The sequence below is a fragment of the Stomoxys calcitrans genome, chromosome 4, assembly GCF_963082655.1.
Source record: "Stomoxys calcitrans chromosome 4, idStoCalc2.1, whole genome shotgun sequence".
Classification (NCBI taxonomy): domain Eukaryota; kingdom Metazoa; phylum Arthropoda; class Insecta; order Diptera; family Muscidae; genus Stomoxys; species Stomoxys calcitrans.
In genome coordinates, this window is record NC_081555.1 from 37,785,518 (window position 1) to 37,902,424 (window position 116,907).

The 116,907-nt window shown below is 39.9% G+C and overlaps 3 protein-coding genes across 5 annotated transcripts in view; 2 read left to right on the forward strand and 1 right to left on the reverse strand.

The window, feature by feature from the left end:
• Positions 1–8,358: 8,358 nt before the first annotated feature.
• LOC106083571 (uncharacterized) lies at positions 8,359–65,441 on the reverse strand. Of its 3 annotated transcripts, none has more exons than XM_059366989.1 (8): positions 61,850–63,023; positions 19,275–20,188; positions 19,117–19,215; positions 18,938–19,042; positions 13,533–14,549; positions 13,412–13,471; positions 12,311–13,340; positions 8,359–8,877 (listed from the first exon to the last, which is right to left on the reverse strand). In XM_059366989.1, exons 1-7 carry the CDS (start codon positions 62,072–62,074, stop codon positions 12,350–12,352), a joined length of 3,411 nt encoding a protein of 1,136 aa, XP_059222972.1. In that variant the 5' UTR covers positions 62,075–63,023; the 3' UTR covers positions 8,359–8,877; positions 12,311–12,349. The 3 variants fall into 3 exon arrangements, with proteins under 3 accessions (XP_059222972.1, XP_059222971.1, XP_013102140.2); XM_059366988.1 differs by lacking the exon at positions 8,359–8,877 and adding an exon at positions 65,376–65,441 and having other exon boundaries at positions 9,841–13,340; positions 61,850–62,979; XM_013246686.2 differs by lacking the exon at positions 8,359–8,877 and adding an exon at positions 63,828–63,977 and having other exon boundaries at positions 9,841–13,340; positions 61,850–62,278.
• A 46,547-nt stretch (positions 65,442–111,988) lies between these two features.
• Positions 111,989–116,907, forward strand: part of LOC106083558 (diphthine methyltransferase) — a 41,067-nt gene continuing 36,148 nt past the window's right edge. Inside the window, exon 1 of the mRNA XM_013246651.2 lies at positions 111,989–112,105. The gene's annotated coding sequence lies outside the window, so the exon portion shown is untranslated. The remainder of the gene's footprint in view (positions 112,106–116,907) is intronic.
• On the forward strand, positions 112,161–115,134 carry LOC106083559 (probable basic-leucine zipper transcription factor R). The gene has a single exon (XM_013246653.2). It carries the CDS (start codon positions 112,819–112,821, stop codon positions 113,707–113,709), a length of 891 nt encoding a protein of 296 aa, XP_013102107.1. The 5' UTR covers positions 112,161–112,818; the 3' UTR covers positions 113,710–115,134.

The following is a 116,907-nucleotide window of genomic DNA, read 5'->3' on the forward strand; positions in this document are numbered from 1 at the left end:
TCAAAATTTCATTTCTATAGGAAATTTTGTCAAAATTTCATTTCTATAGGAAATTTTGTCAAAATTTCATTTCTATAGGAAATTTTGTCAAAATTTCATTTCTATAGGAAATTTTGTCAAAATTTCATTTCTATAAGAAATTTTGTCAAAATTTCATTTCTATAGGAAATTTTGTCAAAATTTAATTTCTATAGGAAATTTTGTCAAAATTTCATTTCTATAGGAAATTTTGTCAAAATTTCATTTCTATAGGAAATTTTGTCAAAATTTCATTTCTATAGGAAATTTTGTCAAAATTTCATTTCTTAGGAAATTTTGTCAAAATTTCATTTCTATAGGAAATTTTGTCAAAATTTCATTTCTATAGGAAATTTTGTCAAGATTTCATTTCTATAGGAAATTTTGTCAAAATTTAATTTCTATAGGAAATTTTGTCAAAATTTCATTTCTATAGGAAATTTTGTCAAAATTTCATTTCTATAGGAAATTTTGTCAAAATTTCATTTCTATAGGAAATTTTGTCAAAATTTCATTTCTATAGGAAATTTTGTCAAAATTTCATTTGTATAGGAAATTTTGTCAAAATTTCATTTCTATAGGAAATTTTGTCAAAATTTCATTTCTATAGGAAATTTTGTCAAAATTTAATTTCTATAGGAAATTTTTGTCAAAATTTCATTTCAATAGAAAATTTTGTCAAAATTTCATTTGTATAGGAAATTTTGTCAAAATTTCATTTGTATAGGAAATTTTGTCAAAATTTAATTTCTATAGGAAATTTTGTCAAAATTTCATTTCTATAGGAAATTTTGTCAAAATTTCATTTCTATAGGAAATTTTGTCAAAATTTCATTTCTATAGGAAATTTTGTCAAAATTTCATTTCTATAGGAAATTTTGTCAAAATTTCATTTCTATAGGAAATTTTGTCAAAATTTCATTTCTATAGGAAATTTTGTCAAAATTTCATTTCTATAGGAAATTTTGTCAAAATTTCATTTCTATAGGAAATTTTGTCAAAATTTCATTTCTATAGGAAATTTTGTCAAAATTTCATTTCTATAGGAAATTTTGTCAAAATTTCATTTCTATAGGAAATTTTGTCAAAATTTCATTTCTATAGGAAATTTTGTCAAAATTTCATTTCTATAGGAAATTTTGTCAAAATTTCATTTCTATAGGAAACTTTGTCAAATTTTCATTTTTAAAGAAAATTTTGTCAAAATTTCATTTCTATAGGAAATTTTGTCAAAATTTCATTTCTATAGGAAATTTTGTCAAAATTTCATTTCTATAGGAAATTTTGTCAAAATTTCATTTCTATAGGAAATTTTGTCAAAATTTCATTTCTATAGGAAATTTTCTCAAAATTTCATTTCTATAGGAAATTTTCTCAAAATTTCATTTCTATAGGAAATTTTGTCAAAATTTCATTTCTATAGGAAATTTTCTCAAAATTTCATTTCTATAGGAAATTTTCTCAAAATTTCATTTCTATAGGAAATTTTGTCAAAATTTCATTTCTATAGGAAATTTTGTCAAAATTTCATTTCTATAGAAAATTTTGTCAAAATTTCATTTCTATAGGAAATTTTGTCAAAATTTCATTTCTATAGGAAATTTTGTCAAAATTTCATTTCTATAGGAAATTTTGTCAAAATTTCATTTCTATAGGAAATTTTGTCAAAATTTCATTTCTATAGGAAATTTTGTCAAAATTTCATTTCTATAGGAAATTTTGTCAAAATTTCATTTCTATAGGAAATTTTGTCAAAATTTCATTTCTATAGGAAATTTTGTCAAAATTTAATTTCTATAGGAAATTTTTGTCAAAATTTCATTTCAATAGAAAATTTTGTCAAAATTTCATTTGTATAGGAAATTTTGTCAAAATTTCATTTCTATAGGAAATTTTGTCAAAATTTAATTTCTATAGGAAATTTTGTCAAAATTTCATTTCTATAGGAAATTTTGTCAAAATTTCATTTCTATAGGAAATTTTGTCAAAATTTCATTTCTATAGGAAATTTTGTCAAAATTTCATTTCTATAGGAAATTTTGTCAAAATTTCATTTCTATAGGAAATTTTGTCAAAATTTCATTTCTATAGGAAATTTTGTCAAAATTTCATTTCTATAGGAAATTTTGTCAAAATTTCATTTCTATAGGAAATTTTGTCAAAATTTCATTTCTATAGGAAATTTTGTCAAAATTTCATTTCTATAGGAAACTTTGTCAAATTTTCATTTTTAAAGAAAATTTTGTCAAAATTTCATTTCTATAGGAAATTTTGTCAAAATTTCATTTCTATAGGAAATTTTGTCAAAATTTCATTTCTATAGGAAATTTTGTCAAAATTTCATTTCTATAGGAAATTTTGTCAAAATTTCATTTCTATAGGAAATTTTGTCAAAATTTCATTTCTATAGGAAATTTTGTCAAAATTTCATTTCTATAGGAAATTTTGTCAAAATTTCATTTCTATAGGAAACTTTGTCAAATTTTCATTTTTAAAGAAAATTTTGTCAAAATTTCATTTCTATATGAAATTTTGTCAAAATTTCATTTCTATAGGAAATTTTGTCAAAATTTCATTTCTATAGGAAATTTTGTCAAAATTTCATTTCTATAGGAAATTTTGTCAAAATTTCATTTCTATAGGAAATTTTGTCAAAATTTCATTTCTATAGGAAATTTTGTCAAAATTTCATTTCTATAGGAAATTTTGTCAAAATTTCATTTCTATAGGAAATTTTGTCAAAATTTCATTTCTATAGGAAATTTTGTCAAAATTTCATTCTATAGGAAATTTTGTCAAAATTTCATTTCTATAGGAAATTTTGTCAAAATTTCATTTCTATAGGAAATTTTGTCAAAATTTCATTTCAATAGAAAATTTTGTCAAAATTTCATTTGTATAGGAAATTTTGTCAAAATTTCATTTCTATAGGAAATTTTGTCAAAATTTAATTTCTATAGGAAATTTTGTCAAAATTTCATTTCTATAGGAAATTTTGTAATAACGCATTTGTAAATCTTATCATATTTGTATAATACTTTGTTAAAAAGTAAATTTAAATTATTGTATAACAGTCAGGATTCACTGAATTCATTCATTCATTTACATTTACATTCATTCTTTGTTTACGTTTTCTCCTATATGATGACATTTTCAATCGTCAGATTTGACATCCTTAATGATGTTTATGGGGCCTATCCACTTTATGTTTTTACATGTGACCTAACCTTCTATTAGTGAATCCTGTATAACAGTATGACTACTTTTCAATGTCATACTTTTCGGACTCTCTGGTTGGTACATTTTATATATATATTATATATATATATTTTTTATATATATACAAATATATTATTGTATAACAGTTATCGGATAATTGATGTAACTGTTATAAAAATACTGTAAGAACTTTTAAAACTGCCATATATGTATATTTATGTTTTTATAATAATTTTGTGCAGCCTGTATTACATTATAACAGTTATCGGATGATAATCTGAACTGTAATAAAATAATTGTAAATTTTTTCTGCTCGTTTTTCTGCGTATTGAAACTAAACAGACTTTTCACGTTGTGGGGCATATTTGTATAACACTTTGTTAAAAAGTAAATTTAAATTATTGTATAACTGTATGACTACTCTCAATGTCATACTTTTCGTACTCCCTGGTACATTTTATAACACTTGTGTACCACATAACCGTTCAATATTTATAAAGGGTGATTTTTTTGAGGTTAGGATTTTCATGCATTAGTATTTGACAGATCACGTGGGATTTCAGACATGGTATCAAAGAGAAAGATGCTCAGTATGCTTTGACATTTCATCATGAATAGACTTACTAACGAGCAACGCTTGCAAATCATTGAATTTTATTACCAAAATCAGTGTTCGGTTCGAAATGTGTTCAAATTTTGACAAATTTTGTTCAGCGATGAGGCTCATTTCTGGTTGAATGGCTACGTAAATAAGCAAAATTGCCACATTTGGAGTGAAGAGCAACCAGAAGCCGTTCAAGAACTGCCCATGCATCCCGAAAAATGCACTGTTTGGTGTGGTTTGTACGCTGGTGGAATCATTGGACCGTATTTTTTCAAAGATGCTGTTGGACGCAACGTTACGGTGAATGAACACATTTCGAACCGAACACTGATTTTGGTAATAAAATTCAATGATTTGCAAGCGTTGCTCGTTAGTAAGTCTATTTATGATGAAATGTCAAAGCATACTGAGCATCTTTCTCTTTGACACCATGTCTGAAATCCCACGTGATCTGTCAAATACTAATGCATGAAAATCCTAACCTCAAAAAAATCACCCTTTATTTATCAAAGGCATACTCATATTAAACACATTTAAAAAATATGTTATTGTATAACAGTTATCGGATAATTGATTAACTGCAATAAAAATACTGTATGAACTTTTCAAACTGCCCCTATATATGTATATGTATGCTTTTACAACAATTTTTTGTATGCTGTATAACATTACAAACTTTCACGCTGTCTGGCATATTATTAAACTCACATTTTTATAACACTTTTTTAAAAAATAAATTAAAATTATTGTATAACAGTATGACTACTTTTCAATGTCATATTTTTCGGACTCCTTGGTACATTTTATAACACTTCTATGTATCGCATAACAATTCAATATTTATATTTACTATTTATCAAAGGCATACTTATGTTAAACAAATATTGAAAATATATTATTGTATAACAGTTATCGTATAATTGATTTAACTGTTATAAAAATACTGTAGAAACTTTTCAAACCGCCCGTATATGTATATTTATGTTTTTATAATACTTTTCTGTTTGCTGTAGAACATTATAACAGTTATCGGATAATTAACTAAACTGTTATAAAATAGTTGTAACTTCTGCCAGCACGTTTTTCGGTTAATGGAAACTATACAAAACTTTCACCTTGTCTTTGTTAAAGAGGAAAATTGAATCATTGTATTACAGTATGACTACTTTTCAGTTTGTCAGTTTATATAACACTTTCCTTTGTACTTAACCTTGCATTGCGGGAGCTTTAAACTTTTCATTTTTCATTAAAAAAACATTTGAAGAAGTTTTTTTTTAAGATTAGTATTCAGTTTTTATTTCGATAAATATATGAAATATATTGTATGAACATTAAATTATGGAATATTTTATTTCATTTCAAAACCAGATATGTAACTAAAATTACAAAAAAAAAAATATATGCTTGTGGTGTTTGGTAGAAAATAATAAAAATTTACAAATGCAATGAGTGGACGTTGGGCGCATTAAAAAATAAAGTGTAGTCGGTATGTATGTACATATTGATGGATGTTCTTGAAACCAAAAAAAATGAAGCCTAAGTTAAACATGGAATGGAAATTTTCTATGTATTTTTTTAATTTGGAAAGTTTTTAACGGAATTTGAATTTTTTATCAATATATGTATACATACATCAAACTTTATGGACCAATGCGGTGTTTGTCTTTTTTTGATTATACTAAAACAAAAATTATATATAATTCTCTAAACACATATTTTTTTTTATATATAAAAATGTGGACTGTATGTGGACAGTATGTGGATGTATTGATTTTTCCTTTCTTTTTCTACAACGGCACACTTAAATTAACTTAAAGTTTTTAATATGTATGTTATAGATGTTTGTTTATCAGAGTCTGTATATGTATATTTATTTAAATAATAATATGCATTTTATTTATTTATTAGAAAACTAATCATGTCTTTTCAAAAGAAACCGTTTTGCAAAAGGAAACAAAAACAATTTGACGAAAAAAAAGAGAAATTCTAGGAAATTCTATGAAATACTAGGAAATACTTTGCTGAAAAATGGACTAAAATGTATTACAATTAATACTTATAACTAGTATTTGAATAGACTCTTCATCCCAAAAGGACTGCAGCAGGATTTTTTTTAAATATAGTGGTGTATAGAGTTATATATATGTGTATATATATATAAGCTGTCATAAGAAGTTGTTGTTGTTTTTTTTAATCTATAAAAGGAATGTTGATTTGATCTTTTTTTTTAGCTATAATCCATGTTTTTGGGTTTTCTTAAAAAATAAAATTCCTTGTGTGTTGGACAATTAGGAAACTTTTTGTTTTTTTTTTCTCTTTTAAAATATAAATTAACTAAAAAAATAGTTTGTTTTAATTCAAAATAATTAAAAATAATAAAAATAAAATATTTCGATAATAAAATTCTATATATACGAATAGACTATATGTGATTGGTATGAGAAAACAAAAAAAAAAACAGTCGTTATATTTCATTCACCTCAAATACACATGAAATTATGAAAAAAAAACTTTATGTAGACTTAAAACGGGTTTATTTGACAGTTCCATAAAGGAAATCTGTCAAATAAACCTATTTCAAAGCTACTTTAAACCCCGTTTACACTGCTCATTAAATCCGGTTTAAAGGCTCTCGTCAGCTGATTTTATAAAGGGAAAACAGATGACCGAGCCCTTAAATCTGGATTTAGGGCTCTCCTCAGCTGTTTTTAATAAAGGAAAACAGATGATCGAGACATTAAATCTGGGTTAAAAGCTCTCGTCAGCTGATTTTATGAAGTGAAAATAGATGATCGAGCCATTAAATCCGGATTTAAGGCTCTCGTCAGCTGATTTTATAAGAGAAAAACAGATGATCGAGCCATTAAATCCGGATTTAAGGTCCTTGTCAGCTGATTATATAAAGTGAAAACAGATGATCGAGCCATTAAATCCGTATTTATAAAGGGAAAACAGATGATCGAGCCATTAAATCTGATTTTATAAAGGGAAAACAAATGATCGAGTCATTGAATCCGGATTTAAGGCTCTCGCCAGTTGATTTTATAAAAGGAAATCAGATGATCGAACCATTAAATCTGGATTTAAGGCTCTCGTCAGCTGATTTTATAAAACAGATGATCGAGGGAAAACAGATAATCGAGCCATTAAATCTGGATTTAAAGCTGACGTGAGCTGATTTTATAAAGTGAAAACAGATGATTGAGCCGTTAAATCTGGATTTAAGGCTCTCCTCAGCTGATTTCATAAGGGAAAACATATGATCGAGTCATTAAATCCGGAATTAAGGCTCTCCGCAGCTGATTTTTATAAAGGGAAAACAGATGATCGAGCCACTAAATCTGGATTTAAGGCTCTTCTCAGCTGATTATAAAGGAAAAAAGGGGAAACAGATGATCGAGCCATTAAATCTGGATTTAAGCGTCTTCTCAGCTGATTTTATAAAGGAAAAAAGGGGAAACAGATGATCGAGCCGTTAAATCTGGATTTGAGGCTCTCCATCAGCTGATTTTATAAAGGGAAAAGGGAAAAACAGATGATCGAGCCATTAAATCTGGATTTAAGGCTCTCCTCAGCTGATTTCATAAAGGGAAATCCGGATTAAAGCTCTCATCAGCTGATTTTATAAAGGGAAAACAGATGATCGAGCCATTAAATCTGGGTTAAAAGCCCCCGTCAGCTGATTTTATAAAGTGAAAACAGATATTCAAGCCATTGAATCCGGATTTAAGGCTCCCGTCAGCTGATTTTATAAAGGGTAAACAGATGATCGAGCCATTAAATCTGGATTTAAGGCTTTCCTCAGTTGATTTTATAAAGGGAAAACAGATTATCGAGCCCTTAAATCCGGATTTAAGGCTCTCGTGAGCTCATTTTATGAAGGGAAAAAGGAAAAACAAATGATCGAGCCATTAAATCTGGATTTAAGTCTCTGGTCAGCTGATTTTATAAAAGGAAAACAGATGATCGAGCCATTAAATCTGGATTTAAGGCTCTCTTCAGCTGATTTTATAAAGGAAGGGAAAAGGGAAAACAGATGATCGAGCCATTAAATCTGATTTTATAAAGGGAAAACAAATGATCGAGCTATTAAATCCGGATATAAGGCTCTCGTCAGCTGATTTTATAAAGCGAAAACATATGATCAAGCCATTTTATCCGGATTTAAGGCTCTCGTCAGCTGATTTTATAAAAGGAAAACAGATGATCTAACCATTTGAAACGGATTTAAGGCTCTCGTCAGCTGATTTTATAAAGTGAAAACAGATGATCGAGCCAATAATCCGGATTTAAGGCTCTCGTCAGCTGATTTTATGAAGGGAAAACATATGATTGAGCCCTTAAATCTGGATTTAGGGCTCTCCTCAGCTGTTTTTATAAAAGGAAAACAGATGATCAAGACATTAAATCTGGATTTAAGGCTCTCGTCAGCTGATTTTATAAAGGGAAAACAGATGATCAAGCCATCGTCAGCTGATTTTATAAAGGGAAAACAGATGATCGAGCCATTAAATCCGGATTTAAGGCTCTCGTCAGCTGATTTTACAAAAGGGAAACAAATGATCGAGCCATTAAATCTGGATTTAAAGAGCAGTTTAAACGGGGTTTAAAGTTTTGTGAATAAGACCGTTATTTTTTTATATAAAAATCATGTGTATCGAGGTGCCCTTGTTAATATGTGTAGGTGTGTATTTAGTTTTCATTTTGAACTAGTTGTAGTAATGTGAGGGAGGATTGTTCAGTTCTTAGATGAGCTTACATACATATAAGCTGTTTTTTCTCTTTGTTTTTTTTATTATAAACTCCTCCCATTGGTTCAGTTCAATACTAATTATTTATATTGTATATATATATAAATATATGGTTAATGATATTTTTATGGGTATTGTTCTTTTTTCTCTCAACATGTTTAAACTAAAAATTTTGTTTAACTTTAAATACTTTTTGATCATGACACAATTTAATGAAAAAACACGAAATAAAACATTTTTTGCATATTCAATGGAGGTTTTTCGTTTCTTTGATTTTTGCAGAATCTAAAAAAATTAAAAAAAAAATTATTTAAGTTCTTTTCAATAAGAGCTTTGAAGGGCTTTTAAAATCTGCTTTCTTTATGTACAAGTAAAATGTATGGGTTTGAAAATAAAATGTTTAAAGTGATGCTATAACCAGTAAGGAACGGCTAAAATCGGGCGGAAACGACTATATATTACCCCACGCCTAACCTATAACTTTTAATACAGGCGATAGATATAAATGGGAGCTATATTTGATGAACATTTACAAACGTGTTTAGATGGGTAACAGAACAATGTTGTTGTAGCAGTGTATTGTACGCTGAGGCGGCATCACTTGCCGATGAAGGACTCCATCGGGTCAACCCAGTACGTACAACCGGCTACCATGGGATTGGCTAACAGAACAATACCAGAGAACTGCATAAGACCTAATATATGGCACTCAATACCCACTTTGGCCAAAGCAATTGTCTGTATCGCATGCCACATAAAAACAAAGTAAGCTAGAAACACGCGCACAAATACAATGGAGTTAGAAATGCGCGTACGTTTTAGTAATCGTTCAGGGGATGTGATTTTCAATTTGGGCGGCGAAGAACATCGTGTGTTGTTTGCAAATTAATACCATTCAGATGCCATATGAAGCCAAAGCAAGCAGAGGAATGAGACACCAGGTTTTGTTAAGTGGCATAGATATACTCCGTTGTTGGTGGGCCAATATCGTGTGGAGTTTGTAAATGAATACTACTCTGATGAGTGCCATATGAAGCCAAAGCAAGCAGAGGAATGAGACACCAGGTTTTGTTAAGCGGCATAGATATACTCCGTTGTTTTTTTGCACTTGCCATTTATACCCTCCACCATAGGATGGGTGTTTATAACTGTTTATAACTCCTCGAAAAACGGCAGAACCGATTTTCTCCAAATGTTCGCTTATTGTGTAGGCTGGTCTAGAAGGAAACATAGGCTATATAATTTTTTGGTATCGGAAGGATGACGGACCCTCCCCCTTATGCCAAAAACACAACCCGAAATCAAAAGTGGACCGACCGATCGGGACAATATAGGTATCAAATGAAAGGTATTGGAGAGTAGAATACGAATAAGGTATTAAAATTTGAGTCTAAGTACCCATCGAGCCGCCCCAACCCCAGACATATTAGACGTTCATTTCAATATGGGGCTCAAATGAAAGGTATTAGGGAGTAGATTTTGAATCTGGCATACAAAATCAAATCGAAGTATAGGGGGGTCACTCCAATCCTCAAAAACGCCATTAGACCCATTGTGACTATATGATACTTGGCTAAATCGATTTTCTTAAAATTTTTATATATTGTGTGTGTTTGTCTGGAAGGAAGGAGGCCACCGTAGCGCAGAGCTTAGAATGTCTGCCTATGACGCTGAACGCCTGGGTTCGAATCCTGGCGAGACCATTAGAAAATATTTTCAGCGGTGGTTTTCCCCTCCTAATGCTGGCAACATTTGTGAGGTACTATGCCATGTAAAACTTCTCTACAAAGAGGTGTCGCACTGCGGCACGCCGTTCGGACTCAGCTTTAAAAAGGAGGCCCCTTACATTGAGCTTAAACTTGAATCGGACTGCACTCATTGATATGTGAGAAGTTTGCCCCTGTTCCTTAGTGGAATGTTCATGGGCAAAATTTGCAAATTTTTGTCTGGAAGGAAACATATTTGGGGGAGGCGGACCCTCCCCCTAACCCCAAAACCGCCACTCATATCCGAAAGTGGTCCGATGGGCACAATAAGGGTAGATATTGAAGACCAGAAAACGAATATGGTATTAAAATTTGGGTCCAAGTACCCACGGTAACCCCCCTCCACAACCCCAAAACTCCTCTAAACAGATTTGATCAAGGTTCATGTCAATATGAAAAGTATTAGGCAGTAGGATTACAAATATGGCATAAAACATTAGGTCCAAGTAATGGGAGGTCGCCCACCCCCAAATGGCCATATCAGCCGATTGGGAGGGAGAGATTAAGAATATAACATTAAATTTGCGTTCAATTCAATGTGGCGCTTTTCCTCCTAAATATATGTCAAATGGGTTATTTGACCCATTATGACTCAAATAAAAGGTATTTGAGAGTAGAAAACGAATTTAATATCCAATTTTGGAGCCAAGTGTTTTGGGGTACGCCCTAAAGCACCCCCTATACTGACCTTTATTTCCGTAGGGAATAAAGAACGAATTTGATATCTATTTTCAGGTGGCAGCCCCTGCGCCAAAACACCCTCCAAACGGTTCATAATTACCGGCCATGGCAATATGGGGCTCAAATTAAAGCGATTTGGAAGTGCAGCACGAATTTGATATCCATATTTGAGTCGAAATGTTTGAGGTGCCATCCCTCCCCTAAAAAGCACTTCTCCTTACACTAATTTTTAAAAACACCAGGAACCGAGCAGGTGCAATCTTCTCACACATCAATGAGTGCTTTCCGATTCAGGTTTAAACTCAATGATAAGGGACCTTTTTTTATAGCGGAGTTCGGACGGCGTCCTGCAGTGCGACACCTCTTTGGGGGAAAATTTCTAAATGACCAGACATGGAATTGCACCTCGCACCCGGCTATGAAAAGGAGGCCCCTTACTATTAAGCTTAAACTTGAATCGGACAGCATTCATTGCTATGTGAGAAGTTTGCCCCTGTTCCTTAATGGAATGTTCATGGGCAAATTTGCATTTGCATCAGTATGGCTCCAAAGAAAACCAAAAACATTCCAATGATAGACATTTTCAAGTAAACTTTTTTATAGCTTTCATATATGCTCTTGTAGCTTTTTTACCATGGGAAGACATGGTACAAAGAACTTGATGAACCCGAGCAGGTTAGGTAAGAGTGACAGTCCTTTGACAGACTCACTTAGATAATTTTAAGTCCAATACCATAGTAGCGACAGACCAAGGCCTCTGGCGGGAATCGAACCAAAGACTCCTCTCTGGCAATCCGAGCACGCTACCAGCTCGGCTGCCGGGGCGAACCGAGTAAAGTTCCCAAAGCATTGATTCTAATGTGTGGTGATGCCTACGCAGATTTCGATTTCTTATATTTAAGCAATAACTTTTGGAACAGATTTTTGTATTTAAACTAAAAGCTGGCAGATTTCAAAAGCAATAACAAACAGCTGCTATGGAAAACTATGGAATATGCAATAAATGTGTGTGTGTGTGTGTGTGTAAGTTTTTTGTTTGCATGCTTGCTATAACTAATTAGTCATCTGTTTTTGTAGGCTATTGTGGCTGTGTGTGTGTGTGTGTGTGTGAGAGTTTTTTGTTTGTATGCTTGCTAGAACTAAATAGTCATTTGTTTTTGTAGGCTATTGTGGCTATTTCTAAAAGTTCCCTACAAGTGTTGCATTATTTTTGTTCATCTAATCAATACCATGCTAATAATAATTTTCTGATTTGTTTTTTTTTTGTTCACCTTTTGTGTAGTTTTCCCTCAACTTTATATGCATATCTCTTAACGTGTAAAGGCACTAAGAAAATGAGCTCCCCCCATATCGAATTGTGGTTCATAGCTCTCATCGGCCGATGAGGAGGCATTTTGTGCATTTGCAGCAGCTGCTGCCAATGTGGCCACCGCTATGCTGTTATTGACTGCCGCATTAGAGCTGGCAGTGGCCGCCTTAAGGTGCTCCATGTCAATCAGTGGGGGCTTATCACCCGGCTTCCAGCGCCTGTGTATGCCCATGGATTTTAGTTTTTGACACACCGATGATGGCGAAATGGCATAGCCCTTTTCTGCAAGGCGTGCCGATACCTTCCAGTACTGTATGTTACTGTCCTCCTTGATGAGTTCTAGGATTTCTCGCGTTATTTCTTTGTCGCGTACCTCGCGTTCAGCGGCCTTGAGACGGCGCCGAGGATTTGAGGGTTTTTGTTCATGTGGCTGCTTTTGTCTATGATGTTGCTGTTGTTGCTGCAGCAACAATTGCTGTTGCCTCTTTTGTTCTTCTTCCAGTTGTTGCTGTTGTAGTCTTTGTTGCTTTTGTTGTTCCAATTGCTGCTGCTGTTGCTGCAGCTGTTGTTGCCTTTGCAATAGTTGTTGTATTTGCTGTTGCTGTTGCAAATGCTGTTGTTGCAGTTTCTGTTGATGTTCCAATTGTTGTTTAACTAGAAGCGCTTGTTGCTGTCTCTCGTGATCGGTCTCACGGCGACTGCCACTCTCGCTGCCCTCGCTCATAACAGCGGTGGCCTCATCCTCCTGTTGCTTGGTCATGGTCATACGCATATCGCGTCGATTGCGATAGGACAAAGGCACCCCCTTGATAATGGCATCCCTTAGTTTCCAGGCAGTCATTTGTGAGACATTTAAGGCTTTTGCTATTTCCATGGTTGAGGCATTTTGCGCCACCAACATTTTGGCCATGGCATATTTCTCATCATCGATGAAGACATTCGGTTTGCGAGGTTTCTTTTTTGTGCTAGCACTGGGTGCTTCATTAGAGGTGCTGCAAGAGAGGAGTGAGAGTTACATCGGATAGTTCGAAGAGGCTAAAATTCTGTATATGGTGGTACTTACGAATCATTATTTTGCAATGAGGCTATTGGCCGAATGGAAAGATTCACCGGTAGTTGATGGCTGTAAATAGAAAAATCATGCTGCTCTAAATTGAACTCGAAAACTCAGGTACTCAACTTACATGGCTGCAGCCACTGCTGGCGATAGCTGGGATATCAAGGATATTTTGCTATTCGATCCAACACTACCCAGTGAGTCTGAGTTGTTGAGGGTATTCAAATTCTTTTTTAGATATTTTTGTTCTTGCTGCTGCTGCTGTTGTTCTTGACTATTAACACCACATTCAGTCTCTTGTTGCTGGCGAAGATAGTGGGGCTCCTCATGATGCAGTTCACTATCTTCTTTACTCTCCGTTCCATCTTCGTCGTCGTCGGCATCTGCATCGTTGAGCAGTGCAGCGATTTGGTGACGGGCCCGTTGAGTATATTCTTTGTTAGGATTTAATTCCATAAGTCTTTGTTGTTGTACTACAGATATTGTATTGTGAAACTTTTGTTCTATGGCCTGTTGTTGCTGCAGATGCAACTGTTGCTGTTGCTTGTGTTGCGTCACATTTTGTTCGTTTGCTGTTTTAGCTGTAGCTCTCTGAATCACCGATGTGGCAACTGCTACTTTGTTGCCACTGCCATTGGGCTCCCTCAGCGCCTGCATAGCCTGCTGTTGTTCCTGCAGCACTTGCAGATGTTGTTGTTCTTGTTGCAAAAGTTGCTGCTGTTGCCGCACCAATTCCATATCATGATCATCAAAGTCCCCCTGATTGGTTTCACCCTCATCCTCGCTATCGGCATTTTCACTTTTAATATGTTCGGTGAACGGGTGATGATTCAAGAGATTTTCAGGTTGATGCAAGCCTTCGCTGGCTTCGCCTGCATTTTCCTCGACTGCTACCACGGGGCCGTTATCATAACCATTGTTGTCCTCCTCTTCTTCGGGTGGATCGATGACACGCTCATGTAAACTAACACCGTTGACCAGACTTTTGCGCAGACGCCAAGCAAATGTGCGTGAAATATTCAACTCGTTGGCTATGACCGTGGTGGTGGCCTCACGCAATATCAATTGCTTGGCCAAGGCTATCTTGCGGGCATCTAATTTAATGCGGGTTCGTCCTTTGCGTTTGTTATTGGCCATCATGAGTCTGAAAAGGAGGAGGAGAAAAAAAGTTTAAACTTAAACATGTACAACTTTTTTTTTGGAACAAATGAAGGGGAACCTGAGAAAGAATCCAGGTTTCTTGAGATGACAAGCTAATAAACACCAAATATGCTCCATACAAGGCCCATCTGGAGGCCAAGCAACAAGCAAACTGGAGAAGGAATGTCGGGGAAAGGTTCAGAAGGCGAAGGAATGCGCTCTACTGCTATCGCAACTCCAAGGGAAAGTGTTGAGGCTCAGGCCGAAGACGGACGGACACTGGTCCGATGGAGTCCGATTCATCGGCAAGGGCTGCCGCCTCAGTGTATAACACACTGCTACAACAACAACATCCATACACTGGCCCGACACGGGATAGTTGTGAACACCACACAGGCTGGAACATTCAGGTCCTATCTGTGTGGTGCTCATAGCTGTTACGGGAAGCTTAGCTGGGACCTACCGAGCGCGTCCACAAGTTGCGGATAGAGGAATGCTCCATATGGAGTAGCTGCAATGGCAGTCGCGGACAATCAGTGGTATCGAGCGGAGACTCTCAGTGAGAGGCCGGGAGGCTTTGGCAAATTTACCAATTTTGCCCATTAACATTCCACTAAGGAACAGCGGCAAACTTCTCACATATCAAAGAGTGCGGTCCGATTTAAGTTTAAGTTCAATGAAAAGGGGCCCCCTCCGCAGTGCAACACCTCCTGGGGAAAGAAATTTAAATGGCATAGTACCTCACAAATGTGGCCAGCATTAGAAGGGGCAAACCACAGATACAATTTTTTCTGATGGTCTCATCAGGATTCGAACCCAGGCGTTCAGCGTCATAGGCAGACATTCTAAGCTCTGCGCTACGGTTGACTTCGGCATCGGCTCTTGCGCAAATACAGAGTGCCTATGATCCCTGATATGAGAAGGCGAATTATTGGCGACTTTAAATAACCAATGGCCAACATGTATCCGCGGCGATCTGCCCCTTGGACCGGAACGAGCATGCTCACCTACAGGAGCTTGATGAGGATCGCCAACTCCCATGCAAATGTGGCTTCGACAACAACAACTACCCTACACTGGATGTTTAAGACGGTGGTTTGACCGATTCTCGCCTATGGAAGACTGGTATGGCAGCAGACACTAGGCAGCCATGCCCTCCACAGAATGATGGAAGAAGTATAGGGTACCACGGTAGTGCTGATCTATAAAGTAAGGAGGAGCGCCACAAGGGAGACGTTGAATGTCCTGCTCGATTTTATGCCTTTGCACCTTAATGTTCGATGATGATATGTGGCAAAGAAGATCTCCCTTACAGCAAGAGAACCTGACTTTCTTCAAATATTGGGAATTCTTTTTTTCTGCTGGGGGATGGCGATGCGGCATGTTATATGTGACGCGAAGGAATGGTAAGATTGCGCGTCCGCATGGAGGTATTTTTCCCCCTCTTTTGAGGCTTAAGGTTATCAATGGGTTTCTCAGGTCCTATTGAGAAGGACCTTTCTTTACCACCATTACGGACTTCATTCAGGGGTCGTTTAAGAAGATGTCTGGAGGGTCAAGGGCTTGAGCTGGTTATTTTCATCAGTAAACAAAGCTGGATGTTTTCAGGGGACCTCTCCTCAATGAGGTAGAGTTGCCGTTCTCTACGGCTAACCAAACCTCGGAATGATTTTTAACCAGAAACTGAACTGTAAAAGGAACATCGATGAGAGGGTCAAGGCGATTAAATGCGATCTATTCCTATAGCAACTCGATAGGATGGAGTTGGAGCCATAGGTTTGAGGAGGTACACTGGATGTTGAAAGAGATCCTTCGACAGAATCGCAGTATGGATGACTGTCATGAAGCTCTGGGCATCTGTGTCCTTGCAAAATGATTGAAAAGGTACAGAACACTGGAGCAAGGAGGAGTGCTGCGGGAGAGACGCTCATTGCCATGCTCAAACTATGCCTTTGCACTTTTATGTTGGATGTGCTGCAACGAAAATTGTCTTTAGAATGGGGAAGTCGGGAACCTGGAATTCCTCAAACTTCAGGCATTCTTCTGATTTTTTGAAGGCTGGCATGGCGGCAGCCTAAATGCGCTGTGAGAGAGCCTCCTTGTTGACGGGTCTTTTCTGAAAAGCCATCTCTGGAGATCTTAGACGAATATTTCGAGTAGTTTCAAACGAAATGACTAGATTAGTAAACCCCCATCCTATGGTGGTGGGTATAAATACAGACATGGAAATTTGCCCGTTGACAATGCAACCGAGGTTGGGTTGCAATCCATAATCTACTCATTATTGATTTAAAAACCGACATCCACGTGAGGGGATAGTAGGCTCCTCAGCATATGCCATACAACCTGGATCTCACGGCAACGGTTCACCTGTAAACAGTGATATTAGGTTCTATGTTTATTCAGTATTAAGGGGTATTTACACTTTGAAATTTGTGAAATGAACTTTTGCATAAAAGAGAGTTTGGCAATTTTTGTCACGTACCCCCATAGGAGGTCGCTCCACCTTTTCTCTGGAGCGGCAATAGATGCTGGCGGTTGAGCTCCGGCTGTGGCTCAGTGGATGGGGCGCGGTTCTTTGCCAACACCTATTGCCAAAAAGGAGGGACAAAAAAAAACTAAAATCAACCAGCTTGTGGATGGAGAAATACAGCGGGTACGTAAACACTTGGAAATTAAACACACAGGACAATGTCTGAATCGGTTCGCAGGCATGCCGGTCTTCCATGACATGCCTCGGCCTAACCCTCCCCAAACCGTCATGTCCACCGAGGAACCATCATGACCAACCATCATAGCAAAAACAAATAACATATGATTCTCTGTCGTTGTAGTAGTCACATTTGTATGAGGAGGTAACATATGATGGTGGTAACACAGGGTTGTATTCTCTAGTTGCCATAAAAAACGCGACTGTTCAAAACCAGATGTCGCTCTACTCCAATCAGACATAGGGTGACACGCTACATTTTTGGTTTATGGTTAAGCAATAAAAAGGAATTACTTTCCGGATTTAAAAAATTGCCAATATTTTTTTATCATTATACCCTCCACCATAGGATGGGGGCATATTCATTTCGTCATTCCGTTTGTAATATCTCGAAATATGCGTCTAAGGCCCCATAAAGTATATATAGTCGTGATCGTCATGACATTTAAAGTCGATCCAGCCATGTCCGTCTGTCCGTCCGTCCGTCTATCCAAGCACGCGTACTTTCGAAGGAGTAAAGCTAGACGCTTGAAATTTTGCATAAATATATCCTATTAGTGTAGGTCGGTTGGGATGGTTAATGGGCCAAATGGTTCCATGTTTTGATATAGCTGCCATATAAATCGATCTTGGGTCTTGACTTCTTGAGCATCTAGAGGGCGCAATTCTTATCCGATTTGGCTGAAAATTTTCATCAAGTGTTTTGGCATCATTTTCAACAACTGTATTAAGTATCGCTCGAATCGGTTCATATACTGATATAGCTGCCATATGAACCGATCATGGGTCTTGACTTCTTGAGCCAATAGATGGCGCAATTTTCATCTGATTTGGCTGAAATTTTGCATGAGGTGTTTTGTTATGACTTCCAGCAACTGTGCAAATTATGGCTCAAATCGGTTCATAACCTGATATAGCTGCCATATAAACCGATTTTGGGTCTTGACTTCTTGAGCTAATAGAGGGCGCAATTTTCATCCGATTTGGCTGAAATTTTGCATGAGGTGTTTTGTTATGACTTCCAGCAACTGTGCAAATTATGGCTCAAATCGGTTCATAACCTGATATAGCTGTCATATAAACCGATCTTGGGTCTTGACTTCTTGAGCATCCAGAGGGCGCAATTCTTATCCGATTTGGCTGAAATTTTGCATGAGGTGTTTTGTTATGACTTTCAATAACTGTGCAAATTATGGCTCACATCGGTTCATAACCTGATATAGCTGTCATATAAACCGATCTTGGGTCTTGACTTTTTTAGCTACTAGAGGGCGCAATTTATATCCGATTTGGTTGAAATTTTGCAGGAGGTGTTTTGTTATGACTTCCAACAACTGTGCAAAGTATGGATCAAATCGGTTCATAACCTGATATAGCTGCCATATAAACCGATCTTGGGTCTTGACTTCTTGAGCCAATAGAGGGCGCAATTCTTATCCAATTTGGCATGAAGATGTTTGTTATGACTTCCAACAACTGTGCTGAGTATGGATCAAATCGGGGAATAACCTGATACAGCTCCCATATAAACCGATCAGCTGATTATGTTACTTGTGCCCCTACAAGTCCCAATTCTTATGCGAATGGACTGACATTTTACTATGGTCTTCAAAATTCAATTCACTTATGGTCCGAATCGGACTATAACTTGTTTTCCCTTTTTTTAATAAAAAAATACTTACTTGCGGTTATGTAGATATAAGGCATTTTCCGGTTTTCGCATTCCAACACGCCTGGGGAAGTTATTGTATTGCACTATATTCTGTTTGAAGAGTTGTTGCAAAGGCCTACAAATAATACCAAAGCCCCCAAAAATTAATACCAAAACCTCCGAGAGAATAAAATTAGAAAAATTTCTTACATTTTAGCTGTTTTCGAAGGGCAGCCGGTGCGTTTGTGCCAACCCAAATGATGGCCCGTGGGAAATAAGACATTACAATCGGAACATTGCATGGGGCGTCTAAAAGTACAGTAAACATGATTCATATAAAGATTTTCCACTTTTCGGCAGCTACTTACGTTTGATTGCGTCTCTTCTTAACGCAACGACCCCGCCGAATATGTTTTTCCAGAAAACGTTTGTAAAAATAGGTTTTCTTGCAATTCGTGCACTCGTACACAGGTCCCGCTGTGCCATGCACGCTTTGCATGTGCGCCTTGAGCACTTGTCTCATTTCGAATATCTGGAAACAATGGGGACACTGATATCCACGCATTTGAGTCATGCCAGCTGCGCCAGCTAAGCTGGCCTCACCAGAACCATCGGCAGCCATTGCTCCATTTGATGCCACTCCACCTTCATCGCTGGGGGTTATGAGTTCAATTTCAGGTATCAATGGCAAATGTTCCTCATCATCTTGATCCGAATCTGTGCCACTGCCAGCAACATCCCCCGCTCCCTCATCATCACTGCCCGCTGCAGCAGAATGATGATTTTGCAAGCCATTGAATTTGCTCAATTGTTGCTGCATGTATTCATGCATCAGTCGAATCGAGTTAAAATCAAAGGCCGGTTGTTTCTGACCATTACTGGCCACTTTGAAGCCATTGCTGTCCAGGTGCGACATATCTTCTTCAGCCTGATCATCTTCAAGCATATGACCATCTTGTGGATAATCTTCAGCTTCGGCAGCATCATTGCCACCATTTATGTGTCTTTGATATCGTTTATAACTTTGCTCGCTGGGCTCATCATCATCACCATCATCGTCCTCATCCGTTCTGTGATTTTGGCCATTGGGTAAAATCTCCTCGTGATCTGATTCGCGATTATCCTGAGCATTGTTCCTTCTGCTTTCAATTTTATTCAGAAACAACTGTTGTCGGAAAAAATTGTCCGCATCTTCACATTTCTTTTTGAATAGACAAGCGGATATGGTATTTTTGGCACACGTAACACAGACTTGTTGGGGCAGGGTATCGCCGGGTTCAATCTGAAATTGCAAAAAAAGCAGATTAAATATAATTTTGAAGTTTAATTAAAAAAATTTATATTTTAAAGGTTAGTATTTTATTAAGCGACAATACAGGCCAAGATTTTGTATCCATGCAAGAAGAATTTCCTTCATCTCTTTATGTCCACCACCATAGGATGGGGCCCTGAAATTTTGCATGTAAACTGGAGGATAGCACCTCAGCTATAAGCATGTATTTTATGAAGATAGCCCCATCCGTTCCGAAATGGCAGATTTATTTTCACTTATTTTTTTCGCCATCCCACTGTGCGATAGGGCCATATTGCAAGCCATGACGCCAGCCCTCCATCCCACTGTGCGATAGGGCCATATTGCAAGCCATGACGCCAGCCCACGCATTATTCGCGCGGTTGTTGAGTTATGGGTAGCGACCATTTGCAAACTCCTCTACCCCTTAGGTTAGGTTAAAGGTCATGGGCAAAATTTCACTCTGAGAGGTCTGAGGTCTGCCCTAGAAGACACTGAGGTCTGTCCTAGAAGACAGGAGAAGAAAATGAAGAGGACTAGGAACACACATAGGAATCCAGCATAGCACGATGCAAGGCAGAAGAACGAAAGAATAGGGGAAGGGAAAATCAAGGCACAATACAAAAACGAAGACTTTTCTCCAGCGACCCGGTCTGTGCCCCGAAACGAGTTTGCTTTCCAAAAAAGCATGCCAGGGATGACTACCCCATATGCAAGCATGTAGCTACAAAACTCAAAACGAAAGGTACCAGGCTCTCACCAGCATACAATTCGTTTAATCAGACTATTCTGGCTTGTGTCTGAAGGAATCCAGATACAAAAACAGGTGTTCACCCATAACCCTGAGTCTTCTAACCGCAATTTCGGGGCAGTTACACAAAACATGCACGGCCGTCTGCAATTTGTCGACAACACAGAAGTCCGTCTCCCCCTTGTGTCCAGCCTGACGCTAAAGACCAAACATTACAATGACCGGTCTGGGTTCCCATGAGCAGTCCGTCTCAATGCTTTCTCTACCACAGGATAAGGGATGTCCTGTTCCATGAAATACTCAACGAAAGGGCCTGGGCCCGCGAAAATCAGTTAAAAATTTTTAAATCGGTTCAGAAATGATTTCACAAGCAACAAAATAAAAGACCAGCCTCTGCGAAAATTTCAAAAAAAAAATTGTTAGTCAAATTTCTTGGACACTATAAAAGGAATCCCGAACATTTAGTCTTGTTTTTGTAGGGCTTTTTAGGCACTTTCCAGCAAAAAAAAAATTGAAAATCGAACCATTAGCGTGCTTTTGACAGCCCGAACAAAATTTTGTAGGACCGAGGTGAGCAAATTTGAAGGCCCACCTAAGGGTCCCAGGGACCTCTTGGGCCCTGCATATAAACTGGATAACACCTCAGCTATAACCATGTAAAATTTCATGAAGATATCTCTATCCGTTCCAAAATGGCAGACTTATTTACACTTATTTTTTTCCCATCCCACTGTGCGACAGGGCCTTGGCCACACTGAAAGGCCCGACTTCAGCCCACGCCATAGTGAGATAGTGATCTTTGGCAAACTCCTTTTCTGAAGAAAGGTCATTCCGGAGCATAGACCCGATAATCGTAGAAAAGGTCGTCTCTGCCATAAAAGCTCGCACAGGAGATGTTTCCGTGAGTCATTAGCAAAATTTGGGCACATCAGCCATCTATTTCCAATTAGCTCGTTGGCCGCCTCGTTCCTCACCAACTTTTGATGGGCAGGAACTAGAGCCTGTTCTACGGTTCAGAGAAGCTCTTCGACAGCCCGATCTGGAAGTCACTTTGGCATCGATACCATCTACAGTGTCTTCAGGAACGCGAAAATATCCGCCTGAAAGGCGCGACACTCGTCCAGAGGCCTATATGACTCCCTAATTCTAAAAAACACAATGAATACTCCTACCGCTTGAACGCCACGCCTATACAGAAGCCTGAATTTAGACTCTTGACCTAGGGGCCAAGGGCCTTCAGAACTGTGAAGATATCAGCCTAAAAGCCGTCTAGCATCCGTCTTAACTTAATGAAGACTCTTGTCCCACTGTCTTCCTAACTTTATCGCACGAACAGCGTCTTCGTGCCAAAGTTCTTGCTTCTCCAAGGGGAAGTAAAAGCTTTTGGTCGTTTGTGAAAAGAGTGAAGAGCAACTCATCGGCTGCTCCCGACTCTCATTAAAGGCGACCAGATATTCACTGACCCGTTTGATAAGGTTAACCTGCTGGCTGACATGTTTGCGGGAAATTCTTCCTCGCCGGAAAGCGATCAACCACTCCTTCTTATTGAAGACATATCTAGTTCCATGCCTCAGATATATTTTCGAAAACGTGGAGTCAAAGGGGATCTTGCAGATGTCGTCGTATATAAATCCCCGCGCCCGGATTGCATATTGTCAATTGTTTTATGCAATTGTTCTTCGACGCTCGCTCGCCCTTTATGCAATTTTTTCAACCTTGCTTATCGTGCGGGTGTTTACCCGGCTCGTTGGATGATATCCCCAAGAAGGGTGAGGCAAGCGCCCCTGCAAATTACCGAACAATAAAGGTATGCTCCGCGATTTTCAAGGTTATGGAGAGCATGGTCAACAACCATCTTGTGAGATACTTAGAGTCCAATGGTCTTCTTAGCGACCGATAATATGGATTCCGCAGAAATCGCTCCATCGCTCCTGTCTGACCGTTGAAGTCACTCTTTTCACCAGTTCGGTGAGAATAAGGTCGTGGCTCTGGATATCTCCAAGGCATTTGATAGGGTCTGGCACGGTGCACTCCTTTCAAAGCTTGTCGCTTTTGGTGTCGGTAATAACCTCTCGCGATTCATATCGAGTTTTCTCAGAGATTGCACTATAAGAGTTGTTGTAGATGGGTTCTCATCTGACGAATATAGATTGACCGCAGGAACAGGAGGCCACCGTAGCGCAGAGGTACGCGCCTAAGACGCTAAACGCCTGGGTTCGAATTCTGGCGAGACCATCAGAAAAAATTTTCAGCGGTAGTTTTCCCATCCTAATGCTGGCAACATTTGTGACTATGCCATGTAAAACTTCTCTCCAAAAAGGTGTCGCACTGCGGTACGCCGTTCGGACTCGGCTGTAAAAGCTTAAATTGGACTGCACTCATTGATATGTGAGAAGTTTGCCCCTGTTCCTTAGTGGAATGTTCATGGGCAAAATTTGCATTTGCAAGAGTACCACTAGGCTCTGTCCTTTCTCCCTTTCTTTTTATACCCTCCACCATAGGATGGGGGGTATACTAATTTCGTCATTCTGTTTGTAACTACTCGAAATATTCGTCTGAGACCCCATAAAGTATATATATTCTTGATCGTCGTGACATTTTATGTCGATCTAGCCATGTCTGTCCGTCCGTCCGTCTGTCTGTCGAAAGCACGCTAACTTCCGAATGAGTAAAGCTAGCCGCTTGAAATTTTGCACAAATATTTCTTATTAGTGTAGGTAGGTTGGTATTGTGAATGGGCCATATCGGTTCATGTTTTGATATAGCTGCCATATAAACCGATCTTGGGTCTTGACTTCTTGAGCCTCTACAGTGAGCAATTCTTATCCGATTGGAATGAAATTTTGCACGACGTGTTTCGTTATGATATCCAACAACTGTGCCATGTATGGTTCAAATCGGTCCATAACCTGATATAGCTGCCATATGAACCGATCTTGGGTCTTGACTTCTTGAGCCTCTAGAATGCGCTATTCTTATCCGATTGGAATGAAATTTTGCACGACGTGTTTCCCTATGATATCCAACAACTGTGCCAAGTATGGTTCAAATCGGTTCATAACCTGATATAGCTGTCATATAAACCGATCCGGGATCTTGACTTCTTGAGCCTGTAGAGGTCGCAATTATTATCCGATTTGAATGAATTTTGGCACGACGTGTTTTGTTTTGATATCCAATAACTGTGCCAAGTAAGGTTCAAATCGGTTCATAACCTGATATAGCTGCCATATAAACCGATCTGTGATCTTGACTTCTTGAGCCTCTAGAGTGTGCAATTCTCATCCGATTTGAATGAATTTTGGCACGACGTGTTTTGTTATGATATCCAACAACTGTGTCAAGTATGGTTCAAATCGGTTCATAACCTGATATAGCTGTCATATAAACCGATCTTGGGTCTTTACTTCTTGAGCCTGTAGAAGTCTTAATTATTATCCGATTTGCCTGAAATTTTGTACGACGGATTCTCTCATGACCATCAACATACGTGTTTATTATGGTCCGATACATCTCCCATATAAAACGATCTCTCTATTTTACTTCTTGAGCCCCCAAAGGGCGCAATTCTTATTCGAATTGGCTGACATTTAACACAGGTCTCCAACATATAATTTAATTGTGGTTCAAACCGGACCATATCTTGATATCGCTCTAATAGCAGAGCAAATCTTTTCTTATATCCTTTTTTGCCTAAGAAGAGATGCCGGGAAAAGAACTCGACAAATGCGATCCATGGTGGAGGGTATATAAGATTCGGCCCGGCCGAACTTGGCACGCTTTTACTTGTTCTTATTTTCATTGACGATCTACTGGGTTTGACTTCGAATCCGATTTACTCGTTCGCGAATGACAGCAACCTCTGTCATTCAATTTCCATTCGACCATAGGCCAAATCGTCGAGAGATTGAAGACAGAAGGCGGATTATGGGTCGAATGAACAGAATAGAGTTTAATGCACACAAGACACAGTGCGGTTTGTTGTCCCACAAACGTTTCACTGACACTTTACAATTGTCAATATCTATCGATGGTGTAGGCAACAAGCCGTCAGAGGCTTTTGATGTTCTGGACATGAAGATTCAATGTTGAAAGAAGCATTCAAGTGCTTGGGCTTTCTTAAGAGGTGTAAAAAATATTTCACTCCCTCTGATCTTCTTAATATCTACACTACGTACATCAGGACAAAGATGGAATATAAATCGCATATATGGCCGGAGCTCCACAATCTTCCTTGGAGCTGCTTGACCAGAGGCGGGTGTTGGTGCTGATTGGGGATGATAGGGAATCCAAATGTATTGATTCCCTTAAACAACGTCGAAATGTGGTTTATGTGGCGCTGTTCTATCGATTCTTCCACGGTGTGTGTTCTTTGGAAATCAGTCTTCTGAATCCTGACTTGAGGTTGTTTGTCAGAAATGCAAGATTTTCTTGAACCGCGCACCGGTTTGTAATCGATTGGTCAGCTGATCGGACCTTGCACTACCGAGAGAATCCTTTTTTTTTGCAAGGACGGTTCGTATGTGGAATCGACTTCGGGCAGATGTCTTTCCCGCTACTTACGACATCCAGAAGTTCAAGGCCAATGTCAATAAACACTACTCCCTCTTCTCCCCCCCCCTATCCTTAACTGTCCTCTCCAACGCAATGCACTGCATATATAGGGGACATCCCCTGCATTTTGATTGATTGGGGAAAAAAATTGCACCCATATCCACTTGATTTAAATTTGTGGTCTCAGGGTCGATACTGATGCTCTCGTCCAAATTTAAACCACACGGTTTAATGGAACTCTTATGCTACAGCCCACACCAATACCAATGCAAAAAACTATAAATGTTCTATCATAAGCAGTAGAAATGTATTGGGTTGCCCAAAAAGTAATTGCGGATTTTTTAAAAGAAAGTAAATGCATTTTTAATAAAACTTAGAATGAACTTTAATCAAATATACTTTTTTTACACTTTTTTTCTAAAGTAAGCTAAAAGTAACAGCTGATAACTGACAGAAGAAAGAATGCAATTACAGAGTCACAAGCTGTGAAAAAATTTGTCAACGCCGACTATATGAAAAATCCGCAATTACTTTTTGGGCAACCCAATAATATATTCCAAATTATTTATATTTTTAGTTATGACTCTCTTGAATTATAAAGATGTGTAGTAACCACATACTATCTTTTATGGCATGTCTGCGTTTAAATTATATCACGTACTTAATGCCCAAAAAATCGAAACTTTTTTTTTAATAAAAATATTAAACTAGTGTCACGTACTTTATATCATAGCAATCGGATAATTTACAGCCAAGTTCTATTTTGTAGAAGACTGTAAGCAGTTTTTTAATGAATTCTGTTATCAGCTAATAGAAATTGTAAATTTATAATGTAGCTGGAATGGTTTTTCGAAATTGGGACATAGTATTACAGACAGCGTTTCTTCCAAATATCTTGATACAAAACGATAAAGGCTTAAGAGTCGAAGGGCCAAAGACATTTGTCCATTAAAATGAGTGAGCTGATTTACGAATTGTTGGTTCAATTATAAAATAAAAACAAGTTATAGTTCGATTCGAACCATAAATGAATGCTGAACATTGTAGAAGTCATTGTGTAATATTTCAGTTCATTCGGATATGAATTGCGTCTTGTAGGGGTTCAAGAAGCAAAATCGGAAGATAGGTTTATAAGGGAGCTGTATCAAGCTATAGATCGATTTAGACCATATTGGACATGTGTGTTGAAGGTCATGAGAGAAGCCGTTGTATGAAATTTCAGCCAAATCGGATGAGAATTGCGCCCTCTAGAGGTTCAAGAAGTCAAGATCCCAGATCGGTTTATATGGCATCTATGTCGGGTTCTTTACCGATTTACGTCATACTTAGCACAGTTATTGGAAGTCATAACAAAACACGCCATGCAAAATTTCAGCCAAATCGGATGAGAATTGCGCCCCCTAGAGGCTCAAGAAGTCAAGACCCAAGATCGGTTTATATGACAGCTATACCAGATTATGAACCGATTTGAATCATACATAGCACAGTTGTTGATAGTGATACCAAAACACTACGTGCAAAATTTCAGTTAAATCGGACGAGAATTGAGCCCTCTGGAGGCTCAAAAAGTCAAGACCCAAGATCGGTTTATATGGCAGCTATATCAAAACATGGACCGATTTGAATCATACATATCACAGTTGTTGAAAGGGATACCAAAACACTACGTGCAAAATTTCAGTTAAATCGGACGAGAATTGAGCCCTCTGGAGGGTCAAGAAGTCAAGACCCAAGATCGGTTTATATGGCAGCTATATCAAAACATGGATCGATTTAAACCATACTTAGCGTAGTCGATGGAAGTGATACCAAAACACTACGCGCAAAATTTCAATAAAATCAGATGAGAATTTCAATAAAATCATATAAGAATTGCGCCCTCTAGAGGCTAAAGAAGTCAAGACCCAAGATCGGTTTATATGGCAGCTATATCGAAATATGGACCGATTTAAACCACACTTAGCGTAGTCGATGGAAGTGATACCAAAACACTACACGCAAAATTTCAATAAAATCAAATAAGAATTGCGCCCTCTAGAGGCTCAAGAAGTCAAGACCCAAGATCGGTTTATATGGCAGCTATATCAAAACATGGACCGATTTGGCCCATTTACAATACCAACCGATCTACACTAATAAAAGGTATTTGTGCAAAATTTCAAGCGGCTGGCTTTACTCCTACGAAAGTTAGGGTGCTTTCGACAGACAGACGGACGGACGGACATGGCTAGATCGACTTAAAATGACATGAGGATCAAGAATATATATACTTTATGGGGTCTTAGACGCATATTTCGAGGTGTTACAAACAGAATGACGAAATTAGTATACCCCCATCCTATGGTAGAGGGTATAATAACATGTAAGAACGTGGTAAGTTCGGCCGGGTTGAATCTTGTATACCCTCCACCATGGATCGCATTTGTCAAGTCCTTTGCTCGCTATCTCTTTATAGGCAAACATAGGATAATGGATAAGAATTGCCATGTTATTGGAGCTATATCATGTTATTGACCGATTTGGACCATACTTGGTTTGGATGTTGGAGACCATAGAAGAAGTCATTGTGCCATATCGGATAAGAATTGTGGCCTCTAGAGGCTCAAGAAGTATAATCAGGATTGGATATCAGGTTATGGACCGATTTATATCATATTTGGCACATATTTCCGACAAATCGAATAAGAATTGCGCCCAATAGAGGCTCATAGAAGTCGTTGTACAAAATTTTCGACAAATCGGATAAGAATTGCGCCCAATAGAGGCTCAAAAAGTAACATCGGGAGATCATTTTATATGGGAGCTATATCAGGTTACGAACCTATTTGGATTATACTTGGCATAGCTGTTGGAATAAAAAAAACCGAATACTTCATGCTAAATTTCAGCCAAATGAGGATGAGAATTGCGCCCTCTAGCGGCTCAAGAACCATATAAACCGATCTGGGGATTCAGGGACTTAAGCCCATAAAAGTGGCATTTATCACTCGATTTCTCTGAAATTTGGAACAGTGAGTTGGACAAGGCCACTCGATATCCGAACCAAGTGTGGTCCACACTGGACCATGTTTGGATATAGCTGTCATATAAACCGATCTGGGAATCATTTATAAGGGCATTTGTACCTATTTTCTCTCGTTTAGAGAGCTCATACATTATTTAAGAAAAAATGGAAGAATGACATTATCATCTATCCATGCCAAGGAAAACAAAAATACTAGTAAAGTACACACACATACATTTACAAAATAAATAATTCCAAAATAAATAGCCGCAAATAGATACACAATAATAAAATATTTATACAATAAATAAACAAGGCAATATTGTATTGTACCTACTGAGTATCTAGGTACGACGACGAACGAAGACGTTTCAATGGTTGGACAGACGTATGTATGGGTAAATGTGTGGCTTCATATGTAGTATGGAGGTTCATACTCTTATATCAGTACAATTTCAAATATAATAAAAAAGTGTAAAATTTCAAACTAAAAATGTAAATTTTTTTGTCTTCAAAATAAGAAATAGGGAGTGGCCCGCTACAAATAAAACAAAACAGCAACAACTACAAAGGGGGGAAAAAAAGAAACAAAATAATAACCAACCATAAAAATCGAACCATCGAGCCCAATAAACAGCCAAGCCAAGCCAACCCAAGCAAATGAACGACGGACCAACCAACCAACCAGCCAGCCAAACAAACAAAATATGAAACTATTCAATTCAAATTCTACATAAACAATGTAGCAGCAACAATAACAATAACAACATCAGCAACAACAGCAACAACACCATCACCAACTATAGCACTGACAAAAACAAACATCGTATAGGAGGACAATAACATGCACATATAAAGAACAAATATTGGAGAGTGGAAAAAATTATTAATTTAAAAAATAAATAACACAAAATTGAAGAAGAAACGAAAACGAAAGAAAACAAATAAAAGCACAGAAATTTTACTCTGAACAACTTTGAAATGGGTATATGTGCGGTGCGGTACGCTACAAAGAGGGTGGCGGGGGGATGATGAATTCACAACCAAACACATTAAACTTTCCACTAAATAAAATACCCTACGACCAAAGTAACGTCAAATTTAAGTCATGGTGTGTGAGCGAACATTCATGCCTTGTCTAAGAGAGTGTCGAATGTGGAGAAAGGGAGCGAGCGTATGAGAGAGGAGTGTGCAGTGTATTTCTCATGTGTGACTTTTTTCATGTAATTGTTATGTAAGTGTGCAAGATAAAGATTAAGAAAAGTTCATTCGCTATTTTATTACATCTTCCTCTATTTTAAGCGGCTGGGGGAGGGGAAGGAAAATTTAATTAAAAGATTCAATTTTATCATTGAATGCAATAAAACAGCCTGTTCACTTGCTTTATGGTTGGGCCTCCACTTTCACATGTTTGTGGATTTTGTAAAGATATAAAAATTCTTAATTGACAAAAAAGAAATCACAGAGGATGTATGGGATGAGGGCATTTGGGGATAAACTATAGCGGAACAGCTGCGCTTTTTACTTTATTTAAATTGAAGAAAAAACAATCTGGGACCGAACTTTCCTTGAAAATTAACAATCTTATATAACCTTTAACATGAATCGAATTTGTTAAGTTCTTTGCACGGTTTCTCTCTAAGAAACTAAACAGGTAAAAACGTACTATGTTCAGCCGGTCCGAATCTTGAGAACCCACCTCCATGAATTCTGCTAAAAATGTACACTAATGAACTTAGTTGTACTTTATGTATCAAATTTCTGCCATGTCAGAAAAAATGTAAGCTTCTATGAGCCGTAGAAGGCTAATCGGGCGATCGGTTTTATGGGAGCTATAACAGGTTATGAACCGAATTGGACAATATATACCAAGGATGTTGGAAGTCACAAAAAAACTCAAATCGGACATAGGTTTACATGACACCTATATCTAATTGAATTCTGATTTGGACAGTACTCATTGGCGTAGCCAAAAAATTTTTCCTGGGGGTGCTACAGCCCAACAAAAAAATAACAACAAGTAAAAGCGTGTTAAGTTCAGCCGGGCCGAATGCTGGGAACCCACCTCCATGGATTCTGCTAAAAATGTAAAAGTTGTAGGGCATAATTTTATTCTACATACCAAACTTCTGTCAAACCAGCAAGCTTCTAGAAACCGTACAAGGATGATCGAGAGACCGGTTTACATGGGAGCTAAATCAGGTTATGTACTGATTTTAGACGTACTTGGCACAGTTGTTGGAAATCATAACAAAACACTACATGCAAAAGTTCAGCCAAATCGGACAAAGATTGCGGCTTGTAAGGGCTCAAGAAGTCAAATCGGTTTATATGGGGGCTACATCAGGTTATAGACCGATTTGGACGGTAATTGTAACAGTTGTTGAAAGTCATAATAGAACACCACGTGGAAAATTTCAGCCAAATCGGACAAAAATTTCAGCTTCCAGGGGTTCAAGACGTCAGGGGTTCCACCGGCAGTTCTGACATTAGAAAATATTTTCTCAATACTACTACTTATTTTTTCTAGTTTTAACAGCCTTTTCCCAACACACTAACGGAGGCGCCTGTATCAGCAGTTCTTTCATATGCAGGCCTTCTACCTCAACGTCAGCAAGGAGGGGTCGGACGAGGAGGAGTCGGACGAGGAGGAGTCGGACGAGGAGGGGTTCTGAGGAGGACGTGTGTCCCCCGCATTGTCGACGCTTTTGTTCAGGTTTCCCTGTAAACAAGACTGACATTTAGGTGACGTTGTGCCCGTCTTTTCGCATTTATTCTTGTTGTTGTTGTTGTAGGAGAATAGAGTTCTGGTTGTAGAATCACATTTCCTGAAAACATGTCCTAATTCTTGGTAGTTCCAGCACTTCAGAGGTTGTTTGGGCTGGCGATTATAATGGATTGCTGATACGTCTTCATAGTCCGTGACTTCGTATTCGCTATCAGACGGACATTCAACGCTTGCTGCTCTCTTTGACCTAGATGGTGGTGCTATATTTCACGCCTGGGTGGTGGTAGATTTCACGTCTGGGAAAGTTTTTTCTGCCTCATTGCATTCTAATCTTAACTGCTCCACTGAGGAGACCTGGATCAGGTAAACAATTCTACCAATGCTATCATTAACGTTCTTTTTCATGATTTTTATCATGTCATACTCTGATATTGGCTGTACCAGTTTGGCTCTGATATGGCCCATATTCTGAAAGGACATGTCTATCGTCGGGTTTATATGGGGACTACATCAGGTTATAACCGATTTGGACCGTACTTGGCACAGTTGTTGAAAGTCAAAACAGAACACTGCAAGCACAATTTCAGCCAAATCGGACAAAAATTGCGGCTTCCAGGGGTTCAAGAAGTCGAATCGGGAGATCGGTTTATATAAAAGCTATATCAGATTATAGACCTATTTGTACCGTACTTGACACAGTTGTTGATAGTAATAAAAGAACACCACATTCAAAATCTCAGCCTAATCGGAATAAAAGTGCAAAATTTCAAGCGGCTAGCTTTACGTGTTTGATTCCTACCGTAATTTCGACAGACGGATGGACGGACGGACGGACATGGCTAGATTGATTCAGAACGACGAGACGATCAAGAATATATATACTTTAGATTAGTAAGTAAGAATATATATACTTTAGATTAGTATACCTCCATCCTATAGTGGTGGGTATAAAAAATTAAAACAAGTAAAAAATCAGTTATCAATTAAATCCTTTAATTTCTGGTGATATTCATTCTCATGGTCATTACCTTGACTCACTCCCCATTGGGAGAAATAACGTAAAACAAGTAAAAGCGTGCTAAGTTCGACCGGACCGAATCTTATATATCCTCCACCATGGATCGCATTTGTCGAGTTCTTTTCGCGGTATCTCTTTTTAGGCAAAAAAAGGATAAATGAAAAAATAGCCATGCTATTACAAAATTTCAGCCAAATCGGATGAGAATTGCGCCCAACCGACCTACGCCAATAAGAAATTTTGCAAAAATTTTGTAACGTAAGGATAATGCAACAAGTTCGGAGGACATGTTTTCTTGGCACAGGCGGAGCGATGAAGTCCACGACCACTAGGGAACTGGAGACTATTCTAGATATCCGACCCATGGACATACGGATTAAGTGTGAGGCAGCCACTGCGGCGATGGGAGAATGCATAGAGGATAGAAGCAGGTCGAAACCATCGCAGTATAATCGAGGCGACGATAGAAAACCTGGAAGGAAGGGAAGAGGTTTCCAATTGGATACCTGAGATGAACCTTGAGGTCGAGTGCGAGGCACTGCAGCGGCACAGTCTTGGATTGACGAAACTCTAGTATTGCTATCTGGAAGATTTTGTTACACGGATGGATTAAAGCTAGAGAACAAAGTGGGTCTGGGGGTCTACATTGAGAACCCAGGGACTGAGATCTGTTTTAAACTAGCTGACAATAAAACGGTCCTGCAGGCGGTAATCTGGGCGATCACGGAATGCGTGAGGTGCTGCGGGGTTAACGCGAGGACGTCGAGTGTGAAAATCTTTAGGGACAGTAAACTGTGCATCAGGCTAAAACACAACCAGGGCGGTAAGGTCACACACAGTCGTGGAGATTAATTTAGAAGGAGATTAACGCCTTCTCTGAGGATGGCACGATCCTCATTTTTTGGGTCTCAAGCCATAGAGAAGTAAGACGGAATGAAAACGCAGACGAATTGGCAATGAAGGGGACAGGACTTCCGTCAATAAACTTGGTTAACTCGAAGCCTTTATTCCTTTAAGGGTGTGGGCTACGAACGCGCATATAACGCAGTGGAACAGCGAAACGGTCGGTAGGACGACAAAAATCCTTTGGGGAAATCCAGGTTGTGGGTATCATAACAGGAGACGTGGGACTACTCAGTTAGCGTGCTTAAAGCCGAGCCGAGATTGTCAATGCGATGAAGATTGTGAGTGCGAGAAAACTGTTTACATACAAGTCAATACAAATAAGCTTTTGCATAACAAATTGAACGACGAGCAGAGCAGAGAGCAAAGCCTATTGGGTGCGAGAAAACAGTTCCAAAGCGTTTTTCGCGCTTGTTTGCATTGCTGTTTAAAAATAAAAAAAAAACAAATGCATGTCGATCCGGCCTTATATAAATAATGAAATTCACACCTTTTTAGTGGAATTATATGTTTTCCCAATTGCTTTGCTGTTAGCAATTGCATTAATCGGGCTAAAAGAAGCAGAATCCTCTTCATCAGATGAAACCATTGCCGTGTGCAGCAATTTTATAAACACAAATGAACCACAGAACTACATGACATAAAAGCAAAACACATGGAACAAAAAATATTTCTCGCATTCACTGTGTTGTAGACAAATTTTCATCTCGCATGAAAATAAGCGTCAATAAGCTGAGTTTGGCATGAAAATAAGCGGCTGAGTTTGGCATTAGCGTTCACTCTGTTCGCAACCGAATGCTGACGATATTTGTGAGGTACTATGCCATGTAAAAACTTCTCCCCAAAGAGGTGTCGCACTGCGGCACACCGTTCGAACTCGGCTATTAAAAGGAGACCCCTTATCATTGAGCTTAAACTTGAACAAGATAGCACTCATTGATATGTGAGATGTTTGCCCTTGTTCCTTAATGGAATGTTCATGAACAAATTTGCATTTACTATAACAGTGGTATTCAAGCTCTGGATCTTTCAAGCATTACAAGCTTGATCGATTAGATGAGGTCACAATTTTAACAGGCCAGATGGAGTTTTCTACCATGGATTTCATAAGATTAAGGGTAATGATGTGGCGCCTGTTGGCACAATTTTGATCCATCTATCTCCATATTGCAAATATTCTACAAATTGCACAAGAGAAAAATCGCTTTATTGAGAAAACTCCCATTCGGTTTCAAACACACTTTTCTGCTCGCATTAACCACTGTGCAGTTGAAGATGTAATAAATGAATAATTGATCTGATTCACATTTCGTGAGATATTCGGTCTTCTTTTTTCACACAGACAAGGCGAAATGGATGGAAATGAGATAAAAACCTAGAAAAATACTGCAGCAGCAGCGGCAGTGGCAGCGACAGCAAGCAAGAATTATCCATTACCACACACAATAGAGAGACTTCCATAAGAAAACTATTTGTGTGTTTGTGCAATTCGTTCACACAATTCTCATACTCAAACAATTAAACACATAGCAACAACACACAGGTTGTTGTTTTTTGGGATAAATATGTGAACAAACCGAACGATATACATACATACTTGGCATTGGTTAAAAAAGTATGAAACAAACAGCCAAAAGTAGTTAAGAATTTCCTTCTTAATTCACACACACACACACATTTTCATAAATAGCACATATATTGGCGGGCAAGCGTCAGCACCATTTATTTTGTATGAGTGTATGAGAGTTTTTCCCATCTCCCAACCAGCAACACCACCACCTTGCAACCAGTTTTTTCCAAAGAGGGTGAGATAATACAAGAGAGGGTTTCTGCTTTGTCTTCCCCGTACCGTAAAATAACATGCGTTAAAGACACAACATTTTCCATGTATTCCAATTGGAATCACATTGAGGGTTGCAACATTTTCGGGTTATTCTGTTTTGATTCGGGCATTCGTTCGAACATTTTTCGTATTTTGCTTTGTTTCTTTGCAACCGAAAGTTGGAATAAAAGGAAAAACGAATTATCGTAAGCAACTCAATCATGTTGTGTCTTTAACTTTTGTCACTGGCCATGCTGTATTTCGCTCTAATGCCAACTCTTTTCTTTTCTCACCCTCTTTGGTTTTTTCTTCTTTTGTCTATGCACAACCGAGCCCATGCTTTCAAACAAAACAAAACAAAGTCACAACAGCAGCCAAGCAGGCAGCGAGCGCGTCTAGGCGATCCAACCTTCTAACCAAACAAACAAACCATCCATCCATACATGCCAACAACAAAAAACAAATTGCAAGTCATACTCCACCATACCCTACCATCAACCAGCAATGTAGTCAGTCAAAGCATTAACGCAGGGAAGCAAAGAATTACAACAAAAACAAAAAACCGGGAACAACCAAACAGCACACAAATCTAAAATATACACGCACACACACACACACAAACGTAGTCACACTCCAAGAAAACCAATCTAAAAGTTGGCAAAATGATTGGAAGCAAGAATTAACAACAAGAAGAATGACGACGGCAGCGACGCGTCCGTTGTACAAATGAAATTACAACAACGCACATGACCGAGGGTACAACGAACGTTGTTGTACATTAAATAAACTATGAATGTTTGTTGTGCGCACTTGGTTGTTGTCGTTGTTATTGTTGTTCTTGCAGTGTTGTATGTGCGAGCTAAAGAATTTTATGAAACCATCATAAAATATGAAGAAAAAGTCAAAACTTAACAAAAAGTTCACAAAACAGAAAATTATACAGATTTGGACAGTAGTGTGCAAAAGTGCAGTGGCAAGTAATTACTATTTAGCATATACACACATATGTACATAACTGATGAATTGTTACAAAAGCTCGTTCTCGTTATAGGCTATATAGACTAACAACTCAATTATCATAATTGAGTGTTATCACTTACAGACGCGAAGACGGGACTGGTAGCTTCACACCCATATAAAGAAAGAAGGGCTTGTTAAACATGATCTCCAATCTAGACCTTCTGATAAACATAAAAAGAACCGAATGGTTCGGGCAGGAGACGAAATCCGATCCTTCCTGCAGAAACACGAGGACCTCTGACACACTCATATAAAGAAGGGCTCCTTAAAGATGATCTCCAATCTGGACCTCCTGGACCGAATAGTTCGGGCAGGAGACGAAATCTGATCCTTACTGCAGAAACACGAAGACCTCTGATTGGCACGCGCTGAGTATATACTTAGGTGGGCTTGGACCAGTGCTCTTCCGTGAAATCCACATATGTACATGTGGGCGTATCGGCTAGGTGTGAGCTCGTTACCCTTTTCTTTTATTTCTGTCACGTCCCTGGGTCTAACCTAGGAACTCACAGCTTCTTACCTTCTCATCTACACTTATTCCCCCGTCTCACTATGTGGCAAACTAATGACATGGTAAGGTCATTCTAATCCAATAGGGTTCAACTGGCGTCTACCTAATCCCAATGAACACTAAAGAATAAGAAGTGCCAAAAGCGTAAATGCCTATAATGCTTAGTTCTTTTGGCGGAGCGATGAAGGCCACGCCCACTAGGGCCCTGGAGACTATTCTAGATTTCCGACCGAAGGGAGAAGGTTTTCGATCGGATACCTGAGATGAACCTTAAAGTCGAGTGCAAGGCACTGCTGCCATCGGCACAGTCTTAGATTGATGGAACCCTAGTATTGCCATTTGGAAGATCATGTTATACGGATGGATCAAAGCTAGAGGACGAAGTGGGCCTGGGGATTTACATTGAGAACCCAGGTACTGAGCTCTGTTTTAGACTCGGACTACGAGCTTATGTAAAATCGGTGTGGCAAGTGATAGCATGTGTAGGGCATGCGGGGAAGATGATGAGACGTTGGAACATTTCCTTTGTCATTGCCCGGCTTATGCGTCCAGCAGATACCGGCACTTAGGTGGAGATAGAATATCAGACATGAACCAACATAGGGGAGTGGTATTGAAAACAATTAAGGATTTTGTAAGGAGCACGGAATTCCTAACAAAATTTTCTTTTTCGAGGTTACTTTTTAGTTTTCAGTGCGCACAACAAGCCGATTACTGGCTTAGATGTACATATGTATATAGTGGCATGGGGCAGATTAATATCTGCACCCTCTTTCCAACCTAACCTAACTTAAATGTAGGAGAAGGGCATAATTTTATTCTACATACTACACTTCTGTTAAACCAGCAAAAATTAAATCTTCTAGGAACCGAGCAAGGATAATTGAGAAACCGGTTTATATGGGAGCTATGTGAGGTTATAAACTGATTTGGAACGTACTTAGCGTTTCTGTTGATATGTAAGTGCTCAAGAAGTCAAATTGCGAGATCGATTTATACGAGAGCTATATCAGGTTCTTGACTTATTTGGACCATATTCGGCACAGTTGTTGGAAGTCAAAACGGAACACTACATGCAAACAGACAGCCAAATCGGACAAAAATTGCGGCTTGTAAGGGCCCAAGAAGTCAAATCGGGAGATCGGTTTTTATGGCAGCTATATCAGGTTATAGACCGTTTTGGACCGTACATGGAACAATTGTTGGAAGTCGTAACGGAACACCTCGTGCAAAATGTCAGCCAAATTGGACAAAAATTACGGCTTGTAAGGGCTCCAGAAGTCAATTCGGGAGATTGGTTTATAAGGGAGCTTTATCAGGTTATAAACCCATTTGGACCGTACTCGACACAGTTGTTGAAAGTCATAACAGAACGCTATGTGCAAAATTTTAGCCAAATCGGAAAAAAATTGCGGCTTCCAGGGGCTCAAGAAGTGAAATCGGGAGATCGGTTTATATGGGAGCTATATCCAAATCTGAACCGATATGGCCCATTTGCAATCCCCAACGAACTACATCAATAGTAAGTGTATGTGAATATTTTCAAGCGCTAGCTTAACGCGTTCGACCTCGACCTCGATAGACCGACTCAGAATGTCTAGAAAATCAAGAATATATATTAGGCCGGGTCGATTTTTTTTTGAAAAAATCGTATAGGAAAACTTAAACTGCATATAATTCAAGAAGTTCTTCAAAAAAAAAAAACAAGTATTAAAAATCAGTCCTAATCTGCGCCTCTCGATATCAAAATGAATTTCCTATTTTTTGATATTCTTGTGATCAAGGTACAGGTCGCATTTCTATTCATGTCTATTTCAAAACTGAGTTAGGTTAGGTTAAAGTGGTAGTGTGAAATCAGACTCAAAGAATATCGTCCTTTGTGATACCACAGTAGGGACTGACAAAAGCCTCTGATAGGAATCGAACCCAAGACCCCATCACTTGTAATCCGAGATCGCTACCAACTCAGCTAATGAGGACGGGCCTCAGCTATTGAGTTAATTTCAAGAGGTACCCAAGTCTCAACCCTGCCCAGTTGCCACATTTTTAATTGATCTCAAATCAAATAGTTACCTACTTGTCTATTTAAACTAAATTTTACTCTCTACTGCTCCAACGTTATTGCCGACTTATAACTAATGTACACACGTAAACTAAACAATTACAAGAACCCAAAAAGTATGAAGAAATACAAAAAAACAATCAACGACCATCATGTATACGAAGTATGTGCCTAAGTACGTATAAATGTGTTAAACAAAAAAACCTCCACCTCGAAAATCCACACATACATACCGACACACACACACACACTGATAGAAAATAATAAAAAGTTTAAAGAAATATAAATGATATAAAAAGAAAATAATAAATTCAAATGGAAAAAATTCCGAAAACAGTCAGGCAATTCGAACGGTAAATTTTTTGCTTTTGTTATGTAGCCAAACCAACTATTTTGTGTGCGCTGAACATTCTGCTGTTGCTGCTGCTGTTGGCCGCAGTTTAACGGCGCACAGTGGGCCAAATGGCAAAAAAATTGGAAATAAGTCTACAACTTTTTATCTGTTGATTTTAGCCATACAAAATGTTCTAGACATTTGTAGAGGAGGACATAGGCTTTCAGAAAAGTGCTGTTGTTGGTCCATATCTTTAATACAGGGTGAGCTACAGGGTGTCAAAGTTGACCACTTTTGACTTCTCCAAGCTTCTGGGGGCCATAACTTTTGATCTACTCAACCGATTTACATGATTTAGGACTCTAGAGAAAGAGCTTGACAAGATCTAAAAAACTTATGCATAAAGTACCATGCCATCGTGTACTGTTAAGGAGTTATGAATTGTTTAATTTTAAAATATGAAAATTTGGCCTTGGTTTTTTTCAGTGTTTTTTAAATAACTCCGTCAATTTTAAAGCTATAAACTTCATACTTCACACAAATTATGCCAGCATATGTGTGCATAAAATACAAAAGGAATCACGTGAATATCTTTGGCGGTTTAAAAATGGCATCGTTTTCAATATGAAAAATATTTTTTTTGTCAAAAAATTGCAAAATTTTTCAAAAAAGATACTCCCATTTCCTTTAAGTTTTCGCAAACTTTGGCCATCAAAGCATTATCATTTCTTTCCATTTTCACAAAGTCGAGGTATTAAGAAAAGTTTTAAGTGCTAATTTGGCTAATTTCGATATCAAACAACACCGTTATCTTAAGACCAAAATGGCCAATTTTTTTACTAAACTTCAAAAGTTTCTCACTGGAAAAAAAGTTCCACGGGGATTTTTTCGCTTTTTTTGAACTTAAATGAAAGCTTAAAATGTTCCCAACATTTTAAGGTATGTCTCGCCATATCCTAGCCATAAATGAGATCGTAGCGATCAAAATACTGAAAAAAGTCAATTTTCAAGTAGTGCTATATTCATTGCTAAAAAACAAGTATTACGTCACATTTTATTGCAAAGATGTTAAATAAACTTTTATTTGGTAACACTTCTTCTACAAAACACAAAAAGAATCATGGAAATATCTCTATTCTATTCCATTTTATGGAACCGGCAATAAAAAAGTCAATTTTTCAAAAAAGTCGAATTTCCCAAATTTTGTTTTTGTTGTCCTAATTGCACATGACACACTATAGCCATATTTACGCAACATACCTTATCGTAAAGGAAATTTTCATACCTTTCCAACGATGTATAAAACATTTCTCAACTCGGATTCTATCTACTCTAAAATTCATTTACACTTCATTAAACTCTATATAAAAATGTCTATTTGTGAAATGGAACCTTATATGGGGCCTACACTAAAACATTGATAGATTTGCCCAGGGTTTACAATACAAATGTGTTAGAATAAAAAAAGGTCTCCTGCCAAAGTTTAAAAAAATTGGAATAAAAATATGTGTTTTAGAGCGAAAACACTTCGCATCGGCGTGCGTTTGTATAGTACCTACATCTATTTTTAATGTAAGCTGATGATTTTTGAATAAAAAGTAACCTAGAAATATACCTGCATATATATATATATTTGTGTTAAGATTTGATGCAGACAAATGTTACCTGTTTCGCTATGTCGAATTCCCAGGAAATCCACCGTATCAATGAATGTGAAAAAACCTACCCATAAAAAATTCATTGTCATTTTTTTTAACCAAATTCGAGTCCAGGTAAATAATTATAGAAGAGTAAGTAAAAAGAGGCACTTTGGACCCCTTTTTACGATTGCGTCTGATACCTGAAATGGGTCATTAATTGTGAATATATTGCATAAATATTTGAACAAAATCCAAATTTTCTTCATTATATTTTGTAGAGGCGTAAAGGACATTTATAAGTTATGGAAGTCATACTGAAGTATTCCACTCTTTCGAAAATTGTATGGGACATCAAAAATGATTCCAAATCATACACGGAGTCATTTAAGGAACTTGTTTACACTTTGGACCACATATATGGAATAAGGCTAAATAAAGACGCTTTAGACAAACTTGAAAAATTCTACAAATCATTTGAGAGAAGGTTGCCAGAATGTTCATTCGCAAAAATCAAGTTTTTCAAAATGTATGAGAAGTGGCTGAAATCGGATCTACTTATTGAAATTAAACCGCTGATTCCCGGCCGGCCTAGCAAAGCATACGACGAAGTTACGGAGAAAACCAAAAAGAAAAAACAAGAGGAACTATTGGCGGCACATCCGCCAAATTTAATAAAAGATACGTTCAAAACAGCATTGTTAAAAACACAACCAAAAAATGTTGGACGAATTGTCGATGTTTTACCATTAGCATCTCCGAAAAGGGTAAAGAGAATGGTAGAAAGTATTCCAACTCCAAAATCGACTACAGAATTCACGGAGGAAGATGCACTGGCCCTGATTTTGAACCTAGGCCTCTCAAGAAACAAATACTCAACAATGAGGAAGGCTCTTCGTGAAAAAGGATGGGGTTGTTTACCCTCAAAACATAAATTGTACAACACCAGGACGAAAATGGTGCCATCAAATATATACGTGGACGAATTAAAAGCAAGAGTGAAACTTGCTGATCTTGTTGAAAATACAGCTGTTAGAATTATTTCTAATTTTACTGAAGAACAGTTGAACACATGTAATAATTCCGAAGTGGTTTTGATCAGCAAATGGGGTTGTGATGGATCATCTGGATTTTCCGAATATAAGCAACAAACAGAAATAGATACCAACTTCGCATCAATTTTCATGGCATCATTAGTACCATTGAGAATGAGATTGTACAAGGACCAATCTTCATCATCGAAAGAAAATGCATTTCAAGATATATGGATAAATAGAACACCTGGGTCAAAATATTTATGTCGCCCAATTCGGTTTGAGTATACAAAGGAAGACCGGAACACAACACGATCTTTGGTGAACGAAATAAAGGAAGAAATTGCTGCATTACCCATGATTGTTATAAACCAATTGGGAAGAAATATAAAAGTTTCGTTTCAACTACAACTCACTATGATCGATGGAAAGGTGGCAAACGCATTAACTGGCGTTATGTCCAATTGGAGATGCAATATTTGTGGCAAGAAGAATGGGCAATTCGAGGACAAGTCTGATGAAAATTTAGTAAACGAAAATGCGCTCAATTTCGGTATTTCGCCCCTGCACTGTAGAATTCGATTCATGGAGTATTGTTTGCATTTATCGTATGACCTTAAATATCGGACTAGCCCTGGAAACCGCGATGTCTCTGCTAGAAACAACCAAGATCTTCACAAAATGAGGCAGGAAGAGAAGAATCGAATCCAGTTGGAGTTTAAACAAAAGGGACTTATAATAGATAAACCTCTTTACGGATACGGAAGCACAAATGATGGCAACTCGGCAAGGCGGTTTTTTGAGGACCCCGTATCGACATCTAAAATAACCGGTCTTGATGAACACTTGCTAAGACGATTCAAAGTGATTTTGGCTGTAATCAATAGCAAAAAGATGATAAATTCAACCAAATTTGAAGCTTATAGTAATGACACAAAAAACATTTTATCTGATTTATATTCGTGGAAAGCTTTAACACCGACAGTACATAAAGTCTTACATCATGGCAAGGAAATTGTGGAATACAACATACTTCCGTTAGGAGAACTTACAGAAGAAGCTCAGGAATCCCGTAATAGAGATGTTAAACAGTTCCGGCTTTTCAATACCCGAAAGAGCACCAAATTTTACCAAAATTATGATTTACTTCAATATTTATTGTTATCGTCTGATCCGGTACTATACAGCATCAGAACTAAATGGCTACCAAAAATATGTGACGATATAGATAAGGACGATCCCGATGCCATTCAAATTAAAGAGCTTTTAAATTTTGATACCTTAGATTATTTGGTAGAGAATAAAATCAAATAATACAAAACTAAAATGCTTTTTTATTTTGGGAGTAGCTAATATACATATAAACGCACGCCGATGCGAAGTGTTTTCGCTCTAAAACACATATTTTTATTCCAATTTTTTTAAACTTTGGCAGGAGACCTTTTTTTATTCTAACACATTTGTATTGTAAACCCTGGGCAAATCTATCAATGTTTTAGTGTAGGCCCCATATAAGGTTCCATTTCACAAATAGACATTTTTATATAGAGTTTAATGAAGTGTAAATGAATTTTAGAGTAGATAGAATCCGAGTTGAGAAATGTTTTATACATTGTTGGAAAGGTATGAAAATTTCCTTTACGATAAGGTATGTTGCGTAAATATGGCTATAGTGTGTCATGTGCAATTAGGACAACAAAAACAAAATTTGGGAAATTCGACTTTTTTGAAAAATTGACTTTTTTATTGCCGGTTCCATAAAATGGAATAGAATAGAGATATTTCCATGATTCTTTTTGTGTTTTGTAGAAGAAGTGTTACCAAATAAAAGTTTATTTAACATCTTTGCAATAAAATGTGACGTAATACTTGTTTTTTAGCAATGAATATAGCACTACTTGAAAATTGACTTTTTTCAGTATTTTGATCGCTACGATCTCATTTATGGCTAGGATATGGCGAGACATACCTTAAAATGTTGGGAACATTTTAAGCTTTCATTTAAGTTCAAAAAAAGCGAAAAAATCCCCGTGGAACTTTTTTTCCAGTGAGAAACTTTTGAAGTTTAGTAAAAAAATTGGCCATTTTGGTCTTAAGATAACGGTGTTGTTTGATATCGAAATTAGCCAAATTAGCACTTAAAACTTTTCTTAATACCTCGACTTTGTGAAAATGGAAAGAAATGATAATGCTTTGATGGCCAAAGTTTGCGAAAACTTAAAGGAAATGGGAGTATCTTTTTTGAAAAATTTTGCAATTTTTTGACAAAAAAAATATTTTTCATATTGAAAACGATGCCATTTTTAAACCGCCAAAGATATTCACGTGATTCCTTTTGTATTTTATGCACACATATGCTGGCATAATTTGTGTGAAGTATGAAGTTTATAGCTTTAAAATTGACGGAGTTATTTAAAAAACACTGAAAAAAACCAAGGCCAAATTTTCATATTTTAAAATTAAACAATTCATAACTCCTTAACAGTACACGATGGCATGGTACTTTATGCATAAGTTTTTTAGATCTTGTCAAGCTCTTTCTCTAGAGTCCTAAATCATGTAAATCGGTTGAGTAGATCAAAAGTTATGGCCCCCAGAAGCTTGGAGAAGTCAAAAGTGGTCAACTTTGACACCCTGTAGCTCACCCTGTATTAAAGATATGGACCAACAACAGCACTTTTCTGAAAGCCTATGTCCTCCTCTACAAATGTCTAGAACATTTTGTATGGCTAAAATCAACAGATAAAAAGTTGTAGACTTATTTCCAATTTTTTTGCCATTTGGCCCACTGTGCGGCGTCAAAGCTGGCGACAATGGCAGCGACAACAGCAACGGAAGGCTACAACTACGTTAATGCCGACTGCGCACTTTGTTTGCCTGCCACAAACAACAACAAAAAAAAAATCATTTCATAAATGAATGAAAATTAAAAAATTATACACAAGATACGAAATAAAGATTCGTTATTACTTTACTGAAATAAAAGCAAATAACGGTTGCGCATACATTAAGACCCTATTTGTATAGACACACACATGCATACAAACATACGACCTATATGAACACGAATAAATATTTGTTTTTGTTTGCTTTTTAGGTTATTTTCGAGAATATGCTTAAATGGGTAGTTGTAAATTTTTCTAGGAAATTTTTGAACAATTGAAAAATCGTTATGGGAAGTTTTATGTGGTTAATGTGGTTTAATGTCAAATAGGAAGATTGTTTTCTACGGGAGATACATAGATCATGTGATGAACCGACTTAAATCATGATAAGGTTAGGCTATATTAGCAGTCTGAAATCATACTTCAGTGTTATACCACAGGAACAGAAGAGGAAAATGGCCTCTAGTTCCTAACATTGCACTCTATGTAATGAAAAGTAACTTCGAAAATCTATTTCAGGACCTTTCTGCTACTCACATAATCCCTTACCGTTACACATTCTATGCCCTTAAATAAGTTTAAGTCTGGTATTGTATGAGCACCTAAATGTGGGCATCTCTTAGCCGAGAAAGCTGGTCAGCGGCTTAGAACATGCTCATACGCCTCATCTTTTTCCCAACATGTCCTACACCCGCTCTTACAGTCCACACCTATGCTGCTTACATACGCCTCTCCTTTTCTCACTGCCTCTCAGTATTAGCTTGATTCTGTCACGATCCGGACTCCCCCTTAGGATTTTCACTGCGTTTCTCCTTACTCCCCTATGACCCGGCGATCAGATGATGTAGAGGGTGTCATACTCAGAGAATGCATTGCAAATGCAAATTTTGCCCATGAACACTCCACTAAGAACAGGGGCAAACTTCTCACATATCAATGAGTGCAGTCCGACTCAAAGCCCCTTTTTATAGCCCAGTCCGAACGGTGTGCCGCTGTGGGACACCCCTTTAGAGAGAAGTTTTACATGACATAGTACCTCACAAATGTTGCCAGCATTAGGAAAAGAAAACCACCGCTGAAAATTTTTTTCTGAGGGTCTCGCCCTCATTAGAAATATGCATGAAATCTTCATTTGAATCGATAGTACTGTCCATATAATTTAATGTTTGAAGATTATTTCATGCAAATGTTGACAGTGACTGAGCCTCAAATGGTCCATCCTATTAGTCCAACTTTGGCATACTCTTTCCAGCAATTCGGCCGGTATCTCACGAATATATGCTTCAATGTTGTCTTCCAATGCATCAATTGAAGCGGGCTTATCTGTATAGACATGAGCTTTAACATAGCCCCAAAAAAATTAGTCTAAAGGCGTTAAATCGCACGATCTAGGCTGCCAATGGAGCGGTCCCTAACGTGAAATAAAATGTTCACCGAACTCGCCTCTCAATAAGTCCATTGTTACGCGTGCTGTATGGCATGTGGCAACGTCTTGTTGAAACCTTATGTCTTGCAAGTCAAGCTCTTGCATTTTGGGCAAAAAAAAGTTGGATATTATCTCACGATAGCGCTCACCATTCACAGTTACGTTACGATTTGCATCATCTTTGAAGAAGTACGGTCCAATTATGCCACCAGCCTATAAACCGCACCAAACTGTGACTTTTTATACCCACCATCATAGGAGGGGGGTATACAAATTAAGTCATTTCGTTTGTAACACCTCGAAATATTAATTTAAGACCCTATAATGTATAAATATTCTTGATCGTCCCGAGATTCTGAGTCGAACTAGCCATGTCCGTCCGTCTGTCAAAATCGCGATAGCGATCAAACGCGTAAAGCTAGACGCTTGAAATTTTGAACAGATACTTCTTATTGATGTCGGTCGTTGGGGAAAGCAAATAGACCATATTCAGATTTGGATATATCTCCCATATAAACCGATCCCAGGATTTTACTTTTTAAGCCATTAGAAGCCCCAATTTTCATCCGATGTGGCTGACATTTGTAACAAAGACTTGTGTTATGACTTTCAACATCTATGCCAAGAATGATCCGAATGGGTTTATAAACAGATATAGCCCCCATATAAAACGATCCCCCGATTTGACTTCTTGAGCCTCTAGAAGCCTCAATTTTCATCCGATGTGGCTGAAATTTGGAACAAACGCTTGAGTTATTTCCAACATGCATGGCAAGTATGATCTGAATTGGTCTATAAACAGATATAGCCCCCTATATACACCGATCCCCCGATTAAACTTCTTGAGCCTCTAGAAGCCTCAATTTTCAATTTTCATCCGATTTGGCTGAAATTTGGAAAAAACGTTTGAGTTATGATTTCCAACATCCATGACAAGTATGATCCGAATCGGTCTATAAACAGATCTAGCGCCCATATAAACCGATACCCCGATTTGACTTCTTGAGCCTCTATAAGCCTCAATTTTCATCCGATGTGGCTGAAATTTGTAAGAAAGACTTGTGTTATGTCTTTCAACATCCTTGCCAAGAATGATCCGAATCGATCTATAAACAGATATAGCCCCCACATAAACCGATCCCCGGATTTTAATTCTTGAGTCCCCGGAAGCTGCAATTTTTATCCAATGTGGCTGAAACTTTGCCAAAATCCAAATCGGGATATGACCTGATATAGCTGCCATATAAACCGATCACCCTATTTGACTTCTTGAGACCCTGGAATCCATAATTATTGTCCAATGTGGCTACAATTTTGCAGATAAACGGGTCTCTCGATTATCTTTGTTCGGTTCCTAGAAGCTTTCGTTGATATTCGAACTTCTTCATATCTGGTGATGTTAATTACCATCACTTCCTACAAAGAGGCTCTTTTTCGCGACAGAAGCGGCTTTAGCTAAAAACTTATGGCTTGAAATTGCTGCCATATATAGGGAAGCCAGCCAATAATGAGACTTATAAGTTTCAAGGCTGCTTACTACTGAATCTTCAGTGCTTAGCAATGGAAGAAGAAAAACCTTTAGACTACTCTTTGGAAGAATAAAGGCTCTGTGTCTTCCATTCCCCGTATTCTTGAGTAGTTCAAATCCAGGAATTAGTAGCCCGCGAACCATCCCCTCACATACCCGCGGTTCCTGTATAAGAACCACGTCAAATCCTCCTACCATCAGAGGACCTTTAGTGCCGCCGAAGCGGCCTTAGAATGATGGAGATTTATCTGCAGAAACCGGACCATAGTCAGGATTAAAAATTTCCACCCCTGTTGTGTTAGCCTTGTCTTCTGAGTCCGCCAGAAGTTTATCCTCACAAGATTGGTACGATCTTATCGTGATGAGATTCCTTTCGCATCCTGCGGCAATTGAGAAGCCAGGGGAACCTCTCTTCATCAGGACACTGAACACTTGCAGTGTGGTAGATTCCTCCTTTGGCGATTCACTAGCTGCTGCTGTCGAAGTACCTTTTGAGTTCGGTCCTTCCCCGCTAGCGCACCTTGAGCCGAATTCAACCATATGGCCAACCCACACAAGGCTTGGGGAGTACAGTTTCGACACTTTTCCCTACTATTCCGTTCGAGGGAGGGGGATTTCCCGTCTCCTGCAATGCGCCTGACTTTAAGAGATGTAGTCGATACAATTATGCAAAAACTGCTGAGTCGTATTATGATTCCCCAACCCTACTGCTTTTATACACCTTCAGTTTCAACTTGTTGAATCCGTAGCATACAACTCCTTCAGACTTGTTGAGGTCTGAAGGAGTTGTTGAGGTACGAATACAGCATGTCTCCGGTCGCCATCAGTCTCATCCAATATACCATTCTTCCAGTCGGTGGTTGAAAGATTGGGATTACATTCCCTTGGCCTTACAAGTATCGATTCAAGATCTGAGGGAAGCCTTGGTGTCCAGACGTGGGCCATTGGTCGAGAAGGAATATCTTCGTTCTTGACTTACTCCAGTGATCCGCCTGGCCAGATCTCACCAGTCTATTTTAGGGCGCAACGATACATTTCAATTGAGCGTTGATCCGCGAAAGCAATTCGTTTGTATGGCCGCCGATACCAGCCTGCATCGTCACAAACTGGAGGAGGAGCAATTCCGCAAGGACATCGGAGTATACAGAAGCCAGTCCATTGACTATCTCACTCCAATGCTGTTTAGGTATGCAACCCTGTTTCCACACATGTCGACATCTTCCATCACCAAGCTGTCCCTGACGATATCAGCAAAGGATCTTGTTGTTGTTGTAGCAGTTTGTAGTGTTCTATATTTCGTCTGCTTGATTCCGTTGAGTGTCAAGAACCAGGAACTCTGCGATTTAGATGGGGTGCGTCCAGAAGAATTTGAGTCTGAGTCAAGGTCTGGTTGGGCAGTTAAACAGGTGACGTGTATCGTGTGATCCCTGGTCACAATCGGCAAGTGGCTTGAGGACCTTGTTTCTACTTTTGCCTTAATCGCAAATTGCTGTGGCATGTGGGAAGAATATGTAAGAGCAGAGGATCTTGGACCCATACAGTTATTGTTCGCCTTAGTTCTTGTGGGCATGGAATGCCCTCCAGCTGACCGGTGCCTTTTAGCTGACTGCGGTGCCGTGTCCGAATCTAGACGTGTAACCTTTGGGAAAGCCTATGCAGCGAATCTCCGAACCCAATTAAGGGAGCCTCTCTGCTTATCGGTGAGAGTCGCACCAAGCATTTCTGTAAAAATAAGAGCTATGCGCTTTTTATTATTCTAATCTCTTAAAGAGCGAATAAGTTTGCCAGAGAAGGCCGATGGCCTAGGCAAATATAAATAGGCATGGGAAAATAAAGTAAGTTCGGCCTTGTCTCTAAGACTCGAACCGGGTGTCTTCGTCAAAAGAGCCTGCTGACCAGTTGTCTGTCGGCTAGTGGAGCCTGGCGCAGCCACTCCTTCATTCGAGGTCTCAGCAGCAGACAACATGCTACGGCCTGATACCACCACCTCAGCTGTTGGGTCTTTGGTCTTAATTTTTAGCCTACTCCCAGGCTCTAGATATGCTGCTCCACTGGAAACATACACAGATTATCAACCCCTAAAGAACAACACTATCGTAGCTATCCTTGAATGATTTAAAACTTTTTTCGAAAATCTCTACCTATTGCGAGTTACAGAATATTCTTGTGGAGCAAAAAGTCCGCTCCACTTAAGGGTTCAACAGGTTGCTCCTGTTCAAATCGCTCCTGTCCAATTCGCATCAAAGTTTCATAACAGCTGGACGTTTAACCCCTAATGTCCGTGAAGATAACTTTGAATATAACTTAGCCAAGACACAAACCTGACATTTTAACAGAGCTATGTTAAGTGATTAACAGAGCACTGTTAACTAATTTTCTTTTATATTTTAAATAAAAAAATAATTTTTAGCTTTTTCTCACCTAGTATTTTCTAAAATCACTTGCTAAAGAATTTATCTACAACTATAAAATGTTTAATAATAACCAAACCCTCTGTATGCCAAAAATATTTTTTGAAGACCTAAATGACCCATTTTTAAAACGGCATTGCAGTGAACTCGTCATAGATAGGTGATACTAACTAGTACCAGAATTAGCCCCTACCAAGTGCTTTTAGAATCAGAAGTCCCTTTATTCAAAAAGATAAATTCTTTAGCAAGTGATTTTATAAAATATTAGGTGAGGAAATGCTAAAAATTATTTTTTTAATTTAAATTATAAAAGAAAATTAGTTAACAGAGCTCTGTTAATCACTTAACATGACTCTGTTAAAGTGTCAGGTTTGTGTCTTGGCTAAGTCATATTCAAATTTATCTTCACGGACATAAACCCCCAACGATATTAGTTTGAATAGACCCTAAATTCGCCATCTGGAGAAGGTCGTGACGATTCCGCACAAATATTAGGCCCATGATATTAATTCCCTTACCAAAATGTAAACATTTTTCCATCATTCAAAAAATGTCAAACTTATAAACTTTCCTACCGCACTTTGCATCATTCTCTCATTGTTCAACTTAATTAAATGAAAAATATTGATATTGTGTTAATAAAATAAAACAGGACACAACACCAAGATTTTTCTCAATCTCGATTTGGCTACAAGATACCGATCAAGACCGATCGGTGTTTTCACAATACTCAAGGGGCTATTCTAGATCACTTCTTGTGGCACAAACAGATCAGCAGACTATATTAAGAAATCGACATCAATCACAGCAACCAACAATTGTGGAAATCAATGATTTGTCGGCCTCACTTGTTTGTGACTTGGGCATACATTTCAAAGGAAATAAAAAAAACATTTTTCAGTTTTTTTTTGTTTGTTTGCCTTCTTTTATAACTTTGTGGATTGTTTTGTCTATGGACTAGTTTTGTCGTATTTGGTGGCCAACACCAGTACGAGAAACCAAAGAGCAGGCAGGCAGTCAGTCAGTCAAAACCACATATATCCGCCGCTGTCACACAAACATTGTAACTGGGAATTGGTGAGCGCATGAGGAGCGAGTTAGTGACTGAGTGAGTAAATTGGTGCCATAAGAAAATTTTTTGTTTGTTGGTTTTTAAGGCAAACTTGAATAAGAAATTTGAAAATATTTCAATAACTCAGGCAATCAAGTTGCTTTATTTATTTTTATTTGGTGGACTTATAGTTTGATTTTAAAAGAATATGAATTTTACTTTTTGTTCTGTTTTGGTAATTCCGTATTTTTGTCGTTTCTTTTGTTTTGTTCACCTGAAACGGTGAAAAAGTAGTAGCAGCAGCAAACAAACACCACAGCGCACAGTAGTTTCATGGAAATGGGGACTTTTAATCTAAAGTAGAGTTTTAAAGCGTTTTATTGGATTTTGGTAGAACATTAACGATTTTAACCGTTAAATCATTCTGAAGACAATTTTCAATACCACTTGTGTGGCCTGAATTTTTATTGTGAGCTTACACAGATGTCTGTTTTAATCGTGCTGATTAAATTTCAAAGAAGGAAATTATCCAGGTTTAAAGAATTCCACCAAGTGCATTAAGTATCGGACAGCACTTCTTTTTATACCCACCACCCAAGGATGGGGGTATATTCATTTTGTCATTCCGTTTGCCACACATCGAACTATCCATTTTCGAAGCTATAAAGTAAATATATATTCTTGATCAGCCTAAAAATCTAAGACGATCCAGCCATGTCCGTCCGTCCGTCTGCCTGTTGAAATCACGCGCTACAGTCTTTAAAAATAGAGATATTGAGCTCAAATTTTACACAGATTCTATTTTTGTCCATAAGCAGGTTAAGTTCGAATATGGGCTATATCGGACTATATCTTGATATAGCCCACATATAGACCGATCCGCCGATTTAGGGTCTTAGGCCCATAAAAGCCAAATTTATTATACGATTTTGCTGAAATTTGGGAGAGAGAGTTGTGTAAGGCCCTTCGATATCTTTCTCCAATTTGGCCCAAATCCGCAAAGATTTGAATATAGCTGCCATATAGACCGATCTCTCGATTTAAGGTATTGGGACTATAAAAGGCACATTTATTTTCTGATGTCGCCAAAATTTGGGACAGTGAGTTGCGTTAGGCTCTTCGACATCCTTCTTTGATTTGGCGCAGATCGGTTCAGATTTGGATATAGCTGCCATAAAGACCGATCCACCGATTTGGGGTCTTAGGCCCATAAAAGCCACATTTATTATCCCATTTTGCTGAAATTTGGGACAGTGAGTTGGGTAAGGCCCTTCGATATCTTTCTCCAAATTGGCCCAAATCGGTCCAGATTTGAATATAGTTGCCATATAGACCGATATCTCGATTTAAAGTCTTGGCTCCATAAAAAGCGTAGCATATTTCGATACGGGATAACTATGAGCACCACACAGGCTGGAACTTTGAGCTCCGACTTGTGTGGTGCCGATCGTTATCACGGGAAGCTTAGCTGATTGCTTTCCACCATCCGTTCACATTGCGGATGGTGGAAAGCTCCGTTTTTATGCGGAGTAGCTGCAAATGCGGCCGCGGGCATACAGCGATTTTCGAGAGGAGAGTCTCAGCGTAGAGTCAGGTGGCACTGGCTCTTAATTAAATACTGAGTGGCAATGATACTCGAGATGACAAGGCGAGTTATTGGCGCCTTTAAATAACCAATGGCCAACATCAGCGTCTGTTCCCAGGTTAGGGGCGGCGAGCGTCGGATCTTGGAGCAAGCGGCACGCCACAACGAGGGATGCGTGTGCAATCCCACAAAACCCATGCGGTTGGGGCGCTGGGCCAGTAACCCGCCCCCGGAAAACTGAGAACTACTATGAGAAACAAAGGAATAGTCAAAACGGACCCCCCCCCCCCCAACTTTGACGACCCACGCAAACGAAAAAAACGACCATGATTTGCCGATCTGCCCCCACTCTTTATAGTGAAGGTGCATTATACGCGCTGGCGGATGTATTAGAGAAGTACAAGGCAGATATAACCGCCTTACAGGAAGTGCGATGAACTGGGAATGGCGTCACTACAACACCAAACGGTGACCAGCTATACTATAGCTGCCATAACACAAGGCATGAATTTGGCTGTGGATTTGTAGTTAGTCGGAGACTGAAACACCTAGTCTCCAGCTTTACTCCGGTGGATGAGAGGTTAGCCACAATCGGCATAAAAGCCAAATTCTTCAACATCAGTCTTTTTTGTATCCATTTCCCGACGGAAGACAAAGACGAACAGACCAAGAATATTTTCTATGAGCGCCTAGAGAGAGAATATGACCGCTGCCCCGCCCATGATATTAAAATCGTTTTGGGTGATTCTAATGCGAAAATAGGGAAGGAAGACATGTTTGGTCCAACAGTCGGAAAGTTTAGCATCCATGAGATAACGTCCAGTAATGGGTTGAGGCTGATAGATTTCGCTGCGGCAGAAAACATGGTAGTTAGTAGCACCAGATTTCAACATAAAAATATTCACAAAGCCACATGGCTGTCACCCGATCAAAACACGAGAAACCAAATTGATCACGTTGTGATAGATGGAAGGCATTCATCCAGCGTGTTAGATGTACGATCGATCCGTGGAGCGAGTATAGATTCGGATCATTACCTTGTTGCAGCAAAGGTTCGCACCCGTTTGAACATGGCGAGGAAAGTACGATCTAACACTGCACGGCAGCTGGACATTGAAAAGCTGCAGACACAACAAATGGCAGCGGCATACTCCACTCGACTGACCCAACTGCTTGATGAAAGCACTCCTTGTTCCGATGATATAATGGCGCAGTGGCAAACTATTGCCCACTCCATGGAAAATGCCGCGAAATCCGTACTTGGGTACCGGAAGCCTCCTCCAAAAAACCCATGGTTCGAGTGTCGAGATGCTGCTGAAGCAAAGAATGCGGCATATCGAGCAACCCTGCAATCAGTAGCAACGCGCCAGATGAAAGAGAGGTATCGGGAGAAAAGGAGAGAGGAGAAACGTCTATTCCGCAGAAAGAAAAAGGAAATGGAAAGAGGTGAATGTGAGCGAATTGAGATGTACAAGAGTCAGAATGAAGTCCGGAAATTCTACCAAAGAATTAAACATCAAACCGATGGCTTTCGTGCAGGCACATCCTCCTGCAGAGACAAATATAGTGTGGTAACTGACACAGATAACATGCTGAGGGTATAGAAAGAACATTTTACCCAACTGCTAGTGTCCGATGTTGGCGGCAAAGAGGATACCGCACAACCAATCCCTGATGATGGTATAGAATGTTTACCTCCTAGTCAGAATGAGGTCCAAGTAGCAGTGACCCAACTAAAGAATAAGAAGGCAGCAGGAGCTGACGGGTTACCCGGGGTTATTAAAGACCGGAGGCGACACGCTGACAACCATTTAATACCAAACGAGGTTTCAGACAAGGAGACAGCCTATCGTGTGATCTCTTTAACATCCTGCTGGAGAAGATTATACGAGATGCAGATGTGAATAGATATGGCACACTAATCACAAGAGAATACATGCTACTCGCCTATGCCGACGACATCGATATCATAGGTCGGTCACCCGAAGTAGTAACTGCAGCCTTTGAAAGAATCGAAAGAGAGTCAGTGAAAATGGGACTGGCAGTAAATGGAGATAAGACGAAATGGATGGTTTCAACTCCCAAAAAGCCTTGCACAATCGAGCAGATAAAGAAAATGGAGAAAATTGGGAACCACAACTTTGAGACAGTCAGTAACTTTATCTACCTCGGCACCGCCGTAACCGAAACGAATGACACTAGTTTTGAGATTAAGCGAATAATAATACTGGCAAACAGATGATACTTTGTACATAGTAAGCAGTTTAGAAACAAGGCCACCTCTCGACAGACGAAGATTACACTATACAAGACACTGATACTACACGTGCTGTTATATGGTTCTGAAGAATGGGTACTTGTGAAAGCAGATGAGGTAGTGCTTGGAGTATTTGAGAGAAAGATTTTTCGTAAAATATATGGACCAGGTTCTCAAAACTTTGTACAACGGTTTCCTCGAAGACTTCCACAATGTCTAAAAAGTTTGCTCGAAATCAGTTCAAATTTAGATATAGCTTCCATATATATGCTCATCCGATTTGCAGTAAGATTGCAAAAAAAGTGCTCATTTGTTAACCGATTCTCTCGAAATTTGGCATGAAGTATTTTCTCTTTACTCTCGTCATTATAGGTGAATTTCATGGAAATCGGTTCAGATTTAGATATAGCTGTCATATATGTATATCCCCCGATTTGCACTTCAAGAGCCACTGCAAGCGCATTTATTGATCAATCTTGTCAAAATTTTGCACAGCGCTTTCCTCGACTACTACCAAAATATCTGAGAAGTTTGCTCGAAATCGGTTTAGATTTTGATATAGCTCTCATATATATGTTCGTCCGACTTTGAGAAATATTGCAAAAATTTTGTCATTTCTCAACCGTAGGTATTACAGTTTGAACATATCTGCCCGAAATTTGATACGGATTGTTAAATAACCCATCTGAAAACATTCGCCGAGCTCCATCAAAATTGGTCCAAATTGGCTCCCACTTTGTACGTATAGGGTAGGGTGTAGGGTATTATACAGCCGCTCCACCCGACTTTTGCCTTTCCTTATTGGTTTTTATATAAGATTTGTAATCATTTAGAATATTGCTCCACTGTATAACGCAGCTTACTAAACAACCAAAACCTTTGGAATGTCCAAATGCCAGACCATATGTCTGTCCATCCATGCTATCCATCTGTCATCAAACAACGTCACACATAAATAAGTAATCATTGTTGTAAAAACATATTTGACGACGTTAAAAATACTCGTACAACAACAAGAACAACAAAAAAAAAACTTTAATTGAATGAAAAATACAAATTAAAAAAAAAAAATAAGCTCAAAAACTCGACTAAAATGAACTGAAATGAAATAAAACACAAATTTGGTTTGGTTTGTTTGTTTGTTTTAGCCCCCTTCTCTCCGCTCTTGGTATTATTGAATTGCACAAAACTCTCATAAAACACACACACACACACACATACACACTCTCACAAATTGTATACAAAAGTTGAAATTTAATTTAATAAAAATTATTGTTATTTAGTAAGTAAGTGTGGAATATGGGAATAATATGGGCGGGCGCGTTCATATGAGTGTTTGGGTGTGTGCGTGTGTGTGTGTGTGCGACAAGTTTCTTTTCATTCGTTTAAATTAATGTTTTCACATTTGTATGTCTGCTCCCCCTCACATACAGCTCAGACCCCTCTCAAACACTCTATTTACCATTGTTCCACGCCTCTGTCCCCGCATACCTCAAACCACAGTCGTCGCCACTACTTGGCGATGTCTTCGTTTGCCAGCTTGCTTGCTGGTTTCTTTATTTATTTGGTTTAATTGAAAATCTCAACAATTTGATATGAAATTTAATAAATTTGCAAAATTGTATTTGCTTGAAAACCACAAAGCAACACACACAAACACACACACACACAGAGCCAGATACAGAGAGACACATATAGGCAAGCACGCAATCACATGCACACACAATATGCTAGCAATAAAAATAAAAAAATGATAACAACAACAACAAGAAACAAACAAATTTGTTTATTTCATGCTGAAAATGAACAATTAATAATGCCCGTCCAACGTACTCGTTAAAAATTTTGATTTGCCATATAAACACTTCATCCAGTCTGTTATGTGGCTTGTCTCACTTGGTGGCGAAACATGAGTTGAAAATCTTTGCTTTGAAAATCGGAAAGATGAATTTAATGAATTTTGAAGATATGTCTCAAATTTTCTTTCCATAAAAAAACCGTCTGCAAAACATAGAACATTTTTATCGAAAACTTAATTTTATGGTTATACTGGCTGGCTTGGTGTGCTTCGCCACGCCTTTAAATAGATTTTTAAATTAAATGTTTCTTTAAATATTTTGAAGTCGGTGTTCAGAGCCATGGGTATTTCTCGGATGCCCTTCCTGGTTTCACCTAATTCCAAATTTGGATGTATGATATGTGATCTATTATCGAATTGCCTTAATTTGAGTACCATATTGTCCCGATCGACCTGCATATTCGTTAAATGGGGTTTTGTTGGGTGGATATCAGATTCGTACACTACTTCCAAATAGCTTTCATTTAAGTCCTACATTATCCCGGGCGTTCTGCATGAGAGTTTGTTAAATATTTCGAGCATCTCAGACACTTGTTTCCTAATATTCACACTATAATTACATGTGTCCCATATTGTTTCGATAAGGCCATATGTTCTTTTGGAGGTTCGATTGAAAAAATTTGTAAGAAAAGTTCGGCCGGGCCGCATCTTATATACCCTCCACCATGGATCGAATTTTCAAGTTCTTTGAATGATTCTTTCAACATATATATGAGCTACATCAAGTTATTCACCACCGATGTGTAGCGTAATTGCCATGGGTATTAGAAGTCATAGAAAAATACCACCTCCAAAATTTCAGGTAAGTCGAATAAAAATTGAGCCCTCCAGTGGTTCAGAGTTTCAAATTGGCACATCGGTTTATACGGCAGCTAATCAGGTTATGTATAAGTGTAGTCTAACACTTGGCACATTTGGCACCAAAACGATGTATGCAAAATATAAACCACATTGTATTAGAATTGCACCTTCTATTGTAGAAGCTCAAGAAGTCTAATCGGGAGATCGGTTTATATGGCGGCTATATCAGGTTATGGACTGGTTTGGACCATACATGGCATAGTTGTTGAAAGTCATTCCTCAACGTTATGTGGAAAATTTCAGCCAAATCTTAAAAGAATTGCGCCCTCTAGAGGCTCAAGAAGTCAAGACCCAAGATCGGTTTGTATGGCAGCTATATGAAAACATAGACCGATTTGGCCCACTTACAATCCCAACCGACCTACACTAATATGTAGTATTTGTGCAAAATTTCTAACGTCTAGTTTCCACATCCACAGTTTTAGTAAATTTGCTGTGGAGGCCGATTTTAAATCAGAATTTTGAAAATCAATAACCGAACAGTTTTTCGAAATGCCGAGGTTATCAAATTTAGAGGCGCCCGGACCACCTTGTATCTTGAAATTTCAAATAGTTATCTCCGTCCGACTACCTGGCCCAGTGCCGACTGGAGTGAGGGCATTCGCGATTCGTTTTCCTGAGAGGAACGAATGGAGGGCGTATGGTGTACTTGAAGAGGATGAGACCTCGATCTACACAGATGGCTCCAAGATGGAGTCAGGGACTGGATTGGGGGTCTACTCTGATGCACTCAATATCAGTATGTCTCTGAGACTGCTGAACGAGTGTACGGTCTTTTGGGAAGAGGTCTGTGCCATTGCAGCAGCCGCAAGAAAAATTCTGGCAAGGGGCTTACCACCCTCGAAACTCAGAATATATGTGGACAGTATGGCGGCGCTCAAGGCCTTAGGGTCGAGATGCGTTGCGGACTGTTTTGAATCCTTGGATAGGCTCCGGGCCCACGATGTGACGCTGACATGGGTTCCCGGGCATGAGGAGATTCCAGGAAATGAGAGAGCGGACGAGTGCGCCTGGAGGGGTTCGTTTGTGTCGGGCGGACCAGTCAGCGGTCTTGCCTACGTGCCATTTGTCGAGCTACTGAACACAGTAGATGTGATGGCCAGGGCGGCGTCGGTGGCGAGGTGGGACATGGTAGATGGTTGCCGGACTGTGAAGGTGCTATGACCGGTCATCGACCGGAGGAGGACGAGGGAGTTGCTGGCGTTCGATAAAAGGTTGATGAGTACTTTGACAGAGGTCATAAACGGACATTGTGCCATTGGCCGCATGGCGGCGCGCATGGGGATACCGCACAATAACTTCCGTAGGAGTTGCCTCGATGAGGATGAGGAGGAGACTATTGGGCACTTGCTGTGTTCCTTTCTGGGTTTGCATAGACGTAGGGTTTTCTTTCTGGGGCGCCGTTTCTTCTGTGATCTGGGTGAACTTGCAAACGTATCTCTGGTATCTCTTCTGAGGTTTGTTGAGGGAACAGGATGGTTCCGACGGGGGGGGGGAACCCCTTTCTCTCTCTAGTGTACCACAATGGGCCAAACTGGCCTCTGAGTGAACTCACCGTTCCGTTCTCAAATGGCATATTTTTACTAGTTTTTTTTTCGAGTTTCTCCCACTCGAAAGAACAGGATAGACAAAGGTTCTTATATTGAAACAGTGAAACTAAATGCAGTACAGTGAAACTAAATGCAGCCTAACAAACAGGGAGCCGACGATGAGACCATCACCTACTCCCAAGAAACCCATTTACTTAAGATCCTAATAGTGGAACCTCAGACTCACCACAGCCCAGCTAACATTCACCGACGATGGAACCATCAACGACTATCTCAGGATTCGAAAGACAAGGAAAGCCAAGATCCCAATATTGAAACATCAGGCTGTGCAGGGCAGTCTTAATGCAGGCTAACGAACAGGGAACCGACGAAGAGACCATCAACTACTCCCAAGAATCCCATTTACTCAGGATTTCTACGACAAGGATAGACAAAGATCCTAATATTGGAACATCAGGTAGTGCAGGGACGGAAAGCTCGAAACAGCCTAACGCAATGCAGTGACAGGAACGAACAAGGAGCCAAGAAGCCTATTTACTGAATGACCAATGATTGAGGTCATCCAGATAAACCTCCATCGGAGCGAGAAGGATACACACAAAATCAGCAAGGGCAAGATTCATGTTGCCTTAATTCAGAACCCATGGACGAGCCGGAACAAAGTTTCTAAGCTTAACCATATTAACTACAAATTTTTCTATACTAACACGAAAACTCGGCCGAGGAACTGCGTTGTTTGTTATACAAATTTAAATCATATGAACTTAAAAATGCAAAAATTCGAAATGTTTACTTCTAAACTGTATAACTTTAAACTGAATTATCGGATGTTTGCGCATACCGCAGCAAAGTTATTGTAAATTTATTACCAATCCAAATCAAGTATCAAAATGAAAATCGAACCACAAATTCCTTTGTAAATTAGAAAACACGAAGCCAATCTTGGTTCGAATATCCTCGAAACTTGTGGAGATTTTGTATACCTCAATCGGACTTTTTTGTAACCCGAACAATATTTTAAAATACAGAGGTGACCAATTTGAGGGGACTGCCAAGAGGCGCCCGGAACATCTATGGCCTTGATATTTTCCACATGATTTCGATAACACTTCAGCTCTAATCATTTCAAATTTCAAAGAGCTATATTTATCCGTTCTAGTGTTTTTGATTCTATGGCACTGTGCGTTGGAACATTTCCTATGTCATTGTCCGGCTTTCGCGAGTAACAGACACCAGCTTAAGGTTACTTTTTATACCCTTCACCATAGGATGGGGATATACTAATTTCCTCATTCTGTTTGTAACACCTCGAAATAGCCTTCTAAGACTCCATATACACCGATCAGGAATCTTGACTTCTCGAGCCGCTATAGGGCGCAATTCTCATTCGATTTGGCTCAAATTTTGCATTAGGTGTTTTGTTATGAATTTCAACAACTATGCTTAGTATTACGCAAATCGGATCTTGAATTCTTGAGCCTCTAGAGGCCGCAATTCACATCCGATTTAACAGACATTTTGTACAACGACTTCTCCCATGATCTTCAATATATGTGTCCATTAGGGTCTGAATCGATCTATAGCTTGATACATTTCCCGTATAAACCGATCTCTCGATTTTGCTTCTTGAGCCCTACAAGGCGCAATTCTTATCCGAATGGACTGAAATATTACACAATGACTTCTACAATGTTAAGCATTTAATTAATTTAGAGTCGGAATCGGACTTGATAAAGCTCCAATGTTTGTCTAAAAAGGGATACCGCGCAAAGAACTCGACAAATTTTATCCATGGTGGAGGGTATATAAGATTCGGCAAGGCCTAAACACTCTCTTACTCGTTAATATTTAGAGCGTACAACAAGCCGATTGATTACTGGCTTAGCTGTATGTCCATGAGGCGGATTAATATCCGCACCCTCTTTTATCCTAACCCAACCTAAGTTACTTAAGCCTATAACAGTTTGGCATTAATATCAATACCTGTATTGTAATAAATCCAATACCCAAACGGTATTTATTTATATTTAATCCATACTAGGGGCTATTGTTTTGTTACCATACCGGGTTGCTTCACACCGTATGACATTGTGATACAATAAATACGTTTGCCATCAATTTTTCTATAAGTGTAGATTTCATATCTTGGAGAAGTATCGCAGAAAATTAAAGCGTTTGGATATTTATTTTGAGTTCAGCTAAAACCCCGTTTACACTGCTCATTAAATCCAGATTTATAGCTCTCGTTATCTTTTTATAAAGGGAAAACAGATGATCGAGCCATTAAATTCGAATTTAAAGAGCGGTGTAAACGGGGGTTTAGCTGAACTCAGAATAAATATCCAAGTGCCTTGGTTTTCTGCGATACTTCTTCAAGATAAACGGTGTTTAATAGTGTACACGGGGTTTAATAATTCTGCGTTACCCAACTTATAGCCTAGGATAAGGAAACACCTCGAAAGTGTAGTATAAAAATTCAACATATCTGTCAGTAGAAAATATATTTATTACATATTGTTAAATAAAAACAGAAATCGATTTCAATATTCATAAATTAATGATAATTTACTGTTTAGATTACAAATAAATGTTGTCGATATACACACTAAATAACCGTCTATCATACATCACAGTGTGGTGTATTTATGTCAATTGTCTGTCAGTGGTGGTGGTGTTGGTGAATAAGTATAAATTAAGTAAAATGTTAATAAGAAAAATAAAGCAAAAGAAAATTAATTGAGAATGAATAATAATAGCAAGCGACCGCAATGTCGTCGACTAGGGAGACGACAATAATAGCATATTAAATTACAAACGTAGACTTACATACACTCAAACACTCTTACATACAGTTACACATACCTGAACATCAGCCAATGTTGTAATTTTTCGCCATAATGTATCTTCGCCAAATAACGAAATCATTTGTGTGCTGCAATTAACATTCGATGAGATGCAAATGCGGCATAATTGCTGTAAATTTGACGATGTAGCTGCTGTTGTATGGGTATTTGCAGCAGCAGCTGCTGCTGCTGCTGATGTTGCTGCTGCTTCAGTTGTTGTTGTTGTTGTAGTTGCTGTATCCATATTGATGACATTTAAATGACTGTTATTGTTTGGTTACACCACACACACACACACTCGAGCACGTAACTATAGCAGAGAGAGATAAATTTACAAAGCACTCTATTTTGGTTTTTCTCTCTCTCTCTCAATCTCTCTTTCTGTCACTGCCTCTTTCAATCTCAAAAACAATAGGCAGCTGTTTGTATGCGTGTTACACTTGTCAATCTTAGGTGATGAGAAGGAAATCTGTTTAGCCTTTTTTGTTTACCTTTCCCTATTTGACTATTAATGAGCTTACAAACTACTAGCTCACTTACACGTATACACTTAAGTGATTGACACTTTTTTTAGCTTAACTTCTTTGGTAACAAAAGGGGGTGTTGGTGATTTATAAGGTTGGGCTTATCTTTAGCTTTAATGTGTTAACGGCAAAGCTCATCACTCACGTACGACAGAGCACCACGCGCACACCACCACACACTAAGCGACGACAAGTGGTGGAAATGTAATATGTAATCACAAGAAAAACAACAACAATAGTAAATTTTCTTCACACTTTGTTTTGGCTTGTTGCTAAAATTCTTAAATCACTTGCACATACACATACGAACATTATAGCATAGCAGCTAGCAGCCAACGGGCAAAGACGAATACGATGGAACGAACCACTCTTCTTGAATGACAAAAACAAAACAAATGTATCTTCCTTCACACGCGATTGATTTGATTCTTATGACGTTCTGTTTAGTGATGCTAGATAGGCAGGCTATTGGTATGGATTTCTTGTTGATTTCGATTTTCAAGTTTAAGCCATCAAACATATGGTGGTGGATGGCAGCGACAGCATGGTTCGATGCAGGTTTGATGCAGCACGCGCTAACATGTGAACGAACTTGGGCAAACCCTAGAGAACAACGTGAACCAACCTAAAACAACAAGTGTCTGCATGTGAGTGCGAACCGAGACCGTAGCGAACCAAAGAGGGTGAGAAAAGAAAAGAGTTGGCATTAGAGCGAAATACAGCATGGCCAGTGACAAAAGTTAAAGACACAACATGATTGAGTTGCTTACGATAATTCGTTTTTCCTTTTATTCCAACTTTCGGTTGCAAAGAAACAAAGCAAAATACGAAAAATGTTCGAACGAATGCCCGAATCAAAACAGAATAACCCGAAAATGTTGCAACCCTCAATGTGATTCCAATTGGAATACATGGAAAATGTTGTGTCTTTAACGCATGTTATTTTATGGTACGGGGAAGACAAAGCAGAAACCCTCTCTTGTATTATCTCACCCTCTTTGTAGCGAACGAGGAGTGTCAAACAATAAACACAACAGTCAAAAACTAAAACAGACCAAGAGCACAGCACACAGAACCCAAAGCAATAATTATGGTGGGGAGCATGGGAAATAGGTGGTTGGTTTGCTTGTTGGCTGTTCGTTCATCTGCAGCTGGCCTGCTGTTTGGTGCGAAAGCAAGAATGGTTTGCAAAATAGCCCAGCTAGTAGCGGCACAGACCAACAACAACAATTAATTAACAACACACAGCACACAACATAGTACGGCAATGGCTTTGATGGCAGTTACTTGCACACATTTCTGGATTACTAGTAAACGCGAGATTTTGGATTTTATTTTGTAATGATTGAAATTGATTTTTTTGTAACTTTTGTTGTAGTAGTAGGTACAGGGAGAAAAAAGAACTTTATTAATTTTCGCCACTATGTACTGATAGATTGATATTTTTCTTGTAAATTAACTTTTAACACACACCTTCAATAATCTATTTTCCATACGTCTTGGAAATAAGGAAATGTGAGGAGAGAACAAACAACACACAATCAACAAATATCCAAAATTGTATCACAAAATAATATCCGGAATGCATGCGACGGCCGACGTCATAAAATCAACGACAACCGACGACTCTGATCCAATATTGAAAACTAACTGCGACTGAAATGTTGAGTATCTTGTGCGACTCGACATGACTGTGCGCCAGCGTCGCTGCTCTGCCAGCTATGTTGTATGGTGGTGCGGTGCGCGGTGTGTTGGTTTGTTTGTATGTGACTGACTACACGGGGCTCTGCTATAACAACAATAAAAATAATAATAATAATAAGTAGTAACCCTCCAAACATTTGGAAGTGACTTTCTCACTCCCTCGCAGAATAGTCACTTTTTAGGTCCTTTTGTATGATAGTTTGTAGAGATTTCAAGATTTACAACAACAAAATGCATTACTGTCGAAATTCTATCATTCATGTTTCGCTAATTAGTTTCTCATAATCAACTGTTATCGCTACAAATTTAAAAATAGATTTTTTGTTATTGTTTTGGACGCTAACTCAAAAAAACCCAAACAAGAGAATGTATGTTAACTTAGCCTTCTGTAATGAAGAAAGGCCGGTAGCACAGAGGGATAGCATACGCCTCACAATCGTAAGGTTGGCTGTTCAAATCCCAGTCAGGGAAAATCATTGCAAAGAAAATCTTCGATTATTAATCTTGATTTGGAAAAGAAATAAATTAGAAAGAGAAATAAAAATAAGCCTCACTCTAAAAGGTAAAAAAAGACATTTGGCAAATAAATTTTTATTTTTATAAATGACGTTGATAATCGAATTTTACACTTTTTTTAGTCCCTATTTAGTCACTCATAGGTATATATCGCCAAGTGGCACGTTTTCTCCCGTACCGAGACACTAATTAGAGTAAAAAATGATATCGCCTGAGATTGTTTTCAACTTCCTTGAGTGCAGATTTAGTGACTCGCACGATAGAAAATGTTTGGAGGGAAGTGGGGAATTGGTATCTAAAATGAAAATAACAAGTAAAAGAACACAACACCAAGAAGAAGAAGAAGAAGAAGGAACATTTCTGCTCTGTGTACATTAATGAGAAGAATAAAACTCGCGCACACACTCTCATGCAGGCTGACTTACAACCTTAGCATAGATGAATACAAAAACAAAAAATAATAAAAAAACAAAACAGCTGGAATTTTGAAGAAAAATTACAATTACACACTCATATTTAGAAAACACACAAAAATAAATAAATAACAATCAAAAACTAGCAAACGAGTATCTGCTATCTGTGCGCGCACACATTTACACTCTCGTACACTTACACAAAGGCTTTGAACTAGAAGGCTAGCAAAAGAACAAGAAGTCTAGGAAATAAAACAAACAGGAATAATAACAACAACTTTGGGCTATTTTGAAACTGAATGCAATACACCTCTACCCCGTTTTACAAGATAAATATCAATTTTGTGTGTTACATACATTGATAAATCTTTTAATTCTAAGAACTAACCTTCAAATCCTTGCAATTGGAATCAAATTATTGAAGGAACCCCCATTGAGGGTAATTAACATAAAGAATGAAGACGATAATGCAACTGTGCTGGAGACCTGTCTGAACTCAGACCGTGGTTCGGTTTCTGCACATAAATCTCCCCCAGTGTAAAGTCGCTTCGCTGGCATGTACTTCTGATGGCAGGATCCTTATCCGCCCTTTGGCGGACTTCTTGGGCATAGAGGGGGCTTTTAATGACGCGAAGTTAGACTGCATACATGGAGGTCCCACCTCTTTTGGTAAATTGAGTTGATACGATGCTGAAAAGCCGGATTAACAACGCACCTCTGGAAGAGGGCTCGATAAGGAAGATTGAAGACGATGAGAGTAATGCAACAGTGGTGGAGACTTATCTGAACTTAGACCGTGGTTCGGTTTCTGCTGATAAAATTTCCCCATTGTAAAGTTGCTTTGCTGGCGCTGCATGTACTTTGATGGCAGGACGTTCTTTATACCCCTATCCGCCCACACCCTAGAATTTGGTATGCAAAATTTGATGACAGGACGTTCTTTATACCCTTATCCACCCACACCCTAGAATTTGGGTGTGGGCCAAAGTGAAGCCTTTGGCGGACTTCTTGAACATACAAGGGGTTTTAAATAATGTGAAATCTATGCAAGAGCTCTGGTGAATATGAAGGTCCCCCAATTGGGTGGGATGCTGCTAAAGGGCAGGATTATCAAAACATCATCGACAGAGGGCTCTAAAGGAAGATTGTGACCAGGGGAACTCCGCAAAGAGGAGTTTTATCTCCTCTGTTGTGGCTTTTGGAGGCAACCGTAGCGCAGAGGTTTGCATGTCCGCCTATGACGCTGAACGCCTGGGTTCGAATCCTGGCGAGACAATCAGAAAAAAATAATTCAGCGGTGGTTTTCCCCTCCTAATGCTGACAACATTTGTGAGGTACTATGCCATGCAAAAACTTCTCTTCAAAGAAGTGTCGCGCTACGGCACGCCGTTCGTTCCAGGTGATCAGTCCGGAACTGTTTGGGGTTCAACTGCTAGTAGTCTTTTAAGGCTACGAAGCCTGACCGGAGACTTTATTCTGGTACCATGGGTGTCAGGAGCCCCTGGAACTTTGGTTCCAGTCTGACTATGGTGAGGCCCCAGTGGGGAGCAACGTCGTGGCTGTGGTTTGTACCCAAATCGCGGGTAGAGCATAAGCTCGGCGTGGAGTTGCGTTTTCAACCGGGTGCCGTGACCCATAGATCGGAAGGAGTTTTAGGTAGTGCTCCGCTCCTAACCAAGGATGTGAACACGTGAACACACGTGGGATCAAATTGGTACTCATGTGTTGGTTACCACATGTGGGAGCGTTGGTAGACGCATTGTATTCAACCTTGGGCCTTGGGCCTGCGTAAAACTCGACATTCGTGGCACGCCGTTCGTACTCGTCTATAAAAAGAAGGCCCCTTATCATTGAGCTTTAACTTGAACCGACTGCACTCATTTATATGTGAGAAGTTTGCCCCTGAGGTCTTTCGAGAGGGAGAGGATGAAGGTCGCTGCCTTCGTGGACGACGTCGTCATCATGGTGGCTGGTCGTTTCCTCTCCACTATTGAGGATCTCGTCAAGGGAGCTTTGAAGAAGCTATCCGGATGGACGAGAGGCATAAATTCTAGAAAGACTGAACTGGTCGTTTTCACCAGAAGCATGTAGCTGGGTGTTTTTAAGGGACCTATCCTGGATGGGTTGGAGCTACCGCTCTCTTCGTGGGCCAAGTACTTGGGAGTGATTCTTGACCAGAAACTATGTTGAAAAAGAAAAATCGAATAAGGGGTTAAAAAGGGCTGAATGCGCTCTACTGCTGTCGCAACTCTATAGGAAGGAGATGAGGGCTAGGCCGAGGACGGTGCACTCGATGTTTACTGCAGTCGTTAGGCCTGTTCTCACCTGTTGTTGTCTGCGATGGCACAAAGCTCTCGATAACTGTGCTTTTCGCAGTACAATCGAGAAGGTACAGGGTACCGCAGGGACCTCGTTCAGGGAGCTTTGAGGATGCTATCTGAATGGGCGAGGGGCCCATCTTGATCAGAAACTAAGTTGGAGAAGAAACATCGAAGTAAGGCTCAAAACGGGACTGAATGAGCTTTACCTCTGTTAAAAATCAATAAGAAGGAGTTGGGGGCTACGTCGGGAGCCGTGCACACGATGTTAACTCCAGTCTTTCGGCCAGTTCTCACCTATGGTTGTCTGATATGGCACAAAGCTCTGGCCAGCTGTGCTCTTCGCAGTACGATCGATAAGGTGCAGGGTACCGCGGCAGTGCTAATCTCTGGGGCAAGTAGAAGTGCCCCGAGAGAGGCGCTAATTGCCATTCTCTATCTTAGGCCTTTGCATCCATATGTTGGGGGTGTGGCAACAAAGATCGCCATGAGACTGAGTGAGTTCTGCTGGGGGACGATGTTGCACCATGCTATATGCGGCGCCATTGATAATGTTCCAGGGGAGTACTGCCTTGTCGCTTGCTTGAAAGTCGTTTTCCCGAAAAGAGATCTCTGTGTTGCGGGCACCCGGCCCTTCCCGTGACTCTTTGTATGCACGGATGGATCTAAATTAAATAGGAGCACTGGAGCAGGAGTCCTCAATGCATTTCTTGGAATCAGAAAATCTTAGAGGTGGATGCCTTCTACGATGACTGCGCGAATAAAGCGTGGACAGGTGGTCTAGGTTGTAGGGTGTCAAAGGACCTGTGGCCGAGTATTTCGCAAAACAGTTCGTCGCTTATCCTGAGGCTGAGAAAGCATGTCTTAGGACTGGTAATAAGAGATTGAGAAAACATGACTTAGGACTACTAATAATAGTCCAGCCTTGAATGGTCATTGCAATATCAGGTCTTTGACATTGCACTGGGAGCAGGGAGAGGCAGACTTCTGCAGGATGTGCGATGAGGACCAGAAGTTGGAGATGGTCGAGCACCTCTTGTGTCACCATCCCGCAATTGCGAGGAGTAGACACACGATAATAGGTGAACACCTCTTTTCTAGTCTGTTAGCCCACTTGTCATTCTGGAATTGTGTAGAGCCCTGAATTGGGTGACTGGATCATATTCTGGTTTTTTTCTTTTTGTCTTATGCAGGGCTGCGGAGTCGACCGAAGTCGAGTTTTTGAGGGCGAAGTCAAAGTCAGAGTCGGACTATTGAGCCGGATTCGGAGTTTGGCTGAAGTTGAGCACGTGAGCCCCGGCTTCGAACAGCTCTCCGACTCCGACCCAGGGTCTCGTCTTATGCGTATTTTTCGTTTTTCTGTCCTTATTTGATCTCTTGCATCATTCTGGGGTGTATGTTTGTAAAATTGTTCATCTTCTTCTCTTCTACTTTCTTCTAGGGACCTAAGCTCTCCGGCTAGTCACCGAGGTTGCTAGTCACGTGCCCTCCAACCTAAACTTCCCTTATTGGTGAGCTCCCTATACAACCCAACTTCATGATTTTGAATGAACATTAACCATGTACAAAGTAGTTTCAGTGTACACTAAGAAAGGCATTTCTTCATTTATGGGGGTATGGGAGTGTTGCATTGCATGAACTAAAATATGGAAAAATAATTTTAAAAAGAAATAAATAAATGAAACAAGATAAGATAGGATATTTTTTATACATCACACCGTGGTTGGTTGGTAAGTAACATTGCAGCCAAGATAACGACAACAGCAACAAGAACAACCACCACAACCAATTGAATACACAGCGAACTAGGCAAACTGAATGACTGACAGAGAGACAGACAGACAAACAAACAACGAGAGTCACACACATTCGAGTATTTGCATTCATTCGGATTAAAAGATTCCGATTCGAGTTTGAATTCAAATTCGTCGCGTACACATTCGCGCGCGCCTTACAACAAACAGACCTGGCTAGCTGGCTGGCTGGCTGGCAGTTGGTAATGGACATGCATCGCATCTACGACTATTAGGTGCACAGTGCAAGGCAGTGCAGTGCTGTGCGCACATAGGCAAGATGCCGCCGAAACGATTCGAATCGAATTATTTCGAACGATTATAATGAGTGGCATTGCCAATGCTGCTGCTGTTCTTCTGGTGTTGTTATTGTAATGGCTGTAGCTTCCGACTGTGGCTCTGTGTGTTGTTGCATGTACAAAAGAAGGAACTTGGTTGATTGTTGTTGGTGTTGTTGTTTTGTTTTTGTCATTCCTATCTACTGCCTCTGTTGTGGCTGTTGCAAATAGTATCGCTGCCGTTGGCCGCGACAGAGGGCATGGAATGCAAAGAAAAAGCAGCAACGAGCAGCAAGCAATGTTTACACAGACGACAAAGGCACACACAAATCGACAATGTATGCAAAATGAAAAACAACAACAAACGCACACACACACACACACACACACTCAACCAAATAAACAACGTAAATAAATTACCCTCTCAATGTGAATGCATTGGAAACGAAAATGAAATATGTTTTTATTGTTTATTGTCATTATTTCAAATAATTATTTAAATTGAGAAGGCAAGCGCACAGTGGATCAATTAATCTTTTGGAATTGAATTCAAGATAAAGAGTTTATATGGAGACGAAAGTGATTTTTCAATATGACAAGGGGTCCTGCAAGGAGAAAACTAAGCCCAAAACGGCAGGGCATTAAAACGAACATCCCTTAAAGGAACAGCGGGGGGGATTTCTCCTGAATCTATGAGTGCTGTCCAATTCAAAAGCTAAGAAGGCCCTTCTTTTTTAAGGGGTGTATTCATTAAGTCCTCCTTGATCGTCGCACAGTGTTGCCAAATCGAAAAATCTTGGAAATAATTCCTGAACTTTTTAACGGATAGAGATATGTACACCAAACTTTACATAGTCTTTGTTGAGTTCCAATTAGTATGCAAAATTTGGGGACCCTAGTGGGTCCAGAGGCTGATCCATGGGGCTTGAAAGTTGGTCACCCCTAAGCTCGTCTCGAAAGAGAAACAAAAAAAATTGTAAAATTTAATGATCTTCGCCCTAATAGGCAACAAACTTGAAAAATGAAAAAATAAAAAATTTTGGCAGAGCCCGGCCGGGATTCGAACCTGGGCACTAGGAGTAACAGCGAGAGCCGTTGCCGTTGTCTAGCGTTCGAAGCCATCAATACAACTTCCAACAGATGCACTAAATCATGTGTAGTACGGAAGTGTAATTTGTCACACAAAGAATGTCTGTTATTACACAAAAATACATGCATTGGGAAAAAATACAGCTAATAGACAGGGTTGTCGGGCGTGGTTATTGTGGTAATTGTATCATAGATGCGTTTTCGCTATTAATACGATTCAAATACAACATACCAACGCACGGCCCTTGAACCCATCACACCTAATATGGTTGAAAAGTCTTTTAATCAAAGACAAAACGCGTCCCATAGTGGTTGGTGTGTGTTGCTATCTTTGGCTTTCCTTTTCCATTTGCATCTCCGATCATTGAGCCCGTCTCGAAAGAGAAACAAACAAAATATCATAGCAAATTTTGTTCTGCTTGCCAAACAGGCATTTATGTACCAATCGGCTTGGTTTTTGAAGATAGAGCTCGTAAAACCCTACAAAAAACTTGCGGTAATGTCCAGTATATCTCTAACGGTTTATGAATAATTGGACTTACAACGATTTTTTTTTTTGAAAATTTTTGTCAAAGTATGTTCGGGACTGGATTGGGGGTCTACTCTGATGCACTTAATATTAGTATGTCACTGAGACTGCCCGACGATTGTACGGTCGTTCAGGCAGAGGTCTGTGTTATTGCAGTGGCCACAAGAGAAATTCTGGTATGGGGCTTACCGCCCTCGAAACTCAGAATTTATGTGAACAGTATGGCGGCGCTCAAGGCCTTGGGATCGAGGATGGTGAGGTCGAGATGCGTGGCGGACTGTTTCGAATCCCTGGATAGACTCCGGGCCCACGATGTGACGCTGACATGGGTTCCTGGGCATGAGGGGATTCCAGGAAATAAGAGGGCGGACTAGTGCGCCAGGAGGCGTTCGTCTGTGCCAGGAGGCGTTCGTCTGTGCCAGGAGGCGTTCGTCTGCGCCAGGAGGCGTTCGTCTGCGCCAGGAGGCGTTCGTCTGCGCCAGGAGGCGTTCGTCTGCGCCAGGAGGCGTTCGTCTGCGCCAGGAGGCGTTCGTCTGCGCCAGGAGGCGTTCGTCTGCGCCAGGAGGCGTTCGTCTGCGCCAGGAGGCGTTCGTCTGCGCCAGGAGGCGTTCGTCTGCGCCAGGAGGCGTTCGTCTGCGCCAGGAGGCGTTCGTCTGCGCCGTCTGGGCCAGTCATCGGCCTTGCCTACGTGCCATTTGTCGAGCTACTAAACACAGGAGATGGAATGGCTAGGGCGGCGTCGGTGGGACTCGGTAGATGGTTGCCGGACTGTGAAGGTGCTATGGCTGGTCATTGACATGAGGAGGATGAGGGAGTTGCTGGCGATCGATAAGAGTTGGATTAGTACTTTGACAGGGGTCATAACCGTACATTGTGACATGGCGGCGCGCATGAGAATACCGCACATTGACTTCTGTAGGAGTTGCCTCGATGAGTATGAAGAGGGAGAGACTATTGAGCACTTGCTGTGTTCCTGTCCGGGACTGCAGAGACGTATGCTCTTCTTTCTGGGGAGCCGTTACTTCTGTAACCTGGGTGAACTTGCAGACGTACCTCTGGTATCTCCCCTGGGGTTTGTTGAGGGAACAGGATGGTTTCGCTTGTGTTTCTCCACTCCTCCTGTCTTTTTCTTTTATTCGTGTATAACCTCTAGAACGAGGTCTCACATTTTCTTTTTCTTCTCTACAGAACAACGAAACGGTCGACAGGATGACCAAAATCCTATGGAAGATCCGGATCGTGAGAAGACGAGCTTTCGGTATCATAACAGGACACTAAGGACTACGAGCTCACTTATGCGAAATCGGTGCAGCATGTGATAGCACGTGTAGGTCATGTGGAGAAGATGATGAGACGTTGGAGCATTTACTATGTCATTGTCTGGCTTTCGTGGGAAACAGACACCGGCACTTAAGTGACACAATACCAGTCATAAACCTACTAAGGGACGTGGTATGGAGAAACATTTGAGATCTTGTAAGCAGCACGGATTTCCTGACATAAATTTTCTTTTTCGAGATTATTTTTTAGTATTTAGAGCGCACAACAAGCCGGTTACTAGCTTAGGTGTATGTCCATAGTGGCATGGGGCGGATTAATGGCACCCTCTTTTTAACCTAACCTAACCTATTTTTAATTTTTTCAGGACACTTATCTGCAAAATTCAAATAGAGTTTTGAAGACATCCCTATTCTTTTTATACCCTCCACCATAGAATGGGGGTATACTAATTTGGTTATTCTGTTTGTAACTCCTCGAAATATACGTCTAAGACCCCATAAAGTATACATATATGTTCTTGATCGTCATGACATTTTAAGTCGAAATAGCCATGTCCGCCTGTCTGTCTGTCGAAAGCACGCTAACTTTCGAAGGAGTAAAGCTAGCCGCTTGAAATTTGACACAAATACTTCTTATAAGTATAGGTCGGTTGGGATTGTAAATGGGCCAAATCGGTACATGTTTTGATATAGCTGCCATATAAACCGATCACGGGTCTTGACTTCTTGAGCCTATAGAGGGCACAATTCTTGTCCGATTTGGCTGAAATTTTGCACGTGGTGTTTTGGTATCACTTCGAATAACTGTGTTAGTTATGATTCAAATCGGCTCATAATCTGGTATAGCTGTCATAAAAACCGATCTTGGATCTTTACTTCTTGAGCCAATGGAGCGCGCAATTCTCATCCGATTTGGCTGAAATTTTGCATGGGGTGTTTTGGAATTACTTCCAATAACTGCATTAAGTATGGTTCAAATCGGTCCACGTTTTGATATAGCTGCCATATAAACCGATCTTGGATCTTGAGCCTCTAGAGGGCCCAATTCTCATCCGATTTGACTGAAATTTTGCACGTGGTGTTTTGGTATCACTTCGAATAACTGTGTTAAATATGATTCAAATCGGCTCATAATCTGGTATAGCTGTCATATAAACCGATCTTGGGTCTTGACTTCTTGAGCCTCCAGAGGGCGCTGTTCTTGTCCGATTTTGCAAGTGGTGTTTTGATATCACTTCGAATTACTGTGTTAATTATGATTCAATTCGGTCCATGTTTTGATATAGCTGCCGTATAAACCGATCTTGGGTCTTGATCGTTGAGCCTCTAGAGGGCGCAATTCTAGTCCGATTTGACTGAAATTTTGCACGTGGTGTTTTGGTATCAATTCGAATAACTGTGTTAATTATGATTCAAATCGGTACATAACCTGATATAGCTGCCATATAAACCGATCTGGGATCTTGACTTCTTGAGCCTCTATAGAGCGCAATTTTCATCCGATTTGGAAGAAATTTTGTACAACGGCTTCTCTCATGACCTTCAACATACATGTGTAATACAGTCTGAATTAACCAATAGCTTGATACAGCTCCCATATAAACCGATCTCCCGATTTTGCTTCTTGAGCCCTTTCAAGGCGCAATTCATATCCGAATGAACCGAAATATTACACAATAGCATATTCTTATTCAATATTCTTTGTTTGCCTACAATGAGATAATGCGCATAGAACTCGACATATACGATCCATGGTGGAGGGTATACAAGATTCGCCCCGGCCGAACTTAACACGCTCTTACTTGTTATTTCTCATTTTGGTTTAAAATATTGATGATAGGAAATTAACGATAGTATCGCTACTATCGGTATTTATTATGAGAAATATCGAATGTTGCGAATATATAGTGAATAGAGCTGGCAAACTATCGATAATCGCAACATTGGATATTTTCGATTGTTTTAATAATAAATATCGATAGTATCGATACTATCGTTTATTTCCCATCAGCTATATTTCAGACTAAAATGAGAAGTAAAAATCGGGATATCGATTTGTATAGGAGCAATATCAATGCACAGACTAAATAAACCAAGATTAGTAAAGTCAGTTGAAAGTTGGGAGAGAAATCATTGTACCAAAATGTTAACCTATTCGGATGAAAATTGCGCCCTCTATAGGCGCAATGTATCTTAAAAAAATAACTTTTGCTATATCCATCCATCGGAAAAATATCAATCGATATTCAGTCAAAAAATTAAATATCGATAGTGCCATTGATATTTTGCCAACTCTACTATTCACCTTGCATACATTCATGCATGATATCCTTAAACAGCGATATACCACTGTTCGATCTATTTATTTTTATTACCTTCTCATATTTCGTAAAATAATCAATGAGTAGTGAGTGAGTGAGTGAGTGAGTCTATAAGAAAACTAGTACAGTTTTACAAAAGTTTTATAACATGTTTACGGTTTCTTCGTCGTCTTTTATATTACATTTCATATATGTATGAGCAAACATACATACGTACATGCATGCAAACGTACCTACCTATATTCATTGAGCTTTCTAAACTGAACTATAAAACACACAAAACAAACAAAAACATTCATATATGATTTCAATATGCGCCAGATTGACATATCTACATATGAACATTCGTTATATATATATCTACTTTTAAAAATAAAAATAACTACTATGTCGTATTGATGGTGGGTATGTGCGTGTGTGTACGTGTGCAACTTACTCGTACGACGTACTTACTTACTTACAGCAATAGCACAATATCAATTATTCAGACATAAATTCAAAAATTCCATATTTGTGAACAAACACAACAACCCCAACCCCAACCCCAACCCCACCCCATCACCATACCATCCATGCCATTCCACCCGATGGCAGCAATTCAACCCACCGCAATGGTGGCAACGACAACAGCGAAGAGGGCAGCGGAAAAATTAAGAAGACAGCAAAGGCAAGTAGAAATATACACAAATAAATTGAACAAGTCAGCGTTGAGAACGGCGCAGCAACCTCAACATCGATGCACACAATGACGTTGGCGGCGAATACGACTACGATAACGATGACTTGGAAATCACCTCACACCGGTAGTTCAAAATGGTATAAAAATTCAAGTAATAATAACAAACATCGTATGTACGTACGTATGAACAACGTACATCCGTCCGCACATTTTAAAACATACGACGTGTTTCATTAGCTATTGTGCTTATTAATCGCATACTCGCAGACACACACACACACAAACACACTCGCCACCATATATGTTTCTCTTGTACAAACAATGGAAAACTCCAAGCTCACACAGGCGGACATTGTATGTAGTACGTACTCACATGAACCCCTCCCTACCTAGGCAACACCTTAAGAAAACATAAAAATATGAAACAGCAGAAAAATAAAATCACATCACATCGTTGTTTTGGTCGTCTTGAAGCTCGACGACAACGACAACGACAATCATGACGATGATGAAGACTGCCTGAGAGTATCAAAGTGGTGGTGGCCATGCCATGCCTTGCCATCCATCCATCTATCCACCGGCAACAGCAACAGCAGATATTCATTCTCGCCGGTGATCTGAACAATAAGAGCAAATTTTAAACTGGGCTGGTGTCTGTTGCTGCTGTTGTTGTTGTTGTTGTTGTTGCTATTGCTGCCCGACTTAATAACGACAAAAGTCAAGAAACTGAAACATTTGTGACTTCTTTCTCTCATCGTTACTATTGCTGTTTATTGTTTTTGTGCTGCTTTTGTGATTTTACAAACAATGAAATGAATTTCAACGAAAATTATAATGAAATCTCCAAACAACAGCCAACATATCTACATACATACATATCGCATGTCGATATGTAAGTATATGTACATCATATATTAGTGATGGTCTAATGAATAAAATTTTTAATTCGTCAAAATTTTATCGAATTCACATCGATAAACAACGGGCGAAGAGAATTAGCAACAGAAGGGAAAAATAAATGCTTTGAACTCAGATGACTTTTGAAATATCATTTCCAGTCGCAAAGTTTTGAATTAAGGTTGTAATTAAGTTTGTAATTGTAACTAGAAATATTAATTAACTACAAATTGTAGACATTTAGATGTGTTATTTGCCAATATAAGACTCTGAAAAATCAATTACGCAACAGACATCGGGACTCATTGATAATCGTGATACGTCACACTAATCAGACCTAGAGTTTTAGAATTAGATAACTGAATATTGACTAGGGATCCGAAGTTGGGATGAAAAGTCGAATAGCAAAAGTCGATTTTTGCAAAAAGTAGACGTTTCGACTTTTTGTAAAAAATTTCCTATAAGTCGTCGAAGGCTTTTGCCATGAATATCTAATATTTTCTTTGTATTTTCATAAAGTGGAGTTATTAGGAAGAATTTAAAATGCAAAATTGGTGCATTTTTATATCAAAACCATTGTGGCTAGACAAATGGCAGCGACCACTGCCGTGAGGTAAAGGGAGCTTCCTCATTGGTCATGTGGCGGCTACGGACACTGATACAATATCCGATGACTAGGCAGTGTGGATTACACTCTACCTGAGCCGCTTTTTGATAAAAAGTGCTGTACCACTATTCCTGATTGGACCGATTGGAACTACGATATCCCTAGTAACAGAAGTTACATAGACTACTATACAGATGGTTCCAAACTGGTCGACCAAGTGGGCTTTGGGGTGTACTCTAAAGATCTCGAACTGGTCATATCGAAAAGGTTATCCGACCACTGCAGTGTGTATCAAGCGGAGATTCTTGCAATTAAGGAAGTGGTGGAATGGCTAAGATATTGTATAATGTCATTACGACGATTAGCATAAATATCTTTCCTTGCCATTAAATCCCTGAAGAATGTATTTTTGAACACAAAAACCACCCTCGACCGGCGCAGATCTCTCAATCTTATTGAGCTGAACAGTTCAAAATTCACCTATTTTGGGTGCCGGTCCACAGAGATATCCCCAGGAATTGTAAAGCGGACAAGCTTGCGAGACAAGGAACTACCCTACACCTTCCAGGGAAACTGTGGGTATGCCTCTATAGACATGTAAGCTAAATTTTCGAGACCAGGTCCGACGGACATCGAATAATAGATGGTCACAATAAGGGGGCTGTGAACATTCCAAAACTATGTGGCCTAATTTAGACTTAAAGAGGTCTACTGCTTTGCTGTTATCGGCTAGAACAAACGTTTCAGTCATTGTGTTCGTTATGATAGGTCACTGTCTAATCGGAAAATATGCTGAGGTTGTCAGCAACGACTTTTGCAGAAGCTGTAGGGACATCGAAGAAGAAGAGGCTATAGAACACCTTCTGTGTGTTCAAAATTCATTTGTTCTGGGTGCCGGGCCACAGAGATATCCCTTTTTTTTAAATCCCTTACGCTGAAGACTTTGAAGAGGTTGATAGAAACATATTTAAGAGCAAAGACCCCTGGAGATCGCCTGTCGCGGCAGCAGCATGCATATAGTAAAGGCAATTCCACTGAAACAGCGCTTCACGGCCTAGTCAGTTACATAGAGGGTTCTCTCGCTGTCAAGAATATACAACGATAGGAATATCGGGTTTTCATTATTGTTGTAATAATGTAAAACCGACATCAATCATAAAAGAGTTGGAGTACCTAGGCATCAACTCTACCGTAAGAAAGTTTATTAATATCATACTTACTAAAAGTTGCATTACGGCAGGCTTGGGATCTGTGTATCTCAAAAAATGGGTCAGCAGAGGAACATCTCAAGGAGGTGTACAGTCTCCTCTACTTACGAATATATCTATTATTAATAAATTATTGTCTCTGGAAGAAAAAGGCGTAAAAGTGATCGCGTATGCTGATGACGTGCCAATTGCGGTTAGGGGAAAGTTTCCCAGCACTCTAACAGATATACTTCAGGAACTCTACATGCCAGAGCGAAGGGGATACCGAAAGTGGTCTAGGAGTAAATTCGTGCAAGACAGAAGTAATTCTTTTCAGCAGCAGATACATGTTACCTACAGTGGCACTAGTTTCCTTGGGAGGAGAGAATGTTCCATCTACAGAAAGCGCGAAATTCCTGGGTGTTTTGCTGGACAGGAAATTGAACTTCAAATCCAACATTTTGGAAAGGGCAAGAAAGGCAAATCTAGTCCTATACAACTGCAAGAGAGCTTTTCACAAAAGTTGGGGGTTTAGACCGCGCGACATGAACTGAGTATAAACTGCAGTTTTCCGACCTATAATGCTATATGGTGTTGTGGTCTGGTGGACGTCGCTTCAAAAGTCCACCTACTGTTCGATAGACAACCGGATCCAAAGGACGACTCCATCTGATGCACTGAATTAAATGCTACATCTAATCCCTCTGGACATTGTGGCTAGACAAACTGCTGTGAGGGTAAGGGAGCTTTCTCTTTGGTCATGTGGCGGCTACGAACACTGTGTTGTCCTTGTTACAATGCCTGATATCCAGGCAGTGTGGATTACACACTGCCTGAGCCGCTTTTTGATAAAAAGTGCTCTACCATTCCTGATAAAAAGTGCTATACCACTATTCCTGAAAACAAAATAGGCGCACTACCACGTAGAGCATAAAACTCCCATGCATTCGTGACTTGCAAACCAAGGTTCTAGTCCCCCGGTCGCAAAAAACATTTATTTTATTTTCATTAAACTTATTTTAGAAAATTCAGCATAAAAAAATATGAATGTCGTGTTCAGTATTAAAATCCGAGAGAAGCAGTAAAACGGACGAGACAAAGCAGCGAGAACCGAACAAAGAAAACGAAAAAACACCACCACCCGAAGCAAAGCACATGCGTTGGTTGGTTAGATGTTTTTTTTTTTTGCCTTGTTTGTTGTTGTTATATGTTGGCTGACAAAGAGTGCTTTTCAACAACAAATTTGTACTTTGTGTCGTTGAAATTCAAAATAAGTTGTTGCAGGAAAATTAACAACTTTCGTAGTTGTTTTTTCGACCAAAGTTGTTGTTTTTCAAAATTATTTCTATATGTATGACATTGGCAGAAATATCTCGTCAGACAGCCATTAAATCTCTGCATATGTAAATTTGCTAATGAACATTCCAATTAAGGAACCGGGGCAAGCTTCTCACATATCAACGTACCACCCAAAATGTCGCCAGCATTAGGAGGGGATATCCACCGCTGAACATTTTGTCTCTTGTTTTCGCCAGGCGTTCAGCGTCATAGGCGGACATGCTTATCTCTGCGCTACGGGGATTATATTTATGTTATCTCTGGGAAGCATACTTCTGAATTCAAAAACTGGCTGAAAAGTTCAAAATTCACCTGTTCTGCTCGGGCCACAGAAATAGCCCAGGGAATTTTAGAGCAGACGTACTTGCGAGACTAGGAACTACCTTTCACATTCCAGGGGACTAGAATCTGTGGTTTACCTCTAGGGACATTAAAGCTACAATTTCAGGATTAGGTCCGAAGGGCAACGTATAATACATGGTCACAAACAGGGGTTGTTCACATTAAAAAATTATGTGGCCTAATCTAAACTTGAAGTGAGGCCACCGTGCCGTGAACATCAACAAAATTTTCAGCGGTGGTTATCCCCTTTCAAATCCTGGCTACATTTGTAAGGTATCCTGCCATGTTAAAACTTCTATACCAAGTGGTGTCGTTATGCGGCACGCCGCTCGGACTCGGCATAAAAAAAGGTGGCCCCTTATCATTGAGCTTAAATTTTAATCAGACTGCAATCATTGATATGAGAGAAGTATCCCCTGCTCCGTCATTGAATGTTCATGGGAAATTTTGTAAATTAAGAAATCTAGACTTGAAGAGGTTTAACGCTCTACTGTCACCGGGTAGAACAAACGTTTCAGTTATTGTGTCTGCCATGACTCGTCACTGTCTGATCGGAAAACATGCGGACAGACTGAAGTTTGCAAGTAACGACTTTTGAAGAAGCTGTGAGGACATCAAAGAAGAAGAAACTATTGAACATCTGCTGTGGGTGTGTCCCGCACTGAAAGTCAGAAAGAGTTCCACTTTAGGTTCTCTTCATTGAGAACTTGGCTGATTTGAAGCTATCAGAATAGTTTAACGGTAGAAAATAGAAGTCATCTTCCTTCCTTTTCCTGTTCCTGTGGACAAAAACGTCTTAGTGACTCCGATGGCAGACGGCCACTTAAACCTGACCTGAGTACAACTCATATCAGTCTACTAAGCTTTTATATAAACCGTTCTCCTTAATCCATTCTGAGATATGTTTTAGTCTGCCTGACCATAATACAATCCTGCAGGCAGAGCTCGGGGCGATCACGGAATGCTTGAGGTGGTGTGGTACTAACGCGAAGACTTCGAGTGTGAACATCTTTAGGAACAGTAAAATGGCCATAAGGGCAATAACAACCAGGACGGTAAGGTCACAAGCAGTCTTAGAGTGTAAGAAGGAGATTAACGCCTTCTCTGAGGATGGCACGATCCGCATCGTTTGGGTGCCGGACTATAACGGAGTAAGGGGGAATGAAAGGGCAGACGATTTGGCAGCGAAGGCCAGAGAACTGCCGTCGATAAATTTGGTTAACCCGAAGCCTTTCGGATCTACGCAGTCCGAGTTAAGGGCGTGGGCGACAAACGCCATGTGGAACAGCAAAACGGTCGGTAGGATGGCGAAAACTCTATGGAGTGATCCGGATCGTGTTACAAAAAACTTTGGAAGGCAAATAGTTTCATTTAAAATACTCTTGCTATTTCCCACTGTTGAACATATGGAGGAGGACATTCTCAAATCCGGCCCCTAGGTGGTTCCACGGGCCCGAGACCCATAAACAGACTTCTATTCGGGTTCCTGGGGTCAAAATTAGGGGGTATGCAAAAAATTTGATGTTTTTGCGAACTACCCCGTAAAATACAGTTTTGCCTGGCATGGGGTAGATTAATATCTGCATCCTCTTTTCAACCTAACCTAACCTAATCCATTCAAAAAACTAGTCAAATGCAATTCATTATGGAGGGTACCTAAATGAGATTCTTCGCACCGATCTTTGCTTGTTTTATACCCACCTAAACTCTGCTGTTTTAAATATCAGTATTGCCAACCTTTTGTTTCTGTAAGTAATATCACAAAATATTTAGGTTGGTACTAGTTCATTTTAATAAATTCCCAATTAAACCTTATGAGTCATAAGCATAGCCCAAAATGACGAAAAAACTATTTTGGCAAGCCAACGATATTAACTATGCTTGGCTAAACGTACTCAACATACCAAACAACTCGGCTCTCGGCTTCAGCCAAGAGGGGCAAATCGACAATTATCCAAAGAAAAAAAGTCATAATAAAATTACAACCAACACCAATAGCAGCATGCATATGTATGTTCATACGTGTCTACTTGTGTGTGCGCTCAAATCTTGAGTATGATACAAACCTATTTTAAAGAAATGTAATAAAACCACACATACTTAATACATACATACATCAGCGCGCTGTTGCCATCATCAACTGCAAACAAATCTAAATAAAAGTAATTTTTTCGTTTCATACAACAACAACTGCGCTATAGAAAAATTCAAACTAAATTGAAACATACAGCAGCAGCGGCGCCAACGTCCAACGCTGGCATAGACCAACTGAAATGTATCCGAAGACAAGAAAACTTATAAGCGCGGCATTGTTGTTCCAAAATAAGAAAAATTTCAAAAAAAGAAGAAATAACTACGGCAGCAGCAACAACAACGTTAAGAAATAATGAAAATAAAATCAAAGAGTCAAATTGCTTGCTTGTTGCTGCTCTCTGTTCGACTACTCTTAGTACTCGTACTGTGTGCTCACTGTCATTCAACTACGATATGAGTGCGGTGAATGCGAGGCGGTTGTGTGTCGCTTGCTGCTCGACATCGATTGTTGGATTGTTGTTACCATCGACAAAGTCGTTGTCGTCGTTGTCGTCTTCGTCGACGTCATTGCCATCGTAGTCAGTCATCAACAACATCCAGGGAGGAAGTATTGCCACTGCCACCATAATTGTTGTTGCCATTATTATTTTTTATTGCTGTTGTTGTAGTTGTTGTAATAATATAATGAGTTAAGCAAAGAACAGGCATAAATGAGCGCAAAATTCGAATAAATTTCAAAATTTTGTTTAAACGCGCAGGGGAAGAAACACAAAAGAATGTATCTGTCGCTGTTGTATAGATAGATATACAAACATCATCGCAAACACACTCACTCACACTTCACATAGACAACTCTTCCTGCAGACTACTACTACTACTACCACAGGCTGGCTAAACAAGGTATTAGCGCGCAGCAGAAGAGGGAGGGCTTTTAGGTTGAACGTTCTTATAACAGCAATTTTATGCTCACAATTAATATCGTTACATTGTTAACGAAATTACGTTCGAAATAGGAAACACCCAAAGAAAAAACAAAAACCAATGAAAAAGCACCATAAAAATTAATTATCGTACATAAAAATGGGGTAGATCTAATGATGTAATAAAGCTGTATATGCTCAACAACATAGAATGGGGGTGTAGTAACTAAACTGGTCAGACTGGTCAGATCGAAAAAATATCTCTTGGACTGGAGGACGAAGTGTGGCTTCGTCCTTCAGTGCTACTCAAGCTACTGTAGATACAGAACAAACGTTTTCTAGCGAAGTTTTGTGCGATGGTGAGGGGAAATGATAGATCCCACCAAAAAATTTGGTAAGCATTATTGAGGAAATTAGCACTAATTTTGTCATTCCGTTTGTAACACATCGAAATATTCATCTGGGACTCAACAATATTCTTGACTAGCCGAACCGGGCCCGCTCCGCTGCGCCTTCTTTAACTCTCCAATATCTTTTTAGGGTGGAGACATTTCGCCCTGAATGCGGATATCGAATTCATGCCATTGTAGCCTATGACGCTGAACGCGTTCGAATCCTGGCGAGAACATCGGACAAAGCGGTGTTTATCTCCTCTTAATGTTGGCGACATTTGCAAGGTATAATGCCATGCATAGTCATTTAAAAAATTTTCTCCAAAGAGGCACACTGCGGGACGCCGTTCGGACTCGGCTACAAAAAACGGTCCCTTATCATTGAGTTTAAACTTGAATTGGAAAGCACTCATTGATATGTGAGAATTTGCCCCTTCTCGGTTCTTGGTGGTAATGTTCTCATTAGGGGAGGGATGCCACCTCAGACATTGCCACGTAAAATTTTGATATCAAATTCGTGTTGCACTTCCAAATCCCTTTAATTTGAGCCCCATATTGCCATGGCCGGTAAATATGAACCGTTTGGAGGGTGTTTTGGGGCTGGGGTGGCCACCGGCACGTTGCACTGAAATATATATCAAATTCGTTCTTTATTCCCAACGGAGGGGTGGTTTAGGACGTACCCCAAAACAATTGGCTCCAAAATTCGATATCAAATTCATTTTCTACTCTCAAATATTTACTTTTCATTTGAGTCCTATATTGTCATAATGGGTCAAATAACCGATTTGACGTATCTTTAGGAGAAAAAGCGCCACCAAGACTTGAACGCAAATTTTAATGTCATATTCGTAATCTGCCCCCTAATACCTTTCATTTGAGTCTCATATAGCCATCGTCGGCTAATATGCCCATTTGGAGGTATTAGGAAGCCAATCGTAGCGCAGAGGTTAGCATGTCCGCCTATGACGCTGAACGCTTGGGTTCGAAGCCTGGCGAGGCCGTAAGAAAAAATTTTCAGCTGTGGTTTTCCCCTCCTAATGCCATGTAAAACTTTTCACCAAAGAGGTGTCGCACTGCGGCACGCCGTTCGGACTCCGCTATAAAAAGGAGGCCCCTTATCATTGAGCTTAAACTTGAATCAGACTGCACTCATTGGTATGTGAGAAGTTTGCCCTGTTCCTGTACCGCTGGGTACTTGGACCCGAATTTTAATACCATATTCGTTTTCTGGTCTCAAATACCTTATTGTGTCCATCGGACCACTTTCGGATATGGGCGGCGTTTTCGGGGTATGGGGGAGGATTCGCCTCCAACCGATATCTAACAAGTAAGAGCGTGCTAAGTTCGGTCAGGCCAAATCTTATATACCCTCCACCTTGGATCGCATTTGTTGAGTTCTATGCGCGGTACCTCTTTTTAGGCAAACAATGAATATTTAATAAGAACTGTTATGCTATTGGAGCTATATCATCGATATCCATTCGGACCATAAATGAATGCTGAACATTGTAGAAGTCATTGACTTAAAATGTCATGACGATCAAGAATATAAATACTTTATAGGGTCTTAGACGCATATTTCAAGGTGTTACAAACGGAATGACGAAATCAGTATACGCCAATCCTATAGTGGAGGGTATAAAAATTCCTTAATGAATTTGCTGACCCGGGGTACGTATGCTTACTATTTGCTAATTATGTCATTAGGCCATATGTCATACGCTACCTTGGTCACTTATGTTACATGTCAAAATGTATTGCCAATCAAATCGTGATATCAGGAGTATAAGCATGGAAGAAACTTCAACCAGAAACCGTAAAACTTCACTGTGAAGACGGATGCATTGACTTGCATATTTAACCAACATTTTACTTCGAGTGTAAGAAGGAGCCTTCTAAAATAATTCATTACTTAAACTTAATTTTTATGTAAACACATTTTGCCTCACACAAGTAAGCCAGCAAGCAAATAACAACGGCGATGAACGAGGAAAATTGCTCTCTCACGAAAAGTTTAGAAACATTCACACAGATACATTCAAAGAAATACAGAGACAGTTGGGCATACACCATGCACCATACCTTACCGAACATACCATCCATCCAAGCAAACATTTGAAATGAAATGCAAAACTCAGAAAGGCAGAAAATATTATGAAAAGAAAATGTGTATAAGAAAATGCAACAACAACAACAAGAACAACAGCAAGAAAGATGACAAGAACAATAATAACAACAACCACGAAAGCAATATCATATAATGCGGCGCAAATATTTCGCACAACGACAACATCGAACCTAGTAAACCAACCAACAAACAAATAAAACAAACCAATAGTCATGTCGTATAGTCAGTCATTCAGTCAGTCAAGACATTAAGACTGACGTTCGATGCGCTAGCTGGCTGGATGGCTGGCTTGCTGTTCGCTCGCTTATATTGGATTGGCAATAATAATAAAACCTGCATTTAAATAAACACGAACACAAGCCTTACGTCAACTGACTATTTTCCTTTGGTGGCAAAGTGTATGTGCCTGCGTGTGTGTGTGTGTGTGTGCACAAGTCGGTATTTCGTTCATTTTTTGTTCAAACAAAACATCGAAATATAAGATAATAAATGAATTGTAAATTGCAAATGTAAAACTGAACCAAGACTTAGGTGCAGAGGGGGTGAACTCAAAGGAGAAGCCCACAAACTTGAAGTATTAAAAGGAGGGAGCAGCAACAGACGCTGGCTGCAACAGCAGCTTCAAAATGATATTTATGCACATTTTTACAATAACGCTCCTCTTTATGGCTGCAGCAACTCGCTTCCGTTGTTGTAAGACGACAAGTACACGCACACTAGCACATCTCTCAAACTCAAAAATATGTTTGTTTTCCTCAGATCTCTTTTATGAACAGCCATGACAGCAGCGCTGTAGCCTTTACTGCAGACGCCAACCGCCATCTATGCTGTGTGTGCTGTAAGATTCATTTGTTTCCATCTTCCGCTGTTGTTGATTGCGCTGCAACTGCTTCGATTTTCTTAAAGTTGTAAATTTGTAACAGAGAGAGAGAGAGAGAGAGAGAGAGAGCACAGCACAAGGGGAAGTAAATGGGAAACAAACGAACATATTTATTCCAAATAGGCTGGCAGAGATAAATATTACGTTGTTTTTGTCGTCAGATTTAAAGAAGGTATAGAATGTAGGGTTACCAACTTTACAGAATCTTCGAGAACCACTCTTTCATGTGGGGGTATATTGTGCCAGTATTAATTGGGTGGGCATGGCTGGCATGATGAAATAGTCTGAGCGATGAATTCGTTTGATCCCGACAAGTCAACGGGACCGAATGGCGTACTATGTTGAAAAGGACAGGGCCGTATGATTTTTGAAAGCTTCTTTCATATGAGGGCATATTGCGGCAGTATTAATTGGGTGGGCATGGATGAAATGGTCAAATAGTCTGGGCGCTGAATTCGTTTGAAACCTACAAGTCAACGGGACCGAATGGCGTACTATGTTGCAAAGGACAGGGCCGTATGATTTTTGAAAGCTTCGTTTTACTGGACTACGTACCGACTGGGTGGCGAGACGTTGGGATGGTTTTCATCCCGAAGGCGGAGAAATCGATCCACTCTCTAGTCATAGACTACAGGCCAATAGGTCTCCCATCCTTAATTTTGAAGACCTAGAAGAGATTAATTTACACTTGTATTAGGGGCCGTCTCGGCTCTCACTGGTATGCGGCTGTTACATTCTTATACTAAGGTTCGCTCGGTCACAGTGCTGGTTGGGTACATCGAATTTTGGGTGTGGCCGACTTCACCTTGGCGGCATTCTTGGAAATAATGTAAAATTGGAGTCCATGCATAGCGCTCTAGTGGTTATGAGGGTCCTTCTCTTTTGGTTAATTGGCTTGATACGATCCTTAAAGCCTCAGTTAGGAAAATTGTGACCAGCGGAACTCAACAGAGGAGTTGTACTCCCTCTTTTTATACACACCACCATAGGATGGGGGTAAACTAATCTAGTCATTCCGTGTGTAACACCTCGAAATATTCGTCTAAGACCTCATAAAGTATATATATTCTTGATCGTCTCGACAATCTGGGTCGATCTAGCCATGTTCGTCCGTCCGTCTGTCGAAATCATGATAGAGATTGAACCCGTAAAGCTAGCCGCTTGAAATTTTGCACAGATACTTAATAACGATGTAGGTCGTTGGGGATTGTAAATGGGCCATATCGGTTCCGATTTAGATATAGCTCCCATATAAAACGTTCCCCAGATTTGACTTCTTGAGCTCATGGAAGCCGCAAATTTTATCCGATTTGGCTGAAATTTTACAAGTGGTGTTCCGTTATGAATTTCAACAATTGTGCCAAGTGCGGTCCGTATGGGTTTATAACCTGATATAGCTCCCATATAAACCGATCTCCCGATTTGACTTCTTGAGCCCTTGGAAAACGAAATTTAGCATGTAGTGTTCTGTTATAACTTCCAACATCCATGCCAAGTATGATCCATATCTTTTCATAACCTGATATAGCTGCCATATAAACGCATCTCCCGATTTGACTTCTTGCGCCTCTAGGGGGCGCAATTTTTATCCGAATTGACTGAAGTTTAGCATGTAGTGTTTTGCTATAACTTCCAAGAGTCGTGCCAAGTATGCCTTAAATCAGTCTATAACCTGATATAGCTTCCATATAAACCGATCGCTCGATTTGACTTTTTGAGCCTCTAGAGGGCGTAATTACTATCCGATATGGCTGAAACTTCGCACGTTACGTTTTTCTATGACTACCAACAGCCGTGCCAAGAATGGTCCAAAACGGTCTATAACTGGATTTAGCTACCATATAAACCGATCTCCCGATTGAACTTCTTGAGCTTCTAGAGGGCGTAACTATAATCCGATTTGTCTGAAATTATCCACGTTTTGTTATGACTTCCAATAGCCGTGTCAATTATGGTCGAAATCGGTCTATAATCCCATATAGCTCTTCTTGAGCTTCTAGAGGGCGTTACTATAAAACGGTATATTAACGGATTTAGCTACCATATAAACCGATCTCCCGATTGAACTTCTTGAGCTTCTAGAGGGCGTAACTATAATCCGATTTGTCTGAAATTTTCCACGTTTTGTTATGACTTCCAATAGCCGTCTCAAGTATGGTCGAAATCTGTCTATAATCCCATATAGCTCTTCTTGAGCTTCTAGAGGGCGTTACTATAAAACGGTATATTAACGGATTTAGCTACCATATAAACCGATCTCCCGATTGAACTTCTTGAGCTTCTAGAGGGCGTTACTATAATCCGATTTGTCTGAAATTGTCCACGTTTTGTTGTGATTTCCAATAGCCGTGTCAATCATGGTCGAAATCGGTCTATAATCCCATATAGCTCTTCTTGAGCCTCTAGAGGGCGCAATTATTATGAACGATGAATTGATATAGCTCCCACATATATGAAGAAGTTATTCAAAGAACTTGTCATATGCAATCCATGGTGGAGGATATTTAAAAATCGGTCTTATATACCCTAACGCTCTCTTATTTGCTTCTGTTATTCTCGCCTGTATTTCACCGCAGGCACTCAAGGACGTGGTAACCTTTGCTCGACGAAGCCCTCTTCCATAGCTAAGTTCAAATCTGCATTAAACCTCTAACCTATCAAACTAAACAAGAACACATCTTTAATTGTCAGTATCCTTTTTTTCTTGCACTTTTCTTAATCATTTTGCAAATGATGGCAACCCTGATCTAGGTAAATAGCCTATGAACAGCAAATGTAAAATCATAATGAAACAAATAATAAATTTTAACGAACGAAACGACCAGCTACTAATCTCCCAACTAAACTAGAACTAACTACACAGAGAAGTGAACAAACATTAAAACAAACTGGAGCTGGGGCTGAAACCAAAAGCACATCTTAAGCCCAGAGAGAGAGAGCAAGCGAGCGAGCTGTTCAGACAAAGTGAACAAACCACTTTGATTTGACAGGCTGGCAGCAGTAGGCAGCCAGAATCTAGCAAGCCGCCACAAAAGCTCAAAATACTTGTGTGCAAGACTGCAATGGTGGTAATGGTGGTGGAGAAGGGTTGCTTGGTTGTTTGGCTGGCTGGCTGGCTGGCCCAAGTGGGGAATTGGAAAATGGATGAGTATGATTATGATGCTAGAAGTTGCCCCGTTTCGTTTGCGTCGTTTCTATATGCGGTGCGGCATTGAAAATTTATTTTCGTTCAAAGGAATTTTTGTGTGTGCACAAATAGGTGAGTTAGTTGACTCGAGGAGTAGAGGTGAGTGAGTGAGGTTATATTTTTCGCTATTTTTGTTATTTCGTTACCCTGCCTATTTTCGATTGTACATTTCGTTTCAGCTTAGCTTCAGCTTCAGATGGATGGATCGGACCAGGCATGGTTTCGATTGCCTTGCCATTGGTATGGGTGTTTATTTGTTGTTGCTTTAGACTTGACTTGAGCTATGATTGTAGCAATGTTGTTGGTTGGTTGCTGGGTTTGTTGCTTTGTTTGTTTGTGCAAATGCCGGTATGTCAGAATGTCTATTTATATTTGGTCATATATCTTTGGCTTCTTTTCAAGTTCTTGAAAACTTGCATCTTGAACATTGAACCAGGGAGGACAGACAATGCTACAGAGCTGCTGCGGCATACAGCATCAGCACTATCCATGAAATGATTGTGAATTTTTACTGAATGTTTCCATTGCTCCTGCTGCCTGTTGTCATCTGTGTTGTTGGTGTTGCTCCTGTTGCGGTATTAAGCCAAACTTTATTCTTACCTAGCGTTCGCATAGATTGTCGTTCATTAAAGTCGGTATTTGAGTTGCGAAAAAAGCAGAACAAAAAAATACTCCTAACATAATAAAGTGTAAGAAAAGCAGCTCAGCAAATAACTTGTGCCATTACAATTCTAAACGCAAACGCAGAGGCAAATATTCATTCTTCGGGACATTCACATATGACTACCATATGCATAACTCTTAAGCAGCAGTGTATGGCAAGGAAGGAATTTTAAGACTGTCAGCGATTCTGGAAAATCCAGAATTGGTTTTCGTGTGGATTTCGGGTTTTGGAACATTGATTGTCGCAGAACAGGCAAAAAAAAAAATTGAGACCTTGTGATCTGCCGCTGGATTAAAAAAAAAATATTTAAATATTGGGTTGCCCAATAAGTAATTGCGGATTTTTTAAAAGAAAGTAAATGCATTTTTAATAAAACTTAGAATGAACTTTAATCAAATATACTTTTTTTACACTTTTTTTCTAAAGCAAGCCAAAAGTAACAGCTGATAACTGACAGAAGAAAGAATGCAATTACAGAGTCACAAGCTGTGAAAAAAATTGTCAACGCCGAAAAAAAAAAAATCCGCAATTACTTTTTGGGCAACCCAATATATGCATATTCGAGTACATACAAAATTACATCTTTCGCTGTTTTAGAACTTTGGACAAGAATTTTTGTGAGCTCTTCTTTACATGCATAGAATTTTGATTGTTTGTCATGAGGCTGCCTGTTTGAGGCCATGTACCATGAGTCTTCTCATGCCATCCTAGTTTGGCAGTAAAGCATGCCATAAGCAAACTTTGTTTATCTTAAGGAGTGTCCTGGCAAGAAAATTAGACAAAAATTCAGCGTTGGTTATTTCCTCACCAATGCTGGCAAATTGTGTGACAATTTCCCTTGAAAGAGATGGAAGTCTCTATGATTGAGCTAAAACCGAAATCGGATGGCCCTCATTGGTATGAGATGGGTGTTTGGGCTAATGGATTTCAACATTGCCGCATATTGGGTAGTGGAGAAGAGTATTGACCTAAACTGAATTATGGCTGGCCTATTCATAATCTGGGCTTTGCGGGTTTTTCCACCTTCTTGGTAAATGCCCGGCCGATACGGGATGACTATGAGCACCACACAGGCTCGAACTTTGAGCTCCGACTTGTGTGGTGCCCATCGTTATCGTCCACAGGTTGCGGATGGTGGAAAGCTCCGGAAAGCGGCAGCGGGCAGTCAGCGATTTTCGAGAGGAGAGTCTCAGTGAGAAGTCAGGTGGCACTGGCTCTTAATTAAATACTGATTGCCAATGATACTCGAGATGACAAAGCGAGTTATTGGCGCCTTCAAATAACCAATGGCCAACTACAGCGTCTGTTCCCAGGTTAGGGGCGGCTGGCGGCTGGCGGCGTGCGTCGGATCTTGGAGCAACCGGCTCGCCACAACGAGGGATACATGTGCAATCCCACAAAACCCATGCGGGTGGGGCGCTGGGACAGTAACCCGCCGCCGGAAAACGGAGAACTACTATGAGAAACAAAGGAATAGTAAAAACGGACCCCCCCAACGTTGACGACCCACGCAAACGAAAAAAGGACCATGATTTGCGGATCTGCACCTGGAATGTCCGCACTCTTTATAGTGAAGGTGCAGTATACGCGCTGGCGGATGTATTAGAGAAGTACAAGGCAGATATAACCGCCTTACAGGAAGTGCGATGGACTGGGAATGGCGTCACTACAACACCAAACGGTGACCAACTATACTATAGCTGCCATAACACGAGGCATGAATTTGGCTGCGGATTTGTGGTTAGTCGGAGACTGAAACACCTAGTCTCCAGCTTTACTCCGATGGATGAGGGGCTAGCCACAATCCGCATAAAAGCCAAATTCTTCAACATCAGCCTTATTTGTGCCCATGCCCCGACGGAAGACAAAGACGAGCAGACCAAGGATATTTTCTACGAGCGCCTAGAGAGAGAATATGACCGCTGCCCCGCCCATGATATTAAAATCGTTCTGGGAGATTTTAATGCGAAAATAGGGAAGGAAGACATTTTTGGTCCAACAGTCGGAAAGTTTAGCCTCCACGAGATAACGTCCAGTAATGGGTTGAGGCTGATAGATTTCGCCGCGACAAAAAACATGGTAGTTAGTAGCACCAGATTTCAACATAAAAATATCCACAAAGCTCGGCATGGCTGTCACCCGATCAAAACACGAAAAACCAAATTGATCACGTTGTGATTGATGGAAGGCATTCATCCAGCGTGTTAGATGTACGATCGATTGGTGGAGCGAATATAGATTCGGATCATTACCTTGTTGCAGCAAAGGTTCTGACACTGCACGGAAGCTGGACATTGAAAAGCTGCAGACACAACAAATGGCAAACTATTGCCCACTCTATGGAAAATGCCGCGAAATCCGTACTTGGGTACCGGAAGCCTCCTCCAAAAAACCCATGGTACGACCAAGAGTGTCAAGATGCTACTGAAGCCAAGAATGCGGCATATAGAGCAACCCTGCAATCAGTAGCAACGCGCCAGATGAAGGCGAGGTATCGGGAGAAAAGGAGAGAGTAGAAACGTCTATTCCGCAGAAAGAAAAAGGAAATGGAAAGACGTGAGTGCGAGCGAATTGAGATGTACAGGAGTCAGAATGAAGTCCGCAAATTCTACCAAAGAATTAAACACCAAACCGATGGCTTTGGTGCAGGCACATCCTCCTGCAGAGACAAAGAAGGAAATCTGGTAACTGACACAGACAACATGCTGAGGATATGGAAAGAACATTTTAACCAACTGCTAGTGTCCGATGTTTGCGGCGAAGAGGATACCGCACAACCAATCCCTGATGATGGTATAGAATGTTTACCTCCTAGTCACAATGAGGTCCAAGTAGCAGTGACCCGACAAAAGAGCAATAAGGCAGCAGGAGCCGACGGGTTACTCGCTGAACTATTTAAGACCGGAGGCGACACGCTGATAAGGCGTATGCATCAGCTTATCTGCGCAAACTGGCTAGAAGAACGCATACCCGATGATTGGAACCTCAGCATACTATGTCCCGTACACAAGAAAGGAGACAAGAGGAAATGTGCCAACTACAGAGGAATAAGTCTCCTCCCCATCGCATACAATATACTCTCGAGCGTACTGTGTGAAAGATTAAAACCTAAAGTCAATGAGACAATTGGGCCCTCTCAATGCGGCTTTAGACCAGGTAAATCCACCCCAGACCAGATATTCACACTGCGCCAAATCCTGGAAAAGACCCGAGAAGGACAAATCAATACCTACCATCTCTTTGTTGACTACAAAGCAGCCTTCGATACTCCTTTACGTTCAAAGGTATTTCAAGCCATGTCTGAGTTTGGTATCCCTGCAAAATTCATAAGACTCTGCAGGATGACACTTGCTGATCCACGTTCCTCAGTAAGAATAGGAAAGAATCTCTCCGAACCATTTAATACCAAACGAGGTTTCTGACAAGGAGACAGCCTCTCGTGTGATCTCTTTAATATCCTGCTGGAGAAGATTATACGAGATGCTGAAGTGAATAGATATGGCATACTAATCACAAGAGAGCACATGCTACTCACCTATGCCGACGATATCGATATCATAGGTCGGTCACCGGAAGTAGTAACTGCAGCCTTTGATAGAATCGAAAGAGAGTCAGTGAAAATGGGTCTGGCAGTAAATGGAGATAAGACGAAATGGATGGTTTCCACTCCCAAAAAGCCTTGCACAACCGAGCAGATAAAGAACATGGAGAAAGTTGGGAACCACAACTTTGAGATATTCAGTAACTTTATCTACCTCGGCACCGCCGTAACCGAAACGAATGACACCAGTTTTGATTTTAGAATGAGCGCAGAGGATCGAGGCGCTTGGAACGCTATTCTACGTTCGGTTAGTGGAAGAAATATTCTGTCATAGCCAATTAAAGTAAGTAAGTGGTAAATGCTTTGCAAGAAATCCTTCTGTAAATGGCTCTGCTTTGTAACCTCTCTCTCTCTGTAATCCTAATACATGACAATAGTAACTTGCCTTTTAATCTATGTATTCGTTCCATCTGATCCATGCTCATGGGCCTTCACCAAGCTTCTAGAAAAACATGTATGTCCTCAAACACTTTATCGAAACTTTTCTGATATGACGTGACAGAAGAATCCCATGGCAGCCGGTTGTACGTACCGGATTGACCCGATGTAATTCTTAATTGGCAAAGGCAGCCGACCCAGTGTACGTGTTGGTCCTTTTTTTCGGCATGGAAGAGGCACAATCCGTGGTGCCGAGAATGAAAAGAACCCCGGACCCTGGTTCTGTTCGATTTGACAGAACCGCCACCATTATCGGTTAGTATCGGTAAGGTGTAACCGGTGGATGCACGGGGGTATAGTCGCACTGAATATGTAGCAAGGTGCTGCGCGAACATAAAAAGCAGTGCGTGTATCTTACTTGCAATGGTCTCCGAGTAGGTTTTATGAGTCGGAAAAACATATTGGTTGCATTGATCCAGGAGACCATTCTGACCTACACCTTGCCTTCGATAAAACCAGGGTTCAGTCCTCTCCAGGGTCAACCTAAGGACCCAGGGTGAAAGTAGTGCGTGACAAGCGTCGTCGTCGGACTATGTGACCCCTCCGACCTCTCCTGTGCGGCAATATACACAACAGCAGCACCGCAGCCCCAATATTTTCGGGAAGTGTATCTTACTTGCAATGGTCTCCGAGTAGGTTTTATGAGTCGGAAAAACATATTGGTTGCATTGATCCAGGAGACCATTCTGACCTACACCTTGCCTTCGATAAAACCAGGGTTCAGTCCTCTCCAGGGTCAACCTAAGGACCCCAGGGTGATTAGGTTGAAGGGTGAGTAGGTTGTTGTCTTCGGCTCTTGTTTATGAGTGCTCGGCTGTAGAAGCGTGTCTTGGAGGATGGGTGGATTTAGCTCGAGAAAGAGGCCTTCGCAAATTCTAGGCCCCCCTTATTGTTACTTTTGGTCGGTGCAGTTGCCGATGGCAGGCGAACTTTTGGTGGGCGTTGAGGCGGGCTCGGTTGGTGTAATCTCGATGATGAAGCCTTCGCTAGTTCAAGGCCCCTTGGTGCTTTTGCGATTAATATTCGATCGGGAACTTTCGGTGGGCTTGGTAGAAGGCGACGGCAGTCGATTTATAGTTGATCGGAAACTTTCGGTGGGCTTCGGATGGTGTTTGCGATAGGTAGCGAGCATCTTGTTATCGGACTCCCGCTGGCGCTGGCCTGGCTGACCTCGGGATCGTCGTGTTCGGCTGGAGTCGGAAGACTGGTCGGCAAATACATTGACAGCAGGCGATTTACAGTGTATCAGAAACTTTTGGTGAGCGTTGAGGCTGGCTCAGTTGGTTTAATCTCGACGGTGAGACCTTCGCAAGTTCAAGTCCCCCTTGGTTCTTTTGGTCGGTGCAATCGCCGACAGCAGGCGATTTATAGTTGATCGGGAGCTTCTGGTGGGCGTTAAGGCGGGCTGGGGTGGTATAATCTCTATGGTGGGCCCTTGGAAAATTCAAGTCCCCCTTGGTGCTTTTGGTCGGTGTGGTTACCAACGGCAGACGATTTATAGTTGATCGGGAACTTTCGGTGGGCTTTATAGAAGGCGTCGGTTGTCGGTGCGGGCTTGGTGTTTGCGATAGGTAGCGAGCACCTTGTTGTCGGGCTCCCGTTGTGAGCTAAATGGACGCTGGTCTGGCTGGCCTCGGGATCGTCGTGTTCGGCGAATACGATGACGGCGTCTTATGTTTCGGTGGTAGGGAAAGGCAGATGAACTCTATACCTATAAAGATATAGTTTACATTCGGGATTTCATGTATCGCTACTACAAAGACTACGGAATAAACGATCTTTAGTAGGGGAGCATACGTGACAACAACTATCTACGGCCGGTAATTCTACCTAGAAATGCAACTAGTTGTGGATGCGAGCAAGACTCGAATGCAACTAGGCGCAAATGCAACTGGGTGCGGATACAAGCTAAGTGCGGATGCAGGCTAAGTGCGGATGCGAACTAAGCGCTGATGTAACTAGGTGCGGATGTAAGCTAAGTGCGGATGCGAACTAAGCGCGGATGCAATTGGGTGCGGATGCAACTGGGTGCGGATGCAACTGGGTGCGGATGCAACTGGGTGCGGATGCAAGCTAAGTGCTGACGCGAGATAAGGGCGGATGCAACGGGGTGCGGATGCAAGCAAAATGCGGATGCGAACTAAGCGCGGATCCAACTGGATGCTGATGCAAGTTAAGTCCGGGGCAAACACCTTGAGCTATGTCAGGACAAGTTGTTTCCATTGAGGACACTACCACTTATCTACTTAAGCCTGCCTTTCTCTGGAACCAGAGAGTTCACGATGATGGCAGCAAATACCCAACCTTAAGAGCACTAACGAAAACAGACTGATTGAGAATTATCACCAGTATTGGAAACAAATGCAAAGAATAAAATAACACAAAAAATCAGGCCAACACTCAATGGTCTCCACATTGATTGTTTGCACAACTCATTGGCGGAGTTGTCATGGGTATAACAGTGAAGACAAGCCGTGTGTATGTGTCGGATAGAATCGGTAGTAGGCAGTCATAAGCACAGACGAGGCAGGTTCGTTTGACGGAATGAAGAAAAATAAAATGACAGGTATCGGCAGAATAAATCATAGGACGGCAACGAGTATTCACAAGGCATGTGCGATTAGTAGAACGAGTGGTAAACTATGTACGGGCAAATGTAATTGATCACGTTACATACTCCAGCCTGTGTCAAATAAGGTTTAAATCGGTTCATAACCTGATATAGCTGCCATGTAAATTGGGTCTTGAATTCTTGAGCCCCTAGAGGGCGCAATTCTCGTCCGATTTAACTGAAATTTTGCACCTGGTGTTTTGGTATCACTTTCAACAGCTGTGCTAAATATGGTTCAAATCGGTTCATAACCTGATATAGCTGCCATATAAACCGATCTAGGATCTTGATCTGTTGAGCCTCTAGAGGGCGCAATTCTCATCCGATTTGGCATAAATTTTGTACAACGGCTTCTTTCATGACTTTCAACATACGTATCCAATATGGTCCCGATTTTGCTTTTTGAGCCCTACAAGGCGCAATTCTTATCCGAATGGGCTGAAATATTACCCAATGACTTCTACTATAGTCTTCAACATTCATATATATAACATGAAATAGCTCCAATAGCATAACAGTTCTTATTCATTATTCTTTGTTAGCCTAAAAAGAGATACCTCGCAAAGAACTCGACAAATGCGATCCATGGTGGAGGGTATATAAGATTCGGCCCGGCCGAACTTGGATCCATAACGAAAGTTATCGAAGGTTCGGTTCGCTTCCATGTTTCTTTTGTCAGTCCAGCTACCACACATAATATTTCGCTTTGATGAACACTTCGTTTTACCACGATTACTAAGAGTTCTGGGCAATCCCCATTCCGGATTCCAGATTATACCAGACTCTTTCATAGGAAGAAATAACTTCGTTTTGATGAAGCAGTGTGGAAAAAAGACTAGTTTATATGAAGACAATATCAATAAAAATGTGTAAGTACACATGTACAATACAAATCTTTCATATATAATAACCACATTTTATAATATTTTTTTCCAGAGCAATTTGTTTCATTTTTTAATGCATTGTTTTGCCATCGATCTCGATATGACACAGCAAGAGTCTGGGCGCAGGCAAGAGCGCAGCAAGTGAAATAACTCCAAAACAAGCACCAATATCGCCACAAGTTGCTGCTGTTGAGTTGCACTCGCAGGCTGCCATAGATCGAGGAGAGATATTAATGCTCGACCAAGTACAACGTACTGCTGCATTGCCATAGTAAAGATATATACAATAAGAAATGATTTTCTTATTATTAATTTTTCCCCATAAAGTCTGTTTTCTGTGATTGTTATGCGTATAAGTATGCATGTGTGAGTGTGTATGTACGATTGCTATTTGTAGTACATGCGGGTTTTTTTTTTAATGAAAACTTGTATAATTTTTTTTTATGAAATAAATTTTCAAAAAGAAAGACACAAGCATAAAAATGCAAAGACTACAACCAATAAATGCTCTTTTGTGTCTGTCTCTCTGTACTCGGCTACGCATTTATGGATTTTTATTTGAGCCTGTTTTACTGCATTGAATACGAATACGAAGATGATGTTGATGTTGATGCTGATGATCATCATATTGAATGCGTATGCTCAGCCCTAGTTGAAATGTATGAGTGTGCATTTTGCCTATGCGTGTGTTTTAGAGGTTATTGCAATCATAATAATAACAATAATAGCACCAGCAACAAGAACAACAAACACATTCAAGCATACACTATTTTCTTGGTTTTGTGTCTTCATCGTTCGATCTGCAAGATATGGTCGGCCTTTTGTTGTTGCTCTGTTGTTCGTATCTGCCGTAGAATCTTTTGTTTGCAATGATGAGATGTGAAACGAGCGTCGGTGAGTGTGTGTATAAGTTTTTAAAATGCGCAAATAGGTAAATTCGCCAGCGTTTGTGTATGTGTATCAGATTGTGAGTGCGTTGTTTTCTTCCAACCCAACCAACCGTGATTTAGATAAATTGAAACAAATTCTTTACAATTGTGAATTGTGTTTAAGTCTGTGGCTTTTTTTCTTATTCTCTATTTTGTGTTCTGTTCTGTTCTGTTCCATTCGCTGACGTTTATTGTTTTTTTTTGGTTTGTATATCATTGTTCAATTTAAATACTTTTGATGTGTCTTCTATGTAACAATCCAAAGAGAGAGGGGTGGGGGAGACGATCGCTAAATCACACAAATTGTTTCATGCATAACTTTTGTTGTTGGGTGGGGAGTAGTGTTGCCATTGATTTTGCATACATTTTTTGATTTTTTCTGCCCAAGCCTGGATGAGAAAGGAGGATATAGGGAAATAAACGAGGCCACCGTAGCGCACAGGTTAATATGTTGACTCTGAACGACTGGGTTCGAATCCTGGCGAGAGCAATCGCTATCGTTTAATCACACAAATTGTTTCATGCATAACTTTTGTTGTTGGGTGGGGAGTAGTGTTGCCATTTATTTTGCATACATTTTTTGGGAGGATATAGGGAAATAAACGAGACCACCGTAGCGCACAGGTTAAGATGTCCGTCTATGACTCTGAGCGACTGGGTTCGAATTCTGGCGGGAACAATACGAAAATTTTTCAGCGTCAGTTACCCCCTCCTAATGCTGCCGACATTTGTTAGCCATGTAAAAACTCCTCCCAAAAAGGTGGCGCACTGCGGCACGCCTTTCGGACCTGGCTATAAAAAAGGATGTCCCTTATCATTGAGTTTTAATTTGAATCGGACAGCTCCCATTAATATGTTAGAAATTTTAATGGGCAATTTTGCATTTCCCTACGACAGCCCGTTTCTGCTGTGCCTCCAACATACACAGAAAAAAAATCGCAAAAAAATTTTTAATATAAAATCGTTTCCAATTAAAAAATTAATTGATTCAATAATTTTTTCATTGAATATGAATTTTTTTTGTTACAATCATGATTGAAATTTTTTCAATGAATTGAATGAATTAATTTTTGAATCTGAACATTTTTTCAATCACAATCGTGATTGAAAATTTTGTAAAATTAATTTTCACTAAAATTTTAAAAGATGGTATAGTTTGCGCCCCTTCAAAATAGAGTATTTAATTTTTTTAATAAAAGAAGGGGGACGGACCCTCCCCCTTACTTTTTTTCAAAAACGGCAGATCTAGGAGATGCGCCGATTTAAGCAAAATTGTTTATGCTCCCTTATGGTAACCCATTGGTATAAAACTTTGGGGTCAAATAACCTGGGGAATGCCCCACCCCGAAATCCACTTTGGTGTAATAAAGCAGCTCCTTATTTTTTTCAGCGACCATATTCCCCTTCGGAAGCCACAGGCCCCTAATAAAGACTCAGCGGCCGTGCGTGCTTCCTTCATACCTTTTTCTATTTTGCCTTCCTCCTTAGAGTGCTGTCTGCATTCTCCATAGAAGGAGGGCTGGCTACGTCTTCCTTAACATTCTTGAAAGCAGGAAGTACTTTTTCAGCAGTTTCGCAGTGTTCTGTCCTTCGGGACAGCTGATTAACTTTCCAGCTTTTGTACAAGTGGTTGGAATGTCAGTTGTATCCCTAAGAACATCCCACATCTTTACCCGATTGCCTGCCGGTACACACTCTTCAGTTTCTTTCGTAGTGTCCCAGATAGCTTTCTCGTTCTTCTTGTGAGATTAGCAAAGCCATCGCTCGCTTCTGCTATCATCCCGCTCATCTCTCGATTTGGCTGCGATGACTATTCCATTAACGTTGTCGGAGTCTAAATCGGAAACACCACCTTCACTTAAAATCTGGGGATGAACTGCACATTCCTCTTAGCTTCCTCATTTGTAAGTCTGACCATAACCAATTATGCGCTTGAATCATTACTCTCTACTACAGGAGACAAAGCACCCACACCTGCAGGAAAGGCGGACAACACGCTACGCTCTGATACCACCAACGCAGCTGTTGCTTCTTAGGAGTCTATTCCTCCACTAGAAACAAACTCAGATCATCAAACGCCTATAGAATAGCATTTTCCTGTGTAAAAGGTAGCACCTATTCCGAGATGCAGATATTTTTTGAGGACCAATATAAAAACAGAACCAGTCCACTCAACGACTACAGCTAAAAAAAAATGGAGAAAGATTGCAACAACAGCACATTGCAACAAGTTCGGAGAACATGTTGTGTTGGCATAGGCGGGGCCTACAACTACTAAAAGACTAGAGACTTTCTGGATATCCGGTCCATAGACATACAAATAAAGTAAAAGGCAGCCACTGCCGCTATGAGACAGAGGGCGATGGGAGAATAGAGGGACGATATGAGCAGGTCATACAATGGCAGTATATTCGATGTGACGATATGAAACCTGGAAGGAAGGGAAAAGGGTTCGGATCGAATACCTGAGACGGCACTTGAGAACGAGTGCGCCTATGGGACAGTCTTAAACTGGCGAAACTCTGGTATTGCCATATGAAAGTTCATGCTACACAGATAGATCAAAACTGAAGAACACAATGGGCCTGGGGCTCTACATTGAGGACCCAGGGACTGAGATCTGTTTCCGTCTGTCTGACCAAAATACTGTCCTAAAGGCGAAGATCCGGGCGATCGCGGAATGCGTGAAGTGCTATTGGGTTAAAGCGAGGACGTTGAGCGTGAACATCTTTATGGACAGTAAACTGACCATCTGGGTTATAACAACCAGGGCCATAAGGTCCCAAACAGTGTTTTTGGAATCATTTATGAATCGGGCCATAGCGAAGTAAGGGAAAACAAAGAGGCAGACAAAATGGTTGTTGTTGCCACATCGTGGAGGAAGCGATCCTCGTCAAGCTCCTGCAGGTAAGCAACCTCGTTCCGGTCCAAAGGATCGCTGTGGAACAGGTGGCCATTGGTTATTTAAAGGCGCCAATAAATCGCCTTGTCATATCGAGCATCATAGGCACTCAGTATTTGTGCAGGAGCCGGTTACGCCCGTCCAATCACGGAGACTCTCCGCTTGATACCGCTGATTGTCCTCGACTACCGTTGGAGCTATTTCGTATGAAGCATTCCACTATCCGCAAACAGCTAAGCTTCTCGTGACAGCAATGAACACCACACAGATCGGACCTGAATTTTCCAGCCTGTGTGGTGCTTTCGGAGCGTTGCAGTCCGGGTTAAGGGAGTGGGCGACGTGGGAATAGTTAAACGGTCATTAGAAGGACAAAAATCCTATGGAGAGTTCCGGTTAATGAAAATTCGAGGCTATTACTGCAAGGAAATAAAAATGAGATCAGTATAGCTAGCGGTATCATAACAGGACACATGGCAGTAAGAACGCACTTATGCAGAATAGGTGCGGCAAGTGATAGCATATGTAGGAGATTTGAGGAAGAGTCTTTGGAGCATTTCGTATGACATTTACCAGGCTTTCGCGGGTAACAGACACCGACACTTAGGTGGGAACACAATACCGGAATTGAATCGACCTCAGGGCGTGGGATGAGATAGGCGAGAACAACGATGTTACTTTTTAGTATTTAGAGCGCAGAACAAGCCGAGGACGGGCTTAGGTATACCTATGTCCATAAAGAAATAGGGTGGATTAATTTCCGCATTCGCTTTTCAACCTAACCTAACATAATTTTTTTTTTCAATTTTTAATCGAATTTCTATTAAACCAAATGTTGCCAGCATTTATTACAAAATCAATATCTTATAAAAAAGTCTCTAAGAACCTATACCATTAATGTCATCAACCAAAAAACTTAACAATGCAATCTCTGCAGTAGAATATTTTTCAAACTCATTTTTGTGAAATAAAAACACCTTTAGCTTCACAGCCCCGACGATAACGACAAAAGATTTTAATGAAAATCAATTGAAATCAAAAACACACACTGCTGTAAGCCCTCTTTCTGCGGAGTGCTTTTAATTATATTGTTTTTGTTCTGGGGCACAACACCAACAAGCTGGCATACAACATCGACATGTTGCTACAACATGCTAGAATCATTGACGTCTATTGGTGATTTTTCTTAAAGCACAAGAAACCACTACAACAACAACAATGCTAAGAATAAAAGACGACAGCAAATCTTACAAGAAAACTCAAGAGGAAAAATTTAAGTAAAAACAAATAGTGAGTGTGTATGTGTGTTTGGGTGAATTGGGTTTTTGAGAATTTATTATTACCGCCGTTATTGCTGTGGCAGCGCAGTCACTGTTTATTGGTTTTGCTTACGCTGATGGTTTGTGTCAAAGAGGGTGAGAAAAGAAAAGAGTTGGCATTAGAGCGAAATACAGCATGGCCAGTGACAAAAGTTAAAGACACAACATGATTGAGTTGCTTACGATAATTCGTTTTTCCTTTTATTCCAACTTTCGGTTGCAAAGAAACAAAGCAAAATACGAAAAATGTTCGAACGAATGCCCGAATCAAAACAGAATAACCCGAAAATGTTGCAACCCTCAATGTGATTCCAATTGGAATACATGGAAAATGTTGTGTCTTTAACGCATGTTATTTTACGGTACGGGGAAGACAAAGCAGAAACCCTCTCTTGTATTATCTCACCCTCTTTGGTTTGTGTGCTGCCAAAACTAAACACACACACTTTCAAGCATAGCAATGGCGCGCAGCACAAGACCAAGCAACAAATGGGAAGTAAAGTGAAACAACAACTTCCCTTCATGGCTGAGAGCCTGGTTCTTTCTCTGACAAACGTGAAGCAGCGCAATGACAATTTATGACCATACACTATTATTGTTGTTGTTATTGTTTCTGCTACTACTACCACCACCACCAGTTTTCTTATAATTCATATAAAGTGTTAGTTTGTTTCTTTCTTTCTGTTTGGTTAAAATTCAGCCAGAAAAGTTTACCTACCCATAACCCCAACGTAACCTTAAATAACATCATAGGACAAATAATAAAAACAAAAGTGCTGAGTAGAGAAAGGAGGAGAGAACTTTCTGAACTTTGTACCCATGTACATATACATATGTATGTATTATAATAAAGTTTATTGAAATAAATACAAATTGAGTATAAATGAATCTTTTTACTGCACACACTAGATGGAGTGTGCAGAAATATCAACATTTGCCTTTGGGTGGATTTGATCCCAAATTTTTGAGCTACTCATTCATTGTAAAACAGAACTTTGCAGATATCTTCCTTAACTTGATCTTTTTTTTCCATTCAATTTTCACTAATCCTTATTGGTGTAAACCCTTAGGTATATTTTCAAGCGACTGTCTACACCACTGGAACTCAGTCCATATATTTGTAGTTTTTTTTTAGTACTCTTAATCGTTTTAATGTCGACGTATAGCTCCAATAGCTCTTGGATCGGTAAGTATGGAAGCATATCGAAGGAGCTTACAAGTAACCGGAAACCGTTTTATAGACGAATCAGAGTGATTGTCCTCCATTCCATTTATTTTCGACATCGACAAACAGAGGCGACTGTTAAGAATTTTAACTAAACATACGTGGGCGGTTCGGAAACTTTTTAGCCTAGCACAAAAAGCGCAGTATAAACAGAAAAAAGTTAAGTGTTTTGGAAACTTCCATCTCTGCTGTGAACACATGTTAAATTTTGTTTCGATCTAGCAACTCCTTCATATAGAAACAGGTGTTCACAAAAGGCATCAGCGATTTTTTTTACAATGGAAAAATTAGAAATGCATGGTGCCATTAAATATTTACATAAAAAAGGTTTATCGGGACAAGAAATTCATAATGATATGGTGAATGTGTTAGGTGAAAGAGCTCCTTGTTCTTCTTGTAGCAGTTTGTTGTGTTCTATCTGTCGTCTGCTTGATTCTGTTGAGTGTCAAGACCCAGGAACTCTGCGACTAAGATGGGGTGCATCCACAGGGATCTGGGTCTGAGTCGAGTGGGTCTGGCTGGGCAGTTAAACTGGTGACGTGTATCGTGCGGTCCCTGGTTACAATCGGGACAAACATCTTGCACGTCGGCATCAATCCTTGCTCTGAAGGAGTTGAGGCGGCTGCATCTGCCGGGACGTAATTGAGCCAGAACTACTCTGGTTTGCCGGGGGAGGTCAATGTCTACAGGTACAATGGGAGACGGTCGTTCTCATTCACATTCACCCGGTAGCCATTTACCGCATCTGTTACAGTGTCTGCATGAATGTTGTCTAAACCTGCTTGATATGCCGCTTGATCTAGAGGTTCTCTCTGCTAGCGTTGAACCTCACGATCTAGATCATGTAGATCTACCTTAAGGCTTCTGGGCGGTGGATATCTATCCACAAGATGATGATTTGGATGGTCTCTGCTATAACAGTCGAAAAGGTATTGCTTAGACAGCATGTAGTTGTCTTCGCACTGGTAATATCTTTGTCTACTGATGGAGGTGGTCTACATGAGAACTGAGGAGACAATCTATCGCAATTCGGAGGGCGGCATTCTGACAGATCTGAATATTATTCCACTGCGTTTCACAAAGCTGAGGAGACCACACAGGCTCTGCATAACTCACCACAGACCGGCCAATTGCTTTGTACGTGGTCAACAAGGTTTCTTTGTCTGCATCCCAAGTAGTGCCAGCAAGGGACTTAGGGACCCTGTTTCTACTTTTGACTTTATTGCAAATTGCTGTCACATGTGGGGAGAATGTGCAAGAGCTGTCAAATGTGACGCCAAGTATTTTAGGACACTTTCAGGTCGAAATCATTTCTCCATCGACCATCACAGTCAGCTCAGTATTCACCTCACGCGTATTTGTAGTGAACAGTGTGGCTGAAGATTTGGTGGCGGATACCTTCAGATTTCTTGCAGCGAAATATGAGGCAAGCTCGTTGAGGTAGACGTTCAACCTATCGCAGATGTCATCAATGGGTGGGGGGCCTGATGCCATGATCGTACAATCGTCCGCATATGATACGATCTATGCCGTCTGGAGGGAGTGGGATGGAGGATAGGTAGAGGTTAAACAGTGCCGGAGATATCACCCCACCTTGGGGAACTCCCTGTTTCACTCTACGGTGCATCGACTTTACATTTCAGGCCTGGCTAAAAGGACGTATTGGCGATGCCATCAAATAGTTTGGCAGGGCTGATCGTGTCGAATGCCTTCTATATGTCCAGTCCCGCAAGGACCGTCCTATCACATGGCCTAGGCTGATTGAAGCCACGGCAAATGTGTGCCGTGATGGCATGCAAAGCTGTTGTTGTGCTATGCAGTCTTCGAAATCCATGTTGATGCTCGGTGAATGGAAATTCTCTTACGAGGCTCGTGAGGAGTAATAAAGACGCTCTTAGCTACTGGTGAGAGAAGGCAGATCGGTCTGTACGACTCCCCCAAATTCGGGTCCTTACCAGGCTTCATTAGCGGGATCACTCTGCCCATTTTCCAGACATCGGGAGCAATAAGAGTGTTCAAAAACAGCTTGACAGGCAATTGTAAAGCGGGCGAGCTTGGGAGACTAGGAACTACCTTACACATTCCAGGGAAACTGGAATCTGTGGATATGCCTCTAGCGACATGTAAGCTACAACTTCTACAACTTCAGGCCCGAAGGACAACGAATGATAGATGATCACAAAGAGGGGGCTGTGAGCATTCCAAAATTATGTGGCCTAATCTACACTTAAAGAAGTCTAACGCTTTGCTGTCACTGGCAAGAACAGACGCCTCAGTCATTGTGTCCGTCATGACAGGTCACTGTCTAATCGGAAAACATGCTGACCAACTGAAGGTATGCATCAACGACTTTTGCAGAAGCTGTGAGGACATCAAAGAAGAAGAGACTATACAACACCTTCTGGGTGTGTCCCGCACTGGCAGGCAGAAGGAGTTCTACTTTAGGTTCTCATTTTATAGAGAACCTGTCTGTTTTATCGGATGTGAACATTCGTAAGTTGTTGGGCTTTTTAAAGCGATCTGGATCAACGTTAGGAACTAGAAGGCATCTTTCTTCTCCTGTTCCTGTGGTATTACAATGGACGAAAACGTCTAAGTGAGTCTGATGGCATAGCCTGATTATCCAAAAAAAAAAAAAAAAACGGGTGCGTTGGTCAAAACTATCACAGTTGTCAAACAATCTATTGAAGGATTGCAACAGATGGTAGGATCGACTTCTATTATTGTTCTTTGGCTGGTTTTCCTGCTATTTTGACCTAATCCTACTAAGGTGGTAGACACAGAAAACAGTTATCAGGGATTCAGGTTCAGTATAACAGTTAGTTAGTTACTGCTTTCACAAGCTGTGAAAAAATTTGTCAACGCCGACTATTTCAAAAATCCGCAATTACTTTTTGGGCAACCCAATATTTTTAAATTATCACAAACTCAAAAAACAATGTAGAGGAAGCGCAAATTTTGAAATTATTGAATTCGATTTTATGGCTGACAAGCTCTCAGTTCCACTTTTTCCACCTCTCATGTATAAGCTACACTTTACTGTCTACCCCTCTCGCCCATATGTTCTGTTTGTGTGTTATATTCACCGCACTACGAAAATGGATGAACAATGGTTATCTATAACAAATTCATATTAATAATGATGAACAATTTTTATATGGTTTCATTGTATTTAATATTCTATTGTTGTTTCTCTTCGTTTCATTTCCACACAATCCAATTCAATTTACATTTACAAATCCTACAATGGTTGTTGTTGTCTTGTGCGCATTATTGTTATTTAATTTGTTAATTTTTTTTTGCTTTTATTTATTTCTTTATTTCGTATAGTGTGTGTGTGGCTGTGTTTGTTTTTCCATTTATTTCCTTATTTTTATATATTTTTTTTAATGAAAAAGTTTAGTTTTAGCTTAGCTTTTCCAGATACAATAAATGGAGATAAACAAGTAAAAAGGCATTAAGTTCGGCCGGGCCGAACTTTGGATACCCACCACCTCGGGTGTATATGTAACCCCGTTTCGCCACAATCTGGTGAAAATTGGATAACCTATGCACCCAAATTCGGCACGGACATTGAGTGGTCTAATAAATATAAGTCATTGTTGAATTTTGTATTTCAAATTTCAACAAAATCGGGTAATAAATAAAGCTTTTATGAGCTTCAGACCCTTAACCGGCATATCGATCTATATGACAGCTATGTCTAAATACAGTCCGATCTTTACCATATTTGGGTCGAATGACGGGTGGCCTAAAACTACTCAATGTTTCAAATTTCAGCGAAATCGGTTAAAAAATAAAGCTTTTTATGGGCTTCAGACCCTTTATCTGGAGATCGGTCAATATGGCAGCTATATCTAAATATAGTCCGATCTTTACCATATTTGGGTCCTATGTTGGGAGACGTAAAACCACTCACTGTTGCAAATTTCAGCGAAATCGGTTAAAAAATAAATCTTTTATGGGCTTCAGACCATTTATCTGGAGATCGGTCTACATGGCAAATATATCTAAATATAGCCCGATCTGTACCATATTTGGGGCCTATGTTGGGAGACGTAAAACCACTCACTGTTGCAAATTTCAGCGAAATCGGTTAAAAAATAAATCTTTTATGGGCTTCAGACCATTTATCTGGAGATCGGTCTACATGGCAAATATATCTAAGTATAGTCCGATTTGTACCATATTTGGGTCGGATGTTGAGAGGATTAAAACTGCGCACTATTCCAAAATGCAGCAAAATCGGGTAAAAAAATAAAGTTTTTATGACCATCAGACCCCTTATCGGGAGATCGGTCTACATGGCAGCTATATCTAAATTTGAACCGATCTAACCCATATTTAGGTAAGATTTCGGGAGGCTTCAATTAACTCACTGTTGCAAAATTCAGCAAAATCGGGTAAAAAATTTAAGTTTTTATGACCATCAGACCCCTTATCATGAGATCGGTCTACATGGCAGCTATATCTAAATTTGAACCGATCTAATCCATATTTAGGTAAGATGTCGGGAGGCTTCAATTAATTTACTGTTGCAAATTTCAGCAAAATCGGATAAAAAATAAAGTTTTTATGACCATCAGACCCCTTATCGGGAGATCGGTTTATATGGCAGCTATATCTAAATTTCGACTGATCTAATCCATATTTAGGTAAGATGTCGGGAGGCTTAAAATAACTCACTGTTGCAAATTTCTGCGAAATCGGATAATAAATAAAGCTTTTATGGTCTTCGGACCCTTTATCGGGATATCGGTCTATATGGTAGCTATATCTAAATATAGTCCGATGTGAACCATATTCGGCTCAGTTGTCGGGAAGCCTTAAACTACTCACTGTTTCAAATTTCAGCAAAATCGGATGAAAAATTAAGTTTTTATGGGCATTAGACCATTTATCGGAAAATCGGTCTATATAGCAGATATATCCAAATATGGTTCGATTTGGCTCGTTCAAGAACTTAACCAGCGTGCATCAAAGAGACGTATCTGTGCCAAATTACAGCTCAGTATCTCAATTTTTGATGGCTCTAGAGTGATACAACAGACGGACGGACAGACACACGGACATCGTTAAATCGTCCTAAAAATTTACGGCGATCCGAAATATATTGGGTTGCCCAAAAAGTAATTGCGGATTTTTCATATAGTTGGCGTTGACAAATTTTTTCACAGCTTGTGACTCTGTAATTGCATTCTTTCTTCTGTCAGTTATCAGCTGTTACTTTGAGCTTGCTTTAGAAAAAAAAATCCGCAATTACTTTTTGGGCAACCCAATATATAGTTTGTATATATATCATTTGTAATGGTTATCGTCCATTATGATACCACACAGGAGAAGGAAGATGCCTTCTAGTTCCTACCGTTGAACCATCCAGTTCGCTTTAAAAGGCACAACAACTTGGGAATGTTCACATCCTTCTTTGTCAGAACACAAACAAAAGTCAAACAACAACGCACAATAAAGACAATGGTATGAAAGCAGAGTTTATTCGGCCCATTTCGTGAGCATTTAATTGCATTTAATTGCACATGTACAATTAAAATTGTGCGAAATTTATTCTGATGCAGCGACATGTCGCTACTATTTTGCTCATAGAACTACAATAAGTGCCACTTGTACAGAATGTGTTCGAATTATCTTCGCCACCATTTTTTTTTTGGTGCGTTTTGGCAGTTGTTCGTGTGAAAAGTCGAAATCTGTACTAGGCTTGAAGACCAAAACAGAATGAGCGCGTTATATTTTGTTTTTGCAACTTTTCACACAAATCCCATAAAAGCAACCGGGATAAGTTAAACAAATGCTCAACTTTTTTCAACGCGACGCTCCTCAACGCGCTTATTCTCTTTAGGCCTTAAAGGCCTTATCACACTATAGTTCTGTTCGCGTACTTTTCCAGTAACAATTTGCAGGAGCAACTATGGAGATAAACCTAAGCCAGAAACCGTCTTGTTGTGCGCTATAAATACCAAAAAGTAGCCTCGAAATATTGAGGAGTTCCGTACTACATACCTAGCAAATCCTTAATTGTTCCCCATTCTACGCCCCTTAGGGTTGGTATTCTATTCTGCTTTCGGAATAGCCGCTGAAATTTGTAATTGTTCTTCGAGCGGAATTTGACAGCAATCAAATATTTTTATTTCTATACCAAAATACGATTTTTTATCTACACTTATTGTTTTCTCTATTTTATATATTTTTTCTCAAACAAATAAAGAAAAATGAACCATTGAAACCAATAAAACAAACAAAATTATGCCGGCAGTAGTTTCAAGTGTTGCCACTATAAAAGTTTTTTTTTTGTCATTTTCCTTACTGTAAACAGAGTACTACTTTTCCGCCTATTTTCACCCAACGTTTCGCCGACGTTTTTTTTTATATAGTGTTTGACAGCATTTTGCTGTTTGACGATTGAAAAGCTGAACAGAATACTCAGCTTAAGTCTGTGTCCATTAGCCACTTAAGCCGGGTAATGACAAAGGAACTGCTCCAACGTTTCATCATCTTCCCCACATGCCCTACACATGCGTTCACTTGTTGCACCTATTCTACATAAGTGGGCTCGTAGTTCTATATGTCCTTTAGGTAACAGCCTCGTCTTTTCACGATCCGGATCCCCCGATATGTTTTTCGTCGTCATACCGATCGATTTACTGTTCCACATTGCTTCTAGCATGTTCGACGCCCACGCTCCTAATTCGGACTGTTTCGACCCAAAAGGCTTCGTACTAATCACGTTTATTGACGACAGTACTCTACCCTTCACGGCCAACTCAGCTGCTCCTGCTCCAATCAGTCAATCTTGCCGTCCTTAGAGGAGGCTTTAATCCCCTTCTTAAACTCCAAGACTGTTCGTGACCTTACCTTCCTGGTTGTTACAGCCCTCATGAGCAGTTTACAGTCCATAAAGATGTTTACAATCGACGTCCTCGCGTTGACACCATACCACCTCATGCATTCTGTGGTGGCCCACATCGCCGCCTGCCGGACCGTATTATGGACAAGCAGTCGGAAACATATCTCAGTCCTTGGGTTCTCAATGATTGTCGGTGCTAAAGACGATTTTGCACAAGGATCTGCTACCCTATCAGTCAGTCGCTATCTATGTTAGCAGTCAGCTGACGCTAAAGCTTCCAAGCTTGTAGGGAAGAAACATTTCCTCAGGACCATAGTAGGTGCTATGCTTAAAAACGAGAAGGCGATGTTGTTGTTGTTCTTATCGTAGGCATGTTTATATTCGGAGGTAGCGATCCTCGTCAAGCGTCGATCGCCGCGAGAACATAATGGTCATTGGTTAGGTGCCAATAACTCACCTTATCATAACGACCATCATGGGCACTCAGTATTTAAGCCACAGCCAGCAGACCTCTCACAGAGACTGTACGTACACGGAGCATGCAGCTGAGCTTCTCGTGATGATGTTGAACACCAAACAAAACGCCACACAATTTCCCATTGTCGATTATTTTATTTATTTCCCAGTTCTCTTACCATTCTGAGCTATTGTGGGGCTCAACAATTCTTTTCACATATTTTTTACTAATCACACACTTTTTTCACTTTCTTTATACATATGACAACTAATTTCTAATCGTGCACAAGTTCAGTAGTCCTTTGGCCATAACATAGAGTAACTCATGCAAAATGAAGGCTATAACGCCAAGTTATTTGTAAGTGAAACCAACTTTCCAACAACTTACCAATTTATTGATAAAGGTACTGTTTTAAATTTTACCACTATGTCATATTTGTATTATATGTTTCGACACAGTATTTAATTAGTTTCATTCCTTTTTTTACTAATACGAACTAATGTAAGCAATTGATGCAGTGAAGAAAACGAGAAGAATGAAAGAGAAAATTTAAAAAAAAAAGTTAGCTTTTCACCTTCCTGTACCTTTTTTAAGTATACCCTGTCTCAATCTCCTCCATTTGAAAACGGCCTATGCAGTAAAGATAATTTGTACGATATTTCCAAAAATCCCATATTTTACTCACATTTGACTGTAAATTTCTCATCGGTTAAGTACATAGAGCTAAAAAGATTCGATCGATTTTCCATTTACATAATATTGTTTTCTTTTTTTAATAAAAATGATTTTATGAAAGAAATTCAACAAACAAATTAAACGTCCACATATCTCATCGTGCAAGCGAACCATACTTTGCGGCCCAGATCTGTCAAATATGTGTAATTTCATATAACCATCTGGTAACATTTGTCAATCAACAAATGGCCCTTGACACATTATTTTGTGAACGTACAAAGTTTTATATATTTAATATTTTTAACAATAGTGTCAGCATTTACATTTTCAACAGCAAAAACAATCAACTCCCAATGTAAGTACCATACAATTCATATATACGATATATAGTTTTAGTAAGAGAGATGTCTTCATTCATTTGAAAAAGCATGGAAGTTGTATTATGGGAAATGTAAACAAAACAGCTACAAACATGCACACATGTGTATAGTAAGCCCGCAGCGTTGTGCAAGAAAAGTACTCTCGTGGAAGAAACGCAATTTACTATTAATTAGAGATTGACAAATAACTAGAAAGTTTTGTAGATTTTAAAAAGAACAAGAAATATATATTCCCAAACGCGCAATAAAAAGTATAAACAAATATTTAATATTTTGAATGAACTATTGAATGCGACACCCTCTTTTTTCGCATTTGCTATTGTAGTATAACAACCCTGCTTTTGTCACTGGCAATTTCCAATGAAATGACGTTTGCGCAGTTTTTGCCACTTTCCAATAAGATGTTGGAAATTTTTTTCTATTGATTAGTTGAAGTTATGTCGCTTTTTATTGTTTACTCTCAAAGTTTTTTGTTAAATTTTGTGTAAAAAACCTTTGTGAAATCCAGTAAATAACGAAAATTTTGGACAAGAAGTGCTACGAGATTTTGCTAGAATAAAAACGAGTATAGAAATAAAGATGCAAGTTAAAGGAGCGCGAATCTTGTAAAGTGAGTGTGTGAGTGAAAAAAAAGTGAAAAAACAGAAACAGCGATTGATACAACATCATCGCCAAACCACCACTACAGATGTCCACAGGAGTGGGAGGTGGAGGGAGCATAACGACAGATCATCATAGCCGCCTGTATTTTCTGAACTCACCCACGGCACCACTGTCCGCACGCGACCCCTTCTTAATCAAACCCGAATACCTCAACTATGATAATCCCATGCATCATCTGTACCCAAGCAATCGGGGGCTTATAGACTACAATAATTATACGGTAACAGCAGCGGCAGTAAATGCAGCGGCAGCCGCCTCAGCGAACACCAACAGCAGCAACAATAACACCAATAACAATACATCATCTGCCTCCACCACCAATACCAATAATAACTCCACCGCCGCTGCTGCCGCCGCTGTTGCTGCGAATCCAACTGTAGTGGCAGCTGTAGCCCTTAATTTGGAGAATACCTTTCATCATCAGGCCCAGCAAGTGGTCCAGCAGCAGCAACAACAATTGCAAACAACAAACACCCAACACGTCGCCAACGCCGCCACCACCACAGCCACACATCCGCTGCACCATACCCTCAGCACACCCCCAACACAGTCAACACGCGCTCAAAAAGCCGCCCGTCGCCGCAGTAACGAATCACCCGAGGCCCGCCAACGAAGACTGGAGCGCAACGCCGCAAGGATGCGCGAGAAACGCGCCAAAGAATCTGAAGCTGAGTATCGCTTACGTCTGGCCAAGAATGCCGAGGCGAATCGTATACGTCGTCAGAATGAAAATGAAGTACAAAGAACCTTAAGACTGATGAAAAATGCAGCTCGTCAACGATTACGACGGGCCAGTGAAACGCCCGAAGAGAGAAAAAAGCGTTTGGCCAAGGCAGCTGAGCGTATGCGTGTAGCCCGTGCCAAACAACCCAAAATACCCAAGCCGCCGCTGGAGGATCGTCTTAAGGGCTACTAAAAGAGACACACGTCGACGTCAAAGCCACCCGCAAAACGCAGCGCCACAATAACAACTATTACATCAACATCATCATCATCCAACAGTAACTTTTAAACTTTTCTTCTTCTTCTGCCCAGGCAATCAGAGACCAGGACAAAGATTAGGCGGCTCATATTACATACACAATATGTCGCAATATGAGGTAGTACTACCAGTGGGGGGAAGTTAAGAGGAGTCAGACTCTGTCAGATGACGATGATGACGACGATGACACGACAGGCAGAAAGAACAATACAGCTAAACATAATATTTAAAACAAAAACAAAAACAATAACATTAAACACACAAAATCTACACTCAGAGAAGAAACAAAACACCAGCACATTAGAAATTATAGGCACCACCACCACCACCACCCCCCCAAATCCACAACCCTCAAAAACTACCCACACCATTACTCTGCTAATTATTTTTGGGTCCCTTTTTTGACCTGTTTTTAAAAGTTTTAGTCATTGTGGAAAATTTTTCAAGACATTTACTAACATCCCATGTTGGCTGTATGTCATGGGGGATGGCAGTTTTAACTAATCCGCAATCTTGTAATCCCCCATATGGCACATACAGTACACACATACATACACGATGTAATTTTCAGGAATTTATTGAATCCTGTTTCTAATTTGTAATTCTAAACATCCACAACTCGAAAAGGGAAGGTGGAAGGCATGATTTCACATCGACTTTTTTCAAATATGTCCCCAATTGACGAACTCTTCGAAAGCTAAGAATTGTTCTTTTTTCATTTAATTTATATGGAGTTCATATTGTTTCACTTCTATTTTCTAATAATCACAAAAGTACAGAAGATAATAATGTTTAGTTTTTGAAGAAAGAGAGCGAGAGAGAGAGCGAGAGAGAGAGAGAGAAAGGAGAAGGCTAAAGTTTACATGATTGGAGAAAACGGCAAAAAAAAATCAAAATCTACCGAAAAACGCTTTTTTCATTCTGTTGGAGCGTACTTAACAAGAGACACAAAAAGATGTGGGCGATGGGGGCTAAACAAACGACCATCATTAACGAAAGGCATGCACTAAAAGTCGATTGATTGATCGAACAACACAAAGCGTTACTCACTCTGAATATAAAAGAAAAGTTTGTGTGTGTGTGTGTGTGTGGTTTCATTGTCGTTTTCGTTGACGAGCTGCATCTTTCATCAGCTTTAAGGTTCAGAGTTTTTTCTACATTTCTAAAGAGAGCCAGCCGCCTTCCTGACTTATAGCGATAATGGAAAATATCATCTACCTGCTAAGGGCCGGTAGATGTGGTTTCACCACAACTAAAACTAAACTTAAATCTATTCTAAAATATTGATATATAAATTAAAACCTAATGGATTTCTGTATGAATCCCAAAAACATATATAAAATATTTTAACATTTTCTACATATTTTTTTTCTTCTTGAACGAAATCCTTGGACATTGTATAGCACTCGAGAGCAGAGTATTTTTAAAAGAAGACTCGGAATTGTTGCTAAGGTAGCCTAAAACGGTGATATGTTTTGTTCTAATGGTAGTGTCTCAAGGATCACAAATCAATAATTTAATTATATATTTTTTAACTCTGCTTTGAAGGATCTTTCATGGTTATTGGTCACAGGGGTCTTCATGCAAACTTGAGGAGTAGGATATTTTAGGGAATGTACAATGCCTTTGATTTTAAGGGATTTTATATAAAAGCTGGAATTTTCCGAATTATTTTTTAATATGCTTAGGATTATTAGTTATATATATAAGGCTCTCCTTTCAACTAAACTTCAATCTACTTGGTTGTAGTATCGGTTACGTTTCTTAAGTATTTGCTGTAAAAATAAAGTACATTGTAGTTGAGCAGAGCTTGAATCCTTTATCACCCAATCCCATGGTAGCCGGTTGTACGTACCGGATTGACTCGATGGACTTCTCCATTGGCAAGGGCTGCCGTCTCAGTGAACAACACACTGCTACAACACCACCAACAACAACAACAACATCACCAATTGCTGTAGGGGAATTTTTTTCTGTAAATGGAAGTTCTTGGGAAAACATAGGCCATACGATGGTTACAAAAATAGGTCCATAGCATAGAGTATAGGAGAAACAAACTCATTTCATATTAGATCGACTGATTGGGTACCAGCAATGATTCGCGTTTAATCCCGGTACTTAAAAACACTAAAGCGGCACTTATTTCTTATTTTTACCATGTAACTACTAGAATTTTAGGTAATCTTATCTGTTGTTTTGCAAAGTAATGGCAAATATGCAACTGCAAACTAACCCATAAACATTCCATTAAGGAACTGGGGCAAACTTCTCACAATTCAATGAGTGCTGTCCGATTCAATTTTAATCTCAATGATAAGGGAACTCCTCTTTATAGCCGAGTGCTAACGGTGTGCCGCAGAGCGACACCTCTTTGTGGAGAAGTTTTTACATGGTAAAGTACCTCACAAATGTTGCCAATGGCAAATCTTAATCTATTTTAAATCGTATAGGACTAAAGATAAATCGAGATTAATTTTGTGGCTGGAGCCAAACAAATATTTAAAAAAAATATTCCGGAGATATTAACCTTTGTTGTAGCCACATTTGTGTGCAATTCTCGTCCAGCTCCAAAGGGCCGATTGCCGCGGGAACGTTAGGGCCATTGATTTTTTAAATGCGCCATTAACTCCCCTTGTCATATTGAGAATCATAGGTACGAAGTATTTGTGCAAGAGCCGGTGCCGCCCGGCCTCTCACTCAGACCCTCCCCTCGATACCGCTGATTATCATCGACTGCAATTGCAGCTACTCCGTATGCAGCATTCCACTATCCGCAACTTGTGGACGCGCCCGATGGCTCGCAGCTAAGCTTATCGTGACAGCAATGAACACCACACAGATCGGGGCTCAACGGTGCAGCCTGCGTGGTGCTCATAGTTATTCCGAGCCGGGATCGCAACTTAAGAAAGAGCACGGTGGCTCTCAACAGCGCTTGTTTTGATGGCAATGAACACCACTCAAATCGGAGCTCATAGTTCCGACCAGTGTGGTGCTCATAGATATCCCGTGTCGGGATTAACCTTTCATACTGGGCTACTCATTCAACCTAAATCTATGTAAGGGGATAACATCCGCCCAAACCTATGTGAGGTGATAACTTCCGACTAGCTTTTTATGCTAGTCACGCCTTTC

What these genes read in the sequence shown, in the direction of transcription:
- LOC106083571 (XM_059366989.1), bottom strand. Translation starts at nt 62,074, where the DNA reads ATGGATACAGCAACTACAACAACAACAACAACTGAAGCAGCAGCAACA. An exon ending in CCTTCGAAAACAGCTAAAAT is followed by an intron (nt 19,043 to 19,116) that starts GTAAGAAATTTT and finishes TATTATTTGTAG; the next exon opens with GCCTTTGCAACAACTCTTCA. An exon ending in TTATATCTACATAACCGCAA is followed by an intron (nt 14,550 to 18,937) that starts GTAAGTATTTTT and finishes CCTCCTTTTCAG; the next exon opens with ACTCATGATGGCCAATAACA.
- LOC106083559 (XM_013246653.2), top strand. Translation starts at nt 112,819, where the DNA reads ATGTCCACAGGAGTGGGAGGTGGAGGGAGCATAACGACAGATCATCAT.